Source organism: Taudactylus pleione, unplaced genomic scaffold, assembly GCF_031769625.1.
Source record: "Taudactylus pleione unplaced genomic scaffold, aTauple2 ptg000051l, whole genome shotgun sequence".
NCBI classification, from domain to species: Eukaryota; Metazoa; Chordata; class Amphibia; order Anura; family Myobatrachidae; genus Taudactylus; species Taudactylus pleione.
The window spans coordinates 6,316,252-6,439,769 of NW_028284453.1; the positions used below are offsets into that span (position 1 = coordinate 6,316,252).

Below are 123,518 nucleotides of genomic sequence, written 5' to 3' on the forward strand. Positions count from 1 at the left end.
TCGGCCGCACTGACTGGTTCGCGCATGCGTATTAAAATCCGTACGCATGCGCAGTTGTACGAACATCGGTAGGAACGAACGAGCGGCCGCTTACGAGCGGCTCTGAATCAGGCCCTATATGTAGTGTCTTTTATTTTGTTTGCAGGCTTGGCTGGTGTATACCATTATTATTACATGGTTTATGGTTTGCCTTCAGCTGCCTCTGGGGTGATTGTGCTAATCTGTTCTGCTAGGGGGTGCCTAGGCCAAACTAAATGCAGGCATAGCAGGGTCTGTGTCATCGTCTGTATTTTACTTTTCGTAGGGATGGCCATCGTCTATTGATGATTCGTAATCATCGATGGTGTATGGCCGATGTCAAAAAAAGAAAAAAGATTGAGGGTCTCATTCAGACCCGGTCGCAAGCGCCGATGCGCTCGCAACCAGGTCGATAGACCCCACAGAGCATGTGCACAACGGAGCAGGCTCTGTCGTGCGCATGCGCGAGACCCGGCTAGTGACGGGCGCTCCGTCGCTAGGGGTCTCGTAGCAGACGGGGCGAGCTGTCGATGTTGAGTGACAGCTCGCCCCTTTCCTGGGCGGGCCGGGGGCGTGCCCGGCCAAACGGAGGTGTTCCAGTCGGAACGCTTGCCGTTTGGGGGTGGCCCCACTGACATCATTGATGATATCAGTGGAGAACTTCCTGCTCAAACAGAGCAGGAAGTTCCCTGGGGCTTACGAGTGCCCAGACCCAACCTTAGGGTCTGGTCGTAAGCCCCGATGGTCGCGATGGTGATGACCATCGCGACCATCACCCTGATCGCAAGCTAACCTGTGGGTGGTAACCCACAGCTTAGCTTGCAACCTGGAGGCAGCACTTCAAAACAAGAAGTGCCCGCCCTCATTCAGAGTGAGCGATCGACTCTGAATGAGGGCCTGAGTCTTAGGCGCTGGAATTGATCACAATCAAATGTAATAATCAATTGATGATAATAAAAACTTAGAATAAAATTCAGAGGGGTGAAGAAATCCCCAGCCGGGGAAGAAACGAGTTAGGGAGAAAGTTACACACTATCCGAAATCAGCTGATTGTCTACCACTCTTTGCCATCCACAGCCGTGGACAAGCCGTATCCAGAAAGCTTCCTACACGGTGAGCGCTCCATGCTGCCGGTGGTCCTTGCTCCGGCGCCACCAATTGTCACACACAGATTGTCCTCATACGCCGGGACCTGTACACTGAGACCAGCGCATATACACAGAGGAGACGGGAGAGCGGCGTCTGCTGTTAAGACCTCGCGGCTGATTAGCTTTGAACACAGCGCTCTCAATCCACCCTCATTCATGTACATCTCCTCTGGTTTGATATTCCAAGACTGGGTGAGTGACACCATATCCCCGTAAGAGAGGACAGAGCTATAATAAATGTGTTGTGCACAGACATATTAGCAAAAGCAATACTGAACAAGATACATATCTCTGCTGGCTATATTTCACAATCAGTGTGAACAAGGAGGATGCTGGCAATTAACAACTTATTCTGAGGGATTGCTACTATATAACATCATTTGGTGAACAATCTTACAAAACCACCCACTTAACCGGACGCAGCCAATTGGTTAAAGTAATCCAAGGTTCTGTGGATCGTAATGCTTATAACTTCTTAATCTTAACAACACTAGAACCTATCCCAAGAGAACTTTTATTGTGATTTTCAATATAAAGAATGTTTAGCATTATTATACTATTTTATTTTGATATTTAGCTTTTAAATTGTGATAATACGTGTACTTCATTATATGTTTATTTATATTTGTATTAAATTCTTATATAATTATACTAAATTTTCACACCATGCTGCTGATTTGACCACACTAGAGCGCGGTTATTAGTTTCTTTGTTTTCTTTTTATGGCCGATGTCGAATGTTATTCCCATCAATGGGGGAGAACCAGATGGTTTCCCTCGATCGACGGAAGAACCTACCCGAATAGTTTATTTTTTCTCTTTGAATGGTGTCAGGACACGGACCATAGCTCCACCCCCATGACAACCGCTAGGCCACACCCCTCTGTACGTCATAGAACAGGGATGACCATCGGTTGGTGAAACCATCGATGGGTCATCCATTGCATAGCTGGTTACCACCGATGGCCACTTGCTATTTTGACGTTGATGATATCCGTAGCGATGGCCATCCCTACCTCTTAGTTTAAAAGCACCTAGGAAAGTAGTAGCCCTCTCATAAGTCACTTTTGTTTGACGTGCAGCAGCCGTGGCTTGGAGTGGCAGTGAGTAAACTGTTCACATTCTCTGGAGGTAGATGAGGTGTTGGGTAGTGGAGCGTCACTAATGTTTGTTTTATGCCGTAGTTGCGAAGCTGACCCAGTGAGCCGCAGAAGACATGTACTCCCCCTGACTGTTCTCACTAGATATATCTGTACTCAGGTGTGTGTAATAGGATAGGGCATCCGTGATCTTAAAAAAAGCAGCTCACTTGAGGTGAACTTACTGAAGAATTAAGGTGCCCACACACATAGCAACATTTTACACGATTTGGCCGATTTCGACGAATCGTGACGACGGATCGGGTAAAAAAAGTACAAATCGTGAGTTTATACTCACGAGCACGATGCCGATGCGCGTCCCCGCTCGTCGTATATCGCATCTTCTGATCTGCCGTGCTGTAGGGCAGATTAGCCAACCATGAACCCGATGGACGCCGATCGTGAGGGTTTTTTTCCTCACGATGAATCGTACGATTCATCACACAATGCGGAATTTGACTGACAGAAGCCTGGACACGCCCCATCGCCATCTTGTGCAGCATCGTGTATGGAGCAAGACAGTCGCACATTGAGGAGCCTGCACACTGAAGTCTTGTTTTGGACAATTTTTGGTGAGTATTGGTACAGTTTAAATACAACCACACTGACCACCAATATGTGCTCCCCACTGCCCACCAATGTGTGCCCCCAGGCAATAAATGCATGACCCAGCCACCGCCCGCCGTATTGAGGCGGGCGGTGGTTGGGTCATGCATTAAGCTCCCCCACTGCCCACCAATGTGTGCCCCCAGCAATAAATGCATGACCCAGCCACCGCCCACCGTATTGAGGCGGGCGGTGGCTGGGTCATGCATTAAGCTCCCCCACTGCCCACCAATGTGTGCCCCCAGGCAATAAATGCATGAGCCAGCCACCGCCCGCCGTATTGAGGTGGGCGGTGGCTGGGTCATGCATTAAGCTCCCCCACTGCCCACCAATGTGTGCCCCCAGGCAATAAATGCATGCCCCAGCCACCGCCCGCCGTATTGAGGCGGGCGGTGGCTGGGTCATGCATTAAGCTTCCCCACTGCCCACCAATGTGTGCCCCCAGGCAATAAATGCATGACCCAGCCACCGCCCACCGTATTGAGGCGGGCGGTGGCTGGGTCATGCATTAAGCTCCCCCACTGCCCACCAATGTGTGCCCCCAGGCAATAAATGCATGAACCAGCCACCGCCCGCCGTATTGAGGCGGGCGGTGGCTGGATCATGCATTAAGCTCCCCCACTGCCCACCAATGTGTGCCCCCAGGCAATAAATGCATGACCCAGCCACCGCCCGCCGTATTGAGGCGGGCGGTGGCTGGGTCATGCATTAAGCTCCCCCACTGCCCACCAATGTGTGCCCCCAGGCAATAAATGCATGACCCAGCCACCGCCCGCCGTAATGAGGCGGGCGGTGGCTGGGTCATGCATTAAGCTCCCCCACTGCCCACCAATGTGTGTATTACCTCAAATAAATAAATAAACACGTTTTTTACAAAAAAACACCATACATTACATTTAAAAACACACATTATTTCAAGCTGGGGGTCTTCTACCTTTCGGTCTCCAGCTGTTGTGGAACTACAGATCTCAGGATGACCTGCCACCCACCTTTGAAACTGTTTTTAGGGCATCCTGGGATCTGTAGTTCTACCACAACGACAGGCCCAAAGGTGGAAAACCCATACTGTCAAACAAAGAAAAACATTATATTACCAAGCAATAAACACATAACATTCCTGTAAAAGAAAACATGATTAGAATACCATAACAAACCTTTAAAAACCTGTAAAAAAGAAAATATTAAAACATTAAAAATGTGAACTATAACAACATTACATTTTACAAAACTATATACACAAATATTTAAATGTCCTTTTTTTTCTTATTCATAGATAATGTCCATGGATTCAGAACGTGAATTACCACAATAGTACCACAATAAGTCGCAGAAGTTGGCCGCACTCGAGGAACTGTTGGTGTATACAAAAAAAATACATATCTGATGCAGACCTGAAAACTGTACGGCAAAAGATACAAAATCTCAGTACAGTATACATCAAAGAAAAAAAGAAAGTGGATGACTCCAAAAAATCAGGAGCGGCTACAGATGAAATATATACTCCTGCGCTGTGGTACTACCAAATGAAGTCATTCATCAGTCAACAAGAGCCTCAAAGGGAATCAATCATCTTGATGTCGGAGCGTGAGGGAGATGAGGAGGTTGCAGAAGTCTTGGTAAGTAGTGACACAGTTTAAACCAAAATCCTTAATGTTTTTGTTGTTAAATCCCAAATGTCCAATTTAGTCAGTAGTTCACAGACAGTCCTCCTGCCATGGTACAGCACCTGGTCCATTGAAATAGGTCATGTACTCCTCCCTCACTTCTTTGGCACGTGCGGTGGATGTTGTTGTAGTTGTTGGTGCAGACACAGATGTCAAATGTCCAATGTCCTCCAGGGGTCCTACATCTTCTGGTCTAGCTGGGACTGGTCCTCGTTGAGTACATTTTCTTCGCAGAAAGTTGTGCAGCACACAGCACGCCATCACGACCCAGTCCATCTTCTCCACATGTAGATTGATGGTGGTGTGGAAAATGCGGAAGCGGTTGCTCATTATTCCAAATGCATTTTCCACAATGCGCCGTGCCCGGGATAGACGGTAGTTGTATATCCTTTTCTCTCTGGTCAGGCCCCTGTGTGCAAATGGCTTCATCACATGTTCATGTAAAGCCTCGTCTGCAACAAAAACGTAATTTAGGCCGTGCTTTGTCTGGTCCAGTGAGGGCAGGTTGAGGGTTTTGTTGGCGAGTCTCTGGTAGAAAGCAGTCTTTTTGAAGGACCCACCATCTGAAGCACGCCCATTCTTGCCGACATCCACAAACAGAAATTCGTAGTTGGCATTCACCACTGCCATGAGAACGATGCTGAAGAATCCTTTGTAGTTGTAGTAATATGATCCGGTGTTGGCAGGTGGGTTGATGCGGATGTGTTTCCCATCGATGGCTCCTCCGCAGTTAGGGAAATTCCAACGTTGTTCAAAATCTTCCGCGATGCTGGTCCACTCCTCCACGGTGTTAGGAAACTGTAAAAATAGGAAAAAAGATGTTAAAACATGACTATAATGTTTTTTATATCTTTTTTCCCTATATAGACTCCCACCCAAGACCCTGATTTAACATCAACACCGGACCTCAGTCTGCTCGGTGGCGACAGTGATCCGGAGAATAGCACACAAGTGGAAAGTCAAGTTCCACCTGGACCCTCATTTTTGCAACAACCCCAAAAAAAGAAAAAAAAAGGCAGAAAGGAGAATTTTACAGAACGAGAGGACCATTTTTTACAAAACGCAGAACGGCTGCTGCAGAAACCCCCAGATGCAATTGATGATTTCACAGCTCATGTGAACAGCACATTGAGAAATCTGGATGCAGATATCCAACGAAATTTTTTACGGTTAAACTATGACCTCTTGAGTCGCTGTATGAGCAAAAATATCTCAAATTGGACATACATTGCAGATCCAATGCTATTATCCCCTGCCCCAAATAGGTATGTCTGCCCCCCCCCCTGCCCAGTTAGATATTACTCCCCCACCAAGCACCACCTTGTATAATGCTCTGCTGGATGCAGCAGACGAGTCGCTCCAATATACAGAGGTGTAAATTTTTTCTATATTGTAATATCACCAAATTTTATGAATTCCAATCGGTGCTTGCTGCATGGGATAGGGTGGTGATGACGCCATTTGAACAAGGTCACTACGCACATGGCACAAGTACACATAGCTGGAAGCCGGGGCCACAATGTGTACTTGTGCCATGTGTGTATTGGCCTGTTCAAACTGGCGTCTGACCCACCCTATCACATACAGCCGGCTACCTATTGGGATTCATAAAATTTGGTGATATTTAATTGGTTGTTTTTTTGACTTGCTTTTAATGTCACCAAATTTTATGAATTCCAATCGGTGCTTGCTGCATGGGGTAGGGTGGTGATGACGCCATTTGAACAAGGTCACTACGCACATGGCACAAGTACACATAGCTGGAAGCCGGGGCCACAATGTGTACTTGTGCCATGTGTGTATTGGCCTGTTCAAACTGGCGTCTGGCCCACCCTATCACATACAGCCAGCTACCTATTGGGATTCATAAAATTTGGTGATAATGTTCTTTTGTAAAGTTGTAATAAAAAAGTATTTTGCACACAGTTTAGTGCACACTTTCAGTTGCCTGCAGGTACTAAAAGAAGGCAATTTCTTGCTTTATGTTGAGTAAAAAATAAATCTAAAAATTTTTCTTTGCACAAGAAACCAATGTGTGGTGTTTTTTTTTAACTTGCCTTGCAATACTGGTACTGTAGCACTTTTATGATGGCTTTGCAGGTCTCCGGCATGATGACGCCCAAGGACTGAGGGGAGATGAGTGTCCCAAACTTTAGGTCTTCCAGTCACCTTCCTGTAGCCAGGTATCTCAGGGTAGCCACCAGTCTGTCTTCAGCAGGGATTGCCCTCCGCCACCTTGTGTCCTGTCTCTTGATGTGGGGGGTCACCAGATGCAGCAATTCTTGGAAGCCGGCGTCATCCATGCGCAGGTAGATCCGATAGTCCTCCGGGTTGTTCTCCTTGATCTCTATCAGCAGGGACATGTGAGAGCGGGTATCCCTTTGTAGCAGCCACTCCTTGGTCCAGCATGCTCTCGTCCTTCTTCACTGGGCCCTCTTCCTAATCTCCCGGACCCCGGCTTCAGCGACCAACACTTTATACTGATAGGGACGCATCAGTACAGAATTCAGAAACAGGATAGAATGCAGGTAGGTAGCACACACTTGCAGGTAGAATAAACTTTGTATAAGGCAAGCCAAATACAAAGAGCACAGTAGCAATGTACAGGATTCAGCAGGAATACACCTAGCCTCATCTAGTAGCAGAGCAGAATGTACACAGAGTTTAGGGTGCCTGCTTTTTTTATACTCCCAAGCTAGCCCCTCCCTTGTTATGACTATTTAAATTTCCCTCCAATAGTCAAGAGCCTGTTTTATTTTTTTTTTCAACTCATGATTTGTTATGTCCAATCTCACGATGCGTACGATCCGATAGATCGTGAGATCGTAAGACAGATTGGGTGTCTTTTTTCCCAAATCGTGATCACGACGGCAAGGGAGCTCCCGTGAAAGTTCATGAGGAAATTGGCCATAAAATCGTATCGTGAGCACATCGGTATATGTGTGGGCACCTTTAGAGGTCATTCCATCATTCTATGCTTCCTTTCGGTAATAAATCTACTTTAGGAAGTGAGTCAAATTTATTTTGTAATTTTAGATGAATTAGGAATGATGGCAATACCTTGGCCATTTCAGACAAGACAGTCACTGCAACACTAATTCATGCAAACATTATCTCCTGCATTTACTATTGCAATAGTCTTCTTAATGGTCTTCTCCGAAACAGACTTTCACCAGTACAATCTCCTTTGACTGCAGCCAAGAGTCTGATCTTCCTCGCTAAACGTTCATCTTCTGCTGCACCGCTCTGTCAGAACTCCGTTGGTTACCAGTTTTTACAGAATGCAATATAAAATAATCACACGTAAGGCTATCAACCAAATAGACCAAACATATATCTCTCTACTTCTCTGAAAATATCTCCCAGCTTTACCCCTCTGCTCTGCACAAGATCTATGTCTCTCGTCCACACTCCAGCTGCCTTTCACGGTTACAGGACTTTCTTTTTTTTTCAGGCTGCACCCACTCTATGGAATGCTCTCCCTCGCACAACAAGTCTTTCCTGTAGACTTCAAACGTTCCCTGAAAACTCATCTCTTCAGACAGCTGATCAAATTCCAGAGCCACCTCCATAACCTATTCTACACAATGAACTCTCCTCCACACAGTTCACTCATAACTGTATGTCATACTTGCCCTCTTTTGCACCTTCTCCCACAGAAGAAGCTCAGAGGAGAGAAGCAGCTGACTGGAGGTGGGGACGGGGCCAGGTGCTATGCATCACTAGGCCACACCCCCTCATTGCAAATTCTACAAACTGATTGTCTATCCAGAGGGGCAGAGGCCTAGTGATGTGTAGCACCGGACCCCACCCCCACATCCAGTCAGCTGCATCTCTCCTGAGGAAATACGATGTGATTTGCATAGGAACTCCCACACTGGCCCGCCCCTTCCCAGTTTACCCACATTTTATGACATTATCCTCTCCACAGTGTGTAGGAGATAAATTGAAATCAGACTTGCTTTTGAGAGTATTCAAGTTAAACTTGTCACACGGATACAAAGAACACATTTTTTTCTCATTTTTCTCTTTTGTATGTAATCAGGCCACAGCAACCATAGGGCAGTGATTGGCGTCGCCAACAGGACCCTGCTATGCTGGACTAAACCAAATTTTAAAGCCAGTTGGCACATTGGTATGCATAAGCTGCTTCCACTTTACAAATGATGCCACCAGATTTTAAACTATGCTGAATACTACAAATGGAAAGCAGAATATAAAACCACCACACAACTACAATTTATATATATATATATATATATATATATATATATATATATATATATATATATATATAGAAAATGGGGTGGAAAGGACAAGTGCCAAATAGTGTGATAAATTAAAAAATAATTGTGCCCGTGCTCAAATAATAATGTGCGTACCAAAAGATAAATCTTTAAGGCTTATCTGTAAATCTTGTCAGTCGATTGAGTATACAAAGCTGGACCCGGGTTACTGGTGCCAGATAGGACCTTAGTAGGGAAAGGCTCCGATAGATTCTTGTGTAGATGCATATAGTGTTATTTTTCAGCCCCAAAAGTACCCAAACTGGAGAGAGCTGTATCTGTGTCCATACACAATTCAACAGTGGTCCAGGTGATTTGGAGGTGATTCCCGCAGTATGAACACCGCTGAGCCTGTGCACAGCCAGTGACTTTGAATCTGAAACTTCACAGCGGGGAACCATCACCACTTTATGTGGGTACTTTTGGGGCTGAAAAATAAGGAAGAAACCTGGATAAAGTCACCAAAGGTTAACACTATATGCATCTACACAAGAATCTATCGGAGCCTTTCCCTACTAAGGTCCTATCTGGCACCAGTAACCCGGGTCCAGCTTTGTATACTCAATCGACTGACAAGATTTACAGATAAGCCTTAAAGATTTATCTTTTGGTACGCACATTATTATTTGAGCACGGGCACAATTATTTTTTAATTTATCACACTATTTGGCGCTTGTCCTTTCCACCCCATTTTCCAGATCACTATTTCATCTGATTGCCATACAGACCTACGGAAGGGACTGCTGCCTCCTCTTATTTGAAGGATTCAAGTGGTCGATTAACTTTTTATATGTATGACACCTGCACTTTAATGTCACAATCAGGTTAATACACTGTGCGCGATCCAAGAACTAATATATATATATATATATATATATATATATATATATATACACACATATATACACACACACACATTCTCTCAAAAGTCATTAATAATTTTATATATACACATTCTATCGTAACGTTGTTTAAGAATTTAAAAAACAGAATTTCAACCTATTTCCTTTTATAAATTTTATTTTTCACATAGTAAACAAGTTGCAGCAAAGGTATTTTTGACTGGATCTTAAAGAATAAAAAACAAAAAACGTGGTTGCTGAACGGATTAACTAATCAGCAATTACATATTCATTCAGCTTTAATTATCATGCACTTTATTAAAACTTACCTATATGATCACTAAACATTTCATTATGAATTCAGATTGTATGCACTACTTTAAAGTCTGAATTTAAATAGCCTAGTTATTATCCGAGGAGTAATTGCAGATGGGTCTAGTTTTTCTTCAACCATGCTTTCATTTTGATTTTGTATCTCATCCACTTGGAATGGAAGAAATTAAAGAGATGGAAGGCGTTTTCAGGATTCTGTGTCAGTCCAGCCATATATGTAAACCTACAAAGACCGGTAAACGTTTGCAACTCACCAGTATAGTCCTCCTTCCATTCCTTGTCGTCTTCTGGTCTCTTCAGTTGAGATACAATAGAGCAGGAAAAGTTTTGTCAGGAAAAAAAAAAAAAAAGTTACTTAGGAGTATCCTTGTGTCGCCTCCATGGTAGATGGCCAGCAGGAACGAGTGATGGCTCTCAGGAACGGATGTTAACTACCACAGGCAGGAATATATATATATTTTTTAATGGTTTAAAAAGCATGCATCTGGGCACAGCAGCTCCGAACATGACCTACGCAGCTGACATCAAAGAGACGAGTCAGTACACAGAGGAGGAAACTGCCACCAGCAACCCCAACACCCATTCTAGGGGTATGGATTTGTTAGGAATATGGTCAGCTCTAAATAGGGCAAAAAACAGATTTCCCTGCATGCAACTCTAAATCAGGCCCACAGCGACTAAAGATCTGTTGTATAAGGAATGGGCTCAACTGGTGAAAGGACAGACTAATATTAAGAGATAGCAATACATTTCCCTTTCATGACACGGAGGTCAGTAATTGGACCTCTATTTAAAATGGCAATATTAGCCAAAGCAAAAAACATGCTGTGTTTAGTGATGAATAGTATTGCCATTTTAAATTTCCCATCTTAAACACGCAGAGAAGCGGCGGCTTCTGTAAACGTATTCAATTTACCCCCAAGACTGTTAAATTGTATGAAACAGGAAAAACATGGACTGATGACCAGATATTCGGTGCCGCAGTTCCTGGGGTGCGATCTGGTGCTGCATGCTCTGGATGCAAATACTGGGTTCCGGTCACTGTTGACCAGGTGATCTACTGGTGGTGTGGCAAAGAGGGGAGGGGCTACAGTAACAACTCAGTGCCCTCTATACTTCAAAGTCTGCGGAGGCTTTGATGCTTTCTACGCATACTTTGGATATTGTTAAAATAGATACAAAATAGAATTCCAAATAGAGCCCAAAAAGATGTGTCTGCAAAGTCACCAACTCCAGTGTCTAATGTAAAGGATAGCATTCTGCGACAGTATATAAACACTGCTGGAAGAAACGAGATTTCCAGAGTGCCTGCCTACAAACGTTTTTTTGGTGAACAAACAGGAGAATTCCACTCCGTGTTCCATCTGCGAAGACTCAAATCTCTTTGTAGACAAAGCATTTTCACAGAGATTACGTTGCATTCCCAGTTAGATTGGAGACTTCCTCACCAGTGGTGGAACTAGCGAGGGATGGGCCCATGCAAAATATACTTTGGATCCCCACCACAAAGAATAAAAAAAACACAGCAAATGTGGGTAGTAACTTCTGTACATAAGCATATTATGCATTGCTTTAAATATCCTCTATAAAGCAAAGCATAGTATACTTATGTACAGAAGTTACTACCCTAAGAGGATATTTCAGTACCTGCCCCAGTGGAGTCTGCAATCCAGATTACCTATCACATGCACAAAAAACAAAGACTAGGGGTCATTTTTTTCTTTGGAGCCTAGAAGATGATGGCTGGGGGTGTCAGAGAATGGGGTGCTGGAGAGATGGCTAGAGGTGTCAGAATGGGGTGCTTGAGAGATGGTTGGGGGTGTCAGAGAATAGAGTGCTGGAGAGATGGCTATGGGTGTCAGAATGGGGTGCTGGAGCAGGGAGTGTGGTTGGGGGGGTGTCATAATGGGGTGCTGGAGAGATGACTGGGATGTCAGTGATTTTAGGAGTCAGATTAAATAGAAGCTTAGGACAACAGTCCATAAAAAAAGTCAAAAGGGGCATGTGCCCCTTCCCCAACCCCACTGGTCCCATCTTAGTACCAGTGTCATGCCCCCATGCTCCACCTGCAGGCAGGTCCCAGAGCAACAGTAGACGCAAGTCATGTGGCTACCTCAGGCGGGTTGAAGCAGCAGAGAGGGATGGCCCGGGAACAAGACAACAGTGATGTCACCGGCACTGCTCAATCCCGGACAGCACTGTCTGGAGGAATCCCAGCTAGGTTACCACTGGTAACCTTCATGGTAACTCTCAGGAAACAAGCAAATGCAGTATGGCCTTCTTTCAAAAACATTCTATTTAATTGGAGAATCAGAAAATAGTGTCAGGAACAAAATAATAAGATATATTCTTCCTACAAGAACATGTGTGGATCATACATGCCCGCAAAACCACCCCATGCCTTCTCAACTGCTGCAGCTTCTGAGAATCCAGACAGACAGAGTGAGAGACAACTCATTAGTGTCACTAGAGAGAATCCAAAAAGATTCATCTTATCAGATCTGAGAGAACGTATCAAGCAGTTTCCCCGGCCATGGCCAATTTGGAATATATCAGAATTCTGCAAGAAACAGCACTCAAACTCTGGATTAATTTGACTGGATTCATTCACTGACAAGACCGCAACACTCCTATAAAATGCCCATGAGACAGTTGATGGTTTGCTGTAGAGAAACAAACATTCTTCTAGAAAATGTTGGCTTCTACCTCTCCGGCTGGACCTCCAATATCTGGAACCAGTTTTGCATTAAAACCCAAATAAGCTCTATTTGGTGGTATGGCGATTAAGTGGTCATTACTGTAGAATAATGGTACAGGTTGAGTCTCCCATATCCGTTATTCCAAAAACCGAAATATTCCAAAAACCGGAATATTTCGGTGCATATGTGACGTCACGACGTGACCTGACGTCATGACATCACTAGTATCAGCGACCAATGACTAGCGGCGTGGGCGTGGTCCACATGCCAGGCCACCCCCAGCATCACCCGCCGGACCCCTCGTGACAGCCGCAGCACCCGCCGGACCCTTCCGCCTTACCTGCCGGACCCTTCCGCCTCAGTCGCCGGACCCCTCACGACACCCGCCGGACACCTGTAGCACCTGCCGGACCACCACGACACTGCCGGACACCTGTAGCACCCGCCGGACCACCACGACACTGCCGGACACCTGTAGCACCCACCAGACCTGCGCAACAACTTCCAGACGCACATGCCGGGGCCTCCCGTGACACCCACCGGGCCCCCCCCCCAGGTATTCCGAAAACCGGAATAATCCAAAATCCGCCGCTGAGCATGTTCAGGTAAGTTCTGGGCTGGAGCCAGTCTTGGGGCACTGCATATGGGGCCAGACTGGGGGCAATGCATATGGGGCCAGACTGGGGGCAATGCATATGGGGCCAGACTGGGGGCAATGCATATGGGGCCAGACTGGGGGCAATGCATATGGGGCCAGACTGGGGGCACTGCATATTTCAAGTTTAAATCATTATAAGATCAGGGTTTAAAATATTTTATTATTGTGAAGGTCCCACCCGGCTACTTCTTGATACCACCCAGCAGGAAAAATTTTCTGGGAAGAACACTGAAGGAGTTCTAAAGAAACAAGTAGAGTATATTAATCTGATTATTTCATTTCATGGCAAGCCACAATACTTATACAGTTTAGATCATACTTGCCTACTCTCAAGAGATCTCTGGGAGGCTGGCTATCTTTCGTGTAACCCTCTGCACTACCGTAAAAGTAGGCACTTCACCCACATCATGCCCAATTCATTATATTTAAAATAAATAAATAAAAATTATATATATATATATATATATATATATATATATATATATCATTTTTATTTATTTATTTTAAATATAATATATATATATATATATATATATATATATATATATTCATAATTTTTATTTATTTATTTTAAATATAATGAATATATATATATATATATATATATATACATACACACACACATATACACACACACATACATACACACACACACATATATACATACACATATATACATACACACACATACATACATACACACACATACATACATACACTATATAAATAATGCCGGCACTCCACACCAACAGAAACGTGCCCTCAAACTGTGAGATGCACCAATGTAAATATGAGAAAGGGAAAGGATCCCCCAAAATGGACAATGATCCTTTTTTAAAATAATTCCAGTCAACAAGCGGTAAACAAACTCACTCCACAGTGTGAAACATTCCTAACAAATACTCTTTATTTAAAAATACAAATTTAGTTAAGGCATCCTTTCAGTGAAATGTGTTTCTAATTTACAAAGAAAAGACAATAACCAACATAAGAAAAAAGTCCATAATATCACGCTCTCTGTTAACCCCCCCCCCTTCCCACAAAAAAAAAAAAAAAGATAGAACAAAGCCTGTGTAACAAAGCAATGCCGTAGAGATGGACACCATCCAGTAAAACAAGCTGAAGTAGTGTAAGGGCTGGAACATTGTCATATTCCACCTGACCACTAGTTGCTTTCCCCCACCTCCTACACAGAGGGTAGGCAGCCATTTTGTTCCTTGTACCTCAGAGATCTCACTATTTACTATTGAATGAGTAAGCTGCACTTACATGAATATGGCATCATCCAGTAAAATGGCTGCCGCTGCATGTGTCGCAGACGGGTACACTTTAACAATTTCTACTTTACATGACTGGAATAAAGTACAAGTTTGGGGGAAAACCTCTTTTTCATTACTAATAGTAAAAACATTTATCAAAAAACAAAAACATTGCACGTTTCACAGTAACCAAGATATTTGCTCTTTTTAGAGATAACAAATGAGTAAATTCACCTCCAGGCTGCTGGCTGCATTATTACATATGTGGAATTTAAAATGACCAAGTGCACAGTGTATTATACCCGTGGCACTGTCCTGCAGCCTCGTGTGTCAACTCAATGCGAATAGGAGTTCTCAGCACACACAGGTCTGCCACAATGCTGCAAATCCTTTGCTTTATATAGACGGCTGGTCGTTAAGCCTCCTCACTCAGTAAAACGCTGCTTGGGATGTAAAACTCAAAGGCCTTAGAGCAGAGGAGACGGAGATCCTGGACATGCAGAATGATTTGTGAAGTCAGGGTGTCACAGATTTAATGGAATTTCCTCTGGAATCTGTAGAACGGCTGGATGTTGTTGTGCTGCCTATGCAATTACATTAAAAATATTCAGCGGAGCCGAACTAAACCAATCGAAGAAAGAAAGTAGGCACAGTAACTGGCTTCTGACTCCAACCAGAACATTTGATATTCTCCATCTTTTCTCGACCCTAACGAAGGAGTTTCTGCTCATCGAATAACCCTGAAATTAATTTTCACACATAACATGGTATTACTCCAAGCCAGAAAGATAGAGCTTTTCATGAATCCATGTCTTCTAGTAAGCCGGCACCCTTAGAGTAGCACTGTATTTAGAGAACGATCAAGTCGCCCATTTTCCGTTACAGCTTCAGCTGTCGAGTCTGTGTTCTGGAGTCCGGGCGTAAATCTATTTCTTCCAGTAGAGCGTAAACATGAATACAATCCACACCGCTGGTCCAGTGGTCTTCTCTTTGGTGACGGCAGTATTATTAAAAACCATAGACAAAAAGTACTTTGTTCCAAACCATTCGTTCCCCTCTCATGCACAAATTACACGCTGGCCATACACAAGCACGCAAATTAGTCCATTCCGACTGTTCAACTTCAGCTGGGTTGGGTCGACCTGGTGGAACCTCTAAAAGATAATGAGAAAAGAGTGAAAGACATGCCTTGGGGAAAGTAACCATACAAACAAAAATCACACACCATATCATAAAGAAAATGTAAGTGCCTCCATGACATCATAAATTCCTAGTGACTTCACTCTTGAATATTGGTTCAGCCTACACAATTGGGGTCTCAATGGAGTTTACTACAATAATAATGTCATTTGGTCAAATGGACCATTCTGTTTAAACAGTTTAGTCTTCTATCATTGCTCTATAACATACAAAGGCCAGTCTCTCTTTATGAACATCGAGATATTCAGTCTTGAACAATAACACCAAAGGAATCTTAGCAGTTCCCATAGCTTCTTCAGGATGCGTCATCTAACTTGTCAGAGTGACATTTTCCTCTACTGTGGTCGTTACATGCACAGGATTTACACAGGGATAGAATTTAACCAAGACAGACGACATGTTTTATAAAAGTGAGAGCTAAAATGCACCCCATCCGGTACTTTTCACCTCCATCACCGGGCCAATTTTCACTTTGCTGGATTAGACGGGAATAGCTTTCATTTCTAATCGCTACGAGGAAAATTTGTTTCTTTTGTTTTTGTATAATGAGCATATAGGCTTTTTTTTTTTTTTCCTATTTGCAGCGCATTAGGGAAGGAAAATAAAGAATACAAAAATATTAGTTGCTTTTACACAATAAACACTACAACACACAATGGACTAGTTTAATATAAGTACACAAAATAGGTGGGTATTAACATTTAAATAGTGGGTATCAACATTTTTTGGTAGCTAGAGGGGGACCAAATTTCCACAGGTTTATGAGCACAAATGCTGTGTGTGTGTATGTATATATATAGATATATATATATATATATATATATATATATATATATAGATGGATGTATCTAGCTATCTATCCATCCAACCTAGATTACAGTCAACAGATTATTTACTAGTAGTTTGTATAGATTTATTATTATCGTCTTAAATGGGAGGCCTGCTTCTGATCTCCATCAGTACCGTAACAGGGCTTCCGAGCACCCTGTGCCGACCCCTGAGCACACGTCGTCTTGAAGCCGCATAGAGGAAGCGGAGCCGCCAGCACTGAGAAATGCATCACTGTTTTGGACGTCCTGAGGCATGGCATGCTTGAAGCATCCAAAAGACGCTCCAGGCGGCACTGCTGCAGTGATACTGGGTGCCATTCCAGAAGACCTAATAGCCAGAAGAAAGGGCCGGGGGGCAGCGGTGGTGCGACCCATAGAGCCCTACACTTTGGGCAGTGGAATCGGTCGCACACTCCTAGTTACAATCCTGATCTCCCCCATTCATGTACATAATGAACACTGCTCAGTGTTCCTCAATGGGACATTCTATAACATAACTGGCATATAAAACTGTAAATGGATTCTGGCCATCAATGATTACAACATGCATAAGAGCGCCAAGCCTCTGGTGCACCTCGATGTGGAGGTGAAGCATTGATAAGCACACAAAGCACCAGTAAGAAGGGGTTAATACAAATGTGACCTCATACACTGGGTGTCTTTACACCATATAGCGCGAGACGCACGGTACAACTGAGATGCTTCGAGACGAATGGCGTACCATATTGTTCTTCAAATTTTTAGGCTGTAGTTTTACCCGTTTTTCCTTTCTGACAACAGCTCTGTTTATAAGTTGCTCAATGCACACTACCATATTTGTGAGAAAGGCCATCCCGCATTTCAAGTCAGTAACTAGATCAATAAATAGAATATGATCCTCTGGGTTTAGTTACCTTTGATATGGTGGAGGAGGTGCATCATAGGTACCTGAGGCCTCCAATGCCTCTTCATATGATGGGAGCCCTGGGGCTGCAGGCCCAACCAATGGCGTCTCTGTCAGAGGCAGATCTTCAGGAAGTGGAACATTACTGGTAAGGTTCACTGGGGACCTGTAATACAAGAATGCATTAAACTAGCCTTCAGACCTATAAAATTCAAGATTTGGATAAAAAAAAAAAAGAAAGGACTGGAATAGTAAAATGTCTATCACTCTGTCCCACTGAAATGAAAATGTTTCACTTTAATTTGGCTTAACATTATAAAAAAATAAAAATAAATGTCGGACAGAGCCAGATACATTTTAGAGTTAATGATGCAACAGGCACAGAGTAAATAAATGACAAACTAGTAATTGTGCACAAGCATGCTTACAGGTTTCATAGGTGGTTGGTAAAAACAAAGTAGCGGAGTAATTAAATTCTTTTATAGCACAAACATAGTTTTATGGTTCGTCTGAACAGTGCTGCCAGAGGTGCCTGTGCTTACATGATATACATACAGCATGCAATGAAGCTGCTAGCCAGATGCCTGCAGGGCAGTTTAAACAGTTTGTTATGTGGAAAACCCCTTTACATGAGGATGATGATCCCAGGCGGTGTCCTGCTAAGCTTTTTAGGTAATACCAGAGTACCGTATCAGGTATGTTTGCACAAATCAGTAAACTCATGATTTTCTGTGCAGTCTTTGTTGAAGCCAGGAGAACTGTTCTGCGCAGTCTCCATATTGGCTCCTTTAAAGAGGCTTCATTCCCTAACCAAGATGGTCGGCGTCAGAACTTAAGCGCATGCTCGGCTCCATCTTGTCCATGTGTCAGATTGTCGAAATGGTACACGGACGTGTTCCACTTATCTCAGTAAGACCCTGCAATATACTGCATCCTGCGCCGCTTCCAACATACAGTCACCAGCTGGTGGTCTGTATGCTCGGCTCCATGCTGAGTGTCTGTTACATATCTGCAACTACGGTTACTACAGGTCTGTTCAGTGATCAGCGTCTACAATTACTCTGCCATACCATCTGAAACAGTGCACACATATTCCAACAGCCTTGTCCTTCTCTCTCATTAGGAGGCCAAAGCAGAGCTAGGAGCAAACACTAGTGGAATGTAGAAAATTGCACCTAGACAAACTAAATTGCGATACATTGGCCCCCGTTTATCAACGATGCATAGTCCCTTTAGCGCTCACTAGAGGGGTTATGCCAGGTTTCTGGATTTAACAAACAGCCTTTCCGGCTTCAGCGAGGCCTTCCAGGCACTGCCGAATCCTCGGGTCATGCACATTATACTGGCGCCCGGCGCTGGCAGCGTTAAGCTGCCAGCAGGGGACCTCAACAAGGACTTTGCGGGACCTCGTTGGAGGGCTAAATATTGTTTAATACCAGTACATTTTTCGTTTGCATCACAGTGAAACTAAACAAAAAATTTCACTGGTGTTTAATATCGTTGATAAATAGGAGACATTGTACGCAAATCCAAATTTATTTATTTTTCCATAGCCTGGAAAAATCCAGCCTGCATTTGGATATAGTACACAAATACAGGGCAGCCTATATATTTTTATACTGTGATGTGAGCAGCACTCAAAGTACCTCCTAACCATCATGACATAAGGGTAACGTCCTTATTTGTGAGGATGGTCCCACAGTTGGCACATTGGTGGCAGTGTTGGCAGGTGCCTCCCCTGCCTTTTAAAGGCTAAACATGCCCAGCAGAGATGCGGCCATGCCCACTATGGTGCACTACATGGCCACATCTAGATTTGTCACCAAAAGCTGGGAGGTAGGGTAGAGCTATGATGTGCCCACTCTCTACCATCTCTAAATCTGTCTGCAGATGTTAAACCCCTCCTGGCACAACAATGTGGTTTTGCAAAGTGCAATATTGCGTCTTCTAACTGGTTTTGCTTCGAACTCTGAATGAGACTATGGGCCAAATGTAATCGGGTGAGAGCTTAAAAAAAATGTGAGCGTTTAGCAGTAAAACTCTCACCCTATTACATTTGGCCCTATCTGTTCAAATGCGCCAATTGTATACACATAACAAAGCTACCGTTGCTGTAAAAGATCATTCACATTAGCACATTTCTTTTATCTGGAACCAAAACGACCACCTACCTCCCGTGCCTTGTCCTCTCCTTGGCCTTGTATCTCACACAGTACATAATCAGAACTCCTATCATCACTAGCAATATAAACCCGGCCACCAGTCCTGCCACCAGCCCGGCCACATCCACAGCAGGGGAGTTACCTGTAGTACAAACAAGGGTGAAAAGAGGTGAAAATCAGAATATATAAAGTGACCACTCGCCTCCCTTCCTCCCTGTGTGGTGCTGCAGTGCAGTACAGAGCAACACCCAACATCGGGCCTAAATCAGAGTTTTACGCAATGGCGAGGTTTACGGAGTTGAGCAATTTTCAGTAAACCGCGCATGCGCAAATGTCAAGGTACAATACCATAGTCGTACGCAGTGTCACACCCTGCAACTGTGATCTCGTATGCAAGAATTATGGCTCCAGCCAGAGGCGTCCCTTACCTGGGTAACACCCGATGCGGCTGGTCAGAGTTCTTCTGTGTGCAGCTGGCGCGTGCTGAAGGGGGCATGGCCTCGCTCTGCTAAGCCATGCCCCTTATGTATGCCGATCTTCCCACCCCCCTCGTTCTCGGCACACAGTCGGCTTACAGCTTTTGAACTGCATTTCAGCAGTTTTGCACGTCATAAATGACAGTCAGTGGAGGTTAATAAATGCGCCAGCTGTCGCTGTGGTTCGTAGTGCACGGATAGGCTGCATTATATTTATAGATAGTATTTATTAAATGTGATATAGTATAATCGTATCTATGGTTCTGCAATTTATGGGAATCCCTTTATAGAGGAAACCTTAATCCCCAAAAATTTGAATGGTAAACAGAGAAACATGATATATTATAACTCTAAGGGCTCGTACACAAAGGGCGATGCAAAAAAAACACGTAGACAACAACCTGTACACTGACAGCACATAAGGCTCACTATTAAAATGAAAGGAATGAAATACACATCTGAAGGTTTGCAAAAGGCTACCAAAACAGAGTCAACTAAAATATAACATACTACCAAAATGTGAAATACATACTAACCCCTAACTACCTACATATTTCATAAATGGCATTCATAGAAGGTAGAAAAAGCACATACTGACAAGACCCTTAAAATGTACCCACTTACCTGAGGTGCCTCCTTGCCCATTGTGTATATAAGTTTTCCAAAAGTCTTTCTGAGAAGGGATAAAACAAATTTAAAATCAAAGATTAAAGATCTTTCAAACTTACATAAAGAATCAGGTACAGATCCAGGAAGGAAAATAAAGCCACTTGATTTGATTACAGTTTTGTGATAGACATACTGTATGACTGTATTGCCAAAGGTAGCCTAAAAGTACAGTATTATAGCAGCTAATTTGGTTTTAAGTGTATTCTTTTAAATAGTCACTAGAGGGCGTGCAACAAGATTAACAAAAAACTAGACATCAAAGAAATGGGTTTTGAGAATGTATAAAAGAAATGAAGGCTGTGGGAGAGTTAATCAGGCGTGGTAGGGAATTCTATGATTGGGCGACAGCAGCACGGGAAGAGTACTGTAGGCAGATCTAGGAGGGAAAGCAGGAGAGTAATATGATATGAGATTTGAGATATATGAAGGGGTGAGTTGTTGAGGTACATGAGGGTGTTATTTGAAAAAGATTCTGGAAAACTCGGGGAGTAAGTACAGGGATTTATAGAGTGGTGCGAATGTAGAGCAGTGAGAGAGGAAGTCTAGTCTTGCTGCCTGCAGGGCATATAGTGTACATACACCCACGCACGAGTTACAACCACATGGAGCAGTTTCTTTCAGTCTTGAACTTGGCATGCAGGAAAAATAAATACAATAACCCCAGCTACAAAATGGCTACTTAACAGCATGAACAATGCTACTTGCCAGGTAACCGTCACATACCAGCCATATCAATAGCCCTTCATGTTCTTCATTAGGCGAGTCGTTACCAGCAACAACCAACAGATCAGTTGCGTCAATAAGGGGTGCAGAGCGCTCCGGGTGACAGCAAAACGACGGAAGCCCCCGGGAGCTGCACGATAACGTTATAATGCTGCATCTGGGTCCTGGACACTGAGGAAGAGCCAGCAGTGCAGGAAGAGCCCCTGGTGGCAGTCCGGCATTTCCTGGAGTGCTGACACCCCCCAGAATGCTTAAAATGGGGGCGTGCTACAAGACCACGCCCTTCCCCCCAAAATGTAACACCCCCTTTGGCGCGTACGTGGTCCATATGCTGCACTGGGTGACACCAACCCTTGTGATGCCACTGCAGCAGATAAAGGATGCCATACCAGCAGTTTTCCTCTAACAACATTACATGGATATCTGTGTGAACATAATTAAAATTATTATCCAGCTGCAGAAATATAGCCAGTATGACACTAGCGTTATACTGGCCACACTGTACATATACTCTCACTAGACCCAAGTAATAGGTCACAGAAACTAGTCACTCAGAGATCAGGCCTAGCGACTTAAGCACCAGAGAGCCTGTAAGTGCAATGCAGTAGAGGGGACACAGCAAAGCCATTAACCATTATCTATAGCCCAGATTTAGAGAGAAAATGGTCAGATAACCTTTGAAATAATAATTCTCAAGCACTGCAAATATGGGGCCACACGCTGTCTCAGATCTAACGAATTTACGGATAATGCCAGGAAAAAAATAAAATAAAAATAATGAGTAAATTAAAATTGCAACATGGCCAACATAAGGACTGGTTAGTGCTTAATAAGGGGATGTGGCTACTAAAAAAATTAAATCCCAATTTGTGACATTATTTAATTGAAGTCTTGCATTAATCTGAAATGTTAATTAGTATAAAGTAAAGTATGTATGCATATTGTATTATTTATTAACCGGAAACCGGAGTACCCTGAGGAAACCCATGCAAGCACAGGGAGAATATACAAACTCCACACATTTAGGCCATGGTAGGAATCGAACCCATGACCTCAGTGCTGTGAGGCAGTAATGCTAATCATCACACTGTCTGTGCTGCCATATATGCATATTGTATGTAGAAGTGTGTAATATATTATATATATACACACACACACATACATACATACATACATATACATACATACATACATACATACATACACACACACACATACACAGGGCTTGACAAATTTTTCTAAAATCTAGGAGCCAGGATGAAAGTGTAGGAGCCAGACCACCAACCCCCCCAAAAAAATTATAAGAGCGAGTGAGGAGCACAGCTCTGTGTGTTATACATGCTATACTGGTCCACAAAATGGTCACAGTTGAGTGGATAGAGTAAAATGGAGGCTCCCTCACTGCTCTGCACAGCTCCCCTGCTCCACCCCCCACCCTCCAGAATAACGGACCACATTTCACATAACAAAAGGTTCCAGAAAGTACAACAAAACCCCCCTCTCCTCGTGGTCACACCACTATCCCTCTGAAGCCGCTCCGCAATCCCTGGCCACACATAGACCCTACTACCAGAGAGCTCTATGCAGCCGGAGATAGGAGACAGTAGACAGCCGGGACGTACAGGAGGATCAGCGTAGACTGGGACAGATAGCAGGGAGGAGAGCAGGCCAGGATGGAGAGGAGTATCGGTGCAGACCGGGACAGACAGAGGTACAGCAGTCACTGCAGGCGACACTCAGCACATGCACTCCTGTGCATGATATGAACACCACAATACTATAGTCACAAATCTCTGCCGGAGCTGATGAGGAGATGAGGATCTGCTTTCTCCCTCACTGCAAAAATCTAGTAGCCAGGCAGCAAAATCTGGTAGCCATGGTGACCTGGCCCCCGGGATTTGTCAAGCCCTGATTTTATTATATATATATATATATATATATATATATATATATATTATATAATAAATCTTTCTTCAAATTACCAAGTACCTACATGTACTAAACAAAGAAATGCAAGTTGTAAAAAAAGAACCTGAATAGGGACCTGGGAACAACAACAACAACAACAAAATAAATGCATGGTTAAAACATACACTAGAAAAGAATTCTCCAGTCCTTGCTTTACACTGCAGGGATACATTGTGTTTCTTAATTATACCCCCCTTCCATTCGCCGTCTCCCTTTTCAGATATTGTGGAAAGGGTTTTGGTAAAAGCCATCTGTGCGGCGTGTCAGCAAATCACAGGCAGCACTCTTCAATCAGCACTCTGTCTCCATGGCAACCTCCCTGCTGGACTCGTCAATCACAGAACGTTCCGATCCCGAATGTGACTAGACTTCGTGAATGGAAGATCTTATTTTAGCAGATTTCACGATTCTCTGGTCTGGGGACATTTAATTACCTAACAGAGTCCCTGGTATAAGGAAATAGCAGATTTTACATTTATCTATCCTTTTTGGGCGACCAGAATCAATATATTTGGCAATGACGATTTAGGGAGTCACTGGGTAAGAGACCGCCGCAGACCCAAAGAGAAACCAATTAAAGCCAGGGGATAAAAGAAGCCTTAAGGAGTAGAAAGCTTGCAGTGATTGTATATACTTGTTTTATGGAAGACACAATGAATTGCCTTTACAGATTACTTTATTTATTCTATTTCCTACCCCTCATAATTGTTCCTTAGGTTAAAATAATAAACCCACATGGTAATTGCGAAGGTACCTGGTTTGGTTCTATACGGTTTATAGTGCTAAAATATTATTATTATTACTACTGGTTAACCCCCACCCCCCTGACTCTGTTCCAATATTTCAACCCCCTAGGAGCTCTTCCAGAGTAGGATGTGAACGGGCTTCCAATGTGCAGGCTATTATTATATAGATTATCTTTTAATTGTTAGGCGCCTCAAGGTGTACACCGCGCCGTTCAAGAGGTAGCCCAAAAAACAAGTAAAAACAGTATAACCGTATATACTAGAGTATAAGTCGACCCAAATATAAGCCGAGGTACCCAATTTTACCACAAAAAAATGGGAAAACGTATTGACTCGAGTATAAGCCTAGGGTGGGAAATGCAGCAGCTACTGGTAGTAAACCCCCTCCCTGGTACTGCCCCCAGTAGTAATCCCCCCTGGTAGTGCCCCCAGTAGTAATATCCCCCCCTGGTAGTGTCCCCAGTAGTAATATACCCCCCTGGTAGTGCCCCCAGTAGTAATCCCCCCCTTGTACTTCCCCCAGTAGTAGCCCCCCACCCAATAGAGACAGACGTAATTTAAAAAAAACAAAAAAAAACACTTACCTGAAACCCCGCTCCTGGTCCCGACGCTGCTACCGGCTCCTCCGGCCACTTTGCATTATGGGAGAGACGTCATGACATCATTCCCATTACCCACTGCGGGACCCAGAAGATGGCTCCCGCAGTGGGAGCCGCAGCAGCCGATGAGAGTCTGACAAGACTCTCATCGGCTGCTAATTACAACAAACACACAGCTGCCGTTGCCGGCGGCTGTGTGTTTGGCATTGTGTGGTGCTGACTGAACTTCGTCCGGTCAGCGCTACACACGTGGTGCAGCTGTGTCACAGAGACATAGTCTGCACCGCGACCCGCATGGTACGCAGCTGAGTGAGGCGCCCTCCAATATGTGTCGCCCTACTCAGCTGCATAACAGGAGAACTGGCCCTGATCCTGGAGCATCACTCGAGTATAAGCTACAAAAAATGTGCTGAAAAACTCTGCTTATACTCGAGTATATACGGTAAATACAATGCACAACAGTAAGCATCAAAGGAGTACAAAGCATAAATACAAAACATTACAATACAACCAAAGACAATATTACCACAATCACTAATTATTATATAATACAAAAGACAAACAAACACACACGACAAAAGGTGGCAACATCACTTATAATATCTGTCTTCACTACAAGAACAAATTCCGCACTCACCGTTTTCTGGTCATCTTCAAAGCATTCCCGCGCTTCCTCGTAGTTACACACCTCCTCCTGACACTCCCGCTCTAGATTACCCGGGGTAAACAGCTCAAAGTCCCAACTGTTGTACAGCAGCTTGCGGGAAAAGAAGGCATTTGCGTCTTCATTGTTTAGGAACACTAAGAGAGGTAGGAGACTTCAGGATTAGGGTTCTACTCCCGTAATAAGGTAATCCCTCACTAGAGATCTAGAACCAAGGATACTACTACTTTACATACTACCATTTTATTTCCATGCATTCTTCTCTACCACGTGCGCTCATCAAGTTCTTTCCAGTAAGGGTTACATAAAATTGGATTTAAAAAATAAATAAAAAATAAACGGATTAGATTGAAATATGATTTTTTTTTAAAATAAATTTAAAATTTTTTTTAAATTACTAAATAATCCTATTTAAGTCCAAAAAATCTAATTTAAATCAAATAAATCCATTTTGAAGTTTTTTTTTTTTAAAAACTCCAATTTTATGCAACAGTTTCCAGTAGTCCTCCATTTAGGATTATCAAGGATACCTATTCACATGCGTAGTGACTACCTGACATCTACATGTATTAAAAAAACTACATATATTAGTAAAGGAACAGCGCAAGGATACTGTGAGTATTTATGATATGATACTGCACGTAATAATTAGTTTTATAAATGTATTCAAAGAAATGTGAACATTACTTATAAAAACATAGAAATAAAAATATTCTATAAATGCTCAATGTATAGAATCCCTTGAGATTATGGACCTCATTCAGAGTCGGTCGAAGCGGCCACACGGTCGTACGGGAAAAGGGGCCGGATATGCAAATGATGCACTCGCATGTTGCGTCCCTAAGATCGGATCGGCAGCTGGCCGACCAAGGGGAGAAAGTGGCCGGAAGACAAAAAATACGCCCCCTTCTCGTACGCATTACACGTCATCTCCGGGCATATAAGGATTAATCGAGACCATCGGGAACCATCGGAACTGGTCGTAGAGCTTAAGGTTGACCATACCCTCTCTTAAGCTCTACGATCATGTCAGTGTAGAAACCTCCCATGTCACGTGTGCTATGACACTACTTTGTTAATTATGCACTCCCATAAAACGCCGTTCGTATAATTAGGCACGCCTGCGTTCGGATCTCCACTCCCCCGTTTTCAAGCACCTTCCCCTGTTACCACCCACAAACGCCTCAATCTGTCACTCAAACTACCGACCTGGCTGTGTTCAAGGAGAGAGAAATTTCTGATCGTAGCGGCTAGTTTGCGCACGCGCATTGTGAACTTTACGCATGCGCAGTTTAGCGAACATCGGTGGCGTACGACCGTGCAGCCGCTTCGACCGACTCTGAATGAGGTCCAATGTCTCTATATAAATAAAAGACCTGTCCCGCAGGTCAGAAATACATTCCTTTGTCCGTGAATGAAAATCCATACCATCCAAAAAGCGGCAGTCCTGGAAATGGAGAATGTCCCTGCAACTGCGTGCAGTCCAGAAAGAGGGGTGATGTACTGACCGGTTTGATGAAATTCCAGCAAGCTTAGTGCCGCCCACTAATGGGGTGATGTTGTAGCAAGGAGGTAAATTCCAGCAGCTTCGTGCCGTCTCACTTTAAATGCAAATTTGTAATCCTTATAGTAATATGGTCAGGACGCCAGATGGAGAGGTGATGGTAGGATGTCAACTGAATCAGAGAAAACCCCGTCTAACGCGTTTCTCTGTCTATTGCAGCTTCATCAGAGGCTACACGTATTACTATACTGTAATTTATTCCTTCATTCATTATTCTATTACTAGGTACTAAGCCATTAATTTGGCAAAATGCTTATAAAATGTGACTATGTCGTACCAAAATTTGAGAGTGCCATCTTATTTACCAGCATCGTGTCTGGGTTCAGCGGGAAAATATACCACACCAACCATTTTACAATTGCTGCCCATAAGCCGCACTCAAAACATATATCTCAAAAGGAAGCATGGCTGAGAACACGGTTACCTTCTTTCCCTGGTCTACGAAGTGCAGACAGTTTCTGGGGTTCAAGAACACGGCCAATGGTAGCTGCGACCGCCTGAAGCAGCAAGAGGCACCCCGTCCACGTCATGGCGCCGACCTGTCAGAAAGAATTCATTATTACAATGAAGACCATGCTCTCTACACGCCTATAATATCTGAGGTCGACTCAGGTTTAGCACACTGAATACCACTTGTTCTAAGTGCATGCATAAAATGCACTGTAGTACAATGCAATATACAGGTAAAACTAGATCAAAACATGATCAATAACAGAAATCTAAGAAAACATTCTGTAGATACAGTCACCCCGTTTGCAAATACCTGGTGCATCACTACCTAGCCAGGATTCTCCATTATCCAACCCAGGAAAGACAAATAAAAAAATGTATTCACTTAACGATCTATCTGCAGTTAAGAAATAAGGTGCAGGTGTGGCCCTAAAATGAGCCCAATGTCGGATTATAATCCAGATTAGATCATTGGGCAGGTTGGTAAATGTGGTGGAAGGATGATAGTTTCCGGCCTTTGTGTGCAGCCATCGGTACAAAACGCTGCAACAGTGCCCTCCGACAAATTAATCAGTGTTACGGTTTAATAAAAAAGGAGGAGTACTTGCAAGTGCTAGATTTATTCTGTAATGCAAACAAAAAAACACCCGATTTGTTGATTTATAAAGAAAAAATACATCTGAAACGATAAACTATCATACACAAATCATCTACAGCAAAGAAAAGGAACAGTTCAGACACTAAGGTCTCTGACTGCATAAGAATGACAGAGAATGCCGGCAAAGTCGGCGCTTAGTGCATACTTGCCAACTCTCTGATCTAGCAGCAATCTCCCCGATTGCCCCTTACCACCATTATGAAGCGGTTATATAAAATAAAAAAACAAACAGTTGATAAACGAAATGACTGTATAGGAGTGGAGAGGGTTAAACTTCCTAGGCTGGGGGCAGACCAGTGTGAGGAATCATGTGATAATTAGGGCCAATGGGTTTTTAGGGTTGTAGGTTATAGCAGGGATATTAGAGATTGTTGGAGGCGGAGTCAGCCTCTTTTGTTCCTGTCTTGGAGTGGGTAAGTGCTCTTACCTGAGCTCTGTTATATTTTCTTCATAGCCATCCTTCTGTTTTTCTTTCCTCTTCTTATCTTTGTTCTTCACCTTCTTCATCTATCCCTCTCTCTCTCTGCCCTCCCCCACCTTTGCGCTCTGCATTTTCTAACAATCCTCCTAACCCTTATAAGGACTGTGACCCCCCCCAAATTGGTAGCATGCCCCGCCCGCACCGCTCATCGCGGATCCCCGCCCGTTACCGGGCACAGGAAGAAGGCCCAGGGAGTTCTGGGGAGGCTCCTGCCTCTCAAGAGGGAGCTGAAGGGGCTAGCGCGAGTCGCGCAGCCCCGCGGCGTCATGGGCGGCCGGGCGCGGCCGCGCTTACCCGCGGCCGTCAAGCAGGTGCTGTCAGGGCGGCTGGACACAGCCGCCGGCGGGGGGAAGGCGCGGCTGCTCTGAGCAGCCGCGAGAGGCAGTTAGAGAGCCCGCGGGAGGGCAGAGCTGCCGCGATTAGGGCGGTGAGCGCTCGCCCCCCGCGGGTTCAAAGGTCACAGGCGCACACGCGCACCGCAAGGAGGGCTGCTAATAGCCCTGTTAGTGCCCGGAGGGGCAGGGGGGACTCCCCCACAGTTAATGAAGTGGGGAATGTCGAGGTGGGGGAGATGGACAGCCCTGGCAGCACATTAGGGGCTTTGTCAGTCAGGGAGGCAGCCATTTTAGGACAGGGAGAGCTGATGGAGGATGATTGGCAGGCTAGTCAGCAATCAGCAGACAGGGCCATGTCTGGGGCAGCAGCTTCTGGCTATGTGGATACTCAGGTCCCTAGTGGGGGTGCAAGTCAGTCCTTTGACCCTGCAGCTTTTGCGGCCATGATGTCATCAATGACATCTGCTTTTGCTCCCATGGTTGCGGCATTGGCTCCTAGCCAAGCAGATAGTGAAAGGGTGGATCAGAGGCAGCGTTCAATTTCTGCTACTCTAGGGCCAGCGGTAGATCAGTTCATGCAGGCTTGCAAGGCTATGGGCTCCGCTGCGGCTCAGTTGGCAAGACCAGAGGCGTCTGGGGCTGGTGCGGCTGTGTCTTCTCCTGCTGTGTCGACCGTGCCCAGGGTTTCGGCCCAGGGGGCGGCTTCATCGTCTGTTTCAGATACTGCTGAGGGCGAAGCTATGGAACAGGATTTCAGCGTCGAGGAGGCTTCATCATCGGTCGTGTCCGGGAGGGAGCAGTCCGGATCGTCAGGTGAGATCTCAGAAGATGATGATGTTGCTGACTCTGCCTCCTCTTCTTCCTCTGTCTCTGACTTGTCGTCGACCTCTTCTTCTCTGGCTTCTTCTGTCAGCAGCGCGAAAAAGGCGCGGAAGAGGGCTGCTAAATATGCGCGCAAGGAGGCGGATAGGCGGGATAAGCGGGCTAAGCAGCAGCGTCAGAGTAGTAGCGCGCGGAAGTCCAAGAAGCGTCAGCATCAACCAGGTGTGGTGCATTGCGACAATACAGCAGTATTGCGGGGTCTGCGCGATTGTTGCAAGAAAAAAATCAGGAAGGGCGATTATGTGGACATGTTCATTTTAACTGAGCAAGCCAAAAAAGATTTCAAGGCAGCTAAGCTTAAAGGCGGGGTGGGGTTGGAAGCTTTTCGTTCCTATGATAACTGGCTTGCTGGTTTTTGTGTATTCGCAGCATGCTACTTGAAAGATCGCCCAGGGGAGCACCTGAACGTAATAAGGTATATCCACCTGATTCATGGGATGCAGCGTAAATCCAGGGGCAGCGCCTGGAGAACATATGATGAGGAATTTAGGCGCAAGCAGGACGGATCCAAGCGCTTAGATTTTGGGTGCAAGGACGTGGAAGTGTGGCTTGACGTCACGCAACCACCAAAAGGTGGAGTGGAGGATTCTCGGGTAGGCGGGGATACTCATAAGGGGGGGTCTGGGGCGTGGCGCCCGAGTTCTGATCCCTCCCCGGGGCGTCGACAGACGGGCCCCGGTCGGCTTTCTGCGCAGACACCTTTTAAAGGTAAATGTTTTGCCTTTAATAATGCCTCCTGTTCCCAGGGCCAACGGTGCCGTTTTCGACACCTTTGCTTGCGTTGCAACGGATCGCACCCCGCCTCTAATTGTTTCAGGTTGTCAGCCCAACAGGGATCCAAGTCGGGAGGAGGAGCTATTCCCAAAGCGGGAGGTAGCGCAGGCGCTAAATAGGGCACCAACCCCTATCCGTTTGGATGCTATGTCCAGGTGGCTAGGGTGGTACCCTAATAGGCAGGACGCTAAGTTTTTGTTTTTCGGGTTCAAGTTGGGTTTTCGTTTACCAGTTATAGGGGAAGTTCGAGTCGGTTCCCCGAGAAATTTACAATCAGCTCGACTTTTTCCTGACGTTCTTCAGTAAAAAGTCGAGAAAGAGGTTCAGTTAGGACGTATGGTGGGTCCATTTGCGCATCCTCCAATGGGGAATCTGATTCTTTCCCCAGTGGGGGTGGTGCCTAAGAAAACTCCAGGAAAATTTCGGCTGATCCAGCATCTGTCTTATCCATTGGGGTCCTCCGTTAATGACGCTATACCTCCTGAATTCTGTTCAGTGAGGTATCAGTCTTTTGATGATGCTCTCAGTATCGTTAGGGCATATGGACGCGGGGCCCTCATGGCTAAGATGGATGTGGAGTCAGCTTTTCGTTTGCTTCCTTTGCACCCCGAATCGTTTAGGTTCATGGGTTTTCGCATTGGGGGGGAATACTTCATAGACAAGTGCTTGCCTATGGGGTGTTCGATTTCCTGCGCATACTTTGAAAAATTTAGCACTTTCCTTCATTGGTGCGTAGAGTTTTCTTGTGGGGGTCATGGGATAGCGCACTATCTCGATGACTTCCTCTGCGTGGGGCCCGCTGGGTCAGAGCGTTGTAACGAGTTACTTGGTTCCATGAGAGCGCTGTTTTTTCATTTTGGAGTACCTGTGGCAGACGAAAAGACAGAGGGACCCCTCTCGTGTTTGTCATTTTTAGGTATCGAGATTGATACCTTGGCTGGATCCTGTCGGCTGCCGCGCGATAAAATTGACAAATTGCGAGATTCCATTTCAGAGTGTTTGGTTGCGCGCAAAATTTCGCTCAGGCAGGCCCAATCACTGTTGGGTTGTATGAACTTTGCCTGTAGAGTTATACCGATGGGGAGGGTATTTTGCAGAAAGCTAGAGAGGGCCACAGCGGGGGTTTCCAAACCTCACCATTTGATCCGTTTATCGTCAGAAATAAAGAGAGACCTGGAAGTTTGGGTTTCCTTTTTGGCAGATTTTAATGGGATCAGGATATGGTTATCCCCTCTGGTGGGCAATGTCGATTTGCAGCTTTTCACCGATGCAGCAGGATCTTCGGGGTTCGGTTGCTACCTGAGGGGATCCTGGTGCGTCGCAACTTGGCCAGAGGAGTGGATTCGTGCAGGTTTGACAAGAGATATGCTGCTCTTAGAACTGTTCCCAATAATGGTCGCCTTGGAGGTCTGGGGCGAGCGCATCTGCAATCGCAGCATTCTGTTCAGATGTGACAATCTGGGCGTGGTGCATGCGGTAAACGGGCAGCGAGCAAAGTCGTTGCTGGTTTTGCGTGTGCTAGCGCAGCTTGTGCTTGCCTGTTTGCGCCATAATGTGCTGTTTCGAGCTCAACACGTACCCGGAGTTGACAACGGGATTGCCGATGCGCTGTCCAGATGTCAATGGGGTCGGTTCCGTACATTGGCTCCTGATGCAGAGACTGATGGTGTGCTGTGCCCCTCTTATGTTTGGCAGGTTATCAAGCCGGACTGGAGGGGTTAGCGGAGCTGTCCATTGCACCAAGTACCCTCAAGGCTTACCGTCGGTCTTGGGAAGAATGGGAAGTTTTTTCCCGTAGCCAAGGCCTTGGAGGTAAGGGTCAGCATCAATTGATGCTTGCTTTTATTTGGCAGCTGTATGTATCTGGCAAATCGAGAGCGGTAGTTTCACGGTACCTGGCAGGTATTTCGTTTTTCTCCAAATTGAAGGGAATCCCTGACCTTACAAGGAGTTTTGTCATCACAAAGGCCTTGAAAGGTTGGGCGCGCGCTGAGCCGGTTAACCCCGATAAAAGACGGCCTATAGACATTTATCTGTTACCGTCCATTCTAGGAGCGGTTGCGGACGTGGCGGCCTCCGGTTTCGAAACGCTTTTGTTTAAGTTAGCTTTTTCCATGGCTTTTCATGGTGCTTTCCGGGTGTCGGAATTGGTTGCTCCCTCCAAGTGGAGGGATTCAACTATGCTGCGTTCGGATGTGAAGGTGGGTGAGAGGTCCTTGCTGTGCAGATTGCGTCGTTCTAAGACCGATCAGTTAGGCAGGGGTCGCTGGATAACATTGGTCCCCTCGGCGGATTGTCGAATTTGTCCGGTCGGCTTGGCCACTCGTTATGCATCTGTCAGACCCTCAGCGGAGGGCTCATGGCTGATGCATGGCGATGGGCTTCCGCTGACAAAATTTCAGTTTAGTTGGATGCTGCGGCGATGTCTTTGCAGCGTGGGCCTCTCACCAGGGGAGTTCGGCACGCATTCGTTTCGAATTGGTGCTGCCACTTCCGCCGCTGCTGCGGGATTTCCAGAGTCACAGATTCAAGCTCTGGGCCGATGGAAATCAGCCAGTTATAAGCGTTACATTCGACCGAATCATTGAGGTTAATGTTGTGCATGCACGTTACATATGGTTTGTTATGTTTTACGAAATGTCATTGGTCCTGGTCTTGTTTGTTTTCCCCTGTCTTTCCTACTCGGGGACTAGCTACTCGCCATTGATTTCAGTGGGAGTCTGGAGAGTTTTGACGATTTTTTTACCTGATCTGACGGATTTAATTCGGCTATTTGGTTTATAATTACAATTATATGTCCCTCAGCAGGTTTTACGTTTTCTCTCTGGTCGAGTTCACTTGTGTTATCCGATATCTCTCCCAAACCCCCCCCCCCCGCTCTCCCCCCCCCCCTTCTTTTTTATTTTAACTTATCCTCTTGTGTCTTCATGTTGCTTCAAATTGGCACAGAAGCTTGTTGATCTTTAAAGATTCAAATCAAAATTTTTTCTTTTTGGCAGATCCTCAGTAATATGTTCCCCGTTAGATATACATGATTAAATATGCTAAAATTTTACAATAACTTTAATGTTTTCTTTGTTTTTCCCTCATTATAGGAATGGCTTTTGATGATTGTACTGTATGGATAATTGGCCATTCATTTGTTTTTTGGGCGGCTAGGTTCATGCAGGCGCAGGACGCGCCGTTGTTTCCGGGGGCTAGTGGAGTTAGATGGATAGGGGTCAGAGGTATGTTGTGGGAGAGCCTTAAGCCTAAACTCTTGCAGCAGGTTCAGCGGTATGGCTTACCGAGAGTCGTGGTTATTCATCTAGGCGGGAATGATTTGGGCAAGAGGACATCTCTGGATTTAAGGCATGCGGTGGTGGAGGATTTGGGTCAGATTATAATGGCATGGCCAGCTTGCACAATAGTTTGGTCTTTCATGGTCCCTAGATTGTGTTGGAGTGGTGTGGTTGACGGCAGAGCCATTGATGAAGCCCGGAAGAAAGTGAACTTTACGGTTTCAAAATTTGTGTTGGAAAATGGTGGGGCAGTGGTCAGACATCCTAGGATAAAATTTCGGTATACTTACCTTTTTCGGTCTGACGGGGTTCATTTAGCGGAGGAAGGTATGTTTATTTTTCTTGAGGATCTGTTTGAGGTTGTGGTTTCTGTGCGTTAGTTCTATGGTGGCGGTGCAAGGTTTCTTTTGGCAGAACCTTGCTTTTGGCGGGAAAGAACGGCAGGTTACCTATTAGCACTGTGAATATTTGTTTACTCATTGTTTTGCTCACCTTCGTTGACTCATAAAGTCTGCTGGACCACCCTGCCGGGGGCAGCATCATCACCTTACCGGGTGGGTAGTCAAGATAGAAGGCTTGAGCGTATTGTGTTGTGGTTGGAGTGTTTATAGTGTTAGGCTTGGGCGGTTGTTAGCCGTTCTTTCTTTGCCACCATATTTAAATTAATTTAATTAATATAGTAACTAATTCATTATATGTTTTTAAATAAATAGCTAACAAATTCTGCCAAATACAAGTCTCCGTGTCTTTATTTCAATTAAGTATGTTATTGTCACTGATTCACACGCAGGTCAATCCTCAGACGATGGGAAGTTTAGATAAACGAAATGACTGTATAGGAGTGGAGAGGGTTAAACTTCCTAGGCTGGGGGCAGACCAGTGTGAGGAATCATGTGATAATTAGGGCCAATGGGTTTTTAGGGTTGTAGGTTATAGCAGGGATATTAGAGATTGTTGGAGGCGGAGTCAGCCTCTTTTGTTCCTGTCTTCCCACCCTCCCTCCCTAAAGTTTATTTTTATGGGCTCTTTTTGATTTGGGTTTGGTGATTGTTTCGTTGGCTATTTTAGGCGGGAAAGAACGGCAGGTTACCTATTAGCACTGTGAATATTTGTTTACTCATTGTTTTGCTCACCTTCGTTGACTCATAAAGTCTGCTGGACCACCCTGCCGGGGGCAGCATCATCACCTTACCGGGTGGGTAGTCAAGATAGAAGGCTTGAGCGTATTGTGTTGTGGTTGGAGTGTTTATAGTGTTAGGCTTGGGCGGTTGTTAGCCGTTCTTTCTTTGCCACCATATTTAAATTAATTTAATTAATATAGTAACTAATTCATTATATGTTTTTAAATAAATAGCTAACAAATTCTGCCAAATACAAGTCTCCGTGTCTTTATTTCAATTAAGTATGTTATTGTCACTGATTCACACGCAGGTCAATCCTCAGACGATGGGAAGTTTAATGTGCATTCAAATGGGATAATTAGTGTAAGTTAGTGTAATTTCCCTGCACTGGATATAAGGCACAATGATCCCTATGGCTACATGCATTTTCTGAAAAGTTTTCATCTAAACATAGATCTTACTATCTGCTTTTGGGGCTCATTTGCATTTGGATGTAAATCAGTATTATGACACGCCTCTCAGATGTAGCAGTGCACGCTCACTTTACCGCCATGCTCATAGGTGTTGTTAACACAATCTCCCTGAAATGCTTTTTCAAAAGTAGGCAAGTATGGCTTAGTGTCATCCATAGATGCCAGAACATTTTTGAAAAAGATTTCCAGCATCACTGTATCTGCCATGAAAATCACTGGAAAAAGAGAACGGAGCAGCATGCAATGGCTTGTGGTTATTGCCAGCAGGTTGTGTTACTTTGGGGGAAAAGGTCTATTGTTCGGGCAGCAAAAAGAAGTCATACATGCATACACTGCATCTCTTCATCCTCAGGCCCTCCTGTGGCTCTCAGCCTTATTCCACCAGCCCCAGTGTGCGTCTCTCTGCCCCATTCCCCGACCCCAGTGTGCACCTCTCAGCCCCAGTGTGCATCACTCTGCCCCAGTGGGCATCTCTCAGCCCCTTTCCCGCAGCCAGTGTGCGTCAGCATCATTCCCCAGTCAGTGTCACCTCCAACCCCCCCAGCCCTTTGCAGTCAGCTACAACCTACCCCAACTGCCCCCTGTGAAGTCAGCTCCAATCCCCCACAGCCCTGTGCAGTCAGCTCCAACCATACCCCCCAGCCCATTGTGCAGTAAGCTCCAATACCCCCTCCCCCTGTGCAGTCAGCTCCAATTGCCCCCCCCCAGCCCTGTGCAGTTAGCTCCAACCTTCCTCCGCAGCTCCCTGTGTAGTCAGCTCCAATACCCCCTCTCAGCACTGTGCGCAGCTCCAATCTCCCCTCCCCCTCAGCACTATGCACAACTCCAATCCCTCCCTCCCCCCCTCAGCACTGTGCATAGCTCCAATCCCCCCTCAGCACTGTGCACAGCTCCAATCCCCCCTCAGCACAGTGCACAGCTCCAATACCCTCCTCCCTGCAGTCGACGCCAGCACTTACCTGCTGCTTCTTTGCTTTGCTGCTTGTGGGAAGAGCTGCTGCTGGGCATGCACAGCAGCTTCCCCCGGTGCCCATTTTTTTATTTTTTAAGTGAACTGGGCTAATGGGTGGTCCTGTCCACCCCCCAGTTTCGCCTATGTTAGTAGGTACATAGTGCATGCGTATAGCTTCTGTGAGTCATTGTACCTCCAAATGTTACAACAGCCAGGACAAAGCCCTAAAGTCGGCATTGTCCTCCCTAAATCGGCACAGTTGGGAGGTATGTGTCCTTGGTGAGTGGAAAGGCATCTTCAGCCATGTGTGTATAAAATGGAGATTTGAGGAAAAAAAGGATTCTAAAACAAACAAAAAAAAGTATTAATCACTGGTCCCATTACACAGTGGCGTAACTAGGGCAGGGCGAGCGAGGTACGTGCCCTGGGCGCCGTGGGCCCGGCGGAGCCGCCGGCCACGGTGCCGGCCCGCCCTAGTTAGCCAGTGTAGCGCCGACCGCAGTGAGTGCGGTCAGCGCTACACATTTACACAGGACCGGCGCTAGGCTTCCCAGCGCTGGTCCTGTGTTGCACAGCTGAGCCCCTTCCCTCCCCCTGAGTGCTTGCCCAATAGCGCCAGGAGGAGGGTGGCAGGCGGGCTCAGACTGTGCTAACACACACATCGCCGCCAGCACGGCAGCGATGTGTGTGTTATTCAGCAGTCAATGAGAGTCAGACAGACTCTCATTGGCTGCTGCGCACCCACTGGAAGAGCCGGGCTTCCGTCCGGCTCCTGCAGTGGTAATGGGAGAAACGTCATGATGTCATGACGTCTCTCCCATAATGCAGAGCGACCCGGCCCAGGAGGATGGACGTGCGGACGGCGGCGGGAGCAGGAGCGTGGATACAGGTATTTTTCTTTTGTTTAATTTTAGTGTGTATTTCGGGGGGGGGGCGCGCTCTATTACAAAGAAGGGGACTACTACTGGGGGGGATACTACTGTGGGCACTGCTTCAGGTGGGGGGGGACCAGTACTGGGGACTACTACTGGGTGGGGATAGTACTGGGGGCACTGCTTCGGGGGGGGGGGACCACTACTGGGGACAACTACTGGGGGGGGGGATACTACTGGGGCACTGCCCCTGACCACTACTGGGGGGATACTACTGAGGTGGGATACTACTGAGGGCACTGCTTCAAGGGGGGACCACTACTGGGGGGGATACTACTGTGGGCACTGCATCATGGGGAACCACTACAGGGGACTACCACTGGGGGGGCATACTACTGTGGGCACTGCATCATGGGGAACCACTACTGGGGACTACCACTGGGGGGGAGGGATACTACTGTGGGCACTGCATTGTGGGGGACCACTACTGGTGACTACTACAGGGGGCACTGCATCAAGGGGGACTCCTACTGGGAGAACTATATAAAGGGCACTGTTTTGGTGGGGCTACTACTGGGGGCACTATATAAGGTGCTCACTACTGGGGGCACTGCACAGGGGGGTCACTACAGGGGGCACTGAAAAGGGAGAACCACTACAGGGGGCCAACTACTGGAAGCACTGTATAAGGGGCACTGTATATGGGGGATCACTACTGGGGGCACAGTATAAGGGGAACTAATGGGGGCCTGCATAAGGGGGACCACTACTAGGGGCACTGCATAGGGGGGGGACTGTATAAGGGGAACTGCATTAAGGTGCAAATGGAAAGAAATGTTCCCAGTGACAAGAAAGGGGTGTGTCATGTTGACACGCCCCATTTTTCAATGGCCACGCCCATTTTTCGCCACACACGCACACATATGGGTGTGGGGCATAATTCTCCATTTTCAAATTTGCCCTGGGCTCCAAATACCCTAGTTACGCCACTGCCATTACAGCTTCCCTCTATTAGTACAGGAGATAGAAACACAAAGTGTCTATTATTTGTGCCGTGTATATAATCCATACAATTTTATTTTGTAGGGAAATAAAATTCAGGTATAGAAGGGCAAGTCATTGCATTATATAAACTTGTAAATTATATTACATGATTTCATAAATATTAAATTACTTTCATTATTTAGTATGACAGTTACATGCATACTGGGCATCTATCCCATCATAGCGCGGATTAGCGCCCCCTATACCTATAATAAATAACAATAATAATAATAAGAAATAAGAAAACCAGGGATTTATGGACATTTAATAAAGCTGATTGCATGACAATGGTAATATTAGGATTGGGTTTCAAACATCACTATGATGGGACTTGTGCCTAACTGTCCAGAGGGGTCTTCTGGAGCACTTTCTATTCTCTACCAAGTTTTCCCTTATGCTCTCTTCCCATGCTCCAAACTCTATTTCTATGGTCCAGCTCTATGTTGGAGCAAGACACAGTGATGGTTTTGGGAAATTTGATGTACTGGGCAAATACAGAGTCCTCTCTTTGTTGTCTTAGGCCCCCTTTGTGTACTACTTGTCAAATCTATATTGTAAACTGGATGACAGAGGGACACGGCATCACAACAATGTTCTACAGAAATCTGTGTAACCTGCACTTAATTATGTCTTTTTTTTTTGCTGGCTACCCAGACATATAAACCATGTGCAATAGACTCAAGTAGAGGCTCTAGAGTACTTTGTGTACGATTAGAGAAGTAATCTGAAAAATAAAATAAAAATGAAAAAGTTTAAGTATGCATCAGATGGTCCTTCTTAGCTATTCTGCAAATCATTATCTAGCGTTCAATATCTATCAGTAGGGAAAAGCAAGTATGATTGTCAGACAGACTCAAAACTCTTAGAGATACCCCCACTGTGCACTGCGCAGCATGACGCGAGGACAGAGGTCACACTGCACAGCCAGATCCCGGCTAGAACGCCCACGTGACCCACCGCTCTACAGGACACAGACGCCACCGAAAGCCCCACCGGTAAGTCACTGTGGGGGCTATTTTATTTATTTTTTAACTGGTCCAATACCAGGAATCACCGGGATTGGCCTCCCTACTCCCATCTCTGATTAGCCCAGAGAGTTCCCATATCCCACAGTCATGATGGTCATGGATGGTTAAAATCAATAGATTTCTTTCCACTCTCTATTATAGAAAATTCACTACACCCCTACTTCCTATGCTTAAGCTACTCTATAATTCTCTGTTGGAGGGTAAATCGCTTGATGCGGTCACCACCAGGGCCAATATAGTTGTCATTCCTAAGCCTGATCGGGACCACCTGGAGTTGAAAAGTTATAGACCAATTTCACTTCTGAATGTAGATTTGAAGTTATTGGCCAAGATCCTAGCTAATCGGTTAGCCCCAATTTTACCCCATCTGGTTCACTCGGACCAGGTGGGCTTTATCTCCAATAGACAGGCCTCGGACAATACGAGACGCCTGACCGATCTAATACAAATTGCTCAGGGCAGATCAGACCCGACCCTGGTGGTGGCTCTCGATGCTGAGAAAAGCCTTCGACCGGGTAGCTTGGCCCTTTCTTCAGCAAACTTTGCTTAACATGGGGTTCTCGGGTGCGTTCTATAATGGAATATTTTAATTATATCATAATCCATCAGCTTCCGTTTTAGTTAATGGTCTATCTTCCGACCCTTTTTCCATCTACAATGGCACCCGTCAGGGTTGCCACCTATCCCCTCTTATATTTGCGTTGGCAATGGAACCCCTAGCCTCAAAGATTAGATTGAGCTCGAATATCTCTGGTATTCGAGTTGGTAATATTGACCACAAGATCGCTTTATACGCTGATGATGTGATTCTAACTATAACTGACCCCCTTTCCTCCCTCCCAAATCTTTTTTTCGAGATAGATAAGTATAGCATATTCTCTAATTATAAAATCAATACAGATAAGACGGAGATTTTAGACATACAGATCCCCCATGCTGACCTTCGCATTCTACAATCCACATTCCCCGTCCGCTGGCAAACTGATAAATAAATCCCTAAATATTTTATCTTAACTAAGACGTATTCCTCCCTATATGCAGCCAATTTTCCTAGACTATTTGCCTCCATTAAGTCCGACCTTCATACATGGAATAGGTCTCTAATCTCTTGGATAGGCCGTATGGCCTCAATTAAAATGAACATACTACCTCGACTGCTATATATGTGGAAGACTCTCCCGATACATATCCCAATCAAAATCCTGAATATTCAAGTAGAGATCTCACAATATATATGGGCTGGGAGATGACCCAGAGTAAAAATGCGCTTATTACAAAAACCCCATAGCGATGGAGGGTTGGGTATTCCTGATCTAATCAAATATTATCGGGCAACCCAGTTAGTCCCGTGTGTTCTCTGGCACGCCCCGCCCGACCAGAGAATTTGGACATCCATCGAAGCCGTAGCATTATCTGTTTATTCCCCCTATTCTTTCCTTTGGTGCCCTGCCCTTTCTCGATCACCTAAGCTAACCATACTTTCCACTGTTCGCTTTACGATTTCGATTTAGAACCAATGCTCCCGTCTCTATAATACTCGCTCATTTCACCCCCTACTGGTTCCTCTATGGAACAATCCTGAATTTGTCCCAGGTACGCAACATAAATCTTTTTGCCAATGGACTAAATCTGATATCTTATTTTTATTTGATCTAGCTCCCTTACAGGCTCTCCCGGATTTTGCTGAATTGCAAGCTCAATTCTCCCTACCCAATAACGTTTTTTTCCAGTTCCTTCAATTACGCCATTTTTTTCACTCCCAGATGCAAACCTCCACAACACCTGATAAAACTACACTTGAGTCACTCTGTTTACATCCTCACTCAACTAAGGGTCTTATTTCCACAATTTATCAATCATTAATTCAACATAACCAACCCCTAAAAGAAGCCCACGAGGAGGCCTGGGAGAGACATTAACCCCTGAGGAATGGTCAGATATAAGGAATGAGATTGCAAAGAGCTCTATTTCAGTCCGCATACAGGAAAACTCCTACAAAGTTTACTATAGATGGTACCTGGTCCCCCACTCGACTTCATTCTATATACCCCTCTTCCTCTAATTTGTGTTGGAGGCTTTGTGGCCGGGTGGGATCCATGCTGCATGTCTGGTGGTCCTGTCCTAGTATTCAAAAGTATTGGTTGGAAATACATAAATTGATTAAGGATGTAGTTGATATTCAAGTCCCAAATACTCCTTTATACACCCTCCTCTCTCGGCCTATTCCGAATACCACACGAGCCGAACTGAAGTTAATCAAACATATATTGAATGCAGCTAAATGTACGATTGCCTCCCTCTGGAAGTCTTCCACCCCCCCCTCAGTTTTGGCAACTATTAACGCCATATGGCTTACATATAAAATGGAACGAGTTACAGCTGTCCTACATGACACTCCAGATCATTTTATTAAAACATGGTCCCCGTGGACTGCTCATTTTTCAGCTGAACCACCCCAGACAACGATTTAGTTTTTTTTTTTGTGGACATAATTATAGAGCAAATTCACTGAAACAAATTGACCGGTATCCTTCCCCTCCCCCCTTCCTTCTCTTTTTCCCACTTTTCTCTATTCTATATAGTAAATGGTGAGTAAGCGCTCACTCACTTGTAACCTGAGGTGGCAGCAGGAGCTAAAGAGGAACCTTATCTCTTTCTAATACAATTGCAATCGGGATAACCCGCGCTCAATCACAGGTGGTGGTGTTATTATATGCTGATGTCACAATAAATACAATAAACATTAAATTAATTCGCAAGGTGATTTACTTAGAATAAACTTAATATAGAATAATTGTAGTATAGATTATGCTGATGCATGTATAAATATAGGACAAAGACAAGACAAAACTACACAAAACAACACAAAACGAACCAGGACACCAATAAGGACAGAATCTGAATAAAAGAAGATGCACTCAAAAATCAATAATAGAAAAGTGAAATCTGCGAGTGTTTCTTTGGGCAAGCAGGGGATAAAAAATGTATGCAGACAAGAGGAAAATAAACAAAAACAAAAAAAGGGGGAAAAGGAAAAAATGCACTTAAAGTTCCACAGAAACCCGTTATGTTGTGTGGGTTTGTTATGTATCCAGCGATTGCACTGATGGATGTGGGATGTTACAGTACAATCCTGGATGATGGCACCATTAATGGATTAATAAATCCTGTGGGTCACTAATGCAATTGTAATTGCTTGAAGTTGATTGTGTCCCAATGGTGAGCAGGGCTTCGAGGTGCGGCATCCCGTAACCCCGGGTACCCTACTTACCCACAGTAGTCTTCCAGAGCGCAGTCTTTCCACCTTCTTCACTTCTATTCGTCCGCAGTCCCGGGAGTGAAGTGGACGGTGGATGCTGAGTAGATCGTCCTGGCTTCTTCCTAGGTTCAGTATGCCGAAGTGCACGGACGTGTGCCTCTCCGGCTTGGTTCCTTGGTAGCCTCGCTGTCCAACTCCGTGACCGCGATACTTCCGGGTATGAGTCTCGCAGTGTTAGGAATCAGTGTGTTCAGACGGCCGTCTGTGATCACCTCTGACGGGAGATCTGTGTCTCAAGGGGAATTGGTTAATGTCCATCAGTGCAATCACTGGATAAATAACAAACCCACACAACATAACGGGTTTCTGTGGATAGGACAGTCGGGAAGCTGGCTGTCGGGATTAGGTCCGCCGGCTTCCCGACTGCATACCATAGGAGAACTATTCATACTAAGGGCAGGGACCGATCAATTGTAAAAGTTGGCACCTACTGCAAGATTAGGACAATGTAGTAGGTCACAGTGCAGTCCAAACCCTTAACAGATCACTCACCTATGTGCGTGGTCCGTGGATGTGCTTCTTAGGTGGACAGCGCAGCGTTCAAATGCAATCCCCTGTCCTGACAGTCCTCTACCAGCTCAGGTTGGCCACAAAACAGAGGTGTAAAGTTTTATTTTAAACTGGGGATTTATTTATTTTAATTTTTTTTATTGCTGTGTTGAAATTACAGATGACATGACAAAAAAAAAAAAAACACACGACTGTGCGGGTTTAGGACTCGGTACAATCATGAAGGCTCTCTCATGGCGACATTTTGCACTGCATCCCAAGGGTTAATGCACAGTCTACATTAAACTGGCAATTAGACAAGGACATTCTTTTGTGACACATTTGCATCAGAGTCTGATATAATGTTTGTCCTATTAACCGTTCAGCTGCAGGTAGAGCGCTTCTTACCACTGGAATCATGCTCTACCTTTCACTCACCGGATACAAGAATATTTTTTAATACATGAAATACAGAAGGACGTTAGAAAGCCGGAACATTAGACATTTTTAATTTTATAAGAAAACCCGACAGTGCTCAAGTGTTCAAAAACATACTAAGGGATTAGCGTGTAAGGACCTAGCTACACGCACTACATCAGACGCATTTTGCGCAGTAAGCCGTGGGGCAGCCTCGCACTATGGATAGGTCGCTGGCAGGCAGATTGTAAGCTCCTGTGGTCTCCAGAATGGAGGAAGGAGACAAAAGCAGAGAAAATAAAAGCACAAAGTAATGAGTAATATGATAGGAACAGGAGTATATTTTTCGTGGTAAGGTCCTGGGTACACAGCCGCATGTATTTTTTATCAGCAATAGCAATACAAAGTGCATCCAGTAGGAGAAATTCACATGGTTAGGAGACTTACTGGTCAACAGTCAGCAAGCAAATATACATAAAATAAAAGCAAATACTCGCAGATAAGCATGTGAAAAAAAACAAACATGTAATCTGTTTTATTTTAGCGTGCCCTTTTATTTTAATGAATACGTTATAGAACAAGTGCCTAGTCCCTGTAAACTGTAATTGTTGCTTGGCACAGGCCAGACACGCGGTGTGAGAATAATGTGCCAGTATTAAATTGCAGAGCCGGCATTCAGGGAGAATGAGTTACAAACATTACTTATCAGTGGAGCAGATTGTTCACTGCGCTATGAAGAAAGAGGCGCATTGTCCTGCGTTGGCAGTACGGAGCGCGCAGCTTATCGCTACCTATTCAGCCTTTATTGTGGGACAGGAGATTTTGGATACAGAAAAGCATAGATTAACTCTCCTCCGCTCGACACGTTGCTTCTTATTCTGGGAATACACACAGTTTTGGGGCTATTCCCAGTAGACCTTTAATACAGTACCACATTCACTTTGGGAAACAAACTGTATAATGTTAAAGTCCCATCTGACCAAATGTTACAGTAAGTTCACGCACCAGCCAGACAACATACAAACTAGGGCCTATAAGATTGGCACCTGCAGGCCCATCTCAGAAAATAGGCCCCATCCAGTTCCTGCCTTAATAAAAAACACACACACAAACCCCTTCAGTTCCTAGTTCACAAAACAAATACACTGCAGCATTTAACAAGCTCCAGTTGAGAAATATTAGTTATTCAAATCTCAAAGAGGAGCTCCTCTAAGATGTGGCAAGTGTCCCTCCATCCATCTTGTATTTAGCACCCCACCCTGCGGTTACGGACAGTCATGGTCCCACAGCTGCTGACTGATTTGGATCAGTTAACGTTTGGCCGGAAACACACAAACAGAACAAAAAATAGTGGAAAATAGTTAATTTACTCCACATAAAATCGGATTTCACCTCCCATGGAATTGTGTGGTAAATAATACCGCATTATGGGGGTGGAACTGCTAAATCGCTATGGATTCCTTGTATTTTCCTCATATTTCTCACCCCCTTCTGGTCAGTGTCACTTTGACAATCCTTTCATAGTGGAAATCCCAGGCCTGTCTCTGCCACTGTTCGGCCACGATTAGCCCTTTCAATGCTACACCAACATGTAGCCAATCTGAGAATACAAAAGCTGACTGCAGCACACCAAATACACCACTACATAAAAATGGAGTTTATATATGCGGTTTCCTTCTACGTGCTATTGAGTGTCTCTTCCCTCGCATCCTGTCTTTAACAAATTTATAATCTTGGTCTGTGGCTTGTCCATTATAAATGCACCAAAATCTATGAGAATACAAAGAAAAATCCATCTACCTTCATCACCAAGAACAATGGTGTACAGCATAAAGTACATCACCAGTCAGGCATGGATTACCGTCTTACACACTATTGAAGACATTTGTAAATTTTACTCAATTTGCAGCGTTCATTTTGCAGCAGTGTGCGTGCGTGCGTGGAACCACCCGCGCATGTCAAGGTTCATATCTACTCTACATTCTCAGGAGGCACCATAAGCAAGCTAAAAACACACCAGAATTTTAAAAGTATTAACATCTCCCCTAGAGTGTAAGCTCTCATGGGCAGGGCCCTCTATCTTTTTGTTTTCACCCTAATCTATCAGTCTTCAGTACTCCCCCACTCAGTCAGCAGCTATGGTCCGGTCTGTCTGCTCTCCAATGGCACTAGCTCACTTATGCTGGGTACACACTAGGACCACGGACAGGTCAGCAAACCAAACAGCCGTCTGAACGGCCGATTGGCAAGCTAAACACACTTACTCATCGGCTGCTCGGTGTGTCTGGGCTGACATCACAAATGGATGGGCATCTAAATTTGCCAGCCCAGTTGACTTGTCAGTGTCGGCAGTCCCTACAGCAGGTGTACGGGTGGTCGGCGGGTCATCCGAACACACAGCCAGATGCACAGATAGCTCTTTCATGCTGTATATATTGGCAGTGCTGCAGGGCTGACCTAATAGGTCTGTGAATGACGATAAAACAGTTGGTAGGATCCCCATATCTCAACATGTATACACGTCAGCAGTGTGACTCTTGATTCAATTTGCTTATATTGCTGACGTCATTGACGGAAAACAAGACAAACAACAAAGCCATAAAAAAAAAAAAGACAAGAAAAAAAAAAAAAAAACATCAAAAACTTGATATGTATACATACATTTTAATGACAGTCTTTCTACTCAAAATGTAATTCTATGCAACTTTTACTCTTGTTTAAAGAAATAATAATAATAAAAAAATCTATCCCTGGGAGTGATGTCTATGTATTATATTAACCTACATATTGTCTCAGATGTTGATATTATGGAAGGTGAAAATAAGGCATGATAAAAATAACTCCGGAACCAGTCTCATTACTTGGGATAAAGTTACCTGTATCGTACCTGGAAGAAATTTAACGATATTATGTAACCTAACGGGAAGCAGTCAGACAGGTCTGTCTACAATGTTGTGCCAGATATTTCTCCGCTCTGAATGTAGATGGCGATAGTCCAGAATCCGGAGTGTATTGCACCCCATCCCCTAGACACATAACTATGAGGGACCAACACCTAATAAACACACAACATGGCTAGAAATGGCTGCTCTGCATTGAAAGACAGTGGTGAGAAGAACACGCACACATTTGGTGGCCACCCTTTCTCCAACCACCAAGATGGTGACAAAGCCCAACTAAATGCCTGATACAGCTTAAATGGTCAATAAATAATCGCAGCTACGATTAAGCACACAGTTCAACTGCGATAGTATGCTAATTCACTGCGATCCTTATGCTGCCACATCCCACAGCACTACATAAGGACGAGCACTTTACCTTACACACATCCGTAATGTTTAGCAAGACTGCGAAAACATCGGTACAATAGAGTACCATCACAGCCTCACCCACACTTGCACAAGCTCGGACCTTACTCAAGAATTACTACATCGCACGCTATCAGACCGCAGGCTGTGTAGGGTATTGCAGTGGATAATTTATGCACGCCCCTGTAACGACATTCAAATGCATTGTCATGCCTGCGTTTCCCCGACCACCCCGTCACCTCCCACAAATGGAACTTCCTGTCAATCACTCTGTGATGGGCCTGCGTAGTCACTGTGATCGCAGTGGCTGGTTCGCGCACTGCGATGCATACGCATGCACAGTACGTAACAATCGGCCGATTGTGTGTGTATTAGCAACAGCGATCCAAGCTGAATCAGGCCCTAAAGCCTTAACTCAAGTAGAACCTTGGAGCTGGGGGGCATGACACATTTTAAAAGATCCACAGGTGGATCTCACTTGTGGTTCTATGAGAAGACTTGGAAAACATGCACTGTGTGGGGTCTTGAGGACTGAGTTTGAGAACCTCGGAATAGAAGGATTATCAGTCTGTCTAATAAAATGGAAGACTGGATTAATCAGCCTCTAGGAGCCTTCACAACAGCAGCTTAGGCACTTAGCAAGTTCACACATGGTACGTAACCAACACAAAGGAGCATTTACTCCGTAGCAGACACAGAGGAGTGATGTAGTTTGTAGCAGACACAGAGGAACATTTACACCCCAGCAGACATAAAGGAGCATTTACACCCCAGCAGACACAAAGTAGCATTTTTATGGTAGAGACAAAAAGTGAAATATATATGAAATATTCCATCCGTCATCGCTCAGCATGCAGCACAGCACTGACAGAAGACTTTGGCCCTCATTCAGAGCCGCTCGTTAACAGCAGTACGCTCGTTGCGTTCCGATGTTGACTAACCGCGCATGCGTCGGTGTAACACTGCGCATGTGCGTATGGCAGATTGCGTGCTTTTTTTTACTCGTTCCTAAAATAGCATACAGGAAGTGACATGTCAAATGTGATTGACAGAACAGGGCGTTTTAGGGTGTTGACGGGGGTGGAGATGGAAAAACGCAGGCGTGGCGAGGCGTTTTTGGGGCGTACATACATTAGCAGATGCGAGCGTAAAATGTGTTCAGACCGACTCATACGTCACTGGATGATCCTCGATCCACGATGTTGTTGCGATTAATCGCGGGAGGGCAGAAAACCAATTAGTGTTGGATTGAGAACCGGCTTGGTATGTGTTTTGAAATCATTTTTTTGGGATAGCACAAAACCGTACGCAGGTGGAACTCAGAGCTGCTAATGTCAGGATGACACAATCAATTTGCGTACATTTGTGGGGGTTTATTTTGCCCTCAATTTGGTGGTTAGGGCCTATTGTAACAATAATGTCATCATGTTTTAATTTTCGCACCATTTTATTTGTGCCTCTTGAATTTGCCTCGTTATATGAATTGTTAAACGTTCCTTAAAGAGCCCATTTTTTTTTTTTGGGCCAGTTTTTGCCATTTGGTCCAGGATTAAATGTAACCCATTTGTACAATAATTTCACAATCCAATGTCAGATTTTTTGTTTCAATTTATTGCTCAAACAAAAAAATTATAAATTAAATATTGGGGACATCTTTTTTGGCCAAAGATATGTTCCAAAATCAAACAAATTGGCCCAACATAACTGTTGACATAAACATACAACAAAAAAATAAAAACATTTCACAAGAAAGGAGAGGGAAGTTTTGACCAGAAAGGAATATGAGCCAAGCACAGAAGGATTGTGGGAAAAGTCACCATTGCTGTCACCGTTTTTTCACCTGTTTGGATGGGGGAGGGAGGGCGCCAGACCGGGTCCGGGATGTCATCGGGCTGGCCTGTCCAGAGGCAGATGTTGTGGCCTCTGGACTAGGCACAGGGCTAGGCACATTTGGAGGATTGGCTGATGTTGTGCCAGAGGTGGAGGATCCTGATTTTCCGGCAGGAAGGGAGGTCGGCTCCACCATGTGCTGGCGAACGAGCTGCTCCAGGGCAATGGCGATGCGGATGTTGGCCCTGGTATTTTCCGCCAGGGCCTGACCAATGGTCACGTTCGCCGCAGCATTTTGCTCCAGGGCCTCAGCCACCCGTACCAGACTGGCGTCCATCCTCTGCAGAATCTCCGTATGGAAATCCGATTTGAAATTGAGTTCTGTGAGGAGGGCCACTGCCTGCGAGGGGGATTGCCCTGGACTGGCTTCTGCAGGGTCGTCAGCCGGATGTACTGGTTCCTCCCCTGCAGAGCCAGCAGAAATTCGGCGGCCAAGGCTCCCCTCTGGAGCAGACTCATCCGCCTGTGTCTCTGTTAGGAAAAAAGAGAAATGCCTCACATTAAAATCTACATATTGGCACAATAACATTTCTGAGTTGATGACATCAAAAGATTTACCTGGGCCAACATGAGGAGCCGCAAAGTCTGGCATGTCCGTATCCATGTTGGACACGCCAAACACCTCCACAGGCTGCACACACCCCTGTGCCAGCTCTTCTAAATCCATCAACTCCAATGACACAGGGGTGGGACCCCCACCTGTCCCCCTTGCATGCCTAGCCCTGTCCGCGAGTTTTTGCTTTAGGCGATATTTGAAGTCGCGCCATCTGTGGGAAAAAATGGAAGCCATTATCCTTTGGTTTAAAATGGTGTTTGTTTTTAGGGGGGGCAAGGGTTTACTTACCGCCGTTTGACATCCCGGGCTAGACGGACACAATCACCCACCCTATTGACAGCAACGGCTACCTCTTTCCACATTCTCCACTTCTGGCTTAGACTCATATTCCTGTCTGCCTGTGGCAGGATGTCCACACACTTCTGGATCAAAACGTCCATCTCCTTTCTTGTGAAATGTGGCTGCCTTTTTTTTTTGGCCGCTTTGGCCGGAATACTGGGCCCAGCAGCCTCTTCCATGTCATCCTCCTCACCTATTTGTGTAAATTTTCAGAATTCACAAAATCACAACTTGCCCAATCTTATGTTTCAAATTAATCATTGATACAAAATGCATGAAAGACTTACCGCCTGACTCTTGGGCATTGTTTCCCTGGTCTGTCGCCATGTCTGAGGTCCAAACAAGAAATACACCAGAATTTTAATGTGTTTTCGTGACGTATTTATACATGCATCCTTATTTTGCGGCCGCATCATTGATTGTGCGTCCCTATGATCCCTCCTTAATTTGTGCGGGAAACGAAACACTATTTATGGCTTGGTGTGTCTCTAGTCGAGGTGGCGTTTTTGGATTGTTGGAGGTTACCTTGGCTGGAGTTTATTGATTGCGTATAAAGGAGTTGGCGGTTGGAGATTCTTTTGTTGGTTAGATTTGCGTTTTTATTTTCCTTTCTCTTTGTTGGTTTATATTTTTGGGACCTCGTTTCTTGATTTGGTAAGTTTTGTGAAGTCTAACTTTTGATCAATTGTTGTTTCATTGTGTTTCTTCTTTTTTTTAAATTTTGGATCCATAATTTCTTCTATTTTAGTTTTTGATTATTTTCGAACCAAAAGACCTTTTGATTTGGACTCTTATATATTTGCTCTTGGTAAGTCCATTTTTTATCTTGTATTTGCGAACTAATTAGCGCATTTTTACTACTTACTCTTGTGACTTGTATTTGCGAACGAATTAGCGCATTTTTACTACTTACTCTTGTGACTTGTATTTGCGAACTAATTAGCGCATTTTTAAATGCTTAATAATCATTTTATCTTTTTTGAGGTTTCCCTTTCGCTTTTTGTGCAAACATTTCAACCCATTTTGATGTACTGTGTGAAATGTCGTTTTGCTGTTTTGCCAAATGTGTGTTTCGCATATTTTAAGTTTGGTCTAGCACAAAATTTAGAAACAAAAATGCACAGAGTGAAATGTGTCAAATAATTTTTGTGTTTAATTTCAGTTTGGACGTATCATGACAATACCCCGGCATGTAAGCAGCAATGGATGGTATCATCAAGCTAAGTTGTTTTAATTTACTTTTGGGGTGGGTCAAAAGCCCTACATTGAAATCTTTGAATTTCAGGTAGATCTGGGGCGGATTGTTCTGGCCATGCTCCCGGAAGCCGACCAACCTCAATCTCGTCCCAGGCGTAGGCATCGTAGGCATGCAAGGCCCCAGATATTTCGAACACGTGTCACCCTTTTTGGAATGCCCGATGATGAGGTTTTAAGACGCTACCGTCTACCTCCCAAAATCATCATAGACACTCTCTCATTAATAGAAAGTGATCTTGAGCGGCAAATTGACAGTCCAACAGCAATACCACCACTTACGCAATTTATGGCGGTGTTACATTTCTGTGCCTCAGGATCGTTTCAAACAACGGTGGGAATAGTGGCGGGCATCTCCCAATCCTCCTTTTCCCGGATCCTGAGGGCAGTGATGGAGGCACTTTTCAAGCACCTCCATCATTTTATTCAAATGCCTTTGGATATGGGTGCCCTTAGTGTGGCCAAGGCCAATTTTTACCAAATAGCTGGCTTCCCACACATCATAGGGGTTGTGGATGGTACTCACATACCACTTCAGCCTCCAGCACGGCTGGAGGCCATATTTCGAAACAGGAAACACTATCACTCCCTGAATGTAATGGTGGTATGTGATGCCTCCCTCCAGATCCTGTCCCTGAATGCTAAATTACCCGGAAGTGCACATGACTCCTTCGTCATCCGGCAATCAGGGATATGGCACAAATTAAACAACCTACAAGCTGGTGATGCGTGGCTTCTGGGTAAGTGGAGACCTTTAGTACATAACAATGTTAAGCTTGATACACAGTGTTCCTGATGTTGTCTATTCTTTTTCACAGGAGACAGTGGATATCCTTGCATGTCCTGGCTGCTCACTCCTTATTTGGCTCCCACACCAGGCCCACAAAGTGCGTATAATTCCGCACTTACAGCCACCAGGCAAGTGGTGGAGTGCTGTATCGGCCTTTTAAAAGGCCGATTCCGATGCCTCCACCGCTCTGGTGGCGAGCTCATGTATTTGCCGGATATGGTGTCGAAAATTGTGGTCCTGTGTGGGATATTTCACAACATCGCCATAAGGAGTGGTGTCCCAATGCAGCCAGAGGATGCCTTACCTGAGGATGGCCCCCCCGAGGTTGGTCGGAGGTCAGTATGTGGGGGGGCCATACGCGATGATGTGGTGGCCAGATTTTTTAGGTAAGTTTTTACAAAACAACAGTGTTTATACCTAATGTGTTTGGGTTTGTTTGCGAACCTCTAATTTTTTGTTGTTTTTTTCACCATCTTCTGTTTGTTCACATAATCTTTGGCACTCCAACGCTCACTACTTCCTGCTACCCTTACCAAACCTGGATCTGGACATTTTGGGAATATATTATGGAACCCATATCGCAACGCCATGTTTGTGGAATCATGTTGGCATGGTCCTTCGTCAACCAGTTCTTGATTTGTTGTTTTTGGTTTGTTTTTGTTTGGTATGTGTTGTATTTGAGATTATCACTGTGTGTTTTTTTTGTGAGTGACCACTTTGATTTATCAGTTATGTTGTGAATAAATGTTTGTAGAGTGAAATGTTCTTCCTTTTTTTGGACGTTACCAGCAAGTGTAACCAGGTTCACACACGGTACATTTGACTAAGGGGTAATCCAGTACTGTCGCCAGTTGAGCTAAAATGAAATATGTTTTCAGGTTCAAAACCCACACCAAAAGGAAGCCTGTACAATCATTTGGCTTTGTAAGATTGGCCTAAGCAGCTTGCACACCAACTAGGAACCTGTAAAATGTAGAAATATCTAATTGACACTACACCCAAAAAGGGAAATGACATTGTGACTGTTATGTGTTTCTTGTGGCTGTTTTACATACAAATACAAAACACAATCTTACTTTAAAAAAATGGAAATCCTTGCAGGAACAGTCTACCTATGTCAGGGTAAACAATCGTTGGGTTTCAAAAAACGAATTAGCCGGAACGTATGTTTGAAAAATACAATTTAATTTGAAAAAAAACAACCAAAAAAATAACTATTGGCGAAGGATGACAGACAGACGGTCAAGGGCCACGAGCACCCCAATTATATGTTGGCGCATCTGGGCCACACAGTCTTGTACTTCTTGACGACGCCTCTGTTCCTCTGTGGGTGAGAAAAGTGTGTGGATTAATACAACAATAGGGAAACCACATTAGAAATTTTAAAATACAACGAAATCACTCCAAAAACAAAAAAAAACCAAAACAAAAAAATTGGGGGGCTGCAAAAAATACAAGGCCTATGTACAAATTCCCCCAGGTGTGATATGTGTATGTTGAAATCAGCAGGAACAGGTAAAGGCAATCTGCTAAATCCACAAAAGTCGACCCAAAAACCCCGAATAAAGGAACGACACATGATTACATACAAACAGTTTGTGCTTTAAAAAAAGGCGAAAGAAAAACATACTGGTTGACAAAACGGAAGTCCCACCATCGTCCTCCTCGGAGGACCCTCCATTCCCCAAAGATCGGGGCGGGGTTATTACGGACTCCGGGGAGGGGGTAATTGGAAGAGGGGTGGTTGGAGGAGAGGGAGAAGTGGGACGGAGGGGAAGGAGGCCCGAAATTTCCGGGCGAGGGTCTTGGAAGGCTGGGGAGGAGTGGGGAATAGGGGAATTATTGGGGGTGGAGTGTTGGCTGGGGGTTGGGGAGAGTGGGCGTGACCGCCGTCTGGCCGGACGGTGATGGCGTAGTCTTGGCTGTCCCCCTAAAAGATGTCAAACAAATTGTGGTTAGTTTCAGCACAAATCCTGGCCAATTTAAAATATGCAAATATGAGTAGAATGAATAATTATGAAATAGAGGGAAAACATGGCCATGCAAATATGAGTAGAATGAATAATTATGAAATAGAGTGAAAACATGGCCATGCAAATATGAGTAGAATGAATAATTATGAAATAGAGGGAAAACATGGCCATGCAAATATGAGTAGAATGAATAATTATGAAATAGAGGGAAAACATGGCCATGCAAATATGAGTAGAATGAATAATTATGAAATAGAGGGAAAACATGGCCATGCAAATATGAGTAGAATGAATAATTATGAAATAGAGGGAAAACATGGCCATGCAAATATGAGTAGAATGAATAATTATGAAATAGAGGGAAAACATGGCCATGCAAATATGAGTAGAATGAATAATTATGAAATAGAGGGAAAACATGGCCATGCAAATATGAGTAGAATGAATAATTATGAAATAGAGGGAAAACATGGCCATGCAAATATGAGTAGAATGAATAATTATGAAATAGAGGGAAAACATGGCCATGCAAATATGAGTAGAATGAATAATTATGAAAGAGAGGGAAAACATGGCCAGGCAAATATGAGGAGAATGAATAAATAGGACAGACATGAAAACATGCACACGCAGTTTGGGCCACAAAGACAAACATGAAAAACAAAATACATAAAACTTACTTTCTGAAATCTGCATGCGAAAGCATGCCAGCAAGCGGGGCGTTCGCCGTTGCAGGTCCGACCACCTGCGCTCCAGCTGGCCGATGTTGCGGCGTGAGCCGAAGGAGCGCAGGCGGGCCCGTGCCTCCGCATATGCGGAACGCTTCTGCCGGTTGCTGATGGGTGGAGGCTGGCTGGTGATACGCCTATCACCTCCGTTAGCACCAGCAGCTCGCGCTTGGTGAATGCGGAGGCTCTCATGATGGCAATGGTGTTTTTCCTAAAATTCATTTTTGATAAAGTGGCCAAAAAATTTCTGATTGGCTAATGTATTTGGGAAATTAACAGGAGCAATTCTATTGGTTAGTGTATGAGTCATGTGTTCGACAGGGCCAGAAATCTCTGGAGAGTTATGATAGGCTTGATGCAGTGACATGCGTAAGCAAATTTAAATAAAGAAATGAACCCCGGGAAATATGCGGGGATCCAAAGCAATAGAACAATTGTTTAATTGTGGGTAACATGTTTATTGAGCAATAAAAGCGAATGTTTAAGCCGTACGTATTCTGCGGGAAAACACAAACACGGACAAGAGTAAAGTTTCTTGCATTGTGTTGAAAAAAAAAACACAATTAAGCTAATTGATACATTGATTGGCATGATACGATTGATGGAGGTAGGCAGAATAAAGGAGCAGGTAATCGACATCTGACAAGGCCACTTCCGGTTTATACTTGTGCGTGCGTTCCCTTCAAGCCATTTCGGGGATGTACGCTCGCTATTTCGCACGCTCGTTAGTTTGAGGAGGGGTCGTCTGAGTTTGGGGAGGATTTTTAGATGCGTTCGAAAATACGAGCGAGCCCTTGAATTAAATATTTTTGTACGTACGCCTAACGAACGTTCGCCCGCTTGCAAGTGGGTCTGAATCAGGCCCTTTCTTCTTAATACACCTGTACACGCGCAGTCATGGTTGGATGATGACTCCATAAACCATCTGCACACCTGAGGTTCCAAAATCCAACACCTTTTTTTTCACAGCCTCTATATTCTTTGACTGTAGCAAGGTGGATGGAGCTACAAAGTGGATTCAACCAGGGTTGTCTTAACAGCAGTGTGGGCCCTGGGCAAAGCAATGCACTGGGGCACCTACCCACACATTCACGGGAACAAAATGTAAATGGTCAATAAAATTAAACCCTCCAGCATGCCCATCAGACCTCCCACACATGCAGAGAGTCTGGTCTGACTGATCTGAAGCCAGCGGATGAAGTGAGTACTCGTCACAGGAGGGGGGGAAAATGGGGTGGGGGAGGTTAGATCAGAATACAGTGCACCAGCGGCCGGCTTATAAAAATATCACAAATTTACCAACTGGCTGCAGCTGCAGGGTTGGCGGGCCCCTACAAGCTTCGGGCCCTTGGGCAACTGCCCAACAAGCCCAATGGAAGAGATGGCCCTGGATTCACCTCCAGGGACTTCACAATCTATAGACATTTTACACTTGTTAGCGGGTAGTTTAGCTATAAAAACTAAACTATTGAGGGAGTGTTTGTGCTGCTCTCCCTATTAGGTGTTCCCCAAATGTGAGTCTATGCAGCCACCAGTATCAGTAAATCTTTACAATTCACTGGCTACTGAATTGGAAAAATAGCGTGGTGCACCGGGTTTCATGCTAGCCCCTCAAGACTCTGGTGTGTAGAGTAGTGCCGAAAAAAAGAACTGACTTCTCTCCATCGTGTTAGCACAGGTGAGGAGACAGATGGAGGAGCCTCCAGCAGACCATGTCAGCACAAATGGGGAGACACGGGGAATCAATTTGTGGCATAATCACATGAACTTTGGGGCACCAGGTAAAATCTTGTCTAGAGAACCAAATTGGTATGCGTTGGCTTTGATGGAGGAAATATGGACCTACTAATGCGATTGCAGCTGCAATTTCACACGGAACGCAGCTGTGAAAAAATGCTGATGCTTGCCAAAGCTCAGCCGCCATAAAGACGCACACATATCCGTCCAATGTCGCTTTCTGCATAAAACATAAGCGCAACGCGTTCGTAGTGCAAGCGCGATGGCAAACAATCACTTGATCTGCGTCCGTAATTCGCCATTGCGTCCACTGCTGAATCAGGCCCTATGTTACACTAAACATAACATAACTGATAGACCAATTTTAAATTGGGGCTGATCATAGGCACTTTTGGATGTAGTATGTAAATGGAGTATGAAGCAAGACAAAATAAAAAAGATAATAATAAAAAACTAAAATAGAACATTGCTATCATAGCCACAATTACACGTAAAATCTGCCCAAACATACCTGCAGATACACTACGATTACCGTAAACATTAAACGCAAAGTAAAAATTAATTTAACAAATTAACGAGAATGTCCACGATATCAGACATCACAACTTAGTATTTATTGCGCAAGTAGTACGAGCAGAGGAAAGCGCGTGTGAATAGTTTAATCTCCCAGACATGAGCATACTTTGGTGCAAATGATGCATATTTGCCAACTTTACAATTCTCCTCTCCAGGAGGAAACCCGGTGAGGAGATGCTGTGGACAGGTTGGGGGGGCAGTGGCGGGCGATAAGTCATTAAGCGTCATTTCAGTCCTGTCCCCCTCCCTACGGACCTGCAAATTCACCATAAAATCTCACTAGGAAGTGGGAGATCTGCCTACTCTTTCGGGGATGCGGGGAGCTAACCGAAAAATCACGAGCCTTTCACGACTTCCGGGGGGTAGGCAAGTATGAGATGATGCCAGCTGCTGAAAATGCACGCTCTGCCTCAACAAAGTGCCTCAAAGTGTCCAATATTTATAAATAAGTGGACTGCCTCAAAGTGTCCAATATTTATAAGTGGACTGCCTCAAAGTGTCCAATATTTCCGGTATTACCTGAGTAAGGGACAGAGGGCCTGATTCAGAGCCGGATGCTCTGACCAGAGCGCTCGCTCTGAATCAGGGCCCTCCTACCTAAAAATGGAGCGGCCTCCTGACCGCTGGCATAGCTGTGGGTGGCCACCCACAGCTTATGCGAGCACCCAAAAAGATGGTCGCGAAGGTCAAGACCATCGTGACCATCGGGCTTGCGACGAGACCCTGCGGTAGGGTCTTGCTGCCGCAAGCCCAGAAGTGCTTTTGGCTCTATCAGAGCCAAAAGCACTTCCACTGACATCACTAGTAATGTCTGTGGGGCCGGCCCCAGACGGTAGGCATTCCCATGGGAACGCCTCCGTCTGGGCAGCAACGCCCCCAGCACGCCCACCAAAGGGCCACTTTTGGTAAGCAGAACTGGCGCTGCGGGATGGTCACTCACCATCGACCCATTTGGTGCGAGACCCATAGCGACAGCTTGGCTGTCGCTATGCGGGTCTCGCGCATGACTGAGCTCCCTCCGTCGTGCGCATGCGCATTAGGGCACCATCGATGCACTTGCGAGCGCTCAGCGCTCGCGAGCGGGTCTGAATTAGGCCCAGAGGCCCTGATTCAGAGCCGGACGCTCTGACAGAGCGCTCGCTCTGAATCAGGGCCGTCCCTTCTCCTTTTTGGAGCGGCCTCCTGGCCGCTCGCATAGCTGTGGGTGACAACAGCGAGCGGCCAAAATGATGGTCGCGACGGTCAAGACCATCGCGACCATCGGGCTTGCAACGAGACCCTGTAGTAGGGTCTCGCTGCCGCAAGCCCTGGAGTGCTTTTGGCTCTGTCAGAGCTAAAAGTACTCCCACTGACATCACTAGTGATGTCAGTGGGGCCGGCCCTAGACAGGTTTTCCCATGGCAACGCCTCCGTCTGGGCAGCCACGCCCACGGCACGCCTACCAAAGGGGGCGTGCTGTCAATCACCATCGACAGCACGCCCCCTTTTGTGCGAGACCCTTAACGACGGCTTGGCCGTCGTTATTCGGGTCTCGCGCATGCGATCGACTGAGCCAACTCAGTCGTGTGCATGCGCACGTGGGCAACATCGACCCGCTTGCGAGCGCTCAGCGCTCGCGAGCGGGTCTGAATCAGGCCCAGAGTCAGTGACAGTCCATCTCCTATTCACAATGTGCATGCTCTAGAAAAAAAAGCCGGCCGGCAAAGAGACCCAGGAAAATGTGTATCATTACAAGTATTTAAATTTTAATAATCATAAAATCCCAGACTATTTGAAGTGAAATCCCGGGATCCTGCGGATCGGGACACTGGGATTGGCTTTCCTAGTTGCCTGTCGACATAACTGTTGACATTATGAATGTCGACCTTTTGACTACATTCCCCTGCAGCTCTCTCCACTCGCTTCCAGCCTGGATGCTCCCTGCAGCTTCTCCACGTGCTGCTTCTCCAAACTTGATTGTAGTTTCAAACAGTACATTCAAAGCGGACTAGTCTGCTACCTACCTTATAAAATGCCTAGGAAAGAGGAGGAGCCACATCCAACAGCAACATTTAAACTATGTGGCTGGTTCCCCATCCCGCTGCCCATGCTCACACACGTGTTTAAAACGGATGCTGCAGAACCAAAAAGGGGCTGATTAAAGGTGGGAAACTGGTTAAACCCCAGAGCAGTGCACCAGGGGAGTGTAAAAGTGTAGTGATATTAATAAAAATAAAATTTTTGCATGTAATGCACCACAGCACCAGACAGAAGGATTACGTCCCTACACAATGCACTAGGAATAGTTTGTAGCCAAATATAATTTCTTAGTTTCGTCCTTCAAACTAAGCCCCAGGCTGCAGGCCTGTACTGGAACAAGCCCAGTGCTGCACTCTGTATGCTGGAGATTATCTTCCGGTATTACGGTCAGAACTACGACAGGCCACATGTTTCCGAGGGTAATCCAGAAAGTAAAGCATTTGCACATTCCCGCCACATAGGTCATTCACCCTCTCCAATTCATGGACGGACAGGCTCCCTAACCTGTACTTGGTGAGTGGTGGTCTGTTATGGTCGTTTTTGACGATGTTGTTCGTTAAATTGAACCCTACAATACAAAATCACTCCGACTCTAAAGTGAGGAGTGTTATTTGATTCTTCAACGCACCTTCAGATCACGACCAATGTTTCTTAAAATACATATTTTTAGGAAAAATGGTTGGGAATTGCTCTGGGACCCCAGCAGCACCCCTCCCCTCCACCCAATGACTAATTAAGCAATAGTACATTTCCAATTAGCTTAGTTAGTAATTACTCACCTTCCAAAGCGGTGGCTTCTTCCTCCAGCGTCGGGACCCGGTCTCCTGGAGCAGTGGTGTGTGTAAGTATTTTGTGCGAGTTCATGCATGCGTGTGTGTGAACCCCCCCTGCAGAGGCAGCAGCAGAATGAACTACATTTCCCAGCACCCACTTCCCCTCCCCAGTGCAAAGATGGAGGGGAGATGACAGGGAGCCGTGGAGACCACCAGAGAGGTACATTTTATGTTTCCTCGCAGCGCTGAAAACCCTGCATGCATTTTTTTTAAATTGAATACCGCAGGCTTCGGGAGCGCACATACCCGCGGTAATTCAAAATCGGGCGCGAGGTTCGTGTGGCTTTTGGAGAGAAAACCTGGAATAGTTTGGTCTGGCCCTCTGAGCTTTTTTCTGCTAGCCTCATCTGGCTAGCATGGTACCTAGAATGGCAGTCTGAATCTATGCAGCAGTGCCGCCAGGGGTATTCTTAGGACGCATCAGACAGTCACACTGCTGCCCTTACAGCCACAATCGCCGGTGATTACAGCAATGCCCGGAGCATCCTGAGGATGCTCCGGGCATTGCTGTAATCACTGGCGATTGTGGCCCGCCCCCATGTGGCATCACATGGAGACATGGCCTGCACCGGGCCCGCAAATAATTATATATATATATATATATATATATATATATATATAAAAATGGCTCTCAGCAGAAAAAAAAAAGTTCCCCACCCCTGATGTAGAGAAATAGACAGTCAAGGTACGGTTTAAAAAAAAATAATAATAATTAACGTGGAAACAGGGTTTACTTTCCGGATTACCCTAGTATATACTGCAATAAATCCATTCAATGTATAGGCAAAATAAGTGTGTGTTTTAAAAGGTGTTTAGAGCACTGCAGTCAGAAAAGCTAGATCCCTAGCAATTACAGTAAGGGAGTTTTTGGAGGAATATAGCAAGAAGCCTCCCGAGTTTGAATTAACTCAGGAGATGCCAAAATAGCTGGGGAATCCTAATCTCCTTAAAGAAGGAATACCTTGCCGAAACGCGTTGGAGACACTCCCCACTCACCCCACGCTACCCGGCCTGCTTCCACTGATGCTGCCTCTCTCCACTAGGGACCGCCGTTGGTCGCAGCCACCCCCCGCCCAGCACCAGGGCGCACTCTGGCCGGTACTGCTCACACCTCCAGTGACCGACCCCACCAGCCTGCCTCTCTGCCATGATTGTCCCGGGCAGACCACCCTCCAGTAGGGTGGTCCCTTCGACATTGCAGCTCAGAAGTCACACTCCCAGCGGTTCCCACCTCCCGCTCCGTTGGCCCAGCGGACGCACATTAGACACACCACAAGGCACAGGGGAACAAGCAGCCAGCACCCAGCGTACTCCTACGAGCACCGCACACCGGTTGCTTACCACTACAGGTCCAGTGACCTCCTGCAACAGGCAGCACTGTAATCCACAGTCCAACACGCGCTCTCTTTGACTTTTGCAAGTTCACCACTGTAACAACCAGCATCCTTCCACACGGCCGCAACGTGCTCTATATTCCTAAAACATTCTGCTAAGGAATGAACTATCTTTTAAAAGATATTTTACGGGAGCAACTAAATATCTTCTTGCTTCAAGAAGAAGCCTCCATCTGCTGTGACTACCAGAATAGTGTCAAACGCTGTTCCATTTTCTAGCTGTCCTGCGGTTTAGCACAGTGTCTCCAAGCTCTGCCATCTACCAAGTGCAGCACTGGTCTATAGGAAGAAGTGGCTATTGGGGATTTAGCCAAGACCACCCAGAAGGTGTTGCAGAAGCATGATTACAGATACCCAAAAGTAAGTGGTTCCAGGTGCCAGTGCAGGAGTCTTGCGGTAGCAGCAGGTTACCAGCCCATGACACATTGGGAGGAGTCGGGAGCAGGTGGTAATTGCCGATGAGAGAGAATCCCTATGCCCGAGTGGTGAAGTAAGCCTACGCAGGTTTGGCAGTAATATAGTAACTTCCCCACAATCTGTACTGGCCAGTAGAGAAAAAGGCTATCCGGTCACAATGTGCCTCACGGAGTAAGTTACACAAACATCTACAACTTTAGCTTGCACAAAATCCACCACGCCAATACTCAGAAGATCTGCCTAAAGTCATACATGCATTTATATCATCACGCCTAGACTACTGCAACGCCCTCTACCTCAGTCTCCCAGCATAGGAATTGCACCGCTTGCAGATGGTACAAAATGCAGCTGCCAGGCTATTAACCAACCAACCACGTTCCAGCCACATAACACCCATTCTCTACTCCCTTCACTGGCTGCCTGTCAGATGGCGAATTGTTTTCAAGATTGGATTACTAACTAAGGATATTGAATTTAAACCTCTATATGCTCCTGCCTATACCTTCTAAAATTGACGCTATTTGCGTAAGCAGTCATACAGTAAATAAATGCCTTCAGAGTTTGAGAAAATGTGTTCCAATGCACAAAGGTTATTATTCAAGCAAAGTACAGATAGTTACACGCTGTGATCTAAATACAATTTAGCGCAAAGAAATTATACAGACCCAAGGTACAGTTATACATACGCACGCGCTCTGGGACCAGATTCCGGCATCAACAAGAAACCTCCATCAACAGCATCAGTATGAAGACTCCAGATTGGGGTCAGAACACACATATATATACCCTTACAGAAATAGACTATACAATAGAAAAGTTTGGCATGGTTTAATTGGTTCCCAGTGCGGGTGCATCTGTTACAGGATATTTAACAGGTTGATTCAAATGGACACAGGTCAGCCTCCAACAGCCTATTGTCTCCTCTATTCCCCCTGCATGCAAATCTAAGCTGTTAATTTTACAAAGTACATTTTAGTGTTTTTACTGTTCATAAGTTGAGAATGCAGGTTGCGATCTTCTCACCGATGATACCGGAAAGCTGTTGAGAAAGTCGATCAGTACAACACCAAACACTGTTTGCTTATCATGTACTAAACCTTAGATACCAAATAATCTTTTATTTCACAGCATTAGTAATAAATGGATAAAACTTGAATCTTATACTTTGAAGCTATGGAACCTTTTACGTGAATGTGCAGTGTGTAAGTATTAGGAGTTTGGGAAAAGACGCTAGTTAACTTGGGGCAGATGCGTATGCACAAAGCTAATAAACAGCGTTCGCATTCGGGGTATTATGCATTTGCTAATTGAGCGACATGTTAACAGCGCAACTGAGCGTAATGTGCGGTGTTTATGCATGTGAGTCTATTTATGATGGATTATATATCATTCCTTACTAACATTTTTAAACTGCAATGCAATGTGTTATGGGCAGTGAGCGTCACTCTCAAACAGGGTGGAGACCCCCCGCCGATTGCTGGTGCCATCCTGTCTGACAGTGAGTTTAAAAGCTTTCTTCTGCCTAATTAGGATACCTGTGTCAGTTCTTTTCAAGCAGATTTCTTACCATTGTTCATTCAGTCAAATTCAAGTGTCTGGGCCATATTACAATTGCCACAGCTACACCTGTCCACATGTGGGGTCTCTCCCTTTACATGCAAAAACACCCACAGTTCCTGGTGTATTGTCTTTTCTAATTACTTTTCCCAGGAGGCTGTTTTTCTAGTTGTTCTGGTATTTTTCTATGCAAGGTTGTCCCCAAAATGGGCCTGTCATGGCTTCTAAAAGGATTACCAAACACATTGCCATCTGTACTTAGCTCGTGAGTTGTAACTAAAATGGCGCTGGACAGCCATTCGCAAATTCGTGCAGATTCTTATTTTTAAGATGGGAGTCTGGTTTCCATTTGCAAGATTGGTGTCGCTCCAAGCTAATTTTACACTGATTCTGTCTCAGCCACTAAACCAGCTTCGACATAACTTACAAAGCCCTACATGACCATGGACCAGGGTACCTGAAGCAGATTCTGATTCCTTACCGTCCCACTCGATTACTGCGATCCGTTGACAAAGGACTATTAACAGTACCTAGAATCTCACGGAAATCGTCTGGGGGGGGGCGAGGTTTCAGTTATGTGGCTCCAACCTTTTGGAACTCACTTCCCCGCACAGTTCGAGAGGCCTCCACTCTAGAATCCTTCAAAAATAGTCTCAAGACTTACCTCTTCACCCAAGCATTTCACTAATGTCCCTTGTTTAAGCTTATTTTGTATTTTGTACTGTAAATATAAAGCACTTTGAGTCCTTTAGGAGAAAAGCGCTATATAAAATTACTATTAATATTAATTATAATATAAAATCTCCTACTGCCTCCTACAGCTGTGAAACTGGGAGCCAAGGCTACATTTCCGTCAGCAGTCATGGCACATATCCTTAGTCTCCTGGGCTGCTTTCTGCTGCATGACGCAGTAAATTAAAAACTGCTCTATTGTATAGGAGTAGTGTACCCTTTGGGGCATATTCAGTTAGGTACGAGTTTACCAAAAATCTCACAAATTCGGGGTTTTTCCTGCAGGTGCAAGATTATTGTTATTCATTAGGAAAAATTGTATGGACTTGCTCTGAAGCCCTTGGACACCCCCTAATGACTAATTAAGCAATTGGAAGTTTCCAAAGCTTAATTAGTCCATAATAATAGTCTGCAGCGCTGTTCTCCTCCTCTGCTTCCCCGACATGAGGGGTAAAGGTGCAACCTCCCCCCTTCCTCTACCCAGGTCAGTCTGCAGCAACGGTAGCAGGCTTTGGAGATTGATTTAAAACTAGTTTTTCTTTTTTTATTACATTTTGCGGGTATCGGGAGCACGTATACCTGCGGCAATTCAACATTAAGTTTAAGGATCGCAATTTTTTTTTGCGGGCAAAATCTTTGACTCAATTGAATATACCCCTTTAATATAAATATTGGCAAGCCATTATCCCATTCATTGGTAATGGAGGTGGTACCCAGGAAGGAGCACTCGGGTATGTTCCTATATAATGAGTTGGCACTTGAGGTGCTCCTTAGGAAATGCTGTAGGATGTACTTAGCACAAGACCAGTACCGGTAACTGGTACACAGTCAATAGATGTTTTAGACACTCTGTGCTCGAGAGGACACTGGAAATATTGGTCACTGGCACACAGGCTGAGATGTTGGACACACTGCAGCTCACGGCAGCACTGGTAAACTGGCACACAGGCTGAGATTTTGGATGCACTGCGTCTACGGTAATACTGGCAATAGCTCACAAGAAGCAAGAAACCTTGAACAAGAACTCCACTAGTTTGCACTAGAAGCGACAAACGTTGTTCAGGCGATTTCCTGGAGAACGCAAGCCAGATGTATACCCCTGGGTACCTGCTGATAGGTTAGATAGGTGCGCAGCGTCAGTTGACCAATTATGGGACGCAGGTGCCCATGACGGGAACTCCGATCCCCGGCACCGGACCACCCACTGAGGCTCCAGCACACAGGGAGAATGCTCAGCTCCTCCTCTGCACCAGCCGCCCGACTGCCCAGGAATCAGGGGAAGCCGGCTTGACGGTAAGGACCGGACGGTCCCAGGCTGAACCCTGACACCAGTATTGCCTCAGTATCACTGCTTATTCAGAATACTTAGTTTAGATTCCACATCCCCTGAGGGAATTCTACTTCACTTATTGAACAACTACTAGGAAGGGTGTGAGTGTATTATCCCTTACAGTACAACTGTGGGACTTAAGGGGCCTATCCATTAGCAGATGTATTTCTGAGAGATGAAAGACAAAAAAAAGATATATCTATTGAAAATCGTGGTGGCTGTGCTGAATGATATCGGTCATGTACATGACAGATTTTTGCAAAAGACGAACGATGAACGATAACGCATGACATCATTCAGGGAGTGGATTTTTTTCTCTGCAGTGCTCTGTAGCTGCTGCTAATATCTTTTGTCGTTCGTCGTTTACTGCATATAAACTGCCAGATATTTCTATGCGATAATTGACCAACATGTGGGAGAAATGAAAGATTAAATTTATCAGCCGTGGGAGGGCGCATCTGCCATCGTTCAGGGCCTATCCATTAGCAGATAAATTGAACGACTGAACGATATATCATTCTATCATTCCATTTATCTGCTAATGGATAGGCCCCTTTAGTCTACACTTACACAGAGGCACAAGTGGAGATGGAGCAATAACGCAATTCCATAATCCCAACTTTCTCCTCTGTCTACATTCCGAGCACAGAGCTAGCAAATGTCACTTATCAGGACATCAATATAATAATATACAAAGAAACTCATTAATAAGCCATCGGGGAAACACGCAGAGCGAGAATAAATCCCCAACCCAGAAATCCTTATTTCTGTCCTGTCTGAAAGAGAAATTTGCTTTACATACAGTCTCCCTCATATCTTTAGGTAATTATCTATCACCCACACAACCTACACACAAAAAAATAGAAATAAAAATGTAAAAAAGAAGCGCTTATCACCAGCATTAAATAGGAAAAAAATAAAAAATAATAATTATATATTTATTTTTTATATTTAATGCTGGTGATAAGTGCTTCTTTTTAAAATTTTTATTTCTATTTTTTTTTTGTTATATTTTATCACCATGATAAAAGTAAAAATGTCTAATTATTGCCATGGTCACAGCTAAAAAAAATTATTTTATTTAAGAATTTAGGGGGGGACGTATGAAGCAGTGAAAACAGTAAAGAAATGGACCATGGAGAAGTTGCCCATAGCAACCAATCAGCATCTAACTATCATTTTATAGAATGTGCTGTGGCCAACCTCTTCACTGGTCTATGCTTTTCACTGCTTAAAACATCAACCCCTAAATTAATGTTTTTTATTCCATTTTTACCATTCTGAGTTCCACCGATGCATCAGGAAGCCATCACCTGCGAAAGTCGCCAAAACTTACTAACATTTCCTATATGGGGCAAAGAAAAAAAAAAAGCGCCCCAATCGCTGCGTAAATTACTCTCGACACTTGGACCAACCTGTACCTTTGTCATGAACCTTAGGATATGGTTACAAAATTGATAGGGTGAAAGCTATGAATAATAAAGATTTAATGTTATATCTAGTATTTTTATTTTAAAAAATTTTCATATTCCTTTCAACTAACAAGATTATAGAGACATTTATTACACTGCTTGAAGGCGGAGACATTCTCATTCTCGTCTTTCTAGTATACTGGAAGCCTGAGCTAGAAGTTTCTGTCTTAGTGCTAATACAGGAAGATTAATGGGAGCATGCTGACCTAGTGGACCTGTATTAATACATGTAACTTCAGAAAATACTGGCAGGATGAGATGTTATGGCTTATGGGGCCCATACATCCATAATGTATTGCCCCAATTCCCCATTCTGCAAACGCCGGGGTAGAAGAATCAGGGAAATCCAACATATTCCAAATCCTCGGTTCACTGATCACAACTATAAAAATGATCAGAATTGGCTGGTTGGGGATTATTAACATGCACTTTTCCACAATCCGCTGACGGATTGGCGATCAATGTCCGTGGATCTATGGCCCTCATTCAGAGCCGCTCGCTAGCGGCAGTACGCTCGTTCCGAGCGATGTTCGCACATCTGCGCATGCGTACGGTTTTTAGTACGCATGCACGAACCAGTCAGTGCGGCCGAAAATCGTTTGTACGCTATATAGCGAGTGCCTGCTATTTTGAGTGACAGAATGAGGCGTATGTGGGTGGTAACAGGGGAAGGTGCTTGAAAACGGGGGAGTGGAACTCGAACGCAGGCGTGCTTAAAGGTCAAAACGGGCGTTTTATGGGTGTGCATAATTAATACAGCAGCGTCATTGACCACGTCACTTGGTTTTTTTTAACTCAGAACTGCTCGCAAAATAGCGGTTGAAAAAACCAACCAGAAGAATAGCGAGCAGTTCATACGCTGGTCGATGTACTCGATTAATCTAATAAATAGCGGACATGACGTATGGTGCGAGCGGCCAGGGGGCGTTTTTAACAAATAAACGAGCGTATGTTTTGCTCGCTCGTTCAGACTTAGAGGTGTGAACAGACTGCAATTTGCGAACGGATCATTTGAATAGCCACCCCTTGTTTTTGAACGAACGACCGCAAATAGCAAACGGCTCTGAATCAGGCCCTAAGTTTTTAATTGCTGACCAGCGGATTGGATTTGCAGAAGAGGGAACTGAGCCGTAGATGTATAAGACCAAGCTAGTCACGTGACTGACTTACATCATAAACAGCATCTGGGGATGTCACTCATCCTGGGTATAACACTTAAATGGCTTCCCAGTGTGTTTAAGCCTAAAATGTAAAAGGGCAATGCTTTTAACAGTCAAAAGGCACGATTCTATTCTATGCGATGTGGATAGCGCCAGGAGTGAGCTCCCGGAGCTATTCAATACACCGCGCTGCCAAGTCTGACTAGGATTTTTTCTCGCATCCCCCCGGGGATGAGAGCAGAAATCCGACAAAAGTCCCGGCGCGAGGCTGTTTTCTGCCCTTAGCGCCGGGAAAACAGCATCGCGCCGGGAAGTTAGGTCGGGGAATGCCAGTTATCGCACCTTAAACAGGGTGTTTAGTCGCGAGAACGGGCATTCCCCGACTAAACACAGCGCACAATTGAATAGCTCCGGGAGCTCACTCCCGGCGCTATTCACATCGCATAGAATAGTATCGTGCCCAAACACTTCTGAGGGAGATGTACCAAACCTTGGAGAGAGATAAAGTGGAGAAGCTGCCCATAGCAACCAATCAGCTTATAACTGACATTTTATTGGCTAGATAAATGAGAGCTATGAGCTGATTGGTTAGTATGGGCAAGGTCTCCACTGTATCTCTCTCGAAGGGTTATACATCTCCCCTCCTGTATTTAGCATTATCCTTTGAAATTTTGGTCTTGAAACAGCCAAGTTTGTGCAAGCCGTCAATTAGTAAATAAACCCCTAAAGGTGGCTACACACCTGACAGATATATCTGCAGATGATGGTCGTTCATACACACTGAACAGCCATCATCGGCTTGTGCCCTCGGCTCCTGGCGTCCGGGTCGGGGGCGTGTCCTGCCCCCCTCCTTCTCGAAGCTGCCGCTGTGTGTACGGGCAGTCTGCCGACCGCCTGTACACACCTGCCGATGGACAGGTATGTCTACAGACATAACTGTCCATCGGCTGTGCAGCACAGCCAACGCGATATGTCGGTCAACGACGACGTTCCTCGACATATCGCGGGTACACACTGGCCGACGTGCAGCAGATATATTGGCCGATCAATCGATCAGCCAATGTATCTGTCAGTGTGCACCCAGCTTTAGTGTCTGGCAAAACAGTTATCAGCTGCCTGTGAGCACATATGTACTACAAATATATAAATTCCATGAATATTGAAGTGACTACCACTGTTCGAGACCGTTTCACTAAGTTAATGTTAAACCAAAAATACTGGTCATATGTATGGTATAAACTGTATATGAAAATATAGAACAACACTGTCAGGGACCCGTACCCAGTATCCCTGACGTGGGGGGGTGCATCTCTGCTATAGACAGAGCACCGTAATACAAATACCTTTCTTACCAAACTGCCACCACTGATGGAAACTATATAAAGAGGCCACCGGTCCTCTATTACCCCAATAATTGCACAGGCTCAGCAACAAGATTCCCACGCAGTTACTCTGTTGCTTAACCTCTCCACAATTGCGCAGACTCGGCGTCCCAGACGACCACACAGTTCGCTGAGACCAACCCTCTGCTTCCCGTACTTAATAGGTGTATCGTCACCCTAGCGGACTAATAATCTCTTCAAAGACTAGGTTTCGGAGCATATATGAAATAAACTAATAAAGAACACTTTATTTACACAAAAGGCGTACAACGCTTAAACAGAATGTTACAAAGAAAGGATTGGTTACAAAGTTACATACAGTACATGTATAGCAATACTAAATAAAAATGGTAGAGGTAGACTTACAGAAAACAGTGTTCACTCTAGCTCCGGCGGCAGGCAGGGCGCCGGAGCTAGAGAAGGCACTACCGCGCACCCGAAAAGGGGGCGTGGTCATTGAAAAGGGGGCATGTCTATAAGACGCATCACCCTTCTCGTCACTCTTAGGGGCGTGCCCGGCACTTACGGACATGCCGGGCATCCCCCAAGCGCTGCTGATAGGGAGAATAGATGCCAGGCGCATGCGCCCGGCATCTATTCCACGGCGGTGACCGGGTCGCCGCACATTTCCCCACCGGCGGGACACTGCGTCTTCACCCGCAGGCTGTGAGGGCCGGGCGCTGCAAAGGCAAGGCGCCGCGCCCCTCTAAAACAGCCTGCGGGAACGCAAAGAAAACATGCAGCGTTCTGCCCAGGAGAAATGGCAAGAAATGCAAGGAATGCAGGTAAAACTTCAATGTGGCATTGATCCCCCAGTTTTAACACCGAACCCAGGACTTCAATCCCTTTTGTCAGAAGAGCATCACACCTAGGGTGATGTCGTACCCGTCCGCTCTGATTTTTATTTGATGGTGGCAAACATCGGAAAGCCACCTTCAAATGGTAAAAACACTACCATCAGAAAATAAACATCCATGGTTAGTAACTATCGGATTCTGATGTCCGTCCCTTTCGCTGAGCTTGCAGAAGGATTCCGGACACCTTTCCAGTGTGATTTTCCCACTCAGCCACACGCCCTCGGTGAACAGGAGGCACCTCCCATGGAAGTCAGTGCTGTTCTCAGACAGGGGCACCACAGTGAGAAAGGAAGCCCAAGAAATACAGGGTACATTGTGCAAAGAGGAAATTGTTCATTGCCATGTTTGGCCGCTGGGGAGGGGTGCGCATGGAAGCTACGGAAATATGAACAGGTGCCCCAGCCCCGGGGACATGCTTCTATTAATGCTTACAATACAATACAAATCTCTCATCCATTATCCTCCTACCCTTCCCAGCAGCAGGGCAATAGGGGTTGTGGTGACACTGGTACTATACATGGGGCAGGAGTAAAAAGCAGGGAGTTGTGGTGAGATGCAGAGGTCTGTGGTGAGATGCAGGGGGCTAGGGTAGGAAGCAGGAGTGAGATGCAGAGGTCTGTGGTGTGATGCAGGGGGCTAGGGTAGGAAACAGGAGTGAGAAGCAGAGGACTGTGGTGAGATGCAAGGGTCAGTGATGAAATATATGATGCCGTGGTGAAATGCAGGAGGCAGTAGTGAGAAAGACACTGTTGTGAGATACAAGGGGCTGCGATGAGATGAGGGGGCTGTGGTAAGATAAAATTGCTCCTGTGCGATGCCGGGGCAGGTTGATAGTTTATGATAATGCAATTTGTAAATAAGGGCCAGATCGAGATATTAGTGGGAGCTCATTCCCATTGGCAATCCCTGTGAGGAAACATGTAGCTAACTCCCTAGATCAGTAAGTCGACACCAGATTGTCCACAAACAATAAGTCGACAAGGTCAAATGGTCGACATGGACTAATATCGAAAGGGTCCAATGTTCTACAGCCATGGCCAAAAGTGAAAATGACACAAGTATTGGTTTTCACAAAACAAAAACCCACAAATTCTGACAAACTCCAAGCATTGATTAGGCAAGAATGGGCGGCCATCAGTCAGTATGTGGCCCAGAAGATGAATGACAGCATGCCAGGGCGAATTGCAGAGGTCTAGGAAAAGAAGGGTCAACACTGCAATTATTGACTCTTTGCATAAACTTAATGTAATTGTCAATAAAAGCCTAAGGCACTTAAGAAATGCTTATAATTGTACTTCAGTATACCATAGTAACATCTGACACAAAGGTCTTAAAAAACACTGAAGCAGCAAACTTTGTGAAAACCAATACTTGTGTCATTCTCAAAACTTTTGGCCATGGCTGTACATGGTCAAAATAGTCGACACAAAAGATTGACACATGGTTTTCCATAATTTTTCATGATGGTTAGGGTTAAGCTGTGTAAAGGGACGGTTAGGCAGTTAGGATAAGGATCAGGGTTAACATGAAAGAAAAATAAAAAATAAATGTGTTGACCTTTTGTAAGAACTGTTTGACCATGTCGGCCATTTACCCCCTGTCAACCTTAATTGATGTTAATCATTTACCCTGTCGACCATCTGGTGTCAACATATTGACCCACTCTCTAGAAATTGACAATCTTTTATAACACACCCATATAGGACAGTGCGACTGTTGCTGCATCCAGGACACAGGGCTGAGGGGTGGCACGGCTCTCTGCTCCTTAAAGCAATGCTGTAAGCAGAAAAGGAGCCAGAGAGAAAGAACAACAGTAGCAAAGCAGAGCCGACACTGTAAATACTGGGTGTGAATGTGAGATATTAGAAAAAAATAAAATACTACTTTCTCCCAGGATGTGACTCCCATTTCTGTCACTTAGCAGCTACTGATGCATAACGTTGTGACATATTAACCTTATAAACGTCAGTACTGATCTGGCAGAGGAGGGAAAGAAACTTCTGTAAAGGTCATTCAGGGAAGCTGCCCCTCCTGATAGCGGTGCCATGGTGGCTTACATTGCTGCCTCATAGCACAGGATGTTTAAGTTCAAAACTGACCAGGAAGTGGTCTGTATTTTATGGATTTTGCATATGCTCCCCCATTTCTGGTGTATGGCCCAGTTTCCGCCCACATTATAAAAACCTATTAGTTTAATGGGTCTAACTTATTTGGGCCTATAGAATTTCATGTGAGCATAGGGCCTGATTCAGAGCCGCTCGCTGCTGGCAAGCGCTCGTTCTGAATCAGTGCCTGTTTTTTTTTTTTTTCTCCTGCCCACTCGTAAAGCTGTGGGTGACCACCCATAGATTGTGCGAGCGGCCTGGAGTCCGTCGCGATTATCGCGACCATCGGGCTTGCGACGAGACCCTGTGGTAGGGTCTCGGCTCCCGCAAACCAGAGTGGACTTCCTGCTCTAATAGAGCAGGAAGTCCACTACTGACGTCACTAGTGATGTCAGTAGGGCCGCCCACAAACGCCAGACGTTCCTAAGGGAACGCCTGCGTTTGCGCTGCCATCCCCCTCCCCGCCTACTGTCACTCACCATCGACAGCCGACCTGTATTGTAGCGAGACCCGTAGTGACTGAACTTCAGTCGCAGGATGGGTCTCGCGCATGCCGGAGGCAGCGCATGCGCAGTGGGGGACCATTGACCCGCTTGCGAGCGGGTCTGAATCAGGCCCATTGTGTACTCATTCTATGGCCCTCATTCAGAGGCGCTCACAAGAAGCGAGTGCTTGTTCTGAATGAGGGCGGCCGCTTGTATTTTTAAGTGTGGCCTTCTGGTCGCTAGCTATGCTGTGGGTTACCACCCACAGCTTTAGCGACCGACCAGGTTGATGGTCACGATGGACAAAACCATCGTGACCATCGGGGCTTGCGACGAGACCCTAAGGTTGGGTCTTGGCAACCGCAATCCCCATGGAGCTTCCTGCTCTGATCGAGCAGGAAGCTCCCCACTGACATCACTGCGACTGCCCACAAGACGGCAGGCGCTCCTTAAGGAACGCCTCCGTTTGTGAAACCACCCCCCCACCACGCCTACAAAACGGGCCGAGCTGTCGATCAACATCGACAGCCGGCCCTTTTGTAGTGAGCTCCGGAGCGAGAGAATTTCTCTCTTGTTCCGGGGCTTGCGCACGCACAGTGCGGCCGCTGCGCGTGCGCAGGGCCTAAACATCGACCCAGTTGCGAGCGCTCAACGCTTGCGACCGGGTCAGAATGAGGGCTTATGTGCCTTAACTGATGTCAATGAACGATAAACATTATCTGTACAGCACTGTGTAAAATATTGGAGCTATATACAACCACCATGCTTTGGCTATCAGATTGCCATCTGATGAATGAAATAGATTATATATAGTTAGTACATTAATAGTATAGCGACACCTAGAGACCAAATATTAGTAAAAAAACCAAAAAACTTAAATGCTTGTTTGAGGTTACAAGGCCGCAACATTTAAATACAGCAAATCTAAAGTCAGATTAGAGACAATATTTTATTAATCAAGAGCCATAACAAATATAAACATTTTGGTGTAAGTAACATTGTGCAATAAATATTGAAGTGACTGTATCTTTGTGTTCTATTCCAAACAGCTGACAGCGCAATGTAATGCCCACACATGCTGTAAGAAAGCTTACATAAACAGCCAAATAGATAATAATAGGTTCCAAACCATGGACAGATGGGAACCACACTGAGAAATCTGGAAAGAGAAAAGCTTCTCTGCTCACACCCTATATGGGGGAAGAAGGTTTAACTATCTGATCTTCTAATAACGTATACAATATAGCAAATACATGATCATTCACTCCAGACCAATACCCAACACTGCGTAGGGTCACATCAGTGCAGACTGGTCACTTACAGGTTAATTAAGTTACTGGAACAGGTTCTATGGCTTAAATAAAAAGTGAAAGCACCTGTAGTCTTTATGGCACCCTTATAAGTAAAGGTTAATTCACCTTTATATTGCAGAATGACAAGCGAAATGTCCCTTTTAAAAGGTCCCCAGTTAGAGTCCTCAGTGGTAGAAGGACTATTACAGCTACCTCTTGTAACTTCCCAGGAAGAAACAATTAAAACATAAAATGATCTGCAACAAGTGCCTAGCACAGGGTGGCCACATGTAGTTCTCCAGCCGTTTGTGAAGTTGAACTACAAGGCCCAGCATGGGCATGTTAGGACTTGCAGTTCCACAGACTGCCCATGCCTTTGGGATCCATACAGAAACCACCTGCTCTTTATTTTTGTTACTGTTTATTAACAAAACAAAATAAAAAAACAACAAAAAAAGTACAAAAATCCCTAAGGAAGATAATAATAATAATAATAATAATAATAATAAATACACACACACACACACACACACACACACACACACACTAAAATACCACCCATTTTTACAAGGCAACTAAAGACCATTATCTACTTAGCACAGGATCACTGGGTTTTCATGTATTGTTATTGCAGAGGGTGGATATTTGTAATAACGCTCATAAGAAAACAATGTGACACTTTCCTACAAGAGGGTTACAGCCAGAACACAGCGGTAGAATGGTTCCATTTAATAACAGCATTATGCAATACAAATTAGCAGCTGGTTCACTATGAAAACACAATCATGTACTTACCACAGTGATACCTTGTCAGGTGAAGAAGCAGCCTGTGAGAGATAACAAAACCACAGTTGGGATCTCAGCTTCTCAACAACGATCAAATCCACAAAAGAAAGAAAAATAATAACTAAAAATATTTTGACGTATAAGGAGCTTTTCAGGTGGCTTCAGCTGTCAAAAACAGCACTGCAAATGCTAAGCTGTATATCCCAGGCACATGGCAGCTTTGACCAAGCTAGTTCAAGATTTGCACTTGATCTCCCAGTCCATAAATGCAAATTGTACACATATCTGGATCAGAGCATTGGACACTTGGATTGCAAGGGATTAAATAAAGGATCTCACTTGCAGCAGTGAGGGGCTGTTCTCCCCTCCAGCAACAGGAGACTACAGTACTTTCCTCCAGTGCTGAATCACAGAGTTCCTCCTTTTCCTGGAAGCTCTCCCTCCCCCCTCTGTCCCTGCCTGCACAGCCCCTACTGATAAGAGGACCAGCTCACAGGCTCAGGTAGGAGCAGCAGAAGGAGGTGTGCTGTGATCATGTGACCAGTGGTGGAACAGGTATAACGCTGTACAAAGGGCCATGTCCCAGGTGCATTCCTGCATTACTCTCCCTCTGCTCATGCCTAAAAGCCCAAATGCCTGAGCAATCAAACATAAGCTCTGCAAATTCAGCCCATGGACTCTGGTTGGATAGCAGTGGCGCGTACACAGTAGGGAGGTGTAGAAGAGCTGGTTACTAGTTACACATTGTAATGATATGTATTTGTGTACTGTACTGGTTGGAATAAAACTTCCGTGTTCCACCTCTCCAGGTGCAGCGCAGAATCGTGCTCGGCCGCACAGACGCGTATGCGTACGCTCGTTTTCTGGCCACATGAGGTATATTTACTAAGCCTTAGATTGAGATAAAGTGAACAGAGATAAAGTCCCAGCCAATTAGCTCCTAACTAATTTTTCATACACCACTTGTGACATGGGAGGAGCCGATTGACTGGGACTTTATCTCCGTTCACTTTATCTCATCCAAGGCTTAGTAAATAGACCCCCATGTGTAGAGTGATACACTATGCAAACTGGTGTATGTCTCTATCTGCATTAGGCCCAAAGATTAGAAAATAATTACTATGCTACAGACATGCATATCAAAACCTTTATGCAACCTTTTTGAACTGGTCTTATGTAGCATGATTAATGATAGTTGAAAAATAGTTTTTGGGAAGAATTTTCCTATATACACAATGGCCAACATTGGAGGTAAGCATTTGGGGATGGGGCATGACCAGGATGTGGAGGGGGAGACTTGCCCTTGACTGCCTCCAGTACCCCACCTACCACCCTTTTAGCTACTGTGCACTCCAGTAGCAGTTGCGTGCAGCACCCGTTCATTGCTGATCTGCAGTGACCAGACACACCTCTCCATCTGGGACAATGCATTGCTGATCCGCAGTGACCAGCCACACCTCCCCATTTGGGACAATGCATTGCTGATCCGCAGTGACCGGACACACCTCCCCATCTGGGACAATGCATTGCTGATCTGCAGTGACCGGACACACCTCCCCATCTGGGACAATGCATTGCTGATCTGCAGTGACCGGACACACCTCCCCATCTGGGACAATGCATTGCTGATCTGCAGTGACCAGCCACACCTCCCCATCTGGGACAATGCATTGCTGATCCGCAGTGACCAGCCACACCTCCCCATTTGGAACAATGCATTGCTGATCCGCAGTGACCAGCCACACCTCCCCATTTGGGACAATGCATTGCTGATCCGCAGTGACCAGACACACCTCCCCATCTGGGACAATGCATTGCTGATCTGCAGTGACCGGACACACCTCCCCATCTGGGACAATGCATTGCTGATCCGCAGTGACCAGACACACCTCCCCATCTGGGACAATACATTGCTGATCTGCAGTGACCGGACACACCTCCCATCTGGGACAATGCATTGCTGATCTGCAGTGACCGGACACACCTCCACATCTGGGACAATGCATTGCTGATCCGCAGTGACCAGCCACACCTCCCCATTTGGGACAATGCATTGCTGATCCGCAGTGACCAGCCACACCTCCCCATTTGGGACAATGCATTGCTGATCCGCAGTGACCAGACACACCTCCCCATCTGGGACAATGCATTGCTGATCCGCAGTGACCGGACACACCTCCCCATCTGGGACAATGCATTGCTGATCTGCAGTGACCGGACACACCTCCCCATCTGGGACAATGCATTGCTGATCTGCAGTGACCGGACATACCTCCCCATCTGGGACAATGCATTGCTGATCTGCAGTAACTGGACATACCTCCCCATCTGGGACAATGCATTGCTGATCTGCAGTGACTGGACATACCTCCCCTTCTGGGACAATGCATTGCTGATCTGCAGTGACTGGACATACCTCCCCATCTGGGACAATGCATGGCTGATCTGCAGTGACCAGACACTCCTCCCCATCTGGGACAATGCATTTCTGTTTTGCAGTGACCAGACACACCTGCTCAACTGGTACAAAGCATTGCTGATCATTACAGTGGGATGGAGCCCTTTAAGTCGTAACTGTCCTGCTGAAGTTGGAATAGTTGGGAGGTATGTATATGCCCGTCGCTTGTCTACAAAGCTGTCAAAGGAGAGGGGTCATTTGACACTATTTTTAAGCATAGAGATGACCTCTCCATATGTTTTTTTAGGCAGTGATTATACCAAGCTCCTTAAACATTTACCTTTAAATTAGTAACAGAATAAATACAACCAGAATTGACAACCTCTTAGCCACAAGACGAGGCATAGTATATGCACCTAGACACGCGGAGTGACATATAGAATCAATAAAGTACAGTAACGAAGGCGAATTATAGAGCTGATGCGGCAATGTCACAGCAATACATAAACAATGACATCTGGGACAATGCATTGCTGATCCGCAGTGACCAGCCACACCTCCCCATCTGGGACAATGCATTGCTGATCTGCAGTGACCAGACACACCTCCCCATCTGGGACAAGGCATTGCTGATTTGCATTGACCAGACATACCTCCCCATCTGGGACAATGCATTGCTGATCTGCAGTGACCAGACACACTTGCTCAACTGGGACAATGCATTGCTGATCCGCAGTGACCAGACACACCTCCCAATCTGGGACAATGCATTGCTGATTTGCAGTGACCGGACACACCTCCCCATCTGGGACAATGCATTGCTGATCTGCAGTGACCAGACACACCTCCCCATCTGGGACAAGGCATTGCTGATTTGCATTGACCAGACATTCCTCCCCATCTGGGACAATGCATTGCTGATCTGCAGTGACCAGACACACTTGCTCAACTGGGACAATGCATTGCTGATCCGCAGTGACCAGACACACCTCCCAATCTGGGACAATGCATTGCTGATTTGCAGTGACCAGACACACCTCCCCATCTGGGACAAGGCATTGCTGATTTGCAGTGACCAGACCCACCTCCCCATCTGGGACAAGGCATTGCTGAATTGCATTGACCAGACACTCCTCCCCATCTGGGACAAGGCATTGCTGAATTGCATTGACCAGACACTCCTCCCCATCTGGGACAAGGCATTGCTGAATTGCATTGACCAGACACTCCTCCCCATCTGGGACAATGCATTGCTGATTTGCAGTGACCAGACATACCTCCCCATCTGAGACAATGCATTGCTAATCTGCAGTGACCAGAGACACCTCCCCATCTGGGACAATGCATTGCTGATCCGCAGTGACCAGACACACCTTCCCATCTGGGACAATGCATTGCTGATCTGCAGTGACCAGACACACCTCCCCATCTGGGACAGTGCATTGCTGATTTGCAGTGACCAGATATACCTCCCCATCTGGGACAATGCATTGCTGATCTGCAGTGACCAGACACACCTCCCCATCTGAGACAATGCATTGCTAATCTGCAGTGACCAGACACACCTCCCCATCTGGGACAATGCATTGCTGATCTGCAGTGACCGGACACACCTCCCCATCTGGGACAATGCATTGCTGATCTGCAGTGACCGGACACACCTCCCCATCTGGGACAATGCATTGCTGATCCGCAGTGACCAGACACACCTCCCCATCTGGGACAATGCATTGCTGATCTGCAGTGACCGGACACACCTCCCCATCTGGGACAATGCATTGCTGATCTGCAGTGACCAGGCATACCTCCCCATCTGGGACAATGCATTGCTGATCCGCAGTGACCAGACACACCTCCCCATCTGGGACAATGCATTGCTGATCTGCAGTGACTGGACATACCTCCCTTTCTGGGACAATGCATTGCTGATCTGCAGTGACTGGACATACCTCCCCATCTGGGACAATGCATGGCTGATCTGCAGTGACCAGACACTCCTCCCCATCTGGGACAATGCATTTCTGTTTTGCAGTGACCAGACACACCTGCTCAACTGGTACAAAGCATTGCTGATCATTACAGTGGGATGGAGCCCTTTAAGTCGTAACTGTCCTGCTGAAGTTGGAATAGTTGGGAGGTATGTATATGCCCGTCGCTTGTCTACAAAGCTGTCAAAGGAGAGGGGTCATTTGACACTATTTTTAAGCATAGAGATGACCTCTCCATATGTTTTTTTAGGCAGTGATTATACCAAGCTCCTTAAACATTTACCTTTAAATTAGTAACAGAATAAATACAACCAGAATTGACAACCTCTTAGCCACAAGACGAGGCATAGTATATGCACCTAGACACGCGGAGTGACATATAGAATCAATAAAGTACAGTAACGAAGGCGAATTATAGAGCTGATGCGGCAATGTCACAGCAATACATAAACAATGACACATCTGGGACAATGCATTGCTGATCCGCAGTGACCAGACACACCTCCCCATCTGGGACAATGCATTGCTGATCTGCAGTGACCAGACACACCTCCCCATCTGGGACAAGGCATTGCTGATTTGCATTGACCAGACATACCTCCCCATCTGGGACAATGCATTGCTGATCTGCAGTGACCAGACACACTTGCTCAACTGGGACAATGCATTGCTGATCCGCAGTGACCAGACACACCTCCCAATCTGGGACAATGCATTGCTGAATTGCAGTGACCGGACACACCTCCCCATCTGGGACAATGCATTGCTGATCTGCAGTGACCAGACACACCTCCCCATCTGGGACAAGGCATTGCTGATTTGCATTGACCAGACATACCTCCCCATCTGGGACAATGCATTGCTGATCTGCAGTGACCAGACACACTTGCTCAACTGGGACAATGCATTGCTGATCCGCAGTGACCAGACACACCTCCCAATCTGGGACAATGCATTGCTGATTTGCAGTGACCAGACACACCTCCCCATCTGGGACAAGGCATTGCTGATTTGCAGTGACCAGACCCACCTCCCCATCTGGGACAAGGCATTGCTGAATTGCATTGACCAGACACTCCTCCCCATCTGGGACAATGCATTGCTGATTTGCAGTGACCAGACATACCTCCCCATCTGAGACAATGCATTGCTAATCTGCAGTGACCAGAGACACCTCCCCATCTGGGACAATGCATTGCTGATCCGCAGTGACCAGACACACCTTCCCATCTGGGACAATGCACTGCTGATCTGCAGTGACCAGACACACCTCCCCATCTGGGACAGTGCATTGCTGATTTGCAGTGACCAGATATACCTCCCCATCTGGGACAATGCATTGCTGATCTGCAGTGACCAGACACACCTCCCCATCTGAGACAATGCATTGCTAATCTGCAGTGACCAGGCATACCTCCCCATCTGGGACAATGCACTGCTGATCTGCAGTGACCAGAGACACCTCCCCATCTGGGATAATGCATTGCTGATCCGCAGTGACCAGACACACCTGCTCAACTGGGACAATGCATTGCTGATCTGCAGTGACCAGACACACCTCCCCATCTGGGACAATGTCTTCATCAAGTGAAATGCATGCTCAATCGGATTCAGGTCAGGGGATTGACTTGGCCATTGCATAACATTCCACTTTTTAGCCTTAAAAAACTCTTTGGTTGCTTTTGCAGTATGCTTTGGGTCATAAATATTGGGACATTGACAGAATTTTCATATTTTGGCCTCTATTCACCACCACAATGGCTTTGAAATGAAACAAACAAGATGTGCTTTAACTGCAGACTTTCAGATTTAATTTGAGGGTAATTACATCCAAATCAAGTGAACGGTGTAGGAATTACAACGGTTTCTATATGTGCCTCCCACTTTTGAAGGGGCCAAAAGTAATGGGACTATCAAGTCAAAAGCTATTTCATGGACAGGTGTGGACTATTCCCTCGTTATTTCATTATCAATTAAGCAGGTAAAAGGTCTGGAGTTGATTCTAGTTGTGACATTTGCATTTGGAATCAGTTGCTGTCGACTCTCAATATGAGATCCAAAGAGCTGTCACTATCGGTGAAGCAAGCCATCATTAGGCTGAAAAATCAAAACAAACCCATCAGAGAGATAGCAAAAACATTAGGTGTGGCCAAATCAACTGTTTGGACATTCTTAAAAAGAAAGAACGCACCGGAGAGCTCAGCAACACCAGAAGACCACGGAAGACAACTGTGGTGGATGACAGAAAAAATATTTCCCTGGTGAAGAAAAACCCCTTTACAACAGTTGGCCAAATCAAGAACACTCTCCAGGAGGTAGGTGTATATGTGTCAAAGTCAACAATCAAGAGAAGACTTCACAAGAGTGAATATAGAGGGTTCATCACAAGATGTAAACCATTGGTGAGCCACAAAAACAGGAAGACCAGATTAGAGTTTGCCAAACAACATCTAAAAAAGCCATTACAGTTCTGGAACAACATCCTATGGACAGATGAGACAAAGATCAACTTGTACCAGAGTGATGGGAAGAGAAGAGTATGGAGAAGGAAAGGAACTGCTCATGATCCAAAACATACCACCTCATCAGTGAAGCATGGTGGTGGTAGTGTCATGGTGTGGGCATGTATGGCTGCCAATGGAACTGGTTCCCTTGTATAGATGATGTGACTGCTGACAAAAGCAGCAGAATGAATTCTGAAGTGTTTCGGGCAATATTATATGCTCATATTCAGTCAAATGCTTCAGAACTCATTGGACGGTGCTTCACAGTGCAGATGGACAATGACCCAAAGCATACTGCAAAAGCAACCAAAGAGTTTTTTAAGGCTAAAAAGTGGAATGTTATGCAATGGCCAAGTCAATCCCCTGACCTGAATCCGATTGAGCATGCATTTCACTTGATGAAGACAAAACTGAAGGGAAAATGCCCCAAGAAGAAGCAGGAACTGAAGACATTTGCAGTAGAGGCCTGGCAGAGCATCACCAGGGATGAAACCCAGTGTCTGGTGATGTCGATGCGTTCCAGACTTCAGGCTGTAATTGCCTGCAAAGGATTTGCAACAAAGTATTAAAAAGTGAAAGTAAGATTTAGGATTGTTTAGTTTGTCCCATTACTTTTGGACCCTTAAAAAGTGGGAGGCGCATATTGAAACCGTTGTAATTCATACACCGTTCACCTGATTTGGATGTAATTACCCCCAAATTAAATCTGAAAGTCTGCAGTTAAAGCACATCTTGTTTGTTTCATTTCAAAGCCATTCTGGTGGTGAATAGAGGCCAAAATATGAAAATTCTGTCAATGTCCCAATATTTATGCACCTGACTGTATGTATATGCCCGTCGCTTGTCTACAAAGCTGTGAAAGGAGAGGGGTCATTTGACACTATTTTTAAGCATAGAGATGACCTCTCCATATGTTTTTTTAGGCAATGATTATACCAAGCTCCTTAAACATTCACCCTTAAATTAGTAACAGAATAAATACAACCAGGATTGACAACCTCTTAGCCACAAGGAGAGGCATAGTATATGCACCTAGACACGCGGAGTGACATATAGAATCAAGAAAGTACAGTAACGAAGGCGAATTATAGAGCTGATGCGGCAATGTCACAGCAATACATAAACAATGACACATTCACCCTTTACTACAGAGATAGTAGCCTGAAAATAAATGACAGTGGTCCAGATTCGGAGATGTACACTATGCTGATGTAATCGAAGTTGAGCGATTATCGGCCGTATGTGTCAGAGTCACACTGCGCATGTGTCAATGTCCATTACCATAGTCGCAAGCAGCGACTTTTTATTTGCAAAGTGATTGCCGGTTAAGGTCCGTTCGGGGGAGGTAACAGTGTATGCCGCCAAAAACTCAGGCGTTGTGAACGTTTTCTAGGTGTGTCACTCCCTGTGTCTGCGATTCTGTACGCACTAAATATGGCTTCGGCATCTCGGTTCAAGCGCCCATTCTGCGTGGCCATAGAGGCGCTTGAGAGGCCGGTTATCAAAGGATCTGCATATGTGGCTGCATATTAGTATGGAGGTGATTGGATTTGCGATGGCATCTGTAGGCGCATTACTGGTGTCTGTGACTTAAGCATATATTTGCATATTCTCTGCGTACACGTACGCGGCGGAATTAGTGCACAGCTTTCAGTCAGGCCCAATGATCCCATCTTCAAGGAAGAAGAATAAATAAAAAATGAGTAAGGAAACAAGCTTCAGTATAAAAATAAATAAAATATATATATAAACTATTTGTTCACAAATATGCTATTGGAAAAAAAGGCCTAAATGCATGGAAACTAATTAAAGCATATTTATGTGATAAGTTTTGGATGTGTTTCCTATTGATTTTTCATGCGCTGCTCTTACACAAATCTGGTATATAACAATAGGGTATGCTCATTCTACAGTTCTAGACATAGTTATCGTTTGATAAGCCCACAAGTAACCCTTCTTCCTATTTTTTAGTGTGTGGCGTTTGAGTGTTGACGACAAAATTTGTTCGGGAGCAGCTTACACATTATTACGTTAACCCTATTATTTATATAGTTAGTATTTATTTAACTTTATAGTCATTTTATCAATTAAAAATTATTGGTACACCCCACCCCCACACACATACATTCTGTGACTTTCCAGTCACCGGAGCCCATGGATCATCATTGCAGGCTATGAGAGCATACACAAGGCCTCAGGGGCTACAGAGGTGGTGTCAGTTCCCAGCTATTGATTCAACTAGTGAGCGGAATGTATGACATTCCTACATATTTCTCCCACTGACGAGAGGAACCGCGCTTCCCCAGTTAGTGGCTGATTTCTGAGAAAGGTTTTTCATTTGTCCCATGTGGCACTAAGCTCACACTTTCCTATAGTTAATAAAGCCTCACTCCTTTTTTCTATAAACAAAAAAATAGTTGCGTTGGGCAGGACAGCGGGCTGGGCAGACACTGACCCATTTTATATATCTATTTCATAAATCTTGCACTCACACCAACTTTAATTATACACCATGGGGGTGCAACTAGGATTCCTCAAATCCAAATCATATAAGAATTGTCACAGTATTTGTGTACAATGGCACTCTCCAAAAAGATAATTCTTTGTTTGAATGTCAAGTTGCCGTCCTTGGTAGACATAAGCAGAATGTGTCATTAAATGGTGCGTCAACGTATGTGTGTGTGTATTCAGAAAGGGATGTAGTTATGAGACCGGCGACAGCCGGTCTGAATCCTGACGCTGGAATCCCAACAAGGGAGTTAAGATAGGCATCGAAATACAGACGCCTATCTTAATCTCGACGCCGGAATCCAGGAGGATGCATGCCCGAATAAAGGTAAGCTGGGACACCCTTAGTGTTAGCCACGGGGGAGGGTTTGGTTTGGTTTAGGTAAGTTATCAGGGTTAGCGTTAGGTTTTTTTGGGGGAGGTTAGGGTTAGGTACCCCTAGGGGGGAGGGTTAGGTACCACTGGGGTGGTAGGTTTAGGCACTAATGGGGAGGGTTAGGGTGCAGGGTGGGGAGGGCAAGTATACTTACCTAACCCCTGTTGGGATACCAACCATTGGGATGCCGCTGTCGGTATTGTGACAGGAGGCATTCCGACAACCGGCATTACATACCCATTCCTTCAGAAATGCCCAGTGCAATATGATTAAAGTTCTCAAATATCCACTTCTCTTTCCCAGGTGGAGTATCAGTAGTAAGGTGGCAGGTCCCCTGTAAAACACACCGCTTTCTATAATGCTGGGTACACACTGGCCGATATATTAGCCGTACAATTGAACGGCCGATATATGGTGGGTACATCGGCCAGTGTGTACAGACCATATGTCTGTGAACTACGTAGTTCAGACATATCGGGTTGGTTGTGCAGCACAGCAGATGGTAGAGATATCTGCTCATTGTGTAGTGTGCACAGGGGTCAGCCGGCCACCCATACACTTGCTGCAAAGGCCGCGGGTAGGGGGGCACAATGTGACCCCTGGTCAGCGGGACACACAGCCAGATGGCAGATGATAGTAGTTCAGTGTGTATGAACAAGCATCATCTATAAATATTTTTTTTTGGTGTGCATCCACCAATACACCTTTAAAAGTTTCCAAATACAGGTATTCACCAGACTGCCGATCCCCCTGACAGATATATCTGCAGATATTGGTTGTTCATACACACTGAACAAACATCATCTGTGGTCCTGCTGGCCTCTGCAGGAATGTACGGGCGGTCAGCACGATGAGGAGAAGTATCTGCAGATATATCTACCATCAGCATATGCAATCTGTGAACGACGTCATTCACAGACATATCGTCTGTACACACTGGCAAACGGGCACACGATATAGCGACCGTTCATTTAAAGAAGTGTCACTATACATTATCTTACCATTGTCCACCCTCTAATCTGCTCACACTCTCTCTCTCGCCTTCTCTATAGATATGCACTGAGGTGACCCCATTACTAAGATATATATATATATATATACTGTATAGAGAGCGAGAGAGTGTATGTCTGTATGTAACATAGCACCACACTATGTGGCATTTTCCAAAGAATATTTGCTCATTCTAATCCGTGCCTTTTCTAGTAAAACTATATTATAAACTAAACTCACAATAGAATACAAACTAATTTCACTATATACCAGCATATTACAATCTATAATTCCTATATATTACCAGTTAAAATTCCTATATATTATCAACTGTATTCCCTATATATTACAAACTATGGGCCTGATTCAGAGTTGGGAATAGAGTAAGAAAGAGCAAGTAATGCTAGGTACACACTGGGCGATATATCGGGTGTGCGTCGGGTAGTGTGTACCAGCAATAGTGTTACCACAAGAATTTGAGGCAGGCAGGGCGTACGGGGGGAGTAGCGTGCGTGCGAAAAGGGGGCACGGCCGTCCGGTAATGGGGGCATGGCATCTATTCACGCATCGGCAGAATGGCAGCAGCCAGGCTGTTTTAGCAGGGCGCCACTAAAAGAGCAGGGCACATTTTGCCCTTTAAAAACCGGACCTGGGCTCACTGCCCTACTAAAACAGTCTAGCGTGAACACTAAGCGATGTCTGTGAACAACGCTGCACAGCCAATGCCCAATATATCTGCAGATATAGTGGGGCATCGTGCTGTGTGTACAGGCAGTCAGACGAGAGCCCGTACACTTGCTGTATCGGCCAACGGTGATTGACAGCTTAACTGGACGGGTGCATGTAAATGCCCGTCCAGATGTGACGTCAGATATATCTATCAGGTGTGTACCCACCTTAAAGGTGCCTACACACTTAGCGATATTTTCCACGATTTGCCCGATTCCGACGCATCGTGACGACAAATTGTGTAAAATATGCCCAAATCGTGAGTGTCCACTCACGATGCCGGTGCGCGTCCCCGCAGGTCGCACATCGCATCTTCAGATCTGCCGTGTTATAGGGCAGATCTGACAATCTCAGTCATGATGCACTGGAATAGTTAGGAGGCACGATAGATCGTTTGTCACATTGGACAGCTTTTAACACCAAATCGTGCCCACGACTGCCGGGGAGATTTCTAGGGGAAATCGGACACCAAGTCGGATCGTGAGCAAATCACCAAGTGTGTAGGCACCTTAACTGTGCATCTTGGTCAAAACCATGCTGCACTGCATTTGGGGCAGATGTAAAATGTGCAGAGAGAGTTCGATGTGGGAGGGATGTGTCCAAACTGAGATCAAAATTGCAGTGTAAAATTAAAGATGTCCAGCATTTGAGGGCTACATGCAATAGCAGCCAGTGTTTACCCTGCATGAAAAAACAATGCATGTATTTGCACCCCTTACATTGCAACATGGTTTGTCCAGGTACACAGTTACTTGCTATATCTCACTCTGACCTATTCCCAACTCTGAATCAGGACCTATGGGCCCGATTTATACACGCTCGCTAGGAAGCGTTCAAACGCAGACTGCTGATGTTTGCATTGTGCGCATGCATACGCATCGCAGTGCACGAACCAGTCCGTGTGATCGGGAAGCGTTCGCTCGCTGTGCATAGACAGCCTGGATGAATGAGTGGCAGGAGAAGCCGTTTGTGGATGGTGACAGGGGTTGGTCGGTGAAAACGGGGGAGTGGTGGTGCGAAAGCAGGCGTGTCCAAGCGTCTTAACGCTGTTGCAGAGGCGTGCATAATTAAGATGCTGCGTTATAGTCCACGTCACTTGGCTGAATTTTACACTGAATCACTCGCAGAGCTTGCGGTAGGGTATGGACAACCACAAGTGCTGCGCATGCATCCGATGGTATTCTATGTTACCGATGGTTGCATACACTTTCTGGAGATGACGTGCATTAGTGGGCATCTTAAGATAGGCTGGTGGGCGTCTGCATACACAGAGCGATCGCACGCCAAAACATAGTGGGCGTGCTAATGCCTTGCCGTGCGATCGTGGATTTGCATACTTTCGCTGCGTGCAAAGGCATCTAGCGAGCGGGTCTGAATCGAGCCCTATATTCCCTATATACTACCAGCTGTATTCCCTATATACTACCAGGGGATGTAGTTTAAATCCCAGCTGTCAGTACTCAGAATGCCAGCTCCAAAATCTTGACACCAGTCAGAATCCCGGAGCCAGCATCCCGATGGTAAATAGTGGGGTTAATGGGGAGCTTTAGGGTTAGACACTAGGGAGGGAGGGTTAGGGTTAGGCTGAGCGGGGGGTGGGGGGTGTTCGGTTTAGGCAGTGGGGAGAGAGGGCTAAGTTTAGGGGTAGGGTTAGGATACTTACTGACAGGTGTTGGTATCCTAAACCTTTCGGAATTCCGTCGTCTGGATTTTAAACTCCAGGATCCCAAGCTCCGGCATCCCATACCCAACCCACTACCAGCTATATTCCCTATATATTATCTATATTCCCTATATATTATCATCTATATCCCCTATATATTACCAGCTATATTCCATATATTATCATCTATATTCCCTATATATTATCATCTATATCCCATATATTTTACCAGCTATATTCCATATATTATCATCTATATTCCCTATATATTACCAGCTATATTCACTATATATTATCATATATATTCCCTATATATTACCAGCTATATTCCCTATATATTATCATCTATATTCCCTGTATATTGCCGGCTATATTCAATATATATTATCATCTATATTCCCTGTATATTACCAGCTATATTCCCTATATATTATCATCTATATTCCCTATATATTACCAGCTATATTCCCTGTATATTACCAGCTGTATTCCCTATATATTACCAGCTATATTCCCTACATATTACCAGCTATATTCCCTACTTATTACCAGCTATAGTCCCTATATATTATCATCTATATTCCCTGTATATTACCAGCTATATTCCCTAAAAATTACCAGCTATATTCCCTATATATTACCTGCTACATTCCCTATGTCACGACCAGGGGTGACAGGCTGCTGAGATCGCGGCGCTTACCGCTCCGGGCGCTGTGGCATGGTGTTTCCAGCAGAGGTGCAGGTTCCTGGAGAATAGCGCTGGGTGCTGTGAGTCTCCGCAGACCAAGGGCTTCCATCTGGAGGCAGGTGAGAGGGGCTGAGACTGGCAGAGCTTCCATGCTGTGACCACTGGGCGCGGCCATCTTGGATTTGGTCACATGTCGTTTCTGGCCAATCAGGTTCAGTCTGGGCTGGGGAGGCTAGCAACCAATCCTGCACTACCTGAGGGTACTAAAGGGCTGTCCAGAGGCTCTTTAGTTGCCAGTGCAACGTCTATCACAGCGTATGCTGTGAGCTAGTTCTCTGTGCTCCTTTGCTCATTTAAAGTGTCAGTACCAGTGTGTTTCTGCAGACTCCCCTCTCAGCCTTGGTGCAGTTTGCTCCTGTTACTACCTGTCTCCTGATCCCGTCTACCTGCTATACCCAGCCTACCCCGGGTCTCTAAGTTCCGCCAGTGTCTCGCAGCCTGATTCTGATCCCGTAGCGTGCCACTGCTTCATGAGTCATACTCCCCTTAGGCCGGCTGCCTTCAAGTACCAGCAAACAAGTCCTCATTCCTCATCCGACTCCACTCCGGGTCCAAGCGCACGCCAAGCCGTGACAGTTTGCACTGGCCAGATGGATTCGGCCAGTGGACAGGATCTGAGGGCCGACTTGCTCCAGGGTATCGCCAGCCGCCTAGAGGGACTAGAGGCGTCTCAGCGCCAAATGGCTCAGTTCCTGCAGGAAATGTCTCTTCGTCAGGATACGCTGCAAGCTTCCCTGGTTACTGTTAATTTGCCTGCCGCCACCAACCAGCCAGCAGCTCCAGCTGTCCCTGTTCCACCTGCACCATCTCATTTGCACCTTCCGACTCCCAATAAGTTTGACGGGAACCCCAAGTTGTGCCGAGGGTTTCTCAACCAGTGTGACGTCCACTTCACACTACAGCCTGCGAACTTTCCATCTCCAAAATCCAAAGTGGCATATATAGTGTCTCTACTGACCGGTTCTGCCCTGGACTGGGTTTCGCCTCTCTGGGAGAGGTCCGACCCGTTACTAGACAACTACTCTGGATTCCTCACGTCCTTCCGGAGGATTTTCGACGAGCCCGGCAGAACAACCTCCGCGGCGACGGAAATCCTGCGACTTCGCCAAGGGAACCGACCAGTCAGTCAGTATATCATTCAATTTCAAACGCTGGCTTCGGAACTAAAATGGAATGAAGAAGCCCTGACTTCCACCTTTTGGAATGGATTGACAGATCGCATAAAAGATGACCTCGCCACTCGTGATCCGCCGGCTACCCTCAATGATCTTATCTCCCTTTGCAATAAAGTGGATTTGCGGTACAGAGAACGCCAGAGTGAAAAAACTAGGGGAGATCGCTTTAGGTTCCGGCCGACCACTACTCCAACCCTCCCTCCGTCTGAACCTGCGAGTGACGAACCCATGCAGATTAACCGGGCCCGCCTCACGGTAGAAGAACGGCAAAGACGCCGACGAGAAAATCTATGCATGTACTGCGGGGAGACCAGTCATATGGTTGCAGCCTGCCCACGTCGTCCGGGAAACTCCCGATCCTAATCTGTGCCGGAGACACCAGGTTAGGAGTGATGTCTCCGTCTCCGTCAAAAAATTAATCTACCCTCTCCATTACTTTTGAGATCTCCACTGGTTCTAAAACTGTTCTTTCTCTCCTCGATTCAGGGGCCGCTGAAAATTTTATCACCGCTGAACTTGTCCAGAGGCTCCGGCTTCCTATCTCCTCTCTCGACCACACCATCACTCTATCTGCTGTAGATGGCACTCAGATTACCAACGGAATCGTCTCTCAACGTACCCTTCCTGTGCCAGGATCGTATCGGAGCTCTCCACACTGAAACTATCCGATTCCTAGTAATTCCCAAAGCCTCCCATGAGGTCATCCTTGGATACCCCTGGTTACGCAAGCACTCTCCCAATATTGATTGGGGCACCATGCAGATCTTGTCCTGGGGAGAAACTTGTCAAGTATCCTGCCTTCCTCAAATCAAACCCGTCAAAGGTAGTTACATTGCAACCACTACTCCAATTCCCTACCAGTATCGCTCCTTCTCCGATGTCTTCTGTAAGACCGGAGCCGATATTCTGCCTCCTCATCGGGAGTGGGACTGTCCTATTGAGTTGATTCCTGGCAAAACTCCTCCGCGAGGTCGTACTTACCCACTCTCCCTACCCGAGACTGAAGCCATGTCAGCATACATCCAGGAGAACCTGCAAAAGGGGTTCATTCGACCATCCTCCTCACCGGCAGGGGCAGGATTCTTTTTTGTGTCTAAGAAGGATGGAGGCCTGCGTCCTTGCATCGATTACAGGGGCTTAAACGATATAACCATCAAAAATCGCTACCCGATACCCCTCAATACCGAACTTTTCGATCGAGTAAAAGGTGCTACTATTTTTACCAAGCTGGATTTAAGAGGGGCCTACAATCTCATTAGGATACGAGCCGGGGACGAATGGAAAACAGCATTCAATACTCGAGACGGGCATTTTGAATACCTGGTAATGCCTTTTGGTCTCTGTAACGCTCCTGCTGTGTTCCAAAACTTTGTGAATGAGATCTTTCGGGACTTACTATATATCTCTGTGGTAGTATACCTCGACGATATTCTGATATTCTCCTCCAACATTGTCAGACATCGATCCCAAGTCAAGGAGGTGTTAACTCGCCTACGAAAGAACCACCTGTACTGCAAAGCTGAAAAATGCGTATTTGAAGTTCCCTCAGTTCCCTTTTTAGGTTACATCGTTTCAGGTGCCGGCCTTGAAATGGATCCCCAGAAAGTTCAGGCAATATTGGACTGGTCTCGTCCGAATTCTTTGAAGGCAGTACAAAGATTTTTGGGCTTCGCAAATTATTATCGAAGGTTTATCAAAGGATTTTCCACTCTCATGGCACCCATTTCCGCCCTAACTTGCAAGGGGGCAAATCCATCCCGATGGCCTCCAGAGGCTGAAACTGCCTTTCAACTCTTAAAGCAAGCCTTAATTTCCGCCCCCGTGCTGAGACAACCCAACATTAACTACCCATTCTTTCTTGAGGTAGACGCCTCTTCTGAAGCGGTAGGGGCAGTACTATCCCAGAAACTCAAGTTTCATCCCTGTGGCTTCTTCTCAAAGAAATTTTCCCAAGCAGAAAAGAATTATCCCATTGGAAAGCAGGAATTATTGGCTGTGAAACTAGCTTTTGAAGAGTGGCGTTATCTTCTTGAGGGCGCGATGTATCCCATCACCGTTTATACAGATCATCGGAATCTCCTATACCTAAAAAATATTCAGTGTCTGAGTTCCCGCCTGGCTCGATGGTCAATATTCTTTTCTCATTTCAATTTTACTTTAACTTTTCGCCCAGGCTCACTAAATCAAAAAGCAGATGCCCTCTCTCGATCACTCTCCTCCGACACATCTTCCGAAAGTCATAAAGAAACTCCAGTTCTAGACTCCAGAGTATTCGCTACCACTTGCATTCAACCTCCTCCCGGAAAGACATTTGTGGCCTCAGATATGCGCAAGCAGCTTTTGAAGTGGGCTCATACCTCTCGTTTTGCCGGACACCCGAGCATACGCAAGACCTTGGAATTCCTGCAACGATCATACTGGTGGCCTGCTATGAAGTCGGAAATTGAAGTTTTTATCGCCTCCTGTCCACAGTGTGCTCAACATAAAACATCCAGACAGGTTCCTGCCGGCACACTCCTACCTCTGTCAGTACCAACCCATCCTTGGACACACCTTTCCATGGACTTTGTAATGGATCTACCTGTTTCTAATGGGTTTACCACCATCTGGGTAGTAGTGGATCGTTTCTCCAAAATGGTTCATTTCGTTCCCCTCAAGAAGTTGCCGTCTGCTCCAGAGTTGGCTCAGTTATTCGTCGACAACATCTTCCGTCTCCATGGACTTCCAACTGAGATTGTTTCTGATAGAGGGGTACAGTTCGTAGCCAGATTTTGGAGAGCTATATGTTCTATCTTTCAAATCAAACTGAATTTTTCAACAGCTTACCATCCTCAGTCTAACGGGTCTACAGAGAGGGTCAATCAAGACCTTGAGACTTTCTTAAGAATTCACGTCTTCATCACAAGACAACTGGGCGGACACCTTACCCTGGGCCGAATTTGCCCATAACAGCTCCTATCATTCATCTACGGGGCAAACCCCATTCTTTATAGTTTTTGGACTGTATCCCAGAGTACCAGAGTTTCAAGAATTGCCAGTCTTCGATGTACCAGCAGTGACCTCCACCCTACAGAAATTCTCTCAGATTTGGACTCAGGTCCATTCCTCCTTACAAAAAGCCTCTCTTCGATATAAATTAACAGCGGACAAAAAAAGGAGAGCGGTGCCCAACCTAAAAACAGGTGACTTAGTATGGCTATCCAATCGTAATCTTCGCCTTAAAGTGCCGTCTATGAAATTTGCTCCTCGTTTCATCGGTCCTTTTCCCATCGTTCAAGTGATCAATCCAGTAGCCTATAAATTAAAACTTCCGTCCTACCTCAAAATACCAAATTCCTTTCATATTTCCCTGCTGAAACCTCTCATCCTGAATCGCTTTCGCAAGACTCTGCCACGCTCCCCCAAAGTCTTGACTGAGAGGGGTGTAGAGTTCGAGATCAAACAGGTCCTGGACTCTCGTTTTCGTTATGGGCAACTCCAATATCTACTGGATTGGAAAGGTTACGGTCCCGAAGAACGTTGCTGGGTGAAAGCTGAGGATGTCTACGCTCCTCGCCTAGTGCTTAAGTTTCACTCTGAGAATCCTGGTAAACCGAAGAAGTGTCCAGAGGCCACTCCTAAAGGAGGGGATACTGTCACGACCAGGGGTGACAGGCTGCTGAGATCGCGGCGCTTACCGCTCCGGGCGCTGTGGCATGGTGTTTCCAGCAGAGGTGCAGGTTCCTGGAGAATAGCGCTGGGTGCTGTGAGTCTCCGCAGACCAAGGGCTTCCATCTGGAGGCAGGTGAGAGGGGCTGAGACTGGCAGAGCTTCCATGCTGTGACCACTGGGCGCGGCCATCTTGGATTTGGGTCACATGTCGTTTCTGGCCAATCAGGTTCAGTCTGGGCTGGGGAGGCTAGCAACCAATCCTGCACTACCTGAGGGTTCTAAAGGGCTGTCCAGAGTCTCGTTAGTTGCCAGTGCAACGTCTATCACAGCGTATGCTGTGAGCTAGTTCTCTGTGCTCCTTTGCTCATTTAAAGTGTCAGTACCAGTGTGTTTCTGCAGACTCCCCTCTCAGCCTTGGTGCAGTTTGCTCCTGTTGCTACCTGTCTCCTGATCCCGTCTACCTGCTATACCCAGCCTACCCCGGGTCTCTAAGTTCCGCCAGTGTCTCGCAGCCTGGTTCTGATCCCGTCGCGTGCCACTGCTTCATGAGTCATACTCCCCTAAGGCCGGCTGCCTTCAAGTACCAGCAAACAAGTCCTCATTCCTCATCCGACTCCACTCCGGGTCCAAGCGCACGCCAAGCCGTGACACCCTATATATTATCATCTATATAACCTGTATATTACCAGCTATATTCCCTGTATATTATCATCTATATTCTCTGTATATTACCAGCTATATTCCCTATATATTATCATCTATATTCCCTGTATATTACCAGCTATATTCCCTATATATTATCATCTATATTCTGTATATATTACAAACTATATTCCCTATAGATTATCGTCCATATTCCCTGTATATTACCAGCTATATTCCCTATATATTATCGTCTATATTCCCTATATATTATCGTCTATATTCCCTATATATTATCATCTATATTCCCTATATATTACAAACTATATTCCCTATATATTACCAGCTATATTCCCTATATATTATCATCTATATTCCCTATATATTACAAACTCTGTTCCCTATATATTATCATCTATATTCCCTGTATATTACCAGCTATATTCCCTATATATTATCATCTATATTCCCTGTATATTACCAGCTATATTCCCTATATATTATCATCTATATTCCCTGATTATTATCAGCTATATTTCCTGTATATTATACACTATATCGCCTACCACACACATGCTAATTTTGTCACAATGAAATGAACCTAAAAATCCATTTATTGGGGGGTGGTTGCAGATAATGCTGGTGAGACACTACATGCACATGTCCTTCCCCTGTTTATTTACAGAGGTAACAAAAATCATTAACGTGTACAAAGTCCTCATGTCACTAGAACCTAGGGCATATATAGGTTTTGTGCTCATGGGAATTTTATCAGGCCAAAAAAAGAATTGCCTCCTGTGTTTAGACATTGGGCACACCTTTCAATAAGGGCATCATTAGATTATTGTCTCCTAAAATCTGTCCGAACACAGGGCCAAATTCAGTACGGATCGCAATTGCTATCGCAGCTGTGTAATCGCACGCAATGAAGCTGCGAAAATATGCTAATGCCTGCCACAGCTCAGCCAGCACAGAGACACCCACTGCTGCCTACTCACATCCATAATACTTCGCAGTCCTGCGTAAACATCGGTACCATCGACGCACATCGGCCCATCATGCACAATTACAGCAGGTCTGACCCATAACCGAAATTGCAAGTCTCGTCGCACGCAATGTGAGTACTCAAGCTGAATATGCAGACGCAGTGGCTAATTTATGCAGGCCCATTCAACGACGTTTAGACGGACAGACACGCGATTCTTCAACCACTCCCCCATCACCACAAATGCTCACAGACTGTCACTCACTCTGCGATGGATTCCTACCTGCGTGCGTATTCGCAGTGCGATTACAGTGTACGTGCGGTGCATATGCAGTACTGAACAATTGGACGATCTGTGTACTTTGTTGCAATTGCGCACTCTGCTGTATCAGGCCCTAAGTTCAGTAAGTGTATGAAAGGATTTGTAGTGCGCCCAGTCAGTACCAGTGATGCATGATGTGCTGAGATGAAGCAGGTTCCTGGAAGTTATTTAATTTTAGGTAATTATGCTACAATGTCTAATACTAAATAAGGATGCAGTTTTAGCTTGCCGCCGATCTTTACCTCTAGTATTTTTGATGTAGAAGTGGCTTTTAGCATGATAATAAGTTCATTATGATGCATCTCATTTACAGGTGTTCACTAATAGGCCTACTATAAAATATGCATTCAGCGGGAGACAGAGTAGCTCCTGAATTAACGTGAACATAATTAGCGCCTGCTTTGATTCATTTATAACTTGATTTGGTGACTGCCTTTTACAGCACATAATCCATGCAGTGCGCAGATCTAAAGCTCTGAAGCCCTATAAACACAGCATGTACTGGTGATGATATCTTTATGGATATCGCTCCCATCTGATCCTGTCTAGCAGAATAGCGGCACCCAGCAGGTAAGTACATAGAGGCAGGGTAACAACTATCCGTTAGTCAGGCGAGTCTCATGCATCTCGGTCGCTTCTCACTTCCGGCTGAATTAGTGTTACAGGGTGACAGCGGGGCGGCAGCACAAGCTTTTCTTTAACGTGTGAACCGCATACCTTGAACTCAGAGTACACCTAACCGGTGCCTGCAAGTAGGACCCTCTTCCTACGTGACACCATCTTCCCAGTGAGCTCTTTGCTTTAGTCGTCGCCATTTTCCCAGTGATTTTTGCTGCTCTACAGCATCGGCTCAGCGCTGCAAAGCAGCACTACGGAGAGGTAAGTATAGGACTATGGGTGCAGGATGTGCAGGGCATTATAGATATGCCCCTGATAAGCGATTTGCAGAATAGTGCAAAAATGGAATTTCAGTTTAGTGAAGAGTATTATTAAAAAGAGGTAAGCTGACCCTTTTAGGGACGTTCCTTGCCTGTGGAGCGACAGACAGTTCTACTATAATGGACATGATTTCTGCACCAACTCTAAGCTGGTGGCGTTTGGATATCATCCTATACTTTTCATTTATTATTTATTAAGTTTCTTATATAGAGCAGCATAATCCTTGGTACTTTACAATTGGAAACATTAATAGAACAAAACTAATAACAGACATAGGCCCTCTCACAAGCTTACAATCTATAGGGAAATAGGCATTGATAAACAAGGATAGGTGCTACATATTAAATATTGGGCCTGATTCAGAGCCGGACGCTATTTGCGCTCGCTCGTTCAGAAAAAGGGGCCGGATATTTAAATAGAGCGCTCGCTCTTTGCGGTCTGTTGACGCCTCTATGTCTGAACGAGCAAACGAAACATGCGCTCGCTATTTTTTAAAAAATGCCCCCTGGCCGCTCGCATCATACGTCATCTCCGCTATTTATTAGATTAATCGAGTACATCAAAAGGCATCTGAACTGCTCGCAGTGCTTGTGGTAGCATTTTCCTACCGCAATCATGCGAGCAGTTCAGGCTAAAAGACAACCAAGTGACGTGGTCGATGACGCTGCTCTGTTAATTATGCACACCCTTAAAACACCCGTTTTGACTGTTTGGCACACCTGCGTTTGGATCTTCACTCCCCGTTTTCAAGCACCTTCCCCTGTTACCACCCACAAACGCCTCATTCTGTCACTCAAATTAGCAGGCATTCGCTATTTTGCGAGCACACAATTTCCGACCGCAATGACTGGTTCGTGCATGCGTATTACAACCCATACGCATGCGCAGTTGTGCGAACATCGCTCGGAGCGAACGAGCGGCCGCTTACGAGCGGCTCTGAATCAGGCCCATTGTCCCAGACAGGTTGCAGAGGTTCTTGGTGAGTTGTATGATCCAGTCAGACAGGAATCTTGGCCTAGGTTCAGGAGGAAGTGAGAGTGAAGAAAGAGAAGAGGTTATGTGAGGATTGTAAGAAGGGATGTAATTAGATAGAGAAGCTATGACAGCTATGTTGGCAGTGCTGAATCTGATGTTTGTATGAAGAGGTAAGCTTTCAGGGAACGTTTAAAGGTTTGGAGACTAGAGGAAAGTCTTACTGTGTGTGGGTGGGCATTCCACAGAGTGAGTGCAGCCTGAAAAAAGTCCTCTAACCGTGAATATGAAGTAATGCGTGTGGATGAGAGGTGCAGATCTTGTGCAGAGCGAAAAGGTCACGTTGGGATTGGGGTTGTTACTTTGAGAAAAGTGAAGAAATGTATGTTGGTGTAGTTTGGTTAATAGCCTAATATGTAAGTAAAAGTATTATATGTTGAATACAATAGAAAACTGGTAACCAATGGAGGGACTGACAGAGCGGATCAGCAGAACTTGTTTTGTGCCTTTCTGTTGTGCTTTGGCAGAGACGTGAATTTCTAAGCACCTTTTAACAATTATAAGGTGTAGCGAAAAACTAATTTCGCATCAGCCTGGGCATAACTGCACATGATATTGCATTACTAGAAAGTGAAACCTGTAACTTTCACTTATAAATTGGTGGGTAGCATCCTTTGTATATGGATAGGTGAAAAAACCCTGTGTTGGTATACTATAATAAACATGTAATGTTCCCTTGTAAATTGGTGGGTAGCATCCTTTGTATATGGATAGGTGAAAAAACCCTGTGTTGGTATACTATAATAAACATGTAATGTTCCCTTGTAAATTGGTGTGTAGCATTCTTTGTATTTGCATAGGTGACAAAACTCCTCTGGACTAAGGAGCTCATTCAGTCCCGCTCACTAGATGCTTTCGCTCGCTCCCAGCATATGCAAATCTAGCGCATGTCCAGCAAGGCAGGTGATCATACGGCAAGGCATTAGCACGCCCACTATGTCTTGGCGTGCGATCACTTTGTGTATGCAGACGCCCACCAGCCATTCATAAAACGCCCACTTGCGCACGTCATCTCCAGGAAGTGCATGAAAACATTGGTACATCGAGCATCATCTGATGTGCTCGCAACGCTTGAGGTTGACTATACTTTGCCGCAAGCATTACGATCACTTCAGTGTGAAATACAACCAGCTGACGTGTACTTTGATGCTGCCTGTTAATTATGCCCGCCTCTGAAACGGTGTTGAAACACTCAGGAACGCCTGCGTTCGTACTTCCACTCCCCCATTTCTAGTGGCCCGCCCCTTTTAGCACCCACAAACTGCCTCTCCTGTCACTCATTCAACTGGGCTGTCTATGCGCAGAGAGGGGGGCGCTTCCCAATCTTTCACAGTGGTTCGCGCACGCGCATTGCGGTGTATACACATGCGCAGATTGCAAATGTTGGCCAGCAACTAGCGATCGCATCCTAGCGAGCGGGTCTGAATCAGCTCCTAATTCCCTTTTGAAGATGAGCAAGAGAGATTGTAGGAAGTTCTATCTCCCTGCCTCAGCCATAAATATGTTCAATTGTATGTGGCATATAAGAAAAATGTCTGTGGAAATTACAGGACATCTGGCCAGGACCTTGATAAGCCATCATTAAGAGCTCTGTGTTTTGTGTAGGGTCAGAGATCAAAGACTGGGGTCTGGCTATAACCCCACAGGAGGCCTGGCTTACAGATCAATGACAGACAGACCGACCAGCAAGGTATCAAATCTCTCTCCTAAACTCTGAGCTTCAAACTGGAGGGAGTGAGCAGTTACCTAACCCCTGCTCAGGTGACCAAGAGACCCTGAGTTACAGTCACCTAAACAATGGAAGGGTTAAACTATCCCAAGGGGGGGGAGTGACCCAGAGCAACCTGTGAAAGGGAATAAAAATGTGTGTGTGTGACAGGAAACATTGTTCATTTTGCATGAGGCTACAGAGGTTCCGAAGTTTGTCATTGGGACGGCCTCATCCCAGAATCCCTTAAGTCAACATAGTCCGAGTGGTTTGTTCATCTAATTTGTTATTTTATTTTAATTCTGGAAATTGTGAGTAAAAGTGTGATTCCTTTTAACATTATTATATTCTTGTAACTTTTTTGTAACTAAGCTTTGAAGATATTCTTGAATTAAAACTTAATTCTAGTTCTGGATCTGTGTTTTTATGACCCAAGGCCTCATATGGCTCATGTCATCTATTTTTCTAAGTATTGCTAATTGTGTGTACAGGTGGGAGCAGAAGCCCACCTTATGCTTTAGCAGTATAGTTTTCTTTTGCTGGTGGCAGTTACCCGGTTTATTTAACCACACGTGCTGCGGTAACCTGTAAAAGTCACGGGCGGAGATTCTCAGAATGGCGTATCTGGAGGGTTGGTCCACAGGATCCATGACAATTGGTGGCAGCTGTGGGATAATAATTGTTTTTTGTATAAACTTAATGGTTGGTCCGCAGGATCCGTGACATAAGGCAATGCTTAAAACCCACTAAAGAGTCAAAACTAATAATAATAATAATAAGTATTTTAGGAAACCATGTAATTTTAGGAGAAAAAAATATAAAGTTTAAATTAATGAAAGGGGCTGTTCTAAGGCAGTAGGAGATGGGACCCTCATTGTTACACTTTGCATAGTATTTCTCTTATAGGCTTACTCTGGACAAGAGATCATAAACTTCACATGCACAAAATTGAGTAAATGGGCACCAAATTATCACAATTCTATTTAAAGCATTGTTATGCCCCCTGTCACAAAACCGCTACTTAGGGCCTGACTCAGGGCCTGATTCAGAGCCAGACGCTATTTGCAGACGGTCGTTCCCAAAAAGGGGCCGGCTATTTAAATTGAGCGCTCGCTCTTTGCGGTTTGTTGACGCCTCTATGTCTGAGCGAGCGCATTTTTCGTTCATGTTTCGTTTTTGTTCTCCATTTCCAATGAGACTGCTGATAACGCATAGTTTGAGGCTGAAATTCAACACCTGAACACGTTCTCATGTTCCATCCTGTAAGCTCATGATCATCGACACCATTACCTGGATATGCTATAAAAAAGCACAAGTCCATAATGTCAGGCAACCGAGTATACTTTTAATCTTTACATATTGTAAATATATATGGCAATGAGGGCCTGATTCAGACCCGGACGCTATTTGCGGACAGTCGTTGCAAAAAAGGGAGCCGGCTATTTAAATTGAGCGCTCGCTCTTTGTGGTTTGTTGACGCCTCTATGTCTGAGCGAGCGAACGAAAAATGCGCTCGCTATTTTGTAAAGACGCCCCTTTGCCGTCCGCAACACACGTCATCTCTGGTATTTATTAGATTAATCGGGTACATCGAAAGGCATCTAAACTGCTCGGCTTGTGGTAGGTTTTCCTACCGCAATCACTGCGAGCAGTTCAGGCTAAAACACCAAGTGACGTGGTCGATGACGCTCCTTTACTAATTATGCACTCCCATTAAACGCCCTTTTGAGCGTTTGGATCTCCACTCCCCCGTTTTCAAGCACCTTCCCCTGTTACCACCCACAAACGGTACATTCTGTCAATCAAATTAGCAGCCCCTCGCTGTTTTGCGAGCGCACGATTTCCGACCGCAATGACTGGTTTGCGCATGTGCATTACGACCCATACGCATGCGCAGTTGTGCGAACATCGCTCAGAGCGAACGAGCGGCCGCTTAATAGCAGCTCTGAATCAGGCCCTCAGTACACAATTGTGATCGCAGCTGCGATTGTATACGGAGCGCAGCTGCGATTACGTATGGAACGCAGCAGCTAATATATGCTATTGCTTGCCAAAGCTCAGCCGGCATAAAGAGCTCTCATACTGCGTATGCAATAGCAGAGGTTAATTTATGCATGCCCATGAAATGGCGTCCAATTGTACAGACACGTCTGCGTTTTTCTGACCACCCCCCATCACCACCCCCAAATGCTGACAGCCTGTCACTCACTTTGCGATGGATTGCTCTGTGCGTCCGTAATGCGATCGCTTCACACGCGCAGTGTGACTTATACTCATACGCGATGGCAAACAATCGCTCGATGTTCATCCATAATCGCATTTACGTTCACTACTGAATCAGGCCCTTAGTCATACTTAACCTATCCAGCAATGCTTTATTAAGGAGGAACATTCTGTTCCAGTGCACTGTCATTGTACTCCTGAGGGTCATGGGCGCAGCCATGTTGATTGAGTCTGTTGCACTCACGTGACTGCTTACTCCTATCCCTCACAAGAGCATCCTATTTAAGGCTGCACCTGCCACTAGCACTTTGTGGGAACAATGTGGTCCAATACTCCTCTGTGTGCTCACTCACTAGTGTGTATGGGCTACCTTCGATCCACTGTCTGAACCTGAGCTGCAGCCTGCTGGATTTCTACAAGCCGCTGCTTCCTCATCCACTCTGCAGTCCTGTGCTGTGACCAGTCTCCAGTGTCACATTCAACCTATGGTGGTCCTCTGTAGAGGGATCAGAAGACTTGGACCCAGGTTGAGAAAGGAATCTGAGGCGAGGGGCCTGGAGTCTAACTTATTGGGAGGTGTTCACCAGTGACCTCTCCAAGCGGGATTTGGGCTTAAGCTGCACCCAGCAAGCAAGTTTCGGCCCTTTGGTCAGGTATCCGGCACAAGTGGGAAATGAAAGAACACTATCACAGGTAAAGCAGAGGAGAATGATAGTGGAAGTTTTGCACTTGGGTGATGTACTGGGTACACACCCTGTATATCCAGATGCATGGCTGACACAGGAGAATGGCACTAGGAGATTGCACATGGATGAAGTATTAAGTACACATGCTGTGGCTTCAGATGCAGAACTGTCACAGAAGAATGACACTAGGAGTTTGTGCTTGGATGACGTACTAAGTACACACACTGTGGTTCTAGATGCAGAACTGTCATAGGTTGATGACACTTCGGAGATGGTACTTAGATGACGTACTGAGTACACACACACCGGGAGAGTATCACTGGGAGAAAGTAGCTTGGAGCCCGGAACGCTGCAGCGGCAAGTATACACTGGAAGTAACGATGTTGTATGGAGCATGGCTAAATACCCTAAGGTAGCAGTCCATTGGAGGATAATGTCAGCTGACAGAAACCAATGCTACCATTGGGTAAAGGGCAATCAGGTGATGTAGACTGTCATGGCTGCGCCCATGATGGTAACCGCAGGAACCAAAACATGGAGCGAGCATATGGATGTCTTAGCAGACCCCAGGTATAATCCTCAGCACGTCACTTGCCACCACGCCTGGCATCTGGCCACTTGAGAGGTCAGGGGAAGCCGGTGCTGAGGTGAGTAATGGCCGATCATAGGCCGCAACTTGACACTCCAGTCTACACCTTTACCAGCCTGTGTTCAAGCTGCTGCTCTCATCCAGCCCTATTTCGATTCTATTGCTGTTACCTCCAGTTCCAATCTGGGTTAAACCTCCGGACCCATTCTGGTTCTATTGCTGTTACCTCCGGGCCCAATCCGGGTTAAACCTCCGGACCCATTCTGGTTCTATTGCTGTTACCTCCGGGCCCGATACGGTTCAAGCCTCCATTTCCACTCCGGTTCTATTGCTGTTACCTACGGTCCCAGTTCGGTTCAAGCCTCTGGTTCCAGTACAGTTCTATTGCTGGTTACCTCTGGTTCAGCCTGCATCACTTAGCCTGTGTCTTCCATTCTGGTTCCAGCCTGTGCAGTAGTCTGAAGTATCCTGAGTGTTTCATATGCCAAGTCATTTGTCTACAGTGATCCTAACTTCAAGCAAGTCCTCTGAATGCAGCTCTCCTGCTAATTGAGGGTTCAAGTGGACTTTACCTGTATTGTACTTCAGATGACTTTACTGCTTAGCAAGTGTATTGCTCATTCTCAGCATTGCAGCTCCTAACCTGATTTTGGGACACTCTACTCACCATACCATCGGTACCACTATCGTTGGTGGTTGTTGCTCTGAGGGTCCTCTATTTGAGTGTTCAGGTTCTTGCTGAGTCTCTGCTTCATTGTTCACCCCAGTTGCTGTGGACTGAGGGCCTGATTCAGACCCGCTCGCGTGCGCAAGCTGGAGCCAGCTCTGGCGTGTGCATGCACAAGATCTGGCCAGCGATGGGCGCTCTGTCGCTATGGGTCTCACACAAAAGCGGGGCAGCTGTCGATTGTGATTGACAGCTTGCCCCATTTTAGAGGCGAGCAGGGGGGGTGGCTGGCCAAACGGAGTGATGTCAGTGGTGAGCTTCCGGCTCTATTAGAGCCGAAAGCTCACTGAGGCTTGCGGGAATGAGACCCTACCACTAGGGTCTCGTCGCAAGCCCCGATGGTCGCAATGATCGTGACCATCACCTGGCCGCTCGCTAAAGTTGTGGGTGGTCACCCACAGCTATGCGAGCGGTTTGGAGATGCCCTGATTCAGAGTGAGCGCTCTTAAAGAGCGTTTGGCTATGAAACAGGCCCTGAGGGTGTAGGCTCCAGTCACCCAGCTCTGGTAATCTGTTTGCAGCATCTGCTAGCAGATTCCAGGGAAGCTTGCGATTCCCTGTATTACTCACTGCTCCGTCCCTGAGGTCTCAAACACTGGTTCTGGACGCTTATTCCTGTATTTAGGGTGAGTGGTTGAGTACCACTCAATTGGTTCATGGGTGTCTTCCAGGTTTCACTAAATTCTCTGAAGGCACTAGGCATTTACCACATGGGTCACCCCCATGAGTAGACTCCTGATACAACCACCACATTTGCAATACGACTTGTCAGCCTAGTCCAAGGATTCTGACTCGGATCTGAAAACTCGAAACATGACACTCCCCACCCAAAATTGTCAACCAGCACCTGATCCATGCAGCCTTGGATGGTCCCTTTCTGGGGTAGTGACAAAAAGTCCTAGAAGGTACAAGGACCCAAACTGAAAAGCCCCCTGAGACTCCAGATCCCAAAACTCTTGTACATTAGTTTCTCAATGAGGGCACCTTAGCACAGCAGTTGTGACTGACTGTGGACTCATGGCTTTGAAAATAGTTTCCATTGTAGGGTCCCCAATATTGTTAATTATATCCTAATACTTGGAGACCAGGGGTTTGGGAAAAGGCCCTCTATCGCAAGTACTGGGGGATTCCAATATTCTGTGTGTTTTTTGGGGGGTTAAATACTATTATATATGCACTTTCTATATTTGTTGTGCATATTCTCTAAAATATGTGACAAGTCCTCTTTAGGCGATTCTGAACAGAGCCAGGTTAGCCAACATCATCGATGGATCTTTTAAACAACCTTTAGGTTGGTGTTGAGCTTGTAGCCAGAGTAGGTCAGCTAGACAGTGGGAGTACATAAGTCATTCTTCTATCTCCACCTATCTGCAACTTGAGGGACAGAGATGTCATTGTTTAAACTGAATGAGGTGAGCACATTGGAAATATCTCAGCCAGTGTTCAACCCTTCTTCTTCATATATTCTCTGTAAGGTTTGTCGGCAAGATAAAGTTAATGTTTGGAACAAAACAATATCTGAATAGGAACAATACGTGTTGTAGGATATTCATTTTGGTAGAATAAATTCTGACCAGCTAAGCTAGTTTCATAGTTTACCATATTTTGTAACTGTTGTAACTGAGTATAATTAGAATTGTAAAGGGATGAAAAGTTAGGTGGAGATTTAACAAACTTTCTAAAGAATGAAGGAGTATAGAAGTTGCCTATAGCAACCAAGCAGCGTCTACGTATAATTCTATACAATGTACTTAATAGTATAACTGGGCCATGTATATCAGACTTGACTTTCTGGTTCAGCCTTGGTGCAATAAATAGCAGAAAACAAAAAGGGCTAATTGAGGCACTCCTGTCTTGTCTTTATCTTTGAGCACAATCTCACTTTTAATTTTCCAGAGGTGGCACCCAGGAATGAAGAGTGGACGTGAAACTTGTGCGCCCTGCCGACCATCGATGCGCAGCCGTGCAAAACCAAAGTAGTGCACTTTGTAACTGGCCTCCACTTACTTTCTGGTGATGTATTTAATATTCTTCACTTGCATGGGCTGCAGTGTTGTGTCTTTTTAAACCTTCTTATGATACCAACTTTGCTTATCACAAACTATATGCTCTGCACAAAAGTACATTGAAATGTATTCATTCTAAGGATTCTGTTTATGAATCCGCAATACAGATTTTAGTTGCGTTTCGATCCAGGCAATGTGACAGCTTTCTCCTCCTCACCAACAGCTCAGCACAGCGGGCAAGGAGTTCCTGGTTGAGTTTTGACCTGGATGGGGATCTTGTAACGGAGGTAACGTTTTTGTCACTCGCTAAATTGTGATAAGCCTCTGCCTCCACAGAGGTCTATGGGGACTGATTGTAAGCAGCATATATAGGGCCTGATTCACTACAGAATGCAACTGCAAATGCAATAGCGATTATGCACACAGTTCAACTGCGATAGTTTGTTAATCCATGCCATACACAGCACTACATAAGGATGCCTACCTTACCTTACACATCTCTAATGCTTAGCAAGACTGCGAAACCATCGGTACAATCAAGTACCATCGCAGCCTCACCACACTTGCACAAGCCCTGACCTTACTCAGAAATTGCTAACTTCACCGCACGTTATAAGGCCTCGGGCTGTGTAGGCCATCGCAGTGGATAATTTATGCACGCCCCTGCAACGGCATTGAAACGCACTGGCACGCCTGCATTCGCCCGACCACCCCACAAACGTCACTTCCTGTCAATCACTCTATGATGGATCTGCATAGTCACTGCGATCACAGGGCCTGATTCAGAGCTGGACGCTCTTTCAGAGCGCTCGCTCTGAATCAGTGCCCTCCCACTCTTTTTTTAGAGCGGCCTCCTGGCCGCTCGCATAGCTGTGGGTGACCACCCACAGCTATAGCGAGCGGCCAAAAAGATGGTCGCGATAGTCAAGACCATCGCGACCATCAGGCTTGTGCTGGGACCCTTGTGGTAGGGTCTCGTCTGCCGCAAGTCCTGGAGTGCTTTTGGCTCTATCAGAGCCAAAAGCACTCCCACTGACATCACTTGTGATGTCAGTGTGGCCGGCCCCAGACAGTAGGCATTCCCATGGGAACGCCTCCGTCTGGCCAGCCACACCCCCGGCACGCCCACCAAAGGGGGCGTGCTGTCACTCACCATCGACAGCACGCCCCCTTTGTAGTGAGACCCATAGCGACGGCTTGCCCGCCGCTATCCGGGTCTCGCACATGCGCACGATGGAGCCGGGTCCGTTGTGCGCATACGCACTTGGCCAACATCGACCCGCTTGCAAGCGCTCAGCGTTCGCGAGCGGGTCTGAATCAGGCCCACAGTCCCAATCACAGTGGCCGGTTTGTGCATGCGCACTGTGCATACGCAGAACGCAACAATCGGCCCATTGCGTGCGTATAAGATACTGCGTTCCTTGCTGTATGAGGCCCTTAGTGCGCACCGAAGATATCTCTGATTACTTCTGTGTTGTTAGTAAATCAAAAATAGTCCTTTCCCAACTCAATAAATAGGGCCTAAGTCAGGGGTCTTCAACCTTTAAGACAGTGTGGGCCACCGTAAAAAATTCAACGAAGCTTGAGGCAACTAAGCTATACTGCGGTATTTAGACTCTGCCCAATCCTTACGCAACTATGGGCCTGATTCAGAGCCGCTCGTAAGCGGCCGCTCGGAGCGATGTTCGCACAACTGCGCATGCGTATGGGTTGTAATACGCATACGCGAACCAGTCATTGCGGTTGGAAATTGTGTGCTCGCAAAATAGCGAATGCCTGCTAATTTGAGTGACAGAATGAGGCGTTTGTGGGTGGTAACAGGGGAAGGTGCTTGAAAACGGGGAGTGGAGATCCGAACGCAGGCGTGCCAAAAGGTCAAAACGGGCGTTTTAAGGGTGTGCATAATTAACAGAGCAGCGTCATCGACCACATCACTTGGTTGTTTCTTAGCCTGAACTGGTCGCATGATTGCGGTAGGAAAATGCTACCACAAGCACTGCGAGCAGTTCAGATGCCTTTCGATGTACTCGATTAATCAAATAAATAGCGGAGATGACGTAGGATGCGAGCGGCCAGGGGGCGTTTTTACAAAATAGCGAGCGCATATTTCGTTCGCTCGCTCAGACATAGAGGCGTCAACAGACCGCAAAGAGTGGGCGCTCAATTTAAATAGCCGGCCCCTTTTTCTAAACGAGCGGGCGCAAATAGCGTCCGGCTCTGAATCAGGCCCTATGTCCCATAACTGCCCCCTCATACAATTTTAATAAGGTCCCAGAACAGCCCCCTCCTCCCACAATTATAATTATGCTCCATAACTGTCGCTCATCCTCCATTAATTAAAATAGTCGCCCCCATCCTCAAACAATCCTCAGGTCCCATAACTACCCATTCTGCAGTGCCCCCAGTAGTGGTCCCCCTATGCAGTGGCATCAGCAGTAGTCCCCCCCTATGCAGTGCCCCCAGTAGTAGTCCCCCTATGCAGTGCCCCTCCTATGCAGTGCCCCTTATACACTGCCCCCAGTAAAAGTCCCCATATGTGGTCCCCCCTATGCAGTGCCCCTTCTACAGTGCCCCCAGTAGTGGCCCCCCTATGCAGTGCCCCTAGTAGTGGTTCCCCCTATGCAGTGCCCCCAGTAGTGCCCCTTATACAGTGCCCCTAGTAGTAGTGTCCCCAGTAGTAGTCAACCCTATGTAGTGCCCCTTATACAGTGCCCATAGTAGTAGTGCCCCCAGTAGTGGTCCCCCCCTATGCAGTACCCCCAGTAGTGCCACCCCTATGCAGTGCCAGTGCCCGTGCCCCTTACATACAGTCAGGTGCATAAATATTGGGACATTGACAGAATTTTCATATTTTAGCCTCTATTCACCACCACAATGGCTTTGAAATGAAACAAACACGATGTGCTTTAACTGCAGACTTTCAGATTTAATTTGAGGGTAATTACATCCAAATCAGGTGAACGGTGTAGGAATTACAACCGTTACAATAGATGCCAAAATATGAAAATTCTGTCAATGTCCCAATAATTATGCACCTGACTGTATATAGGACAATGACGCAAAAAACAAACAAACACTTACCTGAATCCACGCTCCTGTGACGTCTCTCCCTTCACCCACTGCGGAAGCCAGAAGGTGGAGCTCATGAGTGCAGCATGGTACTGGAGGATCCAACATATGGCACCTGCCAGGTAAGAAGGCTTTTCTTTTATTTATTTTTTAATTAATGTTTTAATTGCCATTATCTCCACCCTAAGTAACGTTATTCTTTTTATTTTTGTGGAGTTCTCCTTTAAACATTTCTCAGATATTGCTCAGATATTGTGGATATACAAAACAACAAACATTGGGGGAGTATTCAATTATAGGCGATGTCTACATGGTGTTGGCATTCTCCCGCCCCTCAGGACCACCGACATCACAGGAAAATAAGCAATATCGGGGCAACATAATTATGTGCACAGCCGTACATTGCGACCGCATATCAATGATAATGTGGAATGTTATTACATAAATCACATGTCATAGGAGATACACTAAGAAGCGGAGAGTGATAAAGTACCAACCAATCAGCTCCTAACTGCCATGTTACAAACACAGCCTGTAAACTGACAGTTAGAAGCTGATTGGTTGCTACTATATCACTCTCCACGGCTTCCTGCATCTCCTCCCTTATGTGTTACTGGAGACAAAGGTAGAAGGAAGGTCACATAGACGATGTCAGATACTGTGGATTACTTTGTGAACAATGGGCCTGATTCAGACCCACTCGCGAGCGGCTGTCCGCTCGCAAGTGGGTCGATGTTATGGACTGAGCATGCGCACGACGGAGGGAGCTCCGTCGTGCGCATGCGCCAGACGCGACGAGCGAAGGAAAGTCCTTCGCTCGTTGTGTCCGATCAAAGGGGGCGTGCTGTCAATGTTGATTGACAGCACGCCCCCTTTGGTGGGCGTGCCGGGGGCGTGCCTCCCTGACGGGGGCGTTCCCACGGGAACGCCTCCCGTCAGAAGCCGGCCCACTGACATCACTGGTGATGTCAGTGGGAGTGATTTTGGCTCTGATAGAGCCAAAATCACTCCGGAGCTTGCGGTTGAAAACCTCAACCGCAGGCTCCGGCTCGCAATTTTGATGGTCGCGATGGTCTCGACCATCGCGGCCATCACAATGCACGCTCGTATAGCCTATGGGTGGTGACCCACAGCTATACGAGCGTCCAGGAGGACGCTCCATGAAAATGGAGCCCGGCCCTCATTCAGAGCGTGCGCTCTGCTCAGAGCGTACGGCTCTGAATGAGGGCCAGTATCCTGAAACTGAATGTATGGAAATCCAATGATCATGCAGCAGACGCACCCATGACTCTAGGGTGAATTCCCCACACAGATGACTGTACGCTACGCTTCACAGAGGCAGAATCGCTAAGATGAAAAACAGGTTTTCAAGGGTTTTAATCTGTTATGGTCAAAAAAACAAGAATACTAAAATTAAAAATATCATACCTAGGGGTAAATTTACTAAAGTGAGAGTTTTTAGAAGTGAGTTTTAAAAGTGATGTTGCCCATAGCAACCAATCAGATTCTACTTAACATTTAACTAGCACCTTCTAGAAGATAATAGCTAGAATCTGATTGGTTGCTATGGGCAACATCACTTTTAAAACTCACTTCTAAAAACTCTCACTTTAGTAAATTTACCCCTCATTACTACTATATATACTTATTGTTAGACTCCACAATGGATCATTCGCGTATAAATTGCCCTTTTTCATGTTTTTGTTTTTTTTGTTCTCCATTTCCAATGAGACTGCTGATAACTCATAGTTTGAGGCTGAAATTTAACACCTGAACACGTTCTCATGTTCCATCCTGTAAGCTCATGATCATCGACACCATTACCTGGATATGCTATAAACAGCACAAGTCCATAATGTCAGGCAACCGAGTATACTTTTAATCTTTACATATTGTACATATATATGGCAATGAGGTCCAAGTATGTACACAAAAAGGGCAGCAATTATATGATAACTATGGGCCTGTAATCTGAATTCTTAAAAAAGAAAAAAAAAAGTTTGGATTTCTCTTATTGGCTATCCAAAACACGTGACAGCCGGATAGCCAATATGATGCTGTTTTTGAGATCCGAACATATCCGAGTAAAACTGGACCGCACATCTCTAATATATATATTATATATATATATATATATATGAGCTGTGCGCGGCCAGTGCCAGAGTTATATACTCTGGGCACTAGAGTGTGCCCAGAGTCTACAGAGTATGCGCAGGTCACCGGGAAAATGGCCACGGCTAAACTTTTCCCTGTACTGCGCATGCGCAAACGACGGGAAAATGACCGGCGGCCATTTTCCAGTAATTTTTACAGCACCAGACCCCTGCACCGACATGGGACCCTGCACCCATTATACATATGCCCATGTGTGTGTGTATATATATATATATATATATATATATATATATATATATATATATATATATATAAAAAAGCACAAAGAGTCCGGCACTCCCTTAACAAAACAGTACTTGCCCGGGTGCCTGACTGAAAAAATCTCATGTAGGGAACAGCAGTAGTTGGCACTCCTGGTACGGATGACAAGGTATAAACATGTATCTTACCTTATAACAGCTATCTCACCCAGTGAACAAGCGCCATGTCCGCATCGGGACCACACCACCAGCGGGCAGCGCTAAAATGACGTCATCAAGCCCAGATCACATGGTACGCCCTGGCTGATGACCTAGCAGTGCTCCCCATCACCATGGAAACCCGCATAACAGCGGATCTCTGCTAAAATAACAACACGACAACATAAATACATAGCAACAATCAATAATATTGGACTGATATATATATATATATATATATATCTCTGTTCAGGAGTTATAATGGTTCCCCAAGACTGTAGATAACCAGTGGCTCATTTCCATTTCACATGGTTGACTGCCAATCTTATTGCACAGCCACATTAAACATTACAAATATACAGATATATTATACTGATCCCACTGCATGTACTCCACATTGTTTTTATGATGTTCTTTAGGTTTCCCTCACAGCACGCTCACTGAACCAGGGACCTGATTCAGACCCGCTCGCTAGATGCGATCGCTCGCTCCCAGCGTATGGAAATTCAGCTAAGTGACTTCAAGGCAGCCGCTCATAGGGCAAGTCATAAGCACACCCACTATTTAATGGCCGAGCGATCACTTTTTGTTTGGAGACACCCACCAGCCTGTCTTTATACACCCACGTGTGAAAGGTCATCTCCAGGAGGTGCAAGAAACTATTGGTACATTGAGCACCATCGGATGCGATCGCAGCACTTGAGGTTGACTATACCCTGCCAGTGCCACAAGCACCGCGAGCACTTCAGTGTAGATTTCAAGCAAGTGATGTGTCCTATGACGCTGGCTGTTAATTATGCACGCCCCTGAAACGACGTTGAATTTCTCAGGCACGCCTGCGTTCGCACCTCCACTCCCCCGTTTCCAGTGGCTTGCCCCAGTTACCACCCACAAACGGCCTCTCCTGTCACTCATTCAGCTGGACTGTCTATGCTTGGCGGGCGAGAGTTTCCCCATCGCTCGTACCAGTTCGCGCACGCGCAATACGAAGCTTACGCATGAGCAGATTGAAAAACATCGCTCGCTCCGAGCAGGTCTTAATCAGGCCCCAAGGATTCAACTTTGCCCTAGTAAACAGCTAGCAGGACAGGTTTTTGAAGACACCTACAATATACAAACCTCTGAAAATGTGGGTAAAATTAAAACAGGTGGATTTTTGTTTTCTAAACAGCACATAGAAAGTCAGCTCTGAGGAAATGGCCCATTCATGTACTTTTGTCACCTGTGAGTGGCCACACAAGGCAAAAAGATGCAATCTTTCCACTATTCTTCTCATTTCAGCAATACTGCTCTTTGAAATGATACCTCTCCAGCGCTGATCCACAATTTTAGTTGTTCGTTTAGTGCAGGCCAGGCCAACCTGTGCTCTCCAGCTGTTGAGAAACTACAAGTGCCCTACCTTTGGCTTCTCCTCGCCGGGAGAAGCCTTGGTAGGAGAAGCAGGTGGGCTGCGACGGGGGCGGGCTCTGACGGTTTGCGTCATTAAGCCCCACCCCCTTCACAGTAAATTGCCTCGATTGGCTTAAAGTTAAATAGGAGGCGGGGCTAAATGACACAATTCACTTAGAATCACGTCATTAAGCCCCGCCCCCTACATGGGGACCCACGATCGCCGCGGAAATTCTCCCCATTCTGCCCACTTCACTAGGAAGTGGGCAGAAAGTGGGAGAAGTGCCTACCCTTTCCGGGGTGCGGGGGGGTTACCTGAAAAATCGTGAGCCTCCCGCGAAAACCGGAGGGTAGGCATGATACAATGGCTGGGTTGTACTAAAGGAAAAATGCGGTAAAAACCCAGTTTTCGGGGTTTTTACCACATTTCCATATGTACTAAGCCCTGGCCACCCTTTTTTCGGTACGGAGGGTAACGCCAGAATAACTGGTATTACCCTATAGAAGCTTATGGGCTTCTTACCGCACCCCACTCCCGACGGTTCACCGCCGCCTCGCCACCCCGCCGTCTCCCAGCGCTGGCCCCCACTCACCTGCACTCCATTGTCACCGGCCCGCGCTACTCCTGGGTCATCCGCCTCCTGCTCCTCCTCCTAATCTTCCGGGTGCAGAGAGGAGGAGCAGGAGCGCAGGAAGCCCGCGGGGCTCGGAGGGGGCAGGGTCCCACGGACACCCCGTTATCCGGCTTCGGCTCTTATCACAAGAGCTGTCCTTTGTGATACTAATTGCATATGTTAGTGATTAGTAAGGTTGCAGTGACTGGCGGAATGGTAACGGCAACCTTAGTACATCCCGCCCAATAGATGAAGTGAAACTGTAGGGAGGAGCTCATAATGCTGATAGAGAAACATAGTATTATCAATGGAGGGGCAATGTTGGTATCACCAGTAGGATAATTCTAGTTTGTATTTGAATGCATTAAGTAGACTGGTGTAATTAACAAAAAATAGCCAACCAAAGGGCTAACATTAACATTGCTTCACTATGCCACTTCCACTTTCCCCACACAATTCAGTGTTTCCGGCAACCCACCCAGTGCAAAGCAAAGCAAACGCAACTGAGTGTGAAGCATTTATTTGTATAAAATGTAAAACACAGCGTTCCAGCAGTTATTCTATGTTGGCATATTGTAATACAGCTGTTATCAGTGTGATACTTACACCAGGAGGATAGCACCCAAAAGTCAGAGCCCTTTAACCAGCAATGTTTGCAACTTTTTCCTATTTTATCTGCAATTCGCCACTAATCGTTCACATGATGCCCTATATTCTTAGTATTATTTATAAATTAGCGGTGCCTCGTGCCCTCTTATAGGTCTCGTGTTTGTATTATTCAACCAGGTGACGTGTATGACGGTGCCTGTTAATTATGCACGCCCCAGAAACGGCGTGAAAACACTCTGGCACGCCTGCGTCCGCAACACCACTCCCCCGTTACTACTGGCCTGCCCCTGTTACCATGCACAAACGACCTCTCCTGTCACTCATTCCACTGGGCTGTCTTTGCAGGGCAGGCGAGCACATTCCGATCACTTGTACTAGTTTGCACACGCGCAGTGCGAACTACACGCATGTGAACATCGTCTTCAATGAGCGGCCGCTTGCTAGCGAGCAGGTCTAAATAAGGCCCATTATGCTATGAAAAGTCATAAAAAACATACTTATAACATAAAAGAAATAAAACACTTCTGTATAAACTTAGACAAATGTTCATATCTAGTTCTAAAATAATATAATCAGTTTTAACTAAATTTTAAATGGTATTTGTGCTGATGTCAGTAGTGAATTTCCCATTAGGCACGTGCCTAGGGGTGCCACTTGTTGGGGGGCGGCACTTGGATGCTTGTTTTAGTACTGTCTGTCATAAATTGGCCAGTAATTAATGTGTATTAGGAAAATACGCTCGTGTACACTAAATATAGAATTCAACTTGCAGCCAAAGATTTCCATACATCGTGATCATGTCTGACTCGGAATAAGGGCGACAGTGTGGCTCGCTCTTGCACAAATATTTGGTTTCGTAGAACTACAATTAGAAACAGAGGACCTGATTCAGGGAATGGCGCAGGAGTGATAGTGCTGAGTCTTCGCCACAGCGGATCGAAGGAGTTATATTAATGCAGCAGAACATGTGTTTTGTAAAAAGACGGCCACTTCTGGCTTCTCAGATCCACAGCCAGTGTCTGAAGACGCAGCACCTGATCACCGTCGCGAGCATCGGCCGGACCTCCAGACATATGCTCAGAATGTCCAGCTGTCGAGGCCAGTGAAGCTACATCTAATAATGAAGTCACTGGCTTCGGCACGCCCCGGAAATGGAGTTGACGCGTCCCCGTTTTCAGAAACGCATCCTCTTTTCCACCCCAAAACGTCCGCAGCCTATTAATCCGGCTTCAACTTCACCCACACTGCGACCAGAGCTGCAGCAGCATCGCGGCACATGTGCACTGTGGCTCCGCTGCATGCGCAGTCCCAAAAACATCGGCCAGTAGCGACTGAATCAGCCCCAGATTCCTCAGCTCGTCTCATTAGCAGGTAAAGGTAATCTGCATTAAAAATTAAAAACACGTCCGCTACAGAATGCAATAACTTGTAGCTTCTTTCTTTGGAAATTCATATTGTTGCTGCGGAAAAACTTCCAATAATACAAACTCTTTAATCTCCTTGAAATTCTGGACCTCATTCAGAGCCGGTCGCACAGAGCGTGCGGTCGGTCTGAATGAGGGGAGGACGTCTTGAATTTTGAAGACGTCCTCCTTTGCGGTGGTAACACCCACAGCCTTACGAACGCCTAAGGTGATGGTCGCGATGGTCAAGACCATCGCGACCATCGGGGCTTACGACGAGACCCTAGGGTAGGGTCTCCCTTGTCGTAAGCCCCGGAGAGCTTTCGGCTCTGTCTGAGCCGGAAGCTCTCCACTGACATCACTAGTGATGTCAGTGGGGCCGCCCCCAAACGGTAAGCGTTCCCATGGGAACGCCCCCGTTTGGGCTGCCATCCCCCCGGCCCGCCTTCCAAATGGGGCGAGCTGTCAATCAACATCGACAGCTCGTCCCCTTTGGATCGAGACCCGCTACGACCGGCGCTGTCGGTCGTAGCGGGTCTCACACATGCGCACGCCGGCGCCGTCGTGCGCATGCTCTGTGGGGGGCCATCGACCCGGTCCGAGCGCATCGGCGCTAACGACCGGGTCTTAATGACCCCCTCTATCTTGAAGGAGATCTCTTTGCTGCACGTGTTTTGATGTATAGCCTATAGGTGGCGCTCCTACACCACTAATAGTATATGGAGCTCTGTTGCCCTATTTAGCTTTATCGCTGGGTTAATAGTATGATTTGGCCATGATTTTTAAAAGTTTAAAGCCAAATCGCTTTATGTGTAATATTGCCGTTTTGGAAGCATTATAATAAGCAGGGATTTCTATGTTATTTATTTATTAACATTGTGTTTTATATATTTATTTATATAATGCCAGTATACCCTGCAGCACTTCACAAATGGGAACCAACACATTAATAAAACCAGACTGGATACTCACAGACAGACAAAGAGGTAAGACCGTGCTGCTTACTATCTATTTATGTACGGCTATAGTGCATCGCTTTAGAGTACAGTAACTACACCCTGTAACACAAGTACGGGTACCGTTAATTTATGTCACTCAAATGTATGTAGTCAATTTATCCAAGGCGCCTTATTATTCTCACTGCAAATTAAATGTGAGTGTATGCTCAGTTGGGACCTTATACCCCTGTGTTGTGTGTGGGTGTGTGTGTATATATATGGCCTCAAACTATTGCAAGCAGAAAGTAGATGGATTCATAGATTAGGCACCCTTGTTCCCAAGGGCCTGAATGAACACACAGGTCTTCATCACTTTATATGATATATATGCATATGGTTTGAGCCAATATTGGGTTTCTCTTACAGGGTAATATATATCAATGTAGATTTTGACTGTTTATTTGTATACTCTCAATGAATGTGGTGTATAAAAACTGGGTGACAACATACTATATCTGTAATTTAAATTATGCCATTCTACTTAGTTTACATTGCCATAATTATATGCCGTTTTGATATTGCTACTAATATATATTTTAGCTGTTATATGTTATGTAAACTGGAGCCTTTTGCTGCATAGTAGGTTTGGTCATTTATTTTAGTAACATAGATAAGTTGTTATACACACATTCTATCAGTATAAGTATAGTAGTGTCCATATACGTGATGCTGCGGTGTTTATTATTGTTTTATGTGTTGTCATGGTGATGGGTTTGTCACGTGTGATGCGTCTCTAGGGATGACGTCACTAGCTGTGCGCGACCGCGCAGGGCAGAAGCCCTGTGTCCGGTTTCAGCCTGCACGTGGTGTTGGCATGTATTGTATTTAAGAGGTGTTTTATTTGTATTTTTTACGCCTGATGACAGTGCCTGATTAAACGAGCACTGAAACGTTGCCTTCTACAAGCCGGTATTTTGTCATTATTCAAGAGCCAGGAGTGCTGCACCTCTTTGTCGATGTAAGTGAGTAATTCAGTGCGGGCATCCGGCCCAGTATGTACTAACAGGAGAGCCGGACCTCATCCACGTTGTTTGTTTATTTATATATATATATATATATATAGTGGGAGGAGCTTTAGAATAAAAATAGATGATCAGAGGTCCCGCAGAGGGTCCAGTAGCGACAGGCTGCGGCATTTGGGAGGCGGAACAGGGGCGTTCCTGGTCAGCATTTCAGAAAGGGGGGCATGTTGCCCCTGTTTTCCGGGATGGACGAGAATTACACAGACGCTTGTGTGCGGCTCTGCAATTCCGTCCATCTCTCAATCAGGCCCTATATACAAAGCAAAGTGAAACTTGGCATGGATAAAAGCCGAGGCTGCTGCATAGTGACATTGTGTATACAGATTCAGATGCGTTTGAGTGAAAAAGGCGCGAAATAGACGCCCAGTGCTAGCATAGTCGCACCGGCCCTGGCACAAACAGAGGGGCTGTTTCCTGCAACTGCAGCAAGAAGGACACATCTGGACAGTGGCGTAACTAGGGTATTTGGAGCCCAGGGCAAATTTTAAAATGGAGCACGCTCTGCATTATGGTAGAGACGTCATGACGTCTCTCCCATTGCCCACTGCAGGAGCCGGCTCTTGCAGTGGGCGCAGCAGCAGCCAATGAGAGTCTGTCTGATTCTCATTGGCTGCTGATTAACACACACATCGCCGCCACGCTGTGGCGATGTTGGTGTTAGCACAGCCTGAGCCCGCCTGCCACGCTCCTCCTGGCGCTATTGGGCAAGCGCTCAGGGTGAGGGAAGGGGCTCAGCTGTGCAGCACAGGACCGGCGCTGGAAACCTAGCTCTGGTCCTGTGTAAATGTGTAGCGCTGACCGCACTCACTGCGGTCAGCACTACACTGGGTAACTAGGATGGGCCAGTACCATGGCCGGCGGTGCCAACTCACGCAGCCGGTCCCATGCCGCCCAGGGCACGTGCCCCGTTCGCCCTGCCCTAGTTATGCCACTGCATCTGGATTTTCATAAATTAGAGAAGCTGTGCAGTACTTTCAAATAAATCTGTTTAATAATAGATGAAATGAGTAAAGGGGCGGCCATAAAGCACAGTGCCCTCCTCTCCCAGGACACCTGGAGAGCTCTATCACAATTTGATGCAATCAAAAGTTTGAAAGTTTATTGAAAGTAAATAGAATAAAGAATATCTCACACCCTAACCATTAATAGGGACACGATATGTGAAGAGAAGATTTTCCACAAATGATTCACAAAATACAATTGGAGCACAGCTGTACAAGGAGTCATCTTTGGTGTGACATTTGTGCTGGTCCCAATTTGTGGGCCTGATTCAGAGGCGCACGCTATTGCAGCCGTGACTGTGTCTTTTGCCGCAGCGTGATTGCGTCTTTATGCTAATGCCACTGGTGATGGGATTGATACAGTGAGGCCCACGGCTGTGGCGGCTAATCCACCGCTGTGCACATTTTAGACCACAAAGCTGATCACAGGGGGCCGGCTCCAAGCTCTGTTCTGCCTGTCAGAGCGGAGCAGGAGCCGGGGAACCAGGGGGAACCATCTCCAGATGGCAATGTTATAGCAGGGCTCCAACCCGGTATTTTATCATAATTCCCCCTTAGTATATTTCAGGCAGATTGCATTTCCCATTGCAAGTATGGGGAATGCGATTTGCTTGCTACAGAAATGAGAATGAAAGGGCTTGGAGTAGTTTTTACCAAAAACTAATCTAATTACCCTTTAATACATTTCAGTTAAATTAAAATAATGTGAAAAGGGTGTGAAAACAGCCCTTTTCACAATATTTTAGTAAAAAAAAAGATTGATAAATCGAGCCAATAGAGGGCCTGATTCAGCAAGGATCTCAGTTGCAAAGCTACACGCAGGCTATGGATATATGATTTATACACGCAGGCAGCTGTGCAATTGCGATCCTTGCAATAATGCAAATGCAGCAGGAGGTGTTTGACACCCTCTGCTGCATTACAATCCCAGCACTGCGACGGTCCCGACGGTGCCGGGCAGCCGGCCAGCTGAGTAAGCCTCAGCTTACTCAGGCTTGCCGGCTTGCGTGCCCAGCAGACTGTGTACGTTCACGCAGTCCCTTGGCTGGCCACTCCCGTAAAACGGGGCAGACAAGCCCGGCTGCCCCTGCACCGCCCCTTAAATGTCTCTGCCTGTACATCAGGCAGAGGCATTCAAGGGCTTGCGTGCATCTTAGCAGGAGCCATTTTGCACACTTGCAGAATGGCTCCTGCGCACGTGCATATTCCAGATAATCGAGAATCTGCGTTCACCAGTGCACATGCGTGACTGCTAAATCAGGCCCAGAGTCACTTTAACAGATGATCTAAATCTAAATAGACAGGTTTATCATTGGAAAATCCACAAAAGAACTATACCCCTCATGTAATTAATAAACTGGGGAGATGCCAAAAGCTCAAACATAGTTTGATAACAGATACTAATGAGTTTATTCCATGCACCGAGAAGAGGGTGGTTCTGTCGCCCATAACAAAATATTATATCTACGCCCTATAAACACACCCTGACACTTAGAGGGTGTGCAACTTCTTCAGAAGGCCCTACTATTCACAGCAGGGTGTGACTCTGACCCACACATGGTGCTGACTAGAGCTGGGTTAAGACTATGGACACTTAAAATGGGGACATCAAGTGGTGTATCTGTCATGGATGCAGAGTGTGCGGTGCACACCGGTCCATCTAGGACTAACCACTGTGCCTTCTGCATAGTGCATGGTGTGCCAGCTTCAGTGTGCCAGCTTCCTATGCTTCTTTTGTGGTCTTAGGACCTGATTCAGACACGGTCGCTATGAGCGTACGTTCGCATGATGCGTATGCAAATATTTGAAAGTGACGTGGCAGGGAGCGATCGCTCGCCAAGGCATAAGCACGCCCATTGTACCTGTACGAGCGTTCACTTTGTGTATGCATATTCCCCTTCGCGTATGCAAAGACGCCCACTGTTTCACGTCATCTCCTGGAAGTTTATGAAAACATTGGTACATCGACCACTATCGGATGTGAACGCAGTGCTTGTGGTAACTTTTTTCTACCGCAAGCATTGCGAGGAAAACAGAGGTAAAAAATGGCTGGTGACATGTACTATGACACCTGTTAATTATGCACACCTCTAAAACAGCGTTGAAACACTCGGGCACGCCTGCGTTCGCATCTCCAACCCCCCATTTTTACTGGACTGCCCTTGTTACCACCCACAAACAGCCTCTCCTGTCACTCACTCTGCTGGGCTGGTTTTGCTGTGCGAGCGAGGGATCTGTGAACGCACTGTGTCGTTTGCGCATGCGCACTGCGATGCATGCGCAGATTAGCAACCATCGGCAATAGCGAACGGACTGCAGACACCGCCCGGGTCTGAATCAGGCCCTTAGTCTTGTTAGTGATGTATTCAGAAAGATGGCACCGCACAGGAGCTAGCAAAGACGTTGTCACTGTGCCACAGTCTTTGCGCTCTTCTATGGAGTAATCAGCTAGGCACAGGAGCTGAACTGGGTGTAGTCTTAGAGGAAGGGGGCAGAGCGTTAAGAGGGGAAGGAGAAGGGAGAAAAAGACAACAGTATATCGGTGGATGTTGGTTCCAGGGGAGGAAGCAGCCATTATGCCGAGACTGAGGAAAGGGGGCAGGTGACAAGTACAGGGGTGTTGGCCATGGCCTATGCAAACTGTGGCTGCCACCAGTGTTCAGTAACATAAGGACATCAGAGACATCCTTATTATTGTACTGGTAGCCTCAGTGCCATCCCCTCAGGTGCTGGCGCCCTAGGCAGCTGCCTAATGGTACTGCTGGCTCTGTACACCGTCCATATTAATGCTAATTCAGTCTGTGTAGTTACCAGGAACCAGTGCCTCTTTGATGTTACTTGTTACTGGTAAAGTAACTGTCTTCTCATGAATATACAGTGGTTAGCGCTACTGCCTCACAGCGCTAGGGCCATGGGTTATACTTTATACGAGGGCTCTATATGTGTGTGTGGTTTATATGTTCTCCCTATGTTTGTGTAGTTTCCTCCAGGTGCCTCGTCTTTCTCCCACAGTCCAAAAACCTACTATATATTAGTGCGCTTGTTGGGTGGGAAATGTAGTCCGTACGATCCCCAGGGCTTAACACATCTTACTTTAAGAGAAAGGCATCTTGCTGAGGGTGAAAACCTCAAGTTCTAAAGGTCTTATCTCTCTGCGGGTACTGACCAAACATAAACCTTTTAAAAAGAATACAGTAAAATAAGGATACAATAAAATACAATGGTGAAATGTAATGAATTGAAACCAGTAAAATCACAAATAATGTTTATGTAATTGGTAAGATGTTTATTTAATAGGTGGCCAATTGTGTTAGCGGACAATGCAGCAAGGTGACAGCCTCGGCCCAGGAGCGGATCTATTCATCACCTTCTAGGGGCACATTCCAGATGGATGACAGAATGTGCGCTACAACGAGCTGTAGTCTTGATCTAAAGGGAGTTCAATTACAGTTTCAGATCATCAATTCATTAGAAGAATTAATCATTTAAGTTTTAACAATAGTGAGAATACAATTCCCCAAATAATAATTTTTTAACCCCAACTCTTAAATTGTAATCCAATGGGATTGTGTTATACAGTATAAGGAATCCACAGGAAAATATTTTTAATTTGTCATCCAATCCTACACTAGCCACTATACGCTAATGATGGCTACACACTAGCCATTATACGTTAATGATGGCTATAGACTAGCCACTATACACTAATGATGGCTATAGACTAGCCACTATACACTAATGATGGCTATACACTAGCCACTATACACTAATGATGGCTATACACTAGCCTCTATACACTATTGATGGCTATACACTAGCCACTATATACTAATGATAGCTATACACTAGCCACTATACACTAATGATGGCTCTACACTAGCCACTATACACTAATGATGGCTATAGACTAGCCACTATACACTAATGATGGCTATACACTAGCCACTATACACTAATGATGGCTATACACTAGCCTCTATACACTATTGATGGCTATACACTAGCCACTATATGCTAATGATGGCTATACACTAGCCACTATACACTAATGATGGCTCTACACTAGCCTCTATACACTATTGATGGCTATATACTAGCCACTATACACTAATGATGGCTATACACTAGCCACTATACACTATTGATGGCTATACACTAGCCCCTATACACTATTGATGGCTATACACTAGCCACTATACATTAATGATGGCTATACACTAGCCTCTATACACTAATGATGGCTATACACTAGCCATTCTACACTAATGATGGCTATACACTAGCCACTATACACTATTGATGGCTATACACTACCCACTATATACTAATGATGGCTATACACTAGCCACTATACACTAATGATGGCTCTACACTAGCCTCTATACACTATTGATGGCTATACACTAGCCACTATACATTAATGATGGCTATACACTAGCCTCTATACACTAATGATGGCTATACACTAGCCATTCTACACTAATGATGGCTATACACTAGCCACTATACACTATTGATGGCTATACACTAGCCACTATATGCTAATGATGGCTATACACTAGCCACTATACACTAATGATGGCTCTACACTAGCCTCTATACACTATTGATGGCTATATACTAGCCACTATACACTAATGATGGCTATACACTAGCCACTATACACTATTGATGGCTATACACTAGCCCCTATACACTATTGATGGCTATACACTAGCCACTATACATTAATGATGGCTATACACTAGCCTCTATACACTAATGATGGCTATACACTAGCCATTCTACACTAATAATGGCTATACACTAGCCACTATACACTATTGATGGCTATACACTACCCACTATATACTAATGATGGCTATACACTAGCCACTATACACTAATGATGGCTCTAGACCAGCCACACTATACACTAATGATGGCTATACACTAGCCACTATACACTAATGATGGCTATACACTAGCCTCTATACACTAATGATGACTATACACTAGCCATCACGTTATGGAACGGTTTTATACAACAGATGCATAACTGAGTATCTGCTTTATATGCTAGCCACCAGATTGAGGTTGCTTAGTATACAGGTCACCAGATTAGATTCCTTATACATGCAGATCATCTCCACCTTGGGATAACTTGTTTGAACACACAATTTTTTTTTTCAAAATTGTGAACATGTTTTTTGCTTTGCTGAGATGACAAGAGAACAGGACTGAGGACTAATGAGCTCATCACTACATCTGGAGGTTCTCATCAGTATTTGTGACACTATCCCTAATAGACCTTGCTCTATAAAACTATCTCTTAAACCCCAGTGTGGATATGGTGCACTCATTTACATATTATATAACTACACCTGCATGGACTGAAGAATTTTTATTCATGCACTTAGATCTCTTTTTGTATATACTCATATATTTATATGCACATATATATATATATATATATATATATATATATAAGCAGATCTTAGTGTATGAAATATATAGAGAGAAAGAGAGAGCGAGAGATAGATATCATTTGCAATACACATGCTAATATAGTTAGAGTTATGGAGAAAT

The 123,518-nt window shown here is 45.6% G+C and overlaps 1 protein-coding gene across 1 annotated transcript; it reads right to left on the reverse strand.

Moving 5' to 3' along the window:
* Nucleotides 1–14,277: 14,277 nt before the first annotated feature.
* Nucleotides 14,278–75,207, reverse strand: PRRG2 (proline rich and Gla domain 2). Its single transcript, XM_088462592.1, has 7 exons — nt 74,693–75,207; nt 27,560–27,674; nt 25,545–25,708; nt 20,827–20,875; nt 19,736–19,868; nt 17,575–17,730; nt 14,278–15,805 (listed from the first exon to the last, which is right to left on the reverse strand). Exons 2-7 carry the CDS (start codon nt 27,663–27,665, stop codon nt 15,775–15,777), a joined length of 639 nt encoding a protein of 212 aa, XP_088318718.1. The 5' UTR covers nt 27,666–27,674; nt 74,693–75,207; the 3' UTR covers nt 14,278–15,774.
* Nucleotides 75,208–123,518: the final 48,311 nt, after the last annotated feature.

Bases quoted from the DNA above. Each gene is read 5' to 3' on its own strand.
- PRRG2 (XM_088462592.1), bottom strand. From the start codon at position 27,665: ATGACGTGGACGGGGTGCCTCTTGCTGCTTCAGGCGGTCGCAGCTACC. The intron at 25,709-27,559 runs GTAACCGTGTTC...TACCTCTCTTAG, and splicing joins TCGTAGACCAGGGAAAGAAG to TGTTCCTAAACAATGAAGAC. The intron at 20,876-25,544 runs GTGAGTGCGGAA...ATCCCTTCTCAG, and splicing joins TTGAAGATGACCAGAAAACG to AAAGACTTTTGGAAAACTTA.